This window comes from Rhea americana, unplaced genomic scaffold (assembly GCF_003343005.1).
Source record: "Rhea americana isolate MKP2758 unplaced genomic scaffold, rheAme1 scaffold_29, whole genome shotgun sequence".
Taxonomy (NCBI): domain Eukaryota; kingdom Metazoa; phylum Chordata; class Aves; order Rheiformes; family Rheidae; genus Rhea; species Rhea americana.
This window is the reverse complement of record NW_028186412.1, coordinates 6,877,399-6,999,784: the sequence shown is the minus strand read 5'-3', so window position 1 is coordinate 6,999,784 and position 122,386 is coordinate 6,877,399. Positions and strand designations below refer to the sequence as shown.

Here is a 122,386-nt window from a genome sequence, read left to right as displayed (position 1 = left end):
TCCTAGACTCAGTGCTTTTAATGCTACTGTTCTTTTGCTCAATGATTGAGATAGATGTCACATCTTAAAGTTCGTAATGCAAGTGAGTTGAATTTAAAGTCTGAAGTACTGATTGCCATACCTGGTGCTTGTAACGTGTTACAATACTCATTGTTTGAAGAAAGCTACAACTGGTTTTACTGAGCATGCTATCCCTAAAACATAAAATAGCTGCTTTTTCACTAAGGGTAAAGATTTGCACATAGCTCTATTTGAACTCCCTGATTTGGTATTATGCAGTGAGTTGAAGAATACAGTTTRCATCAGTGTGAGTTAGTGTCAAAATGGAAGGGTTTTTTTTTTGTTGTTCCATCTTCTAAGACCTTGTTTTGATCATAGCATTTTAATTGGAATTGAGATAGTTAGAACTGTTGTGATTTAAGGGGAATGTGTTTAAAAATATAATTTGGAATTGGGGTCAATAGGTCTGGGGTTTTTGTGGGTTTTTGAGGCTTTTTTTCTTCCCTCCATTTGTATTTGTTCTAGTTACACACCTGGTTCTCATCTCTGTAGTATCCGAATATTTCAGAAGTTCTTTAAACATACCGTATTTGTGAAAAATCGTTCATTCTTTCCTTGCCAGCCTTATAATATTTTAAATGCATGTTTTTGTGCTGCATTTTTTCTAGCAAGTAGAGGTTTTTATTTTTGAAGGTGGTTGTAGAGTATAATGTTTCAGTGATTTTTTTTTTTTTTTTTTTTTTTTTTTTTTTTTTCAATCTACAGTCTCTCTAAAACTCTCCAACTTGGATAGTTCTGCTGATGCTAGCAGTGGATTTGTCTTCTTTCCTTATTACAGAGTGTTATCTAATCTTTTAAAAATATCTATAAACAAAGTCATTAAGTCCTTTAAAAAAGTCAAATACTGAAATGTTGAATCTGGTAACACTTTAAAGCTCTCAAAGAGTTCTTTTTATTGCTGATGACAGGCTGCCAGATTCAGGTCATAATAAACATTTTTGTAAGGCTAGCTGTTTGTGTTTATGTTGGTGTATAGCTCAGTAGTAAGGCAGTGCTATGTTTTCCTGTTTCTGGGGGTAACTGACACTAGCTATATAGTGAATGCTGAATATTGTTAAGAAAGGGGCAATCCTAATTTCTTTAAAATGGTATGTAAATGTGGCCAAAGAACCTTTTTTTTTGTTTTTTGTTTTTTGTTTTTTGTTTTTTTTGTTTGAAGATACACTCACATACTGGTAATGATTTACTTTTCTTATTTTTCATCTTGTTTCCTGTCCATCATTTTTTTTTCCTGTGTGCATGCATACTTAAGTGGTACTCTCTCCCCCTTTCTGGCTGACTGGGAAGCACAGTGAGGTCCTGACTAATTTTCCTGCATGCTGTTGTAATACAAATAGTAATAGCAAAGGATATGAAATTGGTAACTGTCATGTGATTACTTTTTGTCTGTACTTACTGAGATTTTTAGGATATTTCTGAAATTTCTGGGCAAAACACTTGATTTTTATGTGAGATGCGGTCTTAGTACTTCCAGATTGTAAAGTTTTAATGTTCCACTTTAAATGTAGGATGTTTCTATTAAAACATAAACTATAGACACAAACTACACAAACGACCTCATTCTGGAGTTAGGAAAATCTGTCTCTGAATGAGTTTATCAGCTTGTGGTGGTGGTGGTTGCTATGATGGTAAAATGTAGCTGCCAAAATATAAAATTAAAAAAAAAAGCATCTACTCATGTTTAAGTAAACAGTGGGAAATAAGTGTTCAGAGCTGTCTCTGTGTAATAATATACAAACGAAATTATGGATTTTTCTTCCCTAAATGTTACATGGACCATCAATTTAAAATCTTCGAGAAACTGCTATGTAATACTGTTTAAAAAAGTCATTTTTAGGTCTACTTTGGGGGATAAAAGCTGTTTATTGTTGAGATGGAAGGGAAGCGATGGGAGCACTTGAAACACTGTAAACATTGTTACTGCAGTACAGTGGTGTTTTTCAAATGGTCCAAGGTCCAGCATGCATAATTGCATTTACATTAATAATGTCAGTTACGTAAGGGGAGCTATCTGGCACTTGAACAAAAACCATTTTGGCTATGAATTTGTGTATGTGTAGTTTCTTCTGTCCGGTGTCCTAATCAGAGGAAGAACATTGATAACTTGCTGGTGATTCAGACACACTAAGCTATATTCATTTTCAAAGAAAAATACTTAAAAGATACTGTGAATTTTCAAAGAGAAAAAGAAAATCCTGATCGTAAGATGTTTTGGTGTCCATACTTCTGTTTTAGACTGAAATCCAGTTGGACCTAAAGATCAATAAATTGGAGACCAAATGTTTGAACCTTCTTTTATTAGAACAAAACAATTAAACAGAAAATGGAAAAACACAATGTGAAGCAAATGAGTCTAATTTTAATCATAATGCAATAGGATTTCATAGTATGCATTCTTTATTAGAATTCTGATCTAAATTATATAGTCACATTTTAAAAAGCTATACCAAACTTTTTTTAAAACCCTAACCCTAACCATTTGCAACTACATATCCTTTTAATAAATTTATTACAAGAATGCATCAACTTTTATGAAGTACTCCATGTTAAACAGTTGCATATTGCCTGAAGATAATTCTGCTGAAATAACTAATTCAAATTAAGGTTTTCAGTTAAAAAAAAAAAAAAAAAAAAAAAAAAAAAAAAAAAAAAAAAAAAAAAAAAAAAAAAAAAAAAAACTCCCCTTAAGCTTCTCAAAGGCATAACATGCTTTGAGGTTGGAGGTTCAGCAAATGAGTTTTTTGCTCTGATACCACAAGGCTCCTTTTACTTAAGCATATTGTAGAAAGCAGCTTTTTGTCATGCATCTTAATTCAATGCATTTTGTGTGTGTGTGTGTATAGCAAAGTAGCTGAAAATTTTTCCCTTCTCAGTTAAGTTGAAATGAGATGTAAATTGGTGAAATAAAACTTTGAACTACTTTAAAGCAGAGAAGGCCAGGCAGTGGCTGATTGGGTCAGTTTAGGTTGGACCACAAATACGGAGTGATTCTCCGTATCCGATTCCAGAAATTTGGAATGGTGCTTATATCCATAGGTAGTTCTACTCAGTCTGCATCCAGCATGTCTAGTTAGCCTGTGCTTCAGCCAGCACTGTGGGACTTGAGATATGCAGCAGACTTTTCAGATGCTATTTAATTGTTTTCTCAAGTGCACTGAAATTATTAATTTGGGCACTATGCTGTGCAAACATTTAGTGGCATCTTGAAATTCCATGCGTTGCTTGACTCTTAGCTTGTTTGGGGTTAGTATTCCCTCTTGTTAAAACTTCCTGATCTTTGAATCAACAGCTAGCTGATCCAGGAACAGTGGAAAACGCAGGAGTCAGACATCACTCTCTTAGATTATTGGCTATTCCATAGCATCTTAGTGGCAACTTGTGACTTCATCCTAAAAGCAGTTATTTTCATTGAAATTCGTTTGATGAAATATGAGGACTTAACAAAAGGACTGGGTAAAAGAACCTTTACAGTACTTTTTTTTTTCTTGATCTAAAACCTGTGTTTTAGTGGAGGTGAAATAAACTGAATTGAGTTTTCTCAAAAACAATACTTCTGAAACAAGGCCTTACGTATTCATTTTCAGTAGGATAGATCTAATAGGTCTTTTCCATCTTAAACTTCCTTACAATGAAAATTAATATAATTGAAATTTGGAGGTATTCACATTATATAACTTTGCCTGACTTCCAAAATAAGGCATATAAGTTAGATACCCATTGTAGTAAGCAGGAAGAGGCATGTTTCTTCAGAAAAGCAATGTAGAACAGGTACTGTTTTTTCTAATTGAATGAACTGTTTGACGTTTAAGTTTAGAGATAAATACAACCTTCTTACAGGTAGAAATCGCTTTAAAACTGCTTTCAGAGAACGGTTCTATTTTTACATCCAGTCATGTTATAAAAATCTGTGTAGTTGTGGATAAATTTACTGATTTTGTGTAGTTCCTCAAATTGGGAACGAAATGCTGTTCATAGGAGGTGTAGAATTCAAAAAACTTAATCGTGTTACTGCATACACATGTGTTGATGTGATTTTTTTTTTTTTAACTTTGTTTTGGTACATGGCTTGTTTAGAGCTTCTGTTGTTCCTAGTTTTACTAGTGCTTTTATATTTTTTGTAGAGCAACATTTAGCTGTATAAGTTTGAATTTACATGCTTGCTATTTGTATTTGGAACATCAGTGCTTGACTTAAAAGAAGTGCAGTGAGAATAAAGATACTGTTCTTGCCTTTAATTTTTAAGTAAAGAAGATTGCACAGATATTTGAGGAATAAGCATCCTGTGTGTAAACTGAAAAAAGTGGGAGGAAAAAAAATAAAGTAATGTAATAAAAATGGGAGGATTGTGGTTTAATTTTTTATCTCCACCAAATGTACAAAATCAACTTGAAAGATTGTCATTATGAAAACCCTTGAAACAACTAATTTTAATGGAAAAGATAAAAATTCAAGACATTAATGAAACTAGTATTTCTAAACTTCAGGTTCAGTGTTGCGCAGATTATCAAAGAATATCAAAATAATCAACTGAATAACTGAAGTGAGTTAATTATCTGAAGATAATTTAAAYATTCAGAGAGGGTGGGGGAGATTTTTGTTGGATAATGTTATTGTAATTTTATTGTAATTTTAAAATTGTTATGTAGGACTATTTTGTGGCTGAGTACACCAGTCGCATACAGTGTGTACATTATGTTTTTGTAAGTACAAAATAGCTGATTTTAAGGTTATTTGTTTTTTGTCTAGCCTTTGTAAACTTAAAAACTTACTTAAATTATACCTATGTATCGCAGCCAAAAAGCAGCAAACAGAAAATTCCAGGAATAAATATAACAAGTTCTTTTTTTTTTTTTTTTTCCCTTTCCTTCTTATTCTCCCACTGGACAGGGTTAGAGTATTTTCATGAACCTGTTTTTGTCTTAATTTCACTGTAATCAGCTTTTTAATTATGTGATAGGGAAGGTGGTTTTATTCTCAGTGAATATTTTGGAGAACTAAAGAAAAGTTTTTCCATTCTAAATCATCATATATACTTTACCAAGGAGGAAGTGTAATAAATCTCTAAAAACATGTAAAAATAGCTAGGAATATTTGTTATAAATCTTTCTGTAGGTGACTACTCTTGCTATTTTGGGCATTTTAGTGTGTTCCCTTGATTTTTGTTTAGTTTCCTAATGGTTATCATAGTTACTTGATTAGGTAGATGCAACATTTAAAAGAAACAGTTCTCTCTGACTGAAGACCCATTTACAATTATTAAATGTTGGCTGTTAAACAAGTTTGTTGCTGATGCTGTGCTTATAGACACTTGATAGTTGAAACTAACCTTCTGAATGTTTTTGTCAAGTATCATTCATGCTGATACTATATTTTCTTGATTATTTGCTGTAAAATATTTTTTTCTGCCATACTGTTGCTAAGCTTTAAATATTTTTATCTGATGTAAAATTGAAAAAGAAAAAAGTAAGCTACTACAGTACTGTAGAATGCAGTCTTAGTGAAATTCAAGCCAAAAGTTGCTGATAAATGTTTTAAATATTTGCTTTAAATATTTGTGTATTTTTAAAAATCTTGAACAAATTTGAAATCTGAAAATCCAAATATTGTTTAGGTAGCATAGCTTAATCTGTGAGTRTGCATATTAAAAATAATAATTGAGTGCATACATTGTTTCAGATAGGGATGAGCCTTCCTTTTGCCTGCCTTGCTGCTGTTCCTGCTTTGTGCCACCCTTGCAGCTCTGTGGCCCTGCGCTGAGCGGGGTCAGTGAAACCCGCTGAGAATTACACCTCCTGCTCGTTGCAGTGCGGAGGGAGTGAGCAGCAAGGGCTGGGCAGTAGAGCAAGACTCTGACTAGCTATGTGTGTATAGACCAATTTGTGCTCTATCTCCGTATTACGAAGAGAATGTAATCTCGCATGTATCCTCAGTAAGTGGGCTTAAATGCCTTTGCAGTCTAAAAAGCAGTTATATTTTACGTTTAGTGATACTTGGCCAGGAAGGCAAGAATTTGAAGTATCAAAGAATTAAYTTACTGCTAAAATGTTTTACCATATTGTAATGTGAGCTTGATCCATCTTTTCACTTTCTGCAGTTTTTAGAAGGTGTTGTCTAAGCCAGTAATATGTGGAAAATAATGTTCTTCACAACTTCTCCAGGAAAGATGATAAGTTGCTTTAGAGAAGCAAGTCTATTCACTTCATATATTTTCTTTGAAGAAAATACATGAACTGCAGTTACAAAGATGGGAAATAGTGTTGTTTGATATAATAGCACTGCGGTTCCTTCTGTTACTGTAAGCACTTAAGGGACRGAGCATGTGAAAGGTAAGCTGCAGCTCCAGTTTTAAACAACTTTGTATCAAAAGCCTTTTCCAGATGGCACAGAAAGAAAACAGTGTAATAATGAAACAATAGTTTATCTTCTGTTTTGTTGTGTTGTGCAGCATTAGGCTGTTAGAACTTCTGGCGTTGTGTGCATAGCTGTTCCACATCTGAAACTTAAGAATCGGAGCTGTGCCAAATAATGCAAATAAAATTTCTGACTAAGTGTGTGGAGAATGCAGTTTTCACACACCACATTTCAGAAACTGAACTTTCAGAGTTTTGAAATTATAAAATAATTGTGATATATTGTGATATATTGAATTACTGATTTGTAAGTGAAAATTATGTCAACTTGCTTGGTGTTAAGGGTTGGTTATGCTTTTAGAACTACTGAGGTATATTTGTCAATTGATTGTTGCTGTGTTATCCTTTGTGTAGCTTTTGTAATGTTACTTAAGTTAATGCATGTTTTACCTCATTAATACTTGAATCACAACTATGTGCATCTTGTGGTTTGTTAACCCTAACCCTKTAAATGTCTGTCTGGAAGGGACATACTAGATCGTTTATATCTATTACATCACCATCAAATTTAGGAGTCTGTTGCTAAGCTTGTTCTGTTTTGTGTTCACTATGCATGTTTTGTGCAAAAGGTGCTTTTCCTGCCGCTTGCAGGGAGAAAGAGCATCAAGTCGTTAAAATGGGTTTATTAGGAAAGTAAACTGAAGTCCTGAAGACACCTTATACAGTTTCTAAAATGACCATGGCTCAGTAGAAATCACTTGATATATCTTTCTGCATGATTGCATCTAGATTTTATTCCACTTATGAGCCATTTCAGTATTTATGTTAATATTTTTCTCAGTTAAATCTTGATAATGTTCTCTATTTAATACTTACAGACACAAGCATCACAAACATCTAAAGACAGTAAATTAATAAAAATAATTTGAAGATATTTGCTCTGAATCATACTAAGTCTCCACATTGTATTAAACATAACTTSATTTTTAAAGTGAAAGTTCAAAATTTTATTGAGTGGGAGTAAGACAATCCACTGTGTTTAAAAAAAGTTTCTGTGCAGAATTTGTGGAGGGATGTTGCTCTTGTTTGTGTTGCATTGTGTTAATGAGTATGTAGTTGTTTACTTTTTAAATTGGGAAAATTGTGTAAAATTGTTCATTCTGAAGACTTAAAAATACCATTTGTCTTAATTTAACCCAGCCATTAGACCTAATTCATGATGTCAACGTCTTAACAGCAGGATTGGTTAGATTAGGCTGTACAGTAAGAATATATGAAATGGGACAACTCAAGTGATGACAGTTACTGAAGACTGATACTGTGTTTTGCTTTTAAGCCCAGTTGGATAAAAACTGATCTTAGTTTAGCATTATTCTTACTACCTTTGAACTGAACTCTTTCCTATGTCTTTTTCTTCCTCCAGTTATCCATAAACCTGAATTTCCAAGGTCTCTGATTTTTGAGAAAATAAACACTAATTTTAAAACTCTACCCACAACCCTGATACTATATTTATGCTTGTATTTTATTACTGTTATAGTTGCAGAAGTATTCACAAATTTGAAAGTAGTCATCTTAATTTTGGGGGGAGGGAAGGGATTATTACTATTTGAGGCCTCAGATGGGGAAAAAACGGTGTTKCAGAAACTTAATGCTGTTGTAAAATCTTTTTCATAATTGTTTAAAAATCAAGTATCTTCAGAACTGCCCAGTGTCAAGGAAGCTGAATCGTGTGTATTTCAAGAAAGTGGAAGACTTTTAGCAGAGATTTTAAATATTTGTTAAGTACTAGAGCTCTAAATACTATACCGAACTGCCATGGAGTGTGTGGAATCCTAACCTTCAGTTAGTATTATGGTGAAAATACAGCATTTTCTCCCTTTCCCCTAAACTTGAGAAGAAGCAGTATGAGGAAATAATGTGAAACACTGACTAAAGTTATTGGCCTGAATGTTGCATCTTTGAAGACTGTCACTGACCACTGACCTGCTGTGGGTATCCTGATCCATTCCTTTGAGAATTTCATTTTCTATCCTGTATTCAGGGATTTCTCTTTATTGTAAATTGCTTTAATGTTTCCAGATGACACAAGTTGTGTAAAACTTCATTCAGGGGATTGTAATACTAAATTTGACAGAAATAGAGAAAAGAGAAAATATCAGATGCACAGTAAAAATGGTTCTTTATCTGATTCTACAAGTKAATACATCTCCCCATATGTGTTTTGTTAGTAACTGAATGTCATATATGTTTTAATGTGTTGTGAAGTTAAAAATTTTTGAGGGTTTTCAGCACTTTGTGCTGAGAGTCTTATGTCAGTTCTGGTTTAATTTCATTTTAAAGTTTCTCAGTAGTGCAAATAAATACACAAGAATTAAATGACTGAATACAATAGGATTTAGATAAGTTCCTTCATTAATTCATGGGCATGTGGAGACACTAATATGGAAAAAAGTGCCCTTCCTGGATTTATGGATGTGAGAGATACTAATGTGGAAAAGCRTGAAAGTTTGATCTGATTTTTCAGTTTCTCTAACTCCTTCTCACCTAAAATTGTGGAAGCCACCATTAAACTCCAGATAYGACTCTTGATAACTTTACCTGAAATTCTTGACTGTTGTTTCAGAGTTCTGCTAAAAATAAAACAAATTTAATGTAAATGTGTAAATAAAATGCATGCTTTAATGGACAAAAATAAGTCTGAAAGCCTGTGTTTCATTAAGGTATGGAGAACAAGAATAATGACAAATGGAGTTGGCTAGGTTTCTCATTTTTAAAGTTTTGTCTATATAAGCTAAAAGGAGCAGAGATGTATATATCTATGGATGATACGCAAGCAAATACTGAAAATACTGTGAAGAAAAAAAATTAAGTTCAAATGTGTAATTGAATTTGATTCTTTTATTTCTTCCAGTAGAGAAGTGTATGTTCAGTCCTGARTTCAGAGAGCTCCTGTTCAAAAACAAATACTGCACAACCCTGGTCCTGCTCTAATTGCAGGAATATTTTTTTCTTTGCAGCAGTAGCAATAAATCCAAGTAATGATTAGTTCAGCAGTCAGCACCTGAGGTAGCTTGTCTGTTGATTGACTGTGTATAATTTTTGCAATTCTTTGAATCAGGTAATGCCTTTGGTTATTTCAGGAGTTGCTTTTCCACCCTCAATTGCAATGTTCAYTTTTCAAGGATACTTAAAATTTTCCATATCTCCTCTTCTGCTTAGTGAATTTTAGCCACACAGTGGCAGCTACTGTAATTTGTGGGGTAGGGGTGGTATAGGAATGGAGTACTTAAATTGACTTTTGCTTATGTCAGCTGTAGGCTACTTGGCTTACATTCCTTGTTCAGTCATTGCATTGCACTTCCAAATGTTACCTTTCATGAATTATGAATATGGTATTCTCAGGGTGCTGATGTGAACAAGCTTGAATAGGAATTCAGGAATATTATATCCAAATTTTGAAAAAATATAAAACCATTACACTTGTACTGTCAGCAACATAAATTCTCTTTATTTCAAAGTGTTGTACTGCAGAAAATGAGTATGATGGATGGCTGTTTTGGTCTCTGAATAACTAATTTTCTAGTGAAGCAGCTGTCCCACTTCTACCACTTTGCAGTCGGATGCTAACCAGATGCAGTATTTTGTAGAGTTCAAAATCAAGAAAAATTAGCCAAAATAGATTTTAAATACCACCAAAGTACAATTAGGAGGAAGCAGGAACAAGGTTGAGGAATGGGGTAGCAGAGCTAACTGTAAGCTCTTTGATGGTATTCCATTAATGATGGTGGAAGAATCTGGTAACGGGTAAATGTTCTTTCTGACTTTCAAAGAAATTCATATATCAGACAGTACACAACTTTGGATTTGAAATGGGACTCCGTCTGAGAAACATGGAGCTTCTTTTCTAGACATATTGAAAGATGGTTTTCTGTAGCATGTTAGGATGCTTTTTCCTTTTGTACATCAGAAGTTACAAACAGGTAACTGAAGCACTGACTTATATTTTTAGTCTRTTCATAAGAATTTTTTCACTAATGTGTTATTTATAAATTTCTCACTCAACACATTCCTTTAGCTTATTTGTACATGTACATTTTTAATATGTGAACAATTCAGAATGAGCTTGCATTTTGAAGTCTGAATGAATCCCGTGTATGATTAAAAAATAATGCTAATATTCAGTCTATCTGACACCAAATAGTGTTGAAGATAATGCCARCTGACTTAGATATTTTCTGTATGTAAGATGACAAAAAAGGGAGTTTCCCTATTTCTTACCATGTGGTCTTAACCTAGTCCTATGCAAAAGTAGTTTCATTTTTGAAGGCCTTTGTACATCACTTTCAAATGAAGGAGGTTTTAGCCAACTAGAATGTCTTTTAGGAAATAAAGGTTAATAGTCCTAAAACACAYTGACATACTTAGCAGTTCAATGTTATCCAAAATTGAAAATACTGCTAGTGTCTTGCTTTTCTTTAGTCCTCTTTATTACACACTACCAAGTACTTCCTGAGTTCTAGTTATATGAGAGCTTTTTTTTTTTTTTGATATTCTATTGGTATTTTATTTGTTTCATATTTAGAACTGGTTCACATTGGGTTTATCCTGTAAGTAGTCGTCCCTTCCTATTTAAATAAAAACGAGAAGAGTAAGATGATAACTAGGAAGTTGAGATAAATCTTAATGGAGTGTCAGTAATACATACAAGGACAAAGACATGTCTGAGTTCCAGCTTGACAGATGGTGAATCTTGGATAATGGGAAGTTGATAATCTCTGCTGTAGTGTTAGTCAAATTCACAAAATATTCTGCCTTAAACATGTGTCACAGGTTTCTTAGTGTTACTGCGCACAACTTTAGCCCAGCTCTGAATAGTAATCTGCTYAGAATAGGCAAGTGCAGGCTTTGTTTACTGTGAAGACTAGATATGTCGTCCTGAAACAAGTAGGTAAACTACCTCATGTCTACAAAATAAGTTTTCATGAGAAATGTTACTTTTATTCAACATTGTCTTGTGTTTTTTTGTAAACAGGTCTTATTTCAGTGGACCAATACAGGATAGAATATTTGCAGGATACACTGCAAATTATTAATGCTGTGTTTTCATCTTTGTTGTGAAATACAGATTCCATTTCCTATCTCTTTCCAATCCAATGCAAGAGCCTGTTTTTTCTACCAAATACGGTTTTATTACAATAGATGCTCTTTATAACAATGCAAGTAGCTGTTTTGTATTTGTCATGGTGAAGCAATCAGAGAAATAAAAAGTATTTCCCCAGTAGAACTGAGCATAGGAAAGAAATTATTTACTGGCAAAAAGGTCATTATCAAATGTAAATAAAACTTTAACTTTCTTGATCTGTATGAATTAACATAAGCTATTACATGCTTAACTACTGAATGCTTCCTTACCAAGAAAGTTTCATATGTTGTTCAGTATTGCTGTATGCTCTCTTTTTAAATGAAGCACTTCAAAGACAAAAGTTCTTTGAGTGAAACTTGAGTTGTTGATCTTTATGTAGACCGCAGGCTGCCCTTCCCTTTCCCCCAGCACAATCATATGGCTTAAGAAGTTTTAGTCCCACAAAGATTTTTCAATTCAGCTGTCATTATTTTGGAAGAGGAAGTTAGGACACTGGCCTTACTTGGCACCTGCTTCAAAAATGACAGGTAAGGAATCTCACAGGAGGGAATGGGGAGCATTGCATAAAATTGTATAAAGCAGCATTACTAATTCTTATTTTGGAAATAAATTCTCTGTATATCAATTAGTTTTACAATTCCTTAGTAATATAGCTTTTATGAAATTAAAGAGAAATTTGGGTTAYACACAATCCAGGAAGTTTCCCTTGAAACTAGAATGTATTTTTCCTATTTTTTGGAAGCTCAGAATATCCTCAAWCTACTGAGGTAATCACATCTCAACTATATATGAGTGTTCTATATTACAAAGCCTGTGGTGATTTTCAGTGTGTTACAAAATGGAAAACCATCTCTTAGGCTTTGCTCATCTTTTGCTCTTTTAAGAACATTTAAAAATACATTTCTAAATCAAAATTGATAGTAAAACTACACGTGCTTGTTTAAATGTCTCTGTTTTTTTCTTAGTGGTTCTCATAGCACAATAATATCCTGCCTTTTGGCTCTTTGTTAGTACTAGTGTAATACAGATAATACTTGGATTTGTGCTAGCTTTGTTGGTTTAACTACATATAATTTTCAGCAGGTTCTGTTAAATTTGTTCCAAGTTCTGTGTGTAGACACAGACTGTAAATGTCTGATTAGATGAAATCATTGAAAGTTTCTGGAAAGTGACTTAAAAACATGCTTACGAAATGCTAGCTGTAATTTTAATGCTGAGTGATAAAATGGTTTTAGATTCTTTTGATCTGTCATTTTTTTGTTTGTTTGTTAACTAGTTAAGTCCTATATATTTGTCACTGTTCCTAGGTGAAAGGGATGATGAGGGTTAGGGATTTTCCCTTGCTCCTTCAGCAATTTTTACTTCATAGCTGTTCACGATAAGGTAAAACACCATAAAATGCTCATAAACTTAGCAACTGTGTAAAATGATACGTGACTTCTGAATGGAGAAAACTGTACTAATCACTATTACTTAGCATGAACGTAGTCACTGAAARTAGATATCTGGACATCAGAAGGAGTCCTCTGCTGTATTAATGCCAGCAGATATACAACGGATAATTATGAAAATCACTTGCTTATTAGCCAGCTATTCTGACTCTGATTCCTCAGCTTGATGCAGGGGTGAATATAGACAATGGGCCAGTAATCCAAAATGTGCGATTGTGTTCTGCTTCACGTAGGAGTATTTTAGTGAATATTTATGGCTACATAAATTGACAAAATTTCATAAAAACATAATCATGTATAATGTAATAATTATTAATTAATTTCATTATGTTGTGGAATAGAAATCTGGGTGACAGTTAAGAAMTTAGTCCCCCTTCTGTTAATCAAATCCAAAATCCAATTTCTGCTAAAACATTGGGATTCCTTTCCTATATATGATACAATATCTAAGAAAGTAGTGACTCCCCTAGTCTGCTTTCATGAAATTCGCAATGTACTTACAAACATCAGTGTCTTCAAATTTGTACCTTAAGCTGCATACATAGGCAAAATCTATGCAGTTTCTGTTTCAGTGTTCTTGAACATACAGATCACCCTCCAAATACATAGAAGTAATTCAACTTCTGTATGAATGAAGTCTTGTATGGCAAAATAGCACAATAGAAGAAATGTRTCTCTTGAACATAATATTGTTACTGGTACTAGTTTATTGTCCGGTCAGTACTAACTGCCCATGTTTCTCGTTTTTGGAAATCTGGTTCCAGAAGGAGGAATATTAGAATGTTCACATTCCTCATTCTGTTCAAGGTGCTAACTTTGGATATGTTACAGTTTGTAAATTGAAAATCATGCAGTAGATGTAAAAAGCTTTTAGTCTTCTAGAGGAAGGAAAATCAATGCCTTACTGGCTCAGTTCAAGTAGCATTTATCCTTTGTTTTTTAGGAATAATTTTGCTTTGTCAGCCTTATTTTGGTAGTGTTTATTTTTTCCTCAAATGTTTGCAAGTGCATATCCTTAAGGAAAATTTTGGGAACGTGGAATCGGAAAAGAGTGTATTGGAGTTTGTCTCCTGTGATCACTGGCAGCCATGCAGTGATGTCCAGTTGATACTTGATCTTTTAATCTCTGATGGTCTTACTGTTGCTAATGTATACTTCTGGCTTCAGCAGAGTCTACTTGTTTTTTAAGGTGAGCAAGGTTCAACCAGACTTGAATAAAAACKAAGAGGAAAAATGAAGAGGAAAAGATTATTTGACCATTTAAAAATGTTTAGCACTGTATCTTCTGTTAGTACTTCGGCAGCCAATGTTGTCATCTGTTGCCTTTTGATAGGAAGTCCTGAACAAATGCAAATAGGAACACAACTCTGCAGATCATCTGTCTCAGGGGTTCCCTTTGCTAACCCCTAGTAAATGACCACAAGGGATTGTGTGTTATCCTGAGAGCAACTTGGAACTGGAATTCGTCTTTTCTGTGTGACGGATAGTGGGCATGCTACTCACAAAATGATACGTATTCCTGCTGATGCAAAATGTCATATGGTCTACTTCAGTGGAAGTCAAAATGTACCTATGCTGCTGTTCTGTGTCACTAGGTAATTTTTTAAGTAGACATAAAGGGGGAAAGCTCTTTGTTATGATAACCACCAAAGTAAATCTTGTAAATTTTTTTTTAAAAAGGGAGGGGGTGGGGGGAAGCGAAGCTGCCTGTTATGTCACTCAAACTAGTGAGGCTGAATAGCTGTGTATGTTCTGAGAAGGGATGAAGGTATGCACGATAAATGTAAAAGGTGCTTCAGTGTCAGATGTTACGGCTTTCTGTTTCTGCTTGGTATGTTGCTGTGGCAGTCTGGAGTTTGTCTCACATGACAATTTTGTATTGGAAAAGATGGGGGATACTGGGTTAAGCTGAATGTGTATAGCTTGTGAATTATAGCTTGTACTGAAAAGCTGATTTTCTTTTTCCTCGATAATGGCACAGTATATGCATAGTGTTGTATTGCTTCATCTTGTGTGCTTGCAAAGTAGTGCATCTGTTCTCTTCAGAATTTGCATGTTGATCATGCTGTCAGCCATTTAGAATATTTCACATTAATTTTACCAAGCATTTAATCCACTTACTGAGCTTTAATTATTTCATAGAATAATTAAGTTTTATCATGAATGAAGAGGATTCTGTATCTGTTACTTTGAAAATAGTTATTTGGAAGTGTTCTTCCTGAGTGTCTGCTCGCTCTCACAATTCCCCCTTTCAGCATTAGCTGCCAGGTTATGTTCAGGTTTAAGAGTAATAACTGTTAATTAGTGTCTCATGATTTGGAGTAGAGAGATTGGAATGATTTTTTCATGTGAAATGGGATAGAATTATGAAGAAAGTGCAGCTGTGGATACATATTCTTAAAAATCATTCTATAATTGTTTTGTTCATCCTGAATTAYGGTAAATGGAATAATCAGTAACACTACCATATGGTCTTCCTGGCTGGTTATAGAGGTCATTTTCAGAAACATAGCAGAAGGATTTATTTGAGAGTTTAGCTATGCTTGTCAYTTGTATCTTCATTCTAATTGCTAAGAGTCTGGCTCACTGCATTCTGTTCAGTAAGTCTGAGTGGCCAAGAAAGAGAAAACAGGATGTATTTGCTGTAAGGAAAGCTGGAGAGACTGAGTGTTCGGTATTGGGGGTTTAGCCCTGCTGATTGTGGATTTTCGAGGGAGAGGGAGAAATCTAATACTAGATTTTTGCATAATATTGAAATACAGGCTGGACATGAGGCAGTTTGCCATTGTGGTTTCCTTTTAAGAAACACGGTTGTCGATTACTGAAGTGATTTTGGCATGTGGAAGTGATGTCTCTGGTCATTATATCAGCATTGTATCTAACGTTTGTCCAGACAACAGTTCTACCCTGGTCCCTGAGTYTGACAGTCATAGCTATGGCAATTTTGTACCTGACCTATTAACCAATTTTAATAGTAGCACTTAAAAAAAATTATAGCTTTAGTTATAAAGGATTAGAAAGCCATTGTCTGTAATACCTGTTTTTAATAAGAAAGTACTCATCCCGCTGAAATTCTGTGTTATGGACTAGATGATAGAATTTTTGAAAGCTGGATACTTTCAGCTTTGGAAAGTTCACCAGTTGGTGAAACAAGTTACACCATGCAAAARCAAACAAAAGAACGGAGGGGATGCAAGTGGGAGAACAGATGAAGTTACTGCAACTACTAACAGGACTCTGTTGTTAAATTGATTTGAGTCAGCTTTGAAATCATACTTACTCTGAGGTGCTAGCTTCAGCTGTTTTTCAGCAGTATCTGATCAGGTGAAAGTTGCCCTTTGCTGTAAGTGTTCTGTGTTTGTGTGTTGTAATTTGCACATGTCACTTCAAGTTGCTTTTTGAGGCTGTTCATTAAGTGGAGCTGGCCTAAAAGGTGCAGCTGGTGTACAGCTTTCCAAAGTAAGTCTTTCTGTAACAGATACTTGGCAAGATGTGCTAGCAGTTTCTCAATTTGGAGCTGGACCTCAGGATGTTGTGAACTGTTCTAAGAAGTTATATCAGAGAGCGTGCAGAGCTGCCCTCATGCTGCTGTTGTGGTGAGAGGCTCTCCGGTCAGTCTTTGCTCTGTGGAGGTTTCTTTAAAGTTCCTTAGTTCTGCAGCATGTTTCTGTTCCCCAATCTGAGTAATGGGTTGGGTTAAACCTATGAAACATTGCAGTAATTCAAATTTAGAATAATACATAAGTTAATATTTAAGTATTTGTGGAGAAGACACAGTTCTTAATTAAGAGGGGAAGGAGGGAATGTGTGTGTTGAAGAGAAAGATGTTTTGCGGCCTGAACGACTGGGAGAGGGAGCTACTGAAATTTAAACACTCTGAATTGCTGTTTTGCATGTAGAATCTGGAAGAAGACACCCAGAGATTAGGATGGATACTGTCACCAACTCTTTTAATCATTGTATGGAGCTCTACTTGAATATATTTACAATAGTTTTAATATATGTATTAACACAAGTAGTAGGAATAAAATTATTCTCTGACCTGTTCAAAGCTTTAACTGCGTTTAYTGTGAATGCAAGGAAATTATTACAGAAGATTTGAAATGGGAAATGTCTTAACTTTTTAGATTAACTTCTAACATTTTAGCTTTCAGTATCGAAGTATATCTTAGTGAGACATGCATGCAGTTCTGCTCTGAGATATTATTAGTAGGACATTTTACTCAATTTATATCTCATGTAGTTCAGTTGTATATTTTACATAGTTTACCTATTTTAAGTATTTGTTAACAGTATGTACCACAGCAGGCTGAGGAATGTGGAGGAGAGTATATTTCTGCTTTCATACCTTCAAGACAACTACAGTGAGAATAATTATCTCACATTTTGTTAATAACACTGTTATGTGCAGGGATCCTAATTATTTCAGTAGCAGAGCATGAGAGGGGGGCACCTTTGGTCTTGTGTATTGGCAGACCTGGCAGAAAATAATTTTGTTTGTGTGTGTGTGTGTTAAAAATCCTCCAAAGAGAAGATGGAACTTAGCACAAGTGTCAGGAGTGGATTTTTTTTTCAGAACAGAATGCACTGATTGCAGTTCAAGCTGAAGCATGAAAACATAGGAACTTGTTACAGTTCTAGGACCAGCTAGTTGTTAAATACTGGGGAGGGAGATTCAATTTAAAATCTTAGAGAAATCTATGTACATAGAACTACATGGTAGGAATGGCTAGAGAATAAATGGATTTTTCTGATGCTGTGAAGATTCATTAAGACTTTTTCCCTGTTTAAAAAGTGGGTATTTGAAAAAAGCTATTGTATTCTCTAGTTTGTTTAAAATGTTCTAGTTATTTACTATCTCTTTATTTTTTAGGGTACTATTACAATATTAAAATGCAGATGAAGATGGACTTGTGCAGAATTCTTCTGCTGCCTTATGAATACCTAAGGGCAAGATCCTAAACCAAATTGTAGGATAAGGTATGTATTAGGATATTTAGCTTTTTCCAGTAATTACTAAAACTAGGAGTCTGCTTTTTGTTCATATTTGTCATTTGATGTAGAATAATTCTGCTTATATACTTCACTTGCTTTCAGATAACATGTCTATAATAATATAGTATAGACATAAATATTATGTCTATTTTRTAGATACAAAATCTGGCTAGCCCTAATGCATCTTATACCCCCAAACCATATGCTACACTAATATAGCTGTGTGCAAGCTAATGGATTTTGTTGATGCCTTGTGCTTAAGAGTCCAGTTTGTAGGAACAACATTGTAGTTTCCAGATCTGAACTGTCTTTGGGATTAGCAAGGAGGCACTGTGGGAAGAATCTAACTCTCGGTCTAAAAAGCTGTTTGCTCCGTAAAACGTGGGGTGGTATTCAGTTGCCTTGCACATAGGGATTTAGTATAATCTACCCTAGGTGTTGGCAGCATCTGTGTGGGACTGACAGAAATTAGTTTTAATAGGAGATTTATACAATTCAGTTCAGTATTTCTAAGTTTCCAAAATACCAGTTACTTTCATAAATTACAAATCATTTTAAATACTGATGGGATTTGAGATTTGCAAGTTGTACTGATATAACGAGGTACTTGCTCAAGTTCTCTTTTGTGTTACTGTTTGGCCTAGTAATGATATGAGAACTGTCTCTATTTCTGTATATACTGTTAACACATCCTAATCAAGGTACAGTGTATGATACTCATTACCTCTGATGGCAAAAAAAAGATGAGTTCTTTTTTTTTTTTTTTTTTTTTTTTTTTTTTTTTTTTTTTTTAAAACTGATTTCCTGGTTTCTCAGTTAAGTGTGGGAAGCAGTAAAGCTATGTGAGAGCCTCCCCAGAGAAGGGTAGCTTAGTCATTGTTTGGCGAGTTTCCCAGGAGTTGCAGAATTTTTCTGCCCTCGACATACTCTGTTCCTTCCTGTGAAGGGAAGAGAGGATGGCCACAGTTTTGTGGAGATACAAGTGGTTCTTTGACTAGCTAAATAATGATGCTTTGTTTCAATGGAGTGATAAAATCCTTTCCTCCTTTCCCTCACTATTCATTTGCATGTGCACACTTCAGACTGCAGTTCCAGACTGTAGTGTGAACCTGCCTTGCAAACACTAACACTACTTAAATTGCAATAAAATCTGAGAAAACATGAGATTAAAATATGAGTGGCTTGGATTGTATCTGGGACATACTGTGCAAATGCAAACTGCAAAAAGTTGCAAAAGATTGAAACAGTGTRATTTTGATTGATTTGTCTCACTCTCCCACAGTTTGCTCTTTCTCAACCTTAAAAATATCATTAATAAATATCATAGTAAAAAAATATTTTCAAGAAATGATGAACAGTATTTTGAAGAGATGGATAATGGCTTAATATGGGTGTCATTACTTTTCCTCCTTCAACTTTGGGAATAAATTTGCGTACAGTTTTGTTATACCAGGAAGTGTACTGGGTTCTAGTTTAATTTTTAGTGAAACTAAAATACCCTGTCTTTTTGCTGCTGAAATACCTAAAATATAGTAGAGAATTCTAGATAACTGCTTGATGCTGCTCTTCAGAAAAGCATAATCTTTTCCCAGTTCTTGATCTATCAAGCTGTATTTGCTAATATTTACAAGTTTCTCTGTAGTTCGCTGTTTGAATCTTGCTCTTTGCTGCAGTTCAGTTACGGARATACTTTCTCAGGCAGTTTTTTAAATCACAGAGAATATCTTGTAACCCTTCAGCCTGAATCTTATTTCATGAAGATGTTGTTCTACATTGCATTAGGTTTTATTGAAAGCTACTGGTGGCTATACATCCTTGAAAATGGAAGATAACTTTCTGCTATACCAGGATGATGTGTAGAATTCTGCTCTTCGGRTCAGTATTAAAAGGTGGGAATACAGTAATGTTTTTAGTCATTAGAACATTTACAGTGGCTGAGATTTTTGTGATGAAATCTGTGTCCTGGGTACTAGATTAGCAATCCATTTGAGTTTGCTTGCATTATTTGTGTATGCAACATCTATGTTCTTATTCATCATTCTCTATGCYCTTGGACACACTAAAATAATCCTATTATCCAATAAAATTGTAATAAAATCTGTGGCACCTAGCTGAATAGTGGAGAGGGATAACTTGATAACTCTCTTGTAAGCTGTGTTCTGTTTTGTGTTCCATTTTTTGACAGTTTTAGTAGTCCTGCAGACCTGAGCAAAGAGAGCCAACAAATTGTTTTGGTAAAAGGATGAGAAGAGTAATCATCAGCATGGAGACTTACCAGTACTGATCTATTTATCTGCTTTTCTCCCCCCACCAACCACCCCAGATAGGAAAAGAAGCAATGGAAAAATCTGATGACATTCAAGATGTCTCTTCCTCTCTGAGGAAGAGACAAGTTACATCTTCTTCAACAAAGAAGGTGATACCCAGTGTTAAGCAAAGTCAAGCACTTTATTATAAAACTGATGTGAGACAACTTTGATGTACAACTTAGCTTTTGACTCCTACTACAACCTAGACTGTACTGGGAGGTAGACTTAGTGTTCAGGTCTCCAGTACTGGTTTTGGAAAATGGCTTTGATAAAACAATTTAAATCTGCAGATACTACAATTAGAGTCAAGGTAAAYGGTGCATTAAAATACTGGTTTTAGGTTAAACGATTGATTTTGGTTTAATAAACACTCTTGGAAGTAAATGAGTAAGAAAATATTTTTAAGCACTAATATGTAACAAAATAAGGGAGAATATTTACTTTTAAAGAAAAAAATAGTCCAAATTTTATTTAAGTTACAGTATCAAGTTTAAAATAGAACAGTAATAGTAGTTACCCAGTAAAAATTGTGTGAACCATCAGCAGTTTAGAGGAACTGTGAGGAAATGTTCACCAACTGGGAGATTGATGCTGCAGTGAGATTTCATGATCTATGCAGTTAAGTTTCATACTTGCAAGTTATGATAAAAGTGATACTTGCTCTCTTAATGTGGCCTAAAAAAGATGAACAATAAAAAACAATGAAATGAACAGTGAAAAATTAAAATTAGTTTTGATGTGTTAGATTTTAACATTGCACTGTAACGTATCATCAGTATAACTGTATTTTTCAAGGTTTCTTGTTTCCAATAAAATTATTTCCAATTAATCTATGAATAACAGAATGTTTGTTTTGTATTTCCTGACATCAGAAAAGACAGTCTGCATGGATAGAGGGGCTGACAACAGCCTCGTGTAGTTCAGCAAAAGGAAATGTAAACCCCTGCACTGGGGACAGTGTAACTTTGTGCAGTAGTGTAGCCTTGGCCAGATGGGCTAGGGAGCAGCTTTGCAGAAAAGGATCTGGGAGTCCTGACGGACAAGAGGTTGAACATGAAGAAGGTGGCAGCCGCGTTGAGGGCTGTATTGGCAAGAGTGAACCAAGGAGGTTCCAGGGAAGTGATCTTTCCTCTCTGTTCAGCACTTCTGAGACTGTAGCTGGAGCATTGGGTCCAGTTTTGGGCTCTTCAGGACAAGAGTGAGTATGGGAGTGAGTCCAGTGAAGGCCAGCAAGATGATGGGCGGGCTTCAGCACGTCACCTAAGCAGGAGAGTGAGCTGGGTCTGTTCAGTTTTGGAAACAAAGGTGGGCATAGGTGGGAAATCTTACTGCTGTCTTYACCTACCTAATGGAAGGGTGTAGAGAAGGAGCCARGCTCACCTTGGAGGTGCTTGGACAGGGCAGGGTGCAACGAGAGAATCTGGAAGAAGGGAAGTTTTGCTCCTAGGAGTGGGGCTGTTTTTCCCTCCAGAATGAGGATTGTCACCCACTGCAACAAGTTGCCTGGAATGTTTGCAGCTTCCACTCAAAGCTCAACAAGCCCCTGCGTAACCTGACGTTAGCATAGTTTTTGTGTGCGCAGAGGTTGAACAAGATGCTCTTCAGGAGGCTCTCTCCAAATTACTCTTTTATGAATATGTACCCTGGAGAAAGGCAGTTTTCAGTGTATTTAATGTTGCATCATGCTATTAATAAAAATGAAGTCAGTCCTGGCTTGACCTGCCTGAATAGGTTTGCCTGATACTGTAAATACTGAGAGTTCTTGAGTTCCCCTTTGTTTTGGGAAGAGTGAACGCAGGAGACCCAGTCTGTCAGGACTCCCATTCTTGACCTCAAAACTKTCCTGCTGTGTTTGAGCCAGAGAAGTTTTGTCTGGTGGTTTGTGCGAGGGGATACTYGCCTTTCTCTTGGGTGAACAGCTGCTTCTGTTTCTGTGAAGCGCAGTAACAGTCAAACCAGGAAGCGCTCCACCACGGACAGAGTGCAGCAGACGGATCCACAAAAGCAAGGGAAACTTCAGATGCTTTCACATCTCCCAGGCTAACTTTTTCGCAAAGGATGTCACAACAGGAATGTGCACAAAGCTTAGTAAAGCTTGCCCTGCCACCCCCTTCTTTTTGGATAAATCTGCATGTAAGTAAATTCTTTGAAACTAGAGATTTTTTGAAAGCTTGGTGTTTATGGCTGGGATAGCAGCTTTTTTGTCCCTATAATCAATAAGGATGATTGTGTTCAGTGCAAGAAGTGTCACTGCTGTGAGAGGCATTTTCCTCTCCAATTTTTTTTCCCTTCTGCTTGACTACAGGAATGTTGGAGAAGTTGTAACATCTCACAACAAGACTGCTTGTGAAAAAGCTAAATTTTGTGACTCGCACTTAAGAGATCACCATATAGGTAATACAGTCCTTGAATGCTTGGTGGGTGACGTGTTCTGCTGAAACATAACCCAACAGTTAAGTATGTATCATGTTTTAAAGCAGACAGCTGTCTGCAGGTGTGGAGTCACAATTTCTTCAGTTTCCTTATATGCATTTTTTGTGGTCTTAAAATGATGGATGTGCAGTTCCACTTCTAACAATTATATGCAATGGAGAAGAGCTAGATAATATTAAGGTCTGAATCATCTACTATAAACGTGTGTCAGTGCTAGCCAACAGCAACTGAGGCACAGGGTTTTCTTAAGACTCAAGTCAACTTGTAAAGTATTAAGTCTGTCACAAAAGCTTTCTTTTAAATACAGTGGCAACAAAGGGAAGACTAGGGAAAATGCAGGCCAGCTGCTGAACAGGGCAGGGGCCCTGGTGGTGAAGGACACAGAAAAGGCAGATACCGAAGGCCTTTTTTGCTTCAGTCTTTAGTGGTAAGATGAGAGAAAGGCTGGAAAGGAAGACTTTCCTTTGGTTAGAGATCATGTAGGCAAACTTGGCCCCCCCCCCACATATCTATGGGCCCTGATGGGAGGCACCTGTAAGTGCTGAGGGAGCTGGCAGATGTTACTGCTATCACCTTGGGAAGGTCCTGGAGAACTGGAGAGGTGYCTGAGGACTGGAAGAAAGCCAGTGTCACTCCAGTCTTCAAGAAGGGCAAGAAGCAGGACCCAAGCAACTACCCTGGAAAGGTGATGGAACAGCTCATTCTGGATATCATCTCCAGACATATGGAGGAGAAGGTGATCAGGAGCAGCCAGCCTGGATTCACCAAGGGGAAATCCTGCTTAACCAACCTGATAGCCCTCTATGATGGCATGGCTGCCTGGGTAGATGAGGGGGAGAGCAGTRGACGTTGTCTGCCTTGACTTCAGCAAGGCTTTTGACACTGTCTCCCATAACAGCCTCCTAGAYAAGSTCAGGAAGTGTGGGTTAGACAAGTGGACAGGGAGGTGGGCTGAGAACTGGCTGAAAGGCAGAGCTCAGAGGRTTGTGACTAGTGACACAATATAGTTGGAGGCCTGTGGCTGGTGGTAGCCCCCAGGRCTCAGTACTGGGGTCAGTATTGTTCAACTTACTTATTCATCAGTGACCTGGATGAGAAAGGTGCTCTTTCTTTAGAGTCCTTTCACAGCCTGGGCTATAAAGAATTGACAGCCCCTTGACAGCTCTACCTTCTAGAGAAAGTTTTAAAACTCTTTCCCCTTTCCCCATCCTGCAYGCTGTTTCTGAGCCAGGTACAGCAGTAGTGCCTGCTTTTTTCTGCGAGACACTGTGGGAGGTCAGCAGCTCTCTCTGTAGTCTGGAGTAGTTACGTAAGGCCATTATCAACATTTAGAAACAGATCATCTGTGTATCCTTCCTCAAAAAGCAAAGTGAAGTAAAGTACCTGCAGAATGCCATTCCCACAGAAGCCCCATCTAGGCTCCCATGATAGATAGGTACCTACCTGGAAAACTGACCAAGGGAAAGAGATTTTATAGTGAATATTTTCCAATACTACAAGGAAAAGCAGATGTTGAAATCAGAACCATGGAAGCTGCAGCCAGCCACTGTGGTAATACTAAAATCATTACTACAACTCAAAGGCTGATTTTTGTTTCCCTTCTCACTACTTGGCCTTACTGAAAACATCTACGACTATATAGGAGTAGGATTAACATGAATATAGCAGAAAATATCCATTACTAGAATGCCGAAGACTTACCGTTACAGTAATATCATTAGATAGTTTGGCCTAAAGTGCCTTCCTCCCCCCCCAAGTCTCCCAATAAAGGTATGTAGACTACAACTTCTTAGAACAACCATCAGACAGTTTAAGCAATCCTAGGTGGCTGAGACTGCTGCTGCAGACTATACTGTCTCAGGGACTTCTCCATCTGGTTGTATCTTGAAACAGCTTTCTTCCATCCGGAGTGACCATAAAACATCTCCTTTTTAAAATGAGTGCTGAAAGCACAGAAAAYCTGTGAGAAAGTCAGTGTCACCCACCAACTCCTCATATTGCTGAAGCAAACCAAGAACACAAGTACTTATGTTGCAGCAGTGAAAGATACTGAATCCAAGCCTTCAAAACAATTTATTGCCATTGCAGTTTATAGTTACCCCAGCTGCCTTGCCTTGCTGATAGCAGCAAGAAGAAACTAAGTACTTCAAAAGTATTTCCCCACAGTGCCTAAAGAATTGGCTTTTATTGTAGCAACTTTCTCTTCAATCTTTGTCCACCAGAACTTCTTCTGAGCAGGTGGGTAACAACAATTGATGATAGGTTAGACAAAACAGCTTCAAAAACCTTTTCAGCATGCCTTTTTTGCATCTTCCATGGGGACCTTTATAGCACCAACCAAATAGAAAAATCATCCCTTAATAAGAGCATCACAAACTCAGTTTTATTACTCTTGCCTGTAAAACTCTTCCCTCCCTTCCTCAAGCCTCAAAACAACCTGTGACAAGCTAGCTACTAGGACAACTCTTGGAGCATTACGGAAGTTTTTAGTAGACTGTACAACAGTATCTAAATACCCACTAAATTATCATATGGACATTTGTTCAAAACCTTTTTTCCCCACCTTTTACAGCTCAAACTTATCACTGAGGTGTACCATACACAATTTATCACACATGCACTATACTGTTAAATGTACAATGCAGGAATAACTGAGGAATGGGTAATCACAATACACAAACTGTCACTCCAACATAAGGAAACACTGAAGAATATACCTTATCCTTATTAATCTTTCAGGATTGTTTTGTAATACCTAAGTTTTAAAAATAATGAACAGTGACTACAAAGAAATGCAGCTACACAAAATTCCTAAGTGCTGGTAGTGACATACCTGATTCTCAACCAGTGCTTGTTCTTGAATCTCAGGTGTTAACGCTTTAGCAAAACAATGAGGTATTTGGCATATTTCAAAGAGGTGTTGGTAACAAGTCTGCTTCTAAACAGACTTGTTAGTATCACATCAATACTGTTAAGCAAAAAGACAGGCAGCTATTTTAAATTAAAGCAGAAATGAGTATTTATATGTCATGTTGCTGTTCTAGTTTTATTTAGCTTCATGTGACATTCCACAAAATTGAAATAGTGTGCTTAGTTACTGTGATTTGGCATCTCTTAATATGAAAGTTTTAAACTTCCAAGAACCAAAAATTAAAAATTGGTTCACTGAGCTTTACATTAAAAAGTCACAGTTCTTAARAGGATACATGATATATTTGCACCATTTTGATGGTGAGCACTCAAATACAGTAAGAATTTATCCACAACAGTTTTGTTAACAATATAGGCACATAGCGGCATGTAAACTACACCTGGCAACCAGAACAGCAAAGGCACAATCTGGATCTTTTTACTTGTCAAGAGGTTGTTTAATTTACAAACAAAAATATTCTATACTTCACACTGAAGTTTTACATTTGTATTTTATAGCACAGAACCATTTCAGAACTGCTGTCAGCTGACAAAATGGATCAATTAAATTAAGAAAAGATAGCAGCTCTTTGCACTGAGGAACTGAATATTTGAATCTGAGGGCAATACACGTTCTCATCTGTCAGGGTTAGAATATCTGAAATCCTCTGTGCGTTYGTTACACAAAAAACATTGCCTACACATTTTTAAGTAGGTACAAGTTTTCTGGTTTACTTTTTACTCAGCTTGTATTTGTACTGTATGTCACTTGATTAAGAACTCAAAAGCTAAGATATCTGTAAAACTATCAGTTGCTTCTCTAATACAAAAGTAGTTTTAAAACACTGATATAACTAGGACTCTGACTGTGATCCTCTAAGAATTAAGCCTATTCAGATCTTTCTGTTCACGCCTGCACACAGACTTAACTTCGGCTGTCCRAAGGGAATCATTAAGCATAACTGCTTTCTCGTAGTAGAAAGTGCTTCAAACCAGAACACAGCCCCTAGCAATTCACAATTAAGTCTAATGCAATAACTTCAAACTGTAGTTATACCCATAGCTCTAAGCATATGACAGTTCTGCATTTTACATAGAAACATTGAAGTTAGGACAAGTAGAAAATTTTAGTTTACAAATGGAAAAGGTCTTTCTATTAAAAAAGACATTTCATGTAGTTACCTTAAATAGTTCTTATATGCACCATTCCACATTGTGGAAAAGCTGAAATACGCAGTCTGGACTTCACAAGTTAAAGAAACAGAATTATATGTATTGGCACGAATACTTACATCTACATCTGTACAAAGGAAAAAAAAGAAGAAAAAAATCCTGACAACCCTGTCCCACCAGTGTAGCACATTGACCTGCTCTCCAACACATACTTTCCTATATGACTGCCAATGAATGACAATGAGATGGGAACTTAGTCTTAAGAGTGTGGTGCCAAGAAGTTCCAAACTGCTTTGTCAGTCCCTAAACAGAGGAATCAGAACTATATCCAAAAAAAGTCAGTCCACTCAACACGCTTGCAACTTTGAGGTCACTGCAACTGCACTCTGTAGGCTCCTATTAGCAGCTTTACCTGTAAAAGCAAACAACGATTTCTTATTAAAATTATTACCTGTGTTAAAAACCTCTGCCAGTGTAAGAATAGCATGAGAAAAAGTATATATACAATTGCTAGTGACTAGGCAAACAAAAATTGCTTACAATCTGTACTTAATAAATAATAATAATAATAAAAATCAGCCCTGTAGAGAAATGATTCAAACACACACTACTACATTAGCAGGTGTTTATAAAATTAGACTCCAAATCTGAACTGGAGATACACATGCACACTTCTATTTGCATATGTATACCGATTACTTGAATACATTTTTTTTTAAATAATACTAGGTAAAAGAGTTTAAGGAAGTCTTAATTCAGACAATCTAGAGAATTACAGGCATATCTTCTGTGGATAATGCTACCAGAACAGGACCTATTACTCATCTTGTAACATCTGTTGGGACTACTGCCAAAATCACCTGGAAACATACCACAGATTATGCAGACCATTTAAAAGCATACTATTTTAATAAATGCTTCCAAGTTCTTCTAATCACAGAAGCAGACTGTGTCTGTTGCTACATGCAGAAGGACAAATGATGCTCCTTGCATCTGTCAGTTGCTAGATTTGCAATAAATACTTTCAAAATTTTCAGTTATAACATTTCATTTCAGCTCAAGAATTCCCCTCCCCCCCTTTTTTTTTTTAACAGTAGGGAAAATGTTTATTTATGATGGAACTAACATTACCCTCAGTAGTGCTCCCCTCTGAGTTCTGGCAATGTCACAGGATAGAATCATAACTGATGGGAACAGGGCTGTGGAGACTGAGAAATCTTAAGTAGTTTTACATTTATACCATACAACTAGAAGCACTTATGACTATGGAGAAGTTATTGCACAACAAATTAACATACATATTTTGAGAGCATTTTGTACCTTGGCAGTAGGAGCTTCTGCCAACCGTATAAAAAGCTTGTTAAGGCCTGCAGTAGGGTTGAAGGAATAAATAAAGTGACTATCCTAAAAGGAAAAAGAAAATGGACCAAGTTAATGATAGGATGTGGCCAAATACGAGTGGATTTTAAAACGTGACATCTAACCTACATATTCTTGAAAGAAAGTCCTGAAAACTGCAAAGACCCTTCGTTGCAACCACAGAGAAAACAAGATGACTTGAAAAAAAAAGTATGCTCTTAATGCATGTAATTGTGTGTGGGGGGGAAGTCATTAAAAATACAAGGAAAGTTGTTAAAACAATAAAAAGCACTTACACTGAAAAACCTCCTGAGCCAATAATTTTAGAGGCTAGGTGAATCTGAGGATTAAGAGAGCTTTTAAATTCAAAAATGTGCCTGCTCAAACTCTGAATTCTGGTGTCCCTGCCTTTTAAGGAAATTTTTAAAAAATAAAGTCTAGTATCTGCAAGGTTTGCAGTTCCCCTACATATAAAAGAAAAATTAAGTTCTGTTTAACACCCCGTGGCCAAATCATGATAAACAAATGCTGTATTACACGCAAAAATCCAAATTAAGGATGTAAACATACCCAGAGATTCTATAAAGATTTTATAAAGCAGTTTATAGTCACTTAGTTATATGGTAAAGACTTACCAAAAATACAGGAAGCTGGAATTTATCGTTTAAAACCACAGCTTGTACGCTGCATGGTCCACAGAGCCGAGCAATGACTTCTTTGCCAAAGAAATTTGAATGGAAAACAAACAGAAGAATTCCAGATCCTAGAAAAGGAAGAGAATTAGCTTATGTGACAATGAAACAAGACCCAGAATTTATAACAACTGCATACACTAAACTTTTGAAGACAACCTACACAAGCACTGTAGCCCACTGTCATTTCTGAAGATCTGGATTTTTTTTCCCCTTTTCCAAAACTACACGACTGCACACTACATACTAAAAGCAATACGTTGGGTATTTCCATTATTATTATTTTTTGTAGTATAAATATTGAACTGAGTGCAGCATCAAAGCAATAATGGAGTTCAGAACTACCACAACTGCAGTCTCCCAAGCCTGGGAACCCCAAGCACAGAGCACAACCGCCTTTGTTAAGTTCTTCTTAACTGCCTAAGTTAAGGTCTTCTGGCAGCAGAAATAATTTCACATGGCTACTAGAAGAAAAAGCAAAATGGATATAGCAGTTCTTATGTGTCCTTCACCTCCATGCTTTTAGGTTTGTCTAGAAAGAGTTGTAAAATTTAATGTAGTCTGGGCTGTGTTTTCTCTTGGGAAGGGAAACTGAATCTGAACAGTTATAGACTTTTAGGAACTGCACTGAAATTAAAAGAGCAAGAATCTTCAATACCCTTAATACATCAAGTTTCTCTTTTAACACATGAACAAATGCAGTATTTCTTAATCCTATAGAGGATATCTAATCAAGAACCAGAAAAAACTCTGAAACTCATACTCCAATTCCTAAATAGAAAAATAGACTAAACACAACCACTTACAACCTTTAAGTAAAAATTCAGTCACAATAAGGTATTTTTTGGATAAAATCAGTATTGGTAGATATGGACTCTCCTTCCCTGATATATTTTTCAAAAGATGAATTTAAAACAAACAAAAAAAGACTCAAAGCTGAGCAGAGATTATCTGGATTCCTGACAGAATGAGGAAACATTCCAGAATGTCTCAAAAACATGATTCCTAGCTTTTCACAGATGCCTAAAGGCAAAACAGAGCTGACTATCTCCAAACAACAAAGTGACACTGGCTTGTTTTTTATAGTACTTCTAGACTCCATTTGTACTGTAACAGTGCCCTTACTGTACTCCAAGGCAGCAGTGTGTTAGGTACTGTACACAAATCAAGAKAATCCACTACTTTATTTTTGAAGTATGCTCTCAATTAAGATTTTTCAAAATTATTCTTTCTAAGGTAAACTGCTCCTTTCCTGTAATACTTGTCATATAGCTGGTATAACGCATGAAGAGAAGAAAAGCCACCTTGCGTTGTGGTACCAGCTCTTGGGGGCAAGGAAACAACACACAAAACCCACCCACAATGCTTACACAAAACATCGCCCCTCCTCTCTCTAAAGCAGKGCCTCCCACTATCAACTTCTACAATCCATAATCTTTAATTATAAAGATTACCCTTAACATATAAAGTACTTAAAGGCAGAGAGTTTTTATTGTTTTTGTTTTTTTAAATTACCTTCTGGTACATTTTGTGGGGGTTTATAGTTAAAATCTGTAGAAAAGTCTGGTCCTTCACAGAGACGATGACATGCAATTGGGAAGACTGGCTCCAGCAAAGCAAGACGAGCTTCAAAATAATCCCTGATGGTATCTTCTGCTACTCTTGAGAGCCTGAACAAGCAAACAAGTGAGGCTTGTACTTCATACAGTAAAATTACTTTACCAGACATAGATTTAATGAGAGCTGAAGCAAAGAAGGATTCCAGATCACCTGTTTTAGATTCCTGATTTCAGGAGTGAATGCCTCCATCACTAGCATTTATGCAAAGATGAACTCCAGGTCCTAATACTTACTAATCAAAATTTTATCGGTGATATTTTTGTGAAATTCATCTATCAGGTCCACAAAAAAAAAAAAAAAGTCTGAAACAAATGCACAGCAGCAGATCCCAGAAATTCTCACTAGCCACAAGCTTTGAAAACTCTGTGCAGAAACACTGATCTTTATGCTATGGCTACGCAGAAACAGACAACTGCCTCCCCAGCATGGCTGCTGTGTTGACTTGATTACAAGCACAATGTAAAAATAAATAAATAAATAAAACACTGTATAATTTCATTGATGATACTAAGCTGGGAGAAATGCAATTCCCAATTAAACTCTACTAAAATTTAGTTTAAAAGTAGTAACCAAACGTTAAAAGTAAAAGTAAAATAGCCAATGGTGAGCTGGAGTCAAAGCTTGTGTTTTTTTCTATTTGTTAAAACTTTTTTTTTTTTTTTGGATTAAAGCAGGTAATCTAGCCTTCAAAAGAGAGCCCACATCTAACCAACGATAACTGTCACTTTTATAAACAGCTTACAAAGTAATCCTGTTAGAAAAATCTTTTTTCCACACAAATAGGTTTTAAGCACTTTTTCAAGGCAAAGGTTATAACCAGAACTCTGGAGGTTCTGACTCTCAGCTTTATAGCTTTTTCAGCTATTATTCAGAATACTCTTCCACTTCATGCTAGTTGTGATTATCATCTACAGAACTTAAAACTGAAGCATTTGAGCTGAAAGAAACCACAAAACTGCCATACCAAAGCCAGCTCAGAATGCCTATCCACTCTTGTTTCCAGATGCTAGAGAAAATGGTATGAACCACATGGGAAGTTATAAAAGTTGTCTTTTTCTTGGTACAGTGCCCAAGTTTCCATCAGTCACCGATTCAGAGACATCCCAAACCAGACACTGCACCCAGATCATACCTCTCCTCTGATCTGCTTAACCCCTTCTGAACTCCACTACATTTCAGAGTTCAACTTTCTACAATCGTGAGATCCATAGTTCTGTTGTTTTGCACACAAATTTCTGGCTCAAGCCTATCACTTAATCATTTTCTGGATGAATTTATTTTTTTTTTTAATTATGATATTTCACATTTATTAGTTAGCTTTCTGCTGAAAGGAGATCTGTGTTCTTTTCTGTCATCACCTTTTTTCTGCCACAACTTAAACCAAAATGTGACATGTCCAATATTTCAAAGTTTACCAGAACAGAAAATTCAAAAAACAGTTTACTTACGTTTCTAAATGACTCTTCAGCTGCTCATATACCAGTACATTATTACACTGTTTAGCAAAATGAAGTGCACTGTTCTGATGCTTTGACAAAATGTTACAGTCCGCTCCACTTTCGATCATAAGCCGCACAATATCAGAATTTCCTCTTTTACAAGCCTGTGCASAAAGTGAGTAGAATGGGGAAGAATGGACAACAAAAATAATCCCTTTAAAACAAAACCAAGATGTTGTAGAACGCAGAATTGTAAAAATAAATGAATTAAAAAAAAAATCCAGAATTAGTTACAGTCCAGAAAAGATGTTTTCAAGTAGTCACCCTTTGAAAGCTAACAGAACTTGGAACTTAGGATCACACTTTAGAAATACTTTACTTTTATCCTGGCAGTACTACACACCAGATCCCACAGAAGCACCAACATTTAGGGCTCCCAAAAGGGACTTGATTAGAAAAAATTATAAAGTCTAAATAAGGACAACAAATTAATAAAGACAACTTCATTCTGCTAGATTATAGTAACTACAAAGTTTCTTACATAGTTAACCAAAATAAATGCATTTCTACAAAGTATCCAGAATGACTAAARTAACACTTCAAAGCATCTTCCTTACTAGAAATCTTAGTTCAAACAAGACTTCAGATGTGCAGTAAACTGAAACAACCTGCCTCGAACTGTTATTTAGATACATTAGGCAGTCACTGTACCAACTCCCTAAGCGTCCAAGGCAGTTCAAAGTTGTCCGCAAGAAGAATTTCAGGGCATCTTAAATGAGGACTTGACAAGGGTACAGAAATCCTAAAGAAACTTTTGCTTTCCAGAATGCAAACAACATGTACTCTTGGCTGCTCATTTTCAAATAGCTAATTCAAAAGAATAAGAGAAAGGCACAACAAATTTCTATCTTCATGAAACCTTTCAGAAGAAAACTGGCCATTTCACATCTGAACTTTATCTATGCTTTCCGTCCATGATCTTAAAAACAACAAAAATCCTCACAGAAAGGAATAAAGTGTATGTTTTTCAAGTAAGATCGAGCACATAAGGTTTTAAGAGTGACTTGATGAACACATTTAACACTTGTTTCCAGTAACTTACTGGAAACAAAGACCCTGTTCTTAGTACCTGCACAGCAAAACAAGTTTCCAAAATAAATCGTTGTAGACAGCCTGTTAGGGACAGTATGTACAGACATGCATTAAACATTAAAAACAACCCTTCAAAAAACTACAAAAAACTAAAGTTCCCGGAGACAGTCAAATTCTGAAAGATCTGTGAAGTAGTGATTGAGGAAACCACAAGTTTGTCATGATTGTTCTTCACAGATGTGAATTCCCTATGGTTGTAAAGCCTCGCAGAAGGGAAGAGAGAAGCGATACCATGCCATTTTGGACAACGTTTTTTTTGTAATCTCTTTTGCAGACTCACTTAAATAGCCTATGTATAAATACAACAGGTTTACCAGGAAGAGGAATTTTTCTATCAGATAATTCCACCAAACATAAGAAACTAGTAAGAGGAACACAGACTCTTTTAAAGGTCTTCAAATTTTCCCAGTACAACAAAATAAACTGTTCTTCCTGTCAAGGTGTGCGTGTGTGTGTGTGTGCGTGCGCGCGTGTGCAGGAGCACAGAAGACTCTTTATCCAATGATCTCAATAAGAGATCCAATTTACAATTAAAGCATCTCCCAGGTGAGAGATGTTCCCTTCTGGAGTTCTTTGTATTCCAGCTAACAAACAGATTATCTCAGTTTTAAGACTACACCCCATTTTTTTGATGCAGACAGTGGAAGAGGATGATGAACCACATTTAACACTATGTTGATGGCATGCTTAGAAAATTACTCTAGTTTTTCCAGTCAGTGTATTAATCCATCTTTTAATATACTAATTTACCTATTTCAAATGTAGCACTACTACCTGACTAAACCAGCTCTGGAAATACGCTTATGCTTTCAAACCTCCATTAGCTCACCAGATAACAAGTACTATTTATTATTAAACCACTTCAGGACAAATATTGAATTTACCTTCATTAAGGCAGTTTCACCACTGCTCTGCTGCATGTTCACATACGCCCCAGCTTCCAGAAGAATAGCTACTGTGGTTAAAAAATTCTTAAAAAACAAAACCATAACACAAGTTAAGTACAGAATATTTTGTTTTAATTTCCGGCTATAAAGAAAACCTTTATTTAAATTCCATCAGTAAAATCTAAAACATGAAGCATGACACAATTAACATTTTTCTCCATTATTGCTCATAAACAGCAATTTATACTCAGGCAAGCAGATGTCCTGGAGTATTTACAATTCTTACTTTTTTTTAAATCTTGTAATAAGAAACACCTAGAAAGAATATAGTAAGTCTGCCTAATAACCGAACTGGAATCAAGCTTCCTTTCGGTCTTTTGTTTCCTGTACTCATAAGAAAAAAAAATGAACCAACCCGAACAACAGAAGTGCACTCCACAACACATCCTTAACTCAATAGTCAAGTTAGTCTTAACTGGAGAAGGACTGGCCACCTTCTCCATCCCCCTACTCTCAAGTATCAAACCCTTAACCCAGTTCAGATCTCATGTAGCCAGAGAATGTAATAAACAATTCTAAAGACCTTAAGCCCTCAAGATAGGCACAAATTCAAAGATACCATTTGCTTCACACTTCCTTCTAGCTAGCCTACGATATTGCCTCCTCAGGGCAGGGTTTGGAGATCACCTACGAGGCATCTATGACTTTTTTTTTTTTTTTTTAACACTACAGTAACCACAGCCATCTAAATTATGCAGTTTAGGTCACCCTGCTGTGTCCAGCTGCCCACATTTTAAGAGTTATCCAAGGGGGGGAGGGGAAGATGATCTAAATTTAGTACCACCAACCTTTTCAGCTGCATGTATCAATGCAGTTGTTCCATTTTTCTGTCTTCCATTCACTTTAGCTCCTTTTCTGATTAGGATCCGGAGGAGGTCATCATGCCCACCTGCAGCAGCAAGCATTACTAGGGTCATTCCACTTGAGTCCTGCAACAACAATTGCCACAAATCAAACCTGCAGAACAAATTCTAAACGTGTCAAGACATTTCATGAAAAAAACAAGAGGTCCTCCTCTACAGAAGAATTCACACATATATAACCACAAGACACTGATAATCTGTCAGCTCCTACTTGTCTTCTTCTACAGGCTGTGAGCTCCATAACCTGCAAAACACCTATTATCTGAGGAGTAGAGCAACAAGAAGGAAGAACAGAATGGTATTTGAGTGGGAAAACTGTGAGACTGTATAAAAGAATCAGCAACCATCCAAGAAAACAAACCAAACCTCCACAAAAATGTCTCCATTCCTTGATCCTTATGGAGATATAGGCTAAATTTATTTAAAACCCCCCCCCCCCAAAAAAAACAAGACAACTTCTATTTAGCTACTCTACATTCAGAGACAAACTATTTTATTCTGTTTTTGTGCGCTTAAAGCAGGTGCTACCATAAAGCTGCTTTCAGATTGAAGTATAAATATGAGGAGACTTTTCTGAGTGGCTTGTCATCTTAGTCATTTTCCACCAAATACTACAATCCAAACTTGCACACTTGCCTAAACACTTCACTTGGCATCACCTTTTATACTACCCAACAGAAGCTTTAGCATAAATTGTGGTCAAAATGTTACATAATACAAATAAACAAGATCACCAGTACAAATCTGAGTGTAAGACATTAATTCTCAAAACTTCCTTTGGAAGGATCTCAAAAAATCCTTGAAATAAGAAAAGCAATTAGAGCACAGCTCAGATGAAGAACTAGCAGAACTCAAATTTCAAATGGAGTGTAGTGGTCCAAGCCAGCAAAACAGAACATTCTATTTTTGTCTGCTTGTACAGATATTTTCCTATTTAGCCACTTGGCCTGCCAAATTTTTAATCATATCTCACATCACATACATTTCTACATTTAATATTCAGTTAAACCAAGCAGACAAGTCAGTTGCTAATCTGGCTGCTGAGATACATCTGTTACGTTTTACTTTTTCTTTAGAAGAAATTAGGAACAAATAATGAAGGCTCAAATTCTACACTGTTTTTTCTGTTGTGCTTGTGTTCACAAGGTGAGACAGAAATCTGCTCCTTGCAAGAGAGAGGGGGGAAAAAAAAAAGAAACTTTAAAATATTCTAAGTTTGTACTGTATTTTTTTCAATACAGTTTTCCTCTCCTCAGAAGAATTACCTCTTGATCCAGGTTATATTCTTCATTTGAAGAAAGTGCCATCTTCACTGTCATATAATCTCCGTTTTTAACAGCATCCCTCAGTAGAGCTGTAAAATAAGTTTAATGCAGATATAGGATATTTCTCTTTGAAATGTCAGATAAGAAATGTCCCTTCCTCCCAGCAACTACTCACTACTTGATATCGGTTCTGCTGAGACATGATTCTCATCTTCTCCATCAAGATGCTTCTGAAAGTCTTCTAGTGTCAGCCATTCTAACTGCATGTCCATACCCAAACTCAAGACTTGTTGCTTGCCATCTATCATATATTTGATTTTATGGAAGAAAACCATAAAATAAGTAACAATTAACTAATAAATTGCCAACTCATTTACTGCTGCCATTCCTTCTATGATCAGCAGCACAACATACATCTTTTTCATTTAAATAGACTCTGAAAGTCCATGTGGAATGGCTCCAAACAATGAAGGCTATATCACAGAGATATAAAACACAAGTTATTTACTGTTTTCAAAACACCAGTTACTGTCGGCTGCCACTGCCAACAGTAAGTTTTTGCTTAAGAAAAAAAAAAAACAAAAAAAATCCCAACCCCCAAAGAACCATCATTCATTTGGCCTAAGAAATTAAGCTGGAGTGCTCACAGATGAAACACTCCATTACTGTAATAGCAAAAGCACGCTGCATACTTCGAAAAATTATCAGTGAGTATAAGAAAAAAAAAAAAAAACACATCATTTTAGTCTCCTGGGAGACAAGAATCAGAGCGCCAAAAGATGTAACTGGAAACTGAGAAGAAAAATTTAATGTAAACGCTCAACTCTCCCTTGGATTTGTTTCTGCTGCTCACCAGAGTTCTCCTCTATTTGACACACATCCACTATGTCTCGATCACCTTCTGCAGCAATGTAAGTCCACGTATCTGTCTCGTCTCTTATACTCCTCCTTTCCTTGTATACCTTGCTGTCTTTTGATTTTAATTCTTCCACAAATTTATAGTCTAGACAAGATTCTTCTCTTTTACGGTTATTCTCAGAACACTCATTTTTTTCCTCTGAAGTTACATTAAACAAGTCAAATGCACTTTTGATGTCCTTATAGCCTAAAATATAAAAGATAGACACCAAGAATAATTATTTCAGTCACTATTACATAACAAAGTCTGAGTAAATGACAAGAGCCCATTTAAAAAAGTCTATTCCCTTCTCAGAGTTTAATCATTGTTTAAGCTTAAACCAAAATTAGTGATGGCCAGTTTGCATTTGGCTACCTTGGCAATTCAAGTTGATTACTTTGAACGTGGTACCATCTTCTCTTTAAAAGAATAATTTAGAATTACACATAAATTACTACTTTGAAAATATCATCCAATATTTCTGATAAATCTTCAAAGGACACATGCTATGTAAAGAAAAATAAATATTCAAGCTGTTTGTTATGTTTTTAAAGTACTGTAAATATCTATTCTACTTTCAGTTAAACACGATTCTCTAATACTAGTTATTTAATACACCATAGTTCTTCCTATATCAATTCATAATCTCCCCTCCTCAGTTCATTGTCAGAGTAGTGAGGAAATTTGTCCTGAATAAGATCATCCTGAATTTTACTGGGATCAGGAGTGCTACCATTAATACTCCATTATACTACTTAAAATGGAAGTAAAATGAATGAAATCTAGGCATTTTTTTCTTGCTTCAAAGCATCTTGTTTTGGTGCTATTGTAAGGCTTGTACAACATAAATCAACCTCATGGCTAAAGCAAGAGGCAAGAAACCTGTCTCAAGGGAAGCTACTTTCTCTAAACATACAAAGTGCATATTTGTTGTATTATGTATTATTATACACTACTGCAGTTAAGACAGTTAGATGAATTCCTCCAAAGATTACCATGACAAGCATAATAGGGAGGCAAAGTTGACAATATCAAATGAAAAATGGCAAAATCTTGAGTTTGCCTATGAGAGATTTCTACATATTTTCACACTACATACTCTCAATACACCAACAAAGCCATTAAATAGCAGACTTTTCTTTCCTAAAAATAAAAGCAGAAACTGTAGTTTCTGATGTTTGTTACAGAAACTTACTATTCTGCTCTTGTGGAAATAAGAGGAGTATGACTTGAATGGTCTTTCCTGTCTCTCTTTTAAGCAAATGGCACTTACTTTTTAAGCCCTTTTGTTCTCTTCTGCTCTTTTCTTCTCTCTCAGACTCCTTCTTTTGGGATTTTTCTTTTGTTTCATTTTTCTTTACTTCCTTCTCCTATCATTAAGAAAAAAAAATGTGGTAGAGAGAAAATTAAAAAGAACTTCCTCTTACCACTCAAATGAGACCATATACTCAACACTTCTCAAAACTGCACCTAACACATTTGTGGACATGCTCAAGAATTAAACTGGTCACAGTGGAATTATTTTGTGAAGAACTATTCTTAAGCAAGAGAACAGATGCTATTTCTAAAATAAAAGGACAGAGCTTCAATTCTTACTTTTACAGCATCCCAACCATGCAAGGTGCTTTATGGCATGAAATGCATTTGTACCAGCTCAACACTACCTGCTATGTGGAACTGCACATGCTTCGTGAAAAATCATCACCAAAAGAAACTCCCACCAGACCTACAGACTATGCATTTTTAATTAAATATTACCATTTTCCAGACACACCACAAACTTGAATTAAAACAGAAAAATAATTTAATGTAGCATAATGTGTTAGCAGAGCTGAAACATTTAATCCTTCTTCCCATTCCCCTTCTAAAAGTCCAGTTTTTGATCACTAACATGGTTAACTAGTAGCACAGACAGCTATTTCCTGCAGCTGCTCAGTAATCAGGAGATTAAAAAAAAATCACCAAAAGGATTCAGATATTTAATAAACAGAGTATCTATTAAAACCAGTAATCTTGTATTCCAGATTTTAGATACTGATTAGRTCACAATATACCTTACACATTTATTTTTGGAGCCAAATCAAATGGAAAGCTTCAACATACAGAATGATTCCAAAACACTGAATGTTGTACTACAAACTGTCATGACAGTGTTCTATAGTCAGCTAAGTAAGGAAGGACAGGTAGCTGAAACACATGAAATGATAATACCTGGAAGAAATAATGTATTTGGGAAACAACTTCGTGAAGTGTCATCACGTGTCCCCCACCCCCCCAAAAAAGAAGCACCCCTAAGCCCCCCACCAAACCCATCACCACAACGGGTCCACAGCTACTCCAAAGAATAACTAACCAGTTATAGAAAACTTTTTTTTTTTGAGTCTCCTATAGAAACTGAGCAAAGAGTTGACTGTCTTCTGCTGGGAGAATTAYAGGAATGCAGTCAGAGTATGCAGAGATGCGGCGAGGAAGGCTAAGGCCCAGTTGGAATCGAGTCTGGCAACGCATGTCAAGAACAACAGGAAGGGCTTCTTCAAGTACATCAGCAGCAAGTGGAGGACTCGGGAAAATGTGGGCCTGCTACTGAATGGGGTGGGGGCCCTGGTGACAAGTGATACAGAGAAGGCAGAATTACTTGAATGCCTTCTTTGCTTCAGTCTTCACTGCTAAGGGCAGCCCTCAGGAATCCTGCAGCCTGGATGTGAGGGACAAAGTCCAGAGAAGGGAAGACTTTCCTTTGATTGAGGAGGAAAGGATTAGAGACCTTCTGGGYAGGCTAGACATCCACAAATCCATGGGCCTGGAAGGGATGCACCCACAGGTACAGAAGGAGCTGGCGGATGTTGTTGCCAGGCTGCTCTCCATGTTTGAAAGGTCCTGGAGAACMGGARAGGTGCCTGAGGACTGGAAGAAAGCCAGTGTCACTCCAGTCTTCAAGAAGKGCAAGAAGGAGGACMCAGGCAACTATAGGCCAGTCAGCCTCACCTCCATCCCTGGAAAGGTGATGGAACAGCTCATCCTGGATGTCATCTCCAGGCATATGAAGAAAAGAAGGTGATCAGGAGTAGACAGCACAGATTCACCAAGGGGAAATAAGGCTTAACCAACCTGATAGCCCTCTATGATGGCATGACTGGCTGGGTAGATGAGGGGAGAGCAGTGGACGTTGTGTACCTTGACTTCAGCAAGGCTTCTGACACTGTCTCCCATAACAGCCTTCTAGAGAAGCTCTGGAAGTGTGGGTTAGATGAGTGGACAGTGGCTGAAAGGCAGAGCTCAGAGGGTCGTCATCAGTGGCGGGCGTGGAGCCCAGTTGGAGGCCTGTGGCTTGTGGCATCTCCCASGGCTCAGTCCTGGGTCCCATCCTGTTCAACTTACTCATCAATGACCTGGATGAGGGGACAGAGTGCCTCCTCAGCAAGTTTGCAGATGATCCCAAGCTGGGAGGAGTGGCTGATACACACCAGAGGGCTGTGCTGCCCTTCAGAGAGACCTGGACAGGCTGGAGAGCTGGGCAGAGAGGAACCTCMTGARGTTCAACAMGGGCAAGKGCAGGGTCCTGCACCTAGGGAAAAATAACSCTAGGCACCAGGACAAGCTGGRGGCTGACCTGCTGGAGAGCAGCTCTGCAGAGAAGGACCTGGGAGTGCTGGTGGATGACAAACTGACCATGAGCCAGCAATGTGCCCTTGTGGCCAAGAAGGCCAATGGTATCTTGGGGTGCATTAGGAAGAGTGTTGCCAGCACGTCGAGGGAGGTGATCCTGCCCCTCTCCTCAGCCCTGGGGAGGCCTCATCTTGAGTACTGTGTCCAGTTCTGGGCTCCCCAGGACGAGAGAGACATGGAGCTATTGGAGAGAGTCCAGCRTAGGGCTACAAAGATGATCAKAGGGCTGGAGCATCTGCCCTACGAGGAACGGCTGTGAGAGCTGGGCCTCTTCAGCCTGGGGGGATCTTATCAATGTGTACAAGTACCTGAAGGGAGGGTGTCAGGGGGACAGGGACAGACTCTTTTCAGTTGTCCCATGTGACAGGACAAGAGGCAATGGGCAGTAACCAAAGCACAGGCAGTTCCGCCTGACCGTGAGGGGGAATTTCTTCCCTGTGAGAGTGATGGAGCCCTGGCACAGGTTGCCCAGAGAGGTTGTGGAGTCTCCTTCTCTGGAGATCTTCAAGGCCYRCCTGGATGCAACCCTGTCTACCATGCTCTAGGTGACCCTGCTGAGTAGTGAGGTTCAACCAGATGATCTCCAGAGGTCCTTTCCAACCTTACTGATTCTATGCTTCCCTACTACCTCCAATGTACAAGAGCACTAAGAATGCAACTGTAAGACAGATCTACTGACAATGTTAGCTGAAAAGCAATCAGCAGACTCATTTTCATCTGACTTCATGTTTGAGACAACATGATATTTGCATCAGTGGTAAATAAAAGAGAACTCCAAAGATTTATCCGGTTATCATCACTGATTTATATTTTTAAGGAATGCTATGTCCTCAAACCATAACAAAAATACTTGGAATAAGAAAAGGCCATACCATTTCAGGAATTAATACAGAGAGAATTATTTAAATAAACTTTTTGAAACATATCTATGCCTCATAGCTATTATTTAATCTCTTTTTATTTTTTTTACAAGAGCTTTTGCTACTAAGCTCAAGCAGAACAGTATTTTATGTAGTTCTATTCTGAAATTGCTCCATGTAGCATTTCTATTCTCTTCCCAAAATCAGTTTGCTTATGTTTAACGTGGCCTACTCTATACATGCAACAGTCTTAAGCAGAAGACCATAGCTGAACCCACAGAAATAAGACACATGCTGCCATAAAACTATGATCTCAGGAAAAGCAGAATATAATCCAGTGAGTTTCAAGATATTTTGGCTGCAATTCTGTTATAAATGGCTTCCTTTGTACAGCCAACAAAATTGCTGGAACAGCAAACTGTCAGAGCATTTTCAAGCAGCTGAAAAAACACTTCAAAGTACCTTTCTCAGAAATACTCTAGAAATACTGCTTTATTTTTTTCCGTATCTATGGAATCTGTATCTATTTTTTTCTTTTCGCTTTTACTATCTTGTTTTTCTGAAGACAACAGGGTACTCAATTAGGAAAAGTAAGTATTCCAGTCATTGATTAGCTCATTTTTAKATCCTGTAAAACATTTGTAATTAATATAGAATCAAATCATGAAACTAAGCATCTTTTACGTAAGCCACAGAAATTCCAGCAAGACAAGCCACCTGCACAATCACCTGACAGACTTGATCTCAGGAGTAATTTCAGTATTTGAATTTTTAGGGAGATGCTAGCTGAGTGATTGGCTTTTGAGAAAGATGAAGTGTTCGTCTTACCTCAGAAGTACACTTCACTGTGCAATGCTGTCACTAGAAGACTGAATGCCTTACTGTACAACCAGACTATACAAGCGGAAAGAAGTCAGACTGAAGCAATTCTTGAAGGCAGGGAAGAAAAGAGGCTAAAAGTAACAGTACATATTTGCAGAACCAATATATTTCATTTTAAGTAAGCACGCATAAATAGGAGAAAAATCACTTTCCAGATATTCAAAAAAAAAGAGGAAAGAAAGAAAATTTATTATATATAAGCTTAGTTTTGGAATACTACTTTAAGATTACCTTTGATAATGTTCCTCTATTCTTCAATTCCTCTCCATTTAGATCACATTTAAAGACACTCTTCTCTCCTAAGGTGTTCCCTCCTTTATAGTGTTCAGAATCCAAAAAATTTTCAGTCTCCCTCACAGACTGTGCAGTGGGCCTTGCCTTTCTTTTATCTTTCTCTTAAATTTTCCAATCTGTATTCTTCTCTTTGCCATCAGAAACAGTAGTCATTTGAAGTATTTATGTCCCTCAAATATCTGCCTAATGTAAACATCCTCCTTTCCTCCCTCCACCCTAACGCATTAACAACGCTTACCTCTCCAGCTGAATCGGTTGACTTGCGCCCTCTATCATCAGTGCCAAATTTTAAACCCTTCTGCACTGGTATAGGAACAGATGACACTTTCTCCAAGTCTGCAGTGACTATTTTTACTTTTTCTTGACTTTTTTGCCTTTTGTGTGTGCTTTTCTTCTCTAAATAAGTATCCTTAGTCTCTACTTTTCTACCTTCTTCTTTATAATCTTCAACTTTCTGAAGTTTTTTCTTCTTTCTTTTAACCTTAACTTCAATACTATCATCTTCATTACTAGCTGATCCATCAAGATGCCTATCAGAAATGGAATCTTTTTCAGCAATTTCTTGTTCCAATCTCTCCTTTCCACTTTTTACTTTGTGCTTCTCCTCTTTATTTTCAGGATATAAGTCTGAACTTTCATTATCAGCTCCTTGAGAAAATGTATCATCTAAAGTACTTGATTCCGAGTCAAACTGAAGGTCTCCATGCTTCTCCTTCCGTGATTTTTTATTTTCTTTTGAGTCCTCTTTAGATTTTATTTTAAAATCTTTAGATTCTCCCTTCTTTTTCTTGACTTCTTTAGTATCTTCTTTCTTTTGCTTCTTTGAATCTTTTGAATCCTCCCTGGTTTCTGAAGTCCTTTTTTTTGGTTTTGAATCTGAGACCAAGCTATCTGAAGAATTTTCACGTTCTATTTTGGGTTTTTCTTTGAGTTTTGAAGACTTAGACTTTTTCTTCCTCAGATCATCTGGGCTTTTATCCTCTCTATCTTTCAACTTTTTCTTTTTCTTCTTTGGTGAAACATCTTCTTTTGTTTCACTTTGCCAGTCGCTGTCAGATTCTGCTTCAAATACATCATCATTTAGGGAAAGTTTCTATAAAGTAAGGGGAGGAAAAAGATTTTTCTCCATTAAGCTCTATAACTTAGGTATAAACTATACAAATATGAAATCCAAGGAAAAGAAAATTACAGATGGTGATGCGAAAAAGTCAACCTCCTGAAACACTGCAAACCTCATTCTTCATTACTAAACTGTACAATTCATAAACATTAGAACTGTATCTCMCTTATCTAAGTCACACTACTAACTGCTTAAAACAGAATCAACACAAACAAGCTAAACCAATCAGACACTCAGAGCCAGATACTAGAACAGAACTAAATGCAACTCTTCTATACGAAAACTATCTTCTACATCAAAACTTGATTTGGAAAAATACACCTACAGCTTTCCCAGAAGTGGAGTACAAGCTTTCAAAAAAAAAATTCTTAAACATGATTTTGAAGTTAACCAGTTTAAAAGGCTACATGCCTTATTATTGCAATTAATTTTTCTTCCTTTATTTCTGCCTTATCTATGTCAAGGTTTAACAAGCAAAAACCCATCCATCTTTTTCCATAAGAAGCAGGAAGGGGAAGTGAGCAAAGTTCCCAGCTTCAGTAACACGATAAAGCGTGTGTGGGCAGGGAAAGGGGGTTGCTTACATTACTGGAACACTAATTAAAATAACTGTGTATTATTTACATAGTCCATTAAACACCAAAATAAAAATGAGACCRGTTTAGACTCTACAAGTGAACTTGTCAATTCAAACAAGTTCCCTAATCATATAACAGCAGCAATGTTCAGTTTCACCCAAAGCACACTTGTTACTCTTCAGATTGAAGAGATTTTTTAAGTCTTCTTCAATTTCATAACCAATGCCTTTCTTCCTCCCTCCCTCACCAGAGTCTAGATGGGGAAGATGTCTTCAGAACACAATACCAAAAGGTGAAACACACCTGTATGTCTTTTTTAACAGGTTTAGGCTTATTGTCCACAATTTTTTTTCTGAATTCAAGCAGCACTTCTTTGCAGTCTTCCAAATGAATCTCTGGTTCCCAGGTATCATCATCAGAGGTGTATCCCTTCCATCGTACTTTGTAGAGATTTTTACCCTGTAAAAACAACGACAACAACAAAAAAATCATTTCATACATACAACACAGCACGGTATTGCTCTGTCTACTCATTCCTGTGGATCTCAGTGGATAAATCACTTTTTTATATATGTGTGTGTGTGTGTGTGTGTGCGTGCAGAAAGAGAGAGAGAATGAATTTTAAAGGAAGTTCAACCTGGAGCTGACATAAGAATATCTTCAATTATTTCCATCAGCATCATGTACTGAACTGAAGAGATATTAAAACATTTCATAAGTCAAGAGTGATTTTATCCAAAAYGTGTATTGTCTGAAATTCTTTCAGAAAAGCATCAAAACAGATCATACAATCCCAGTTATTTTACCAAAACAGACTTTCTGACAGCTACAAAACTAAGTGTTAATACATTTTAAACTTTTAATGAGTTACATATATATATATATATATATAAAAAAAATCAAGATTGAATTGCTTTTTTGCTGAAAAAGTCATGTAAAACCTTAAGATCAATAACGAACAAAACTAACATCATTCACTTGATTTTATATTGAATTTATAACTTATGCTAGATTTGTAATCAATACAGTTCTTGATAAACTGAAATAACAATCAGAAACAAATGAGTTTTTCAAWTAAATCTAGACAAAACACAAGTTTGTGTGTTTCAGCAGAGCTGATGATTTCAGTAAATATTACATATCATAGCCCTAGGCCAGTTGTTTCAATGTTATTTAAAAGTTAAATATTTTCCTATAGTGAGGTTAATCTCCTAAGTTTTTTCACTAGTTCAGAGAGGATTTTTACCAATTAAAAAACAAAGAAAACAAAACTCCAAACTTTCCACCAAACCACCTCTTGCCCTTCTCCTGAAGGAATTAAATAGTCTGAATTCTTAAGTCTCTCAACATAGACTCTTCTTCCTGCAGAGAGGCAATTCTTATTAACTTGGACTCAGCATAATGCTAACACAGCCAGACAAGTGGCAACTCACAGCCTTCTGCACTAAGCTTGTCTGAAAAGCATAGGCATGTCCTATGAAATCAGTGTGGTCTTCTTTATTGATTAAACCTGAAGGTACGACAAAAACTAGTATCAAACTTAAAACCCACTTTCCATATAAATACATACTGAATACCAGGCAGCATAACTATTTCTTAACTTATTTTCTGAAAAGAAGTCTATAATAAGCAAACGTACTAAGCAAAGCACCTTTGGAGAGGCAAAACAGCAATATTTCTTTCCTTCAGAAACAAACATGTAATGCTCCCAAAGATAGATCCTGTGCTGTTAATCAAGYTTGGACAAGAGAATCTTCAGAAGTACTGCCATTTAACATTTACTGTTTCCAMAATTATACATTTTTATATATATTTCCACAATTTTACATATTTGCCAGAGCACCATTAACCATTTTTCAATGTCATATATATGCTACTCAACTTCAGTAAGCAAAACTGATTATATATCAAATAGGTAGCCTATACTCAAACACAGTAGTGTATTTCCCCTCTTGCAATTTACCATATATTTCCAACTCAGGAATATGTTTTCAAAACCATGTTCATCTGTCTCCCTTTCTTTCTTTTAATGGGGTCCCTCTTCAAATAAGCAACTAGTATCCCTCTTAMTACAACTGCAGAACAACTTCAGTTGCAAGGGATCTTTGGAAGCCAACAARCACAATCCTCTGCTCAAAGCAGGTCCAACTACATCAGACGTAGTTCAGCAATCTGCCCAGTCAAGTTTTAAAGATCTCCAAGGATGGCTATTGCACAGCTCCTCTGGACTGCTCTCACAGTGAGAAATCTCTTCCTTGTATCTAATCAGATTTTCCTACATTCCTGTGTCTGCTGCCTTTCACCCTTTCACCGTGCACCTCTGAGAAGGGTCTGACTGCATCCACTCTACACGCTCCCACTGAGTAGGTCAGACAGTGTTACAATCAGCTCTGAGCCTCATCTTCTTAAGGCGAAGAAATCCAACTCTCTCAACCTCTCTGTGTATCCTGCGCTCTAGCCTCTTTATAATCTCCATGGCCCTTTGCTGGACCCACTTCAAAGTCCATGCTTTGCCCTAGAGAGACCAAAATTGGAGACAGCACTCTAGCTGTCTCACTAGTGCTGAATAGAGGAAAAAGTACATTTCCCTTGATCCACTGGCTACACTCTTGGATGGGGCTGCAAAAAACTTCTTTGCTGCAGAACTGCTGACTAGTGTTAAATTAACTTGTCCATGGGGAACTTACCATGTTCACTGGAATGTAAATGCAAGTCTTTAAGTTTACATTATGTTTAAGAAACTAAAGTGAGACTATTCAGCTGTTGAATTACTGRTGTTCAGTACATACTTGAATGATACAAAACTGCAGCTTATCAAAGTGAATTAAATGAAGACAAGAGATTGATGACATACTAAACATGCAGAGACTTTCACTCATCTGCCAGAATTATTTTACTCATATTATTATTTGTTCTGTTACTTACAAATAATGGAATTTTAAAAACATTTTTATTCTACTGTAGTTTATATGAGAGCTAGTCATGGGCCAAAACCAACTCTTATGGAAAGGGATATCATCATTTAATTAAAGAGCAAAATTAACATTACTTGCTTATAGGTTAGGCCACAATTTGTCTTGGAGCCTGTTATTTTAGAAAAATTTTTGAACGGTAGAAGTAGCTTTCTAGGTATACAAAAGAGAACTATTCCAAAACTTTTGTTGTCAGCTGTCTTAACTTGGACACTTCAATGTTTCACTTATCAGTGGGCCCAGATCCCCAGCCCAATCCCATTCTGGGAGTGCTGCCTATCCCCACCAGCTCCAGTAGTGTCAGAGCAGGGAATGACAGGGCTCTGGGCAGTACTTGAGGAGCCATACCCTGAGCCAGCCCCTGCCCAGCACAGCTGACCTGCTCTGGCCACGTATTGTGCTTAAGAACCTGCAAGCTGGGAACCTCCTGTCAAACACAAGCTACATTAAACATACACCACACCACATAACATCCAGCTTTTTCTGCTCTGTATGTCCAACAAAATACAGCTCAGAACCTGCTACAGAATAAGCTGCTTAGAGGAAGAAGGAGACAGAAAAAAGTGGGTGGGAGATGCCCAGCACATTCCTTAAAAAAAAAAAAAAAATTGTAAGACTGTACTCCACATATACTGGTATTCTTTAGAAGTGTGTAGAGCCCTATGACTCTCTAATACATATATTTTACATTTCATCCTTGCAAGGGAAAGGTACTCATACTTAAGCCYGATTTACTATTTGGATCAAAGTCTGTCATAAGTAAAACTACAGATATTATCTCTGAAGCGTAACGTGCTTAAGAAATCAAGACATAATTTAACCATGGTAGCATCACGAACACATAAAAAAATTATTGGTCCAAAGGTTCTTTGACCTAAGAGTTTCAAAATCTTGATACACTAAGCAGGCAGACTTCTATACCACCATGTGTTTGACTGGARCCTAAAGTCAATTATAAATTAGTTAAGATAAACAACTTACAAACATAAAATCATTAAAAAATAAAGTTACGATCATTATTTTTTTCATTTGAAATTTATGAAGTTTTAGAAAGACTTTGACCAATTCAGGCTGCTTTCAAAGACTGAACATACAATCTTTTTCTCCAAACAAAGAGAAGAAGGATGCTATTGTTAGTTATTTTAATTGAAGAAAGTCCTTCTATTTAAAAGGCTTTCACACGTTTTATAYGCCAGTAGTGTTTCTCAGTAAGCATACTCAGAAACTTCTTCAACCTCTCCCTTATATTCAATCCGGCACACTGCAGCACTATGGGTTTACATCGAAACACAACCAGAGGTCAGGCAGAAGAGCTTAACATTGCAGGGGAAAAGAAAAATCAGGAAAGAGATTCCAGATATATCTTAACGTCAACTAAAGAAAGGAAAAGAGGGTACAGAACAGCTTTCTTGCAAAACTACTAGTGCTTTAAGCTACAATTATAACGGAACTGCAGCTTTTGTGCGGGTTTCTCGCGCAAGTGAAGAAGAGGGGGGTAGGAAAACCCGCATGGAATATGAGGCTCTCACCTGCGCAGCCCGCAAAGCCGGGGAGCAGGGAAAGCGAGCGAGAGCGCCCGCCACCGTGCCGCCCAGGCCCGCCCTGCGGCCAGCGCCGGCGGCCCCCCGGCTCGCCGGGCTCCCCGGCAGCCCCGGCGCAGGAGGCGCCCGGCCGCTGGCAGGCGGCGCCGCCGCGCACTCACCCCCTCGGTTTTCACGTCCAGGATCTTCTCCACCTCGAACACGTCCTCCTCCTCGTCGCTCTCCCCGCCGCCGGCCTCCCCGCCGGCAGCCGCCGCGCCCGCCGCCTTGCGAGACCCGCCGCCGTCTTCCTCCTCGTCTTCCTCATCCTCGGCCGCCGCCGCCGTCTCCTCCTCTTCCGCCGCCCCCTTCAGCCTGGCGGCCGCCGCCGCCGCCTCAGCGCCGCTCCCGGCCGCCGCCGCCATCTTGGGCCGAATTTCAAACGACAACGGGGAAAAGCGGCTGCGACATCCACGGCCGGGCGAGGCGGCGGCGGCGCGGCCAATCGGCGCCCCGCTAGCCCGTGACGCACGGAGGCGGGGCCAAGCCCAGAGGCCTCCGTGCCCCAGCGTGGCGGCTGCCCGCAGCCAATGAGGGGCGCTGGCRGCGGGAGGCCGCAGGGCTGCGCGGCGGGGCCCTGACAGGAGCCGCCGGGGGCGGCGGGCGCTCCGCGGGCGGGCCCGCGCTCCGCTCGCCTGGGGCGGCCGTGTCTCCAGCCGGCGCTGCGCGGCTCCGGGGGCGCCGGGGCGGCCTTCSCGGCTGCGAGCGAGCGGTGAGGGTGGCCCGAAGCGGCGCGGCTCTGTGCTCGCCGCGGCGCCCCGTGTGCGGCCCAGCAGCCGTGTAACGTTTCGCTCTGCTCGCGCCGCGGCCCCCCCGGAGCAAGGGGGCAGTTAGCAGCGGGCAGCACTGACGGATTTCCATGCCAGTGACCCTTCTGCCAAGACATGACGTGCCCGGGTGAGATCGCCTTGCCCAGCTGAAAGGACAGGAGGCACCTGGTCATCCAGGTGTGAAGCTATGCTTCAGCCTCAGGGGCATGAGGTTTTGGGGGAAATGCACAAAAAGACACATATAAGCACCTCAGGAAGAGCCCGATTGTACCACTGGGGAATGGGGTCTCTCACTAGGAAAACAACAACAAAAAAAAACCCCTTAAATGCCATATTGTTTTACATTTTTAAATAATTGCCTGTAGTGAAGCACACCTGTTTTCATGACATGTGAGGAAAAAGAAGAAACTCCATCCTAGTTGCTTAACTACCTTTGCTAATGCCAGTGTTCTGTGTATCCCAGACAGTTTCTTACAGAGTACACATCACTTAAATGAAAGTTAGGCTTTAGCATGAATGTGTATTCTATAGAAGTGCCTGTGCAGGATGCATCATTACAACAGTGAAAATGTCAGATGCTATTTAAATAACTAATGAGGGGAAAAAATATTTTATTTGTATTTTTTGCCAACAATCCTTTTCTAAGATGATTCCATCATCAATGGATCAAATACTTAACAGCACATTTAGAAGCTAGTCTGTAATTGTTTAAATTCGGTAGTCATTCTAGATGTTGACACCAATATTCTATTTCTTTTTAACTAAAGTGCAGCACAATTCTTTCATTTGTATTATTTACTAAAATAGCAAGAATTTTACAGATGTGAAAACAAGGTTTCATAGCACCTTAGAATAGAAGCTCTCACAATACCTTCTTAACAACTGCCTGCATTTACACATGATGAAGTTAATCTACTCCATCATTAGAGATACTTGCTTAGCTTCTCATGAAAATACCTATGGAGGAGGTTGCACAGTTTGTTTCTCTATTATTGCTAGAATGCACTTTATGGTTCCTAGGGCATGGTAACATGCTACCTGTGGTGGCTGTTGAATCTGCTGCTCCTGAGTGTTTTCAAGAAATTTTCAAGACAAACAACAGAAGAGCATGCTCAGGGTACACGCTTGATCATGCCTCAGTGCCTGCAATTATCCTAAATCTCTAGCTAAAGTTCCTCAGACCACAAAGTATCAGGCTGTGATTTTGCAAAGCTGCTTGATCTAGAAGAGGTAATGTGATCATTTAAATACCTGTGCAAAATTAAGATTAAATTGCTTTTACTCTGATTTTGTTACCAGGCTTCAGTGTTTGGTCATTAGTCAGCTTTTTCAAAAGATAAAATCAGAACACAGAGTAACAGCAGAATAAAAAGGGTTCCTATTCTCAAAAAAACCTGACCTACGTATTCACAAATTGACCCATGACTGATAAGAAAAGTGGTGCAGGAGTAAAGCAACTGTTCTGCTGTCTGTTTTTCAAGGCCTCCTGAAGGACTTACAAAGCTACCTGATTGAAAACACTGATATGTTACAATGATATTTGTTAGTTCTTCCTTAAACAGGTTCTAATATCTGTCAAAACATACACTGCGATATTTTTTAATTGAGTTGGTATTACATTACACTTTATTTACACAGTACCATTAATAAAGTACGTAAGAGTCTGGAAGAAATCAAGACAAAGACATTATTAAAGCACTAATAATGTGCAATGAACAGAGAAATTTATGTCAAAATTAATTACTAAGGTATTTTACAGAATTACAGAATTACTTGCAGGTAAGTTTACTCCTAGTAAAATACTACATGCAGAATTAAGACTTACTAGAAAATCCCATATCTCATGCCTTTAACTGAAGCCTATCACAATGAAAATTATTATTCAAGAATCATAGAGGAACAAATGTCCTTATTTAAAACATTTTATGTAAAATTGCAAGGAAAGCTAACTCAGCTATTATCTTAAAGAATTATTATGTGATTATGTGATTATGAAATATTTTACTTAGAAAGAGAATTGATGCTAGTTAAACTTGATTCCCAGTATCTTCTTGGTTGCAGAATCCCAGTCCTTCCCAAGTTCAAGTCGATAGCAAATAGCTGGAAATCGTCGTTCAACTCTTCTTACCCACTCTATTGCTTTCTTAATCAACTGAAAAGCCCAATGAACAGTGCTGTGGGTACAAATAAAGCTTTATTGTAAAAAAAAATCTTGTTAATCCCCCAACGGAGSAAGAACATACTTTCTAACCACAATCATTTGAAAGAGAAAATTACCTATAGCACAATGACCCAGCCTGGATGCAATATCATCTACTATAGAAAAATACATCATCATCACCTGTCTCCCCCAGATCTTTTCAGAAACTTCCACATGGAAGGCATGCAGACTTGTAATCATTGTTTGCACTTGTTCACATTACTCCAATCACCTCAGTGAAGCAAAACTGATCTGTATGATGTACTTTACAAAGGCAAACTTGACTCCTCAGTACATTCACATTTATCATAATTCTTTCACTTTTTTGGTCTACTCAGTCTGCTTTCATCCAGCAGTCTACGTGACTTTATTCCTGATTGGAGTAGCCAAATTTATAAAACAAACCATTTATCCCTCTGTAAAGGAATTTCAAGAGAGGGAGGAAGGCTTTGCAGGGTTCTCCTGGCAGCTATTTTTTCCTGTCCTTATTTACCCTATAAGCATGAAAGGCGTAACTCCCCATCTTGGCACAAAGAATCTGTTGGTAGCTGGGGCAAGCTGGATTTACTGGACACTTGTTCCTTCATGCCTGCTCTTAGACCTTTGTCTTCCCTCTGTATCAAAAAGTTTCTAAGCTGACAATTGTTCACTGCACGACAAAGGAAAGGGAATTTCCAGATGCACTGGGACATACTGAAGTGAGGGACCTTGTCAGAGTGAGCTAGCATTAGCATCCCTTTGGGCTATTAGAAAGGGGGAAAGCTGTACTATGAAGAATCTTCTGCCCTAATAATTTCAAAAGTCTTGTCTAGAATATTTTATGGTGTATGTTTGTGAACAACATCAAGCCATAAATATAATGCTAAAAATATTCATGTTCCAAAGACTACAAAGGGTAAGGTCCAACAGACACAAGTTTTATTAAGGAAAAGTCTGATAGACTTTTTTTCTTCCCCAATTTCAAAAATAAGAGTGGCTATACAATGACACAAGTTGCCCAGAAAAGTGATGGAACCTCCACACTTAAAAATATCACAGAACCAACTGGGCAAGATCCTGAACAACCTTTCTAGTGTCAAAGTTGGCCCTACTTTAAGCAACTGGTTTGGAAGAGATGACCTCCAGAGGTTGCTTCCAACTCAAATTATTCAGTGACTCTAGTAAGAGGTATAAATATCTTTTATTACAATATATTGTTTGTATATTTATCAATCTCTTTGTCACATTTTGCAAAGTGTTTCCTCTTCCATGCATCCTCTTAAAAGGAGCCACATGCCACCAATATCATTAATATTTTCCATTCCCTTTTCTAAGCAATATGCAGTAGCATAGTCATTGACTCTCCATAATAATCTTCTGTATGTTGAAATGGTTTATGTTAGTACATTAAATTATGTACTTATGACTGTATTTAAAAGCATACCTTGAAGTTGATAAATCATCCAGTTTCATCAGTGATTTGAAGACTATCCCTTTCAGTTGCTGTGTGTAGCGTATGAACTGTAGCACAAGAAGAGTAGCTATCAACTGCAGTATCTTTTCTTTTCCATTTTGACCTAAGGAAGAAGAGAAGGGAAGTAGTATTCCTATTTAAAAGATCTCTTGGTATCAGAAAAAGTACTTTCCTCGAAGTACCCCACTGCCCTTAAAAACAGTATTTGTATTGATGCTATTTAATTGTTTCACTATACAACCAGCACTATCAACAGTATTCACATTAGCAATTTGACAAACATGCTCCTGGCTTTCAAACTAGAATTTGGTAATGCTTTGTTGGCATTTCTCCAGTTTGTGTTTGCTTTGGTTGCAATCTCCTTTGATTTTAATGCATACAAAATGGAAAACTTGTATGATTTTTGTCCTTTGATGAAGGACATTGTATCTGCAAATAATGCTGAAATATTTTTTTTTCTTTTTCTGTCTGCTGAGAGCAAAGAGCAACAACTGACAGAATGGAGCAGCAGAGCAACAGAGCAGTCAAAGTGTGTACAAGCATAATGTATACTTCATATTGGATACTGTGGTGGGGGAAAACAATTATATAAATAATATTCATATTATTTGAAGTGTGAAAGGCAGAAGTGGTCTCAGTCTCTCTCCAAGGAGAGACTTTCTTCCTTTTTTCCTCCCCAATTAGACATTAAAACTTTAATATAACAGATACAGTAACTGAAATAAAAGAATCTCTACTGCTATGCCAGTTCTCACATCCTCCCTATATTCCTACAGGTGAGGCCCTTAGCAATCAGGATACTGCATTGTCAGAGAAGCTGAGAAGAAATTGTATTATTAAAATCAGATCCTTGTGGAACAATTTAAGTTAAGAGATCTATTTAAATTCTGGGCACACCTTAATGAAAGTTTCATCAGACATATAATTAAATCTAAAAATATGAGATACGATGCAATTTACTGATTTTTAACGAGAGAAAATTATTTACCAAGTGACTGAATGCCTCTTTTAATAAGGAAATCATTAATTAAATAATCAACATCAAATTTTAAGATTTTTCCCAACTGTGGACTGAGATTCCAAGAGCCATCCTATGGAATAAGAAAAGATATGGGTAAGCCAAAGATTCAAGACACTGAAAATGCATTTGATAAAAACAAAGTAACAGACAGGAAAATTATTTAAAAACAATCATAAAACTTACAAAAACTCACAAGCTGAAATCCACATGATCAACTTAGGTGATTCAAATATTGAATTTCAAAAGCATTTGATATATCATCAAATGTTTTCAATTGACCTGGAATGTTATAGCTAGCCTGTCTTGTAAAATCCCTTAAACAACAACAAAGTCATTTGGAAATCATTCGCATAAAAAGTGAGTACAACGACAATATTAACGTAGTCAAAATTAATTTCAAATAAATTCCTTCTGGAAATTATTTTTAAAGGTGCTCAAAAATGAGCATTCCTCTAGCCCCAAATGAACAATAAAAGATCTCTGCTAGGAATCCTCCACCTAGGGAAAAATAACGCTAGGCACCAGGACAAGCTGGGGGCTGACCTGCTGSAGAGCAGCTCTGCAGAGAAGGACCTGGGAGTGCTGGTGGATGACAAACTGACCATGAGCCAGCAATGTGCCCTTGTGGCCAAGAAGGCCAATGGTATCTTGGGGTGCATTAGGAAGAGTGTTGCCGGCAGGTGGAGGGAGGTGATCCTGCCCCTCTCCTCAGCCCTGGGGAGGCCTCATCTCAAGTCCTGTGTCCAGCTCTGGGCTCCCCAGGACGAGAGAGACATGGAGCTACTGGAGAGAGTCCAGCGTAGGGCTACAAAGATGATCAGAGGGCTGGAGCATCTGCCCTAGGAGGAACGGCTGCRAGAGCTGGGCSTCTTCAGCCTGGGGAAGAGAAGACTGAGGGGGGATCTTATCAATGTGTACAAGTACCTGAAGGGAGGGTGTCAAGGGGATGGGGACAGACTCTTTTCAGTTGTCCCATGTGACAGGACAAGAGGCAATGGGCAGTAACCAAAGCACAGGAAGTTCCGCCTGACCGTGAGGGGGAATTTCTTCCCTGTGAGAGTGACGGAGCACTGGCACAGGTTGTCCGGAGAGGTGGTGGAGTCTCCTTCTCTGGAGATCTTCAAGGCCCACCTGGATGCAACCCTGTCTACCTTGCTCTAGGTGACCCTGCTGAGCAGGGAGGTGGGACTAGATGTTCTCCAAAGGTCCCTTCCAACCTTACTGATTCTATAATTCTATGAAAGCAGAGTCTCTATGAAATTGTTAAGTTTACTATTTATGTTGTTAAATACATTAACAAAACCAATCCTTTTTACTTGACTTCCCCTTTCAAAAATATCAGAGAACTCTAATAGATTAAAATTATCTGCCACAGTTTGCTAATCCATATTCAGCTATTAAGCACCTAATTATGTAAAAAGTGAGATTCTGTTGGAATATTATACGTAATTAGTGTAAAAAACTATAGCTTACTGGAAATGTTTTTCTCCTTCTAAATCTCAGAAATTGGCAATTCTGCTGAAAAAGAAACTCTGAAGTGCACTTCCCACTTCAATCCCACAAGAGTTAATCACAAGAATATTACTTAATACCCTTGTATCAGTGTGGCATGTAGTAATGGTTCAATGTTTAGAAGTTATTTGATAGAGTCTTCTGTCAGAAATACAGGACAAATATGCATATCTTCTTGATGCTTGACTGGCAGTAAATTCCTACTTTCACATACAAACCTTATATGTAAAATAAAGCAATGTTAATAAGTTAATTACTCACAGAGGAAGCAGAGCATTGCTTTAAAAAAAGGCAAGAAAGTCATGAGGACACACATACTAGCTGGCGTCTGTGGCACAAAGGTACTTGAAGACAAGGCAGCTGGAAGCCTTTACCGGATCTTGTGCATAGGGTATTTCACAGCAAAAGGGAACTCAACAAATCACTAGGTGCCTTTGCCCAGAAATGACAAGAGTCTCCACTGAAGGCATCCTATGCTGGCTTCTTCAGTTGGATCAGGTTATACTCCCCCAAACCTTCTTCCGTTTATTACTTAGAGATATTTACTGTATAACCTACAACCAATTGTTGCTCACCTCCTCACTGCATACCCCTAATTTGGCAAGCTCAACAAACTGACAGTTGATCAGTTGTGCAAACCAGGTCTTCTCCCACCTCAAAGGGGCACAACAAAACACCAAAATTTTCGTTGCTAACATTACCTGCTTGGCCCATGCACACATTTGTGCTATGACTCCTACCTGCAGGATTCTTGATAGTATTGTTTCATTCAGGTTTCCTAACAGCTGATCAGACTGTTCACTGGAAGAAAGGTTCTGCTGCAACATCACTCAAGTCCAGTCATTTAAAGCCCAGCTACTTCTTATTTTCTTGCATAATGTGTATTATTTGCTATCAGTCAGTAATGAAATCTCAGAGATATGTACTTCAGAAATACATCTACATCTTATTCCTAGCTTCCATTAAGTGTTCTTAACTTGTCTCAGGAAGTCCCAAAGCTCCACACTGATGGAGGCTGTAAGAAGGGCCTGGAGATATATCATACTACCTACTGGCCCTGGTTTTATACTATTCCTTAAGCCTTACACTGCTGGGTTGCCAATGATAGCAACAAAAAATAACATGACTGATCTCATCATGCACTTTGCAAGATCAATTTATAAAGCACAGAAAACAAATGCATTTACAAAGTGTTCATCTCAGGACAGGACTTTAATAATTTTCCTTCTACTCATATCTTAAGTAATGCACAAATGGGTACTGTACCTGATTTTGAAGGTCAAAAATTTCATTCCAGTTTACAGAAGTCGATGATTTTTGTTTAATAATCTTTTTCTGTGCTGCCATAAGACACTGTACTTCTTCCTGAACAGAATAAAAAATATTTATAAATATTTATTTTTATTTATATCTTTATTTGTAAGTTATATTAAACAGCTATATATTATTTATATAAAGTACTATATTATTTATAATCTTAATAAATAATAAAATTTAATTCTATCATTATACATGCAGTCACTACTTCATGATACAAAGTAACTTCTATTTAAAAGTTGCCTATTAATATTAGCGTTTTCCTGTTAGTAAGGAGCAAGTGGCAGAATTCAGACCATAAAATTATCACTTTAAAAAGAAAAACAGCTTAACACCCTCCCCCCACCCCCAATTTGAAATTCAGAATTCTTGAATTGGGAAGCACCCTCACTACCAGCCTTAGGAGTTCCTTTTTTGGCTGTATATCCATGAATCTTGAAACATGAATATTTAAGGCACCTCTTAGCTTAATGTAAGCTAGATTTCAGTACAACATGTATCATCCTCCATTTAAAAGATTTCTAACGAAAGACTTACGACATCTTTAACTCCTCCATTAAATTCTTTTTCAGAAGCCATACCACCATTCCAAACTCCTGCACTTAGTGGACTCCTTAGTGGAGGGAGTGGCCTTGGGAATGCTGCTGCATAAGATGGTAAACCAAAAAACCTGGGAATAACTAGTTTTTCAAAATTATTCTTTTCAGAAGTTGTGCCTAGAAGAGCAGGTGACGCATGATCCTGTATCAGAGCAACAGGAGAAGAACCAAGCTGTTCAGAAACTGGAGGAAGACATGGAAAAGCAGAGGGACAAGAAAGTTCAGGAACATTTGCACAAGCACCTAACTTTGGAAATACAGACTTCTTTTTTCTACGCGAGTGAAAAATTTGTGTGTTGGTCTTACATTTAAGACCAGATGAGGACGCTTCCTCAGCATGCAGCAGATGAAGGTCATCTGACAAAGATGACCTTGTTCCTGAAGATTGCTCCTTTGTGAAGTCAGTATAAAAATTCAAATTTAATTCGAGACTGTAAGGTTCTGGAACATCTACAAAGCCTCGTCCCATATTTTTTGGCAAGATGTTCTTTTGATTAACAGGAACTTCTTTGGCAGGTTGAAATTGGAAGCTTTCAGGTTCATCTCTCCCATTTATGAAAGTATTTGAACAAGTATCAGCTACTGCTGCAGAACATACCTGTTTAGGGAACTTACAAGGAAACAAAATAATTCTAGAGTTATTTGAACGTATTTATCTTTTTAAACAGAACTATATATTTCACATATTATCCACATTATATTATTACATATGTCATTCATATATTCAGAAAGAAAGTAAAATACTTATCAGTTAAACTACAAAATTATTACTCCACTCTACATTGGGCAAATTCAGAGTAAAATTTGACTCTGACAAAATATGAGTAAGGAGTTATTTTACATTATTAACACATAAAAGATGAAAATGATGATCATTAGCTGCTTGATGATTAGGAGTCAAATAAGTTCCATTGTACAGTGATGTTGCACACAGAGTACATGTAGAGTAGGTCTACAGAGGGTAGATCTACACAAAGTGAAACATGGATCCTGCTGGGAAGTCCACATAATGTACAGCAATTCTGGTACATGTACCAGCTGAGATCCAGCAGCCACTGCCTACAAGCTAGCAAGCCTGGGCTAATTGTCACCATAAGCCAATGTAAATGGCTATGTATTCTACTCCCTGGGAATTCCTCGGCCAAAAAACAGGGAAAACAGTTTTATAATCTAAGTTCATCTAAGTAACAGCGAACACACCCAAGGACAGTACTAAGTAGTCTACAATCTCAATGCATTACAGACTCCAGTTAAGAWGATGTTCCTCAGTCACTTTAAATATACATCACACTCATGAACAACATAATATTGGAGATGTAAAGCTTTACCATATTATGACTCCACAGACTACAGAATCATGACTCCACAGACTGGCTAACTGATGCAGACATTTCTTGTGGTTTTCAAAATCAAGAGCAGTCATAATCAGCAAACATTCCAGTTCCCTGTTCAACTTTCTCTTACTGCCCCCTAACTCCTTCCCACATGATCCCTTCAATGTTCTTTGTAATTCCTCCTTTCCCCAAAGTAAGCCTATCTTTCCATATTCCTTTTACTTTGTGCTACAGATTCTCAAAAGAGACCATGACATTGGAAATCAGCAATATTTCCTTCTCCTGCAGTCATGCTTATCCCCCATGTCCAATTATTTCTTTGCTTTGGCTATGCCCCTCTGCTAGTGGTGACCTAGCTACAGAGCAAAAACTTCATCTTTCTTGAACCACCCTCCAGGAAACTTAGAGCAAAAATGCCTGTGTCAAGCTGAATCTACTAGTAGGAGAAAGAAGCAGGTCTTTTCAGACACCTTCTGCCTGTCGCTTGCATAGTGGCTACCACTATGTTGTATATGGACAAACTAAAGCCAAGTGAAACAAGAAACAGTTTGAGCTCGTGATCTGCAAATGAATGTAAGTGGAGATCTTGTAGAAGAGCTAGTAGTTAAGGTATTTTGTAGCTGAACAGTGAGGCATACTGCAGGTAACAGAACATATAGGCAGCAAACCACAGGGGGATTGCAAAGTAAGATTATATGACAGCAGGCATCCCAGTTAGTTTAAGGTAGCATCAGCAAGAATGGAACCATAAGCCTAGTGCTACTTCTTGGTGGTACTGTGGACTGCTGAGAGTAGTTCAAAGGCAACAAGACTGATAGAGGTGTCCTCATAAAAATATACCAATGTAGACAAAGCCTTACACTTGAGAGATATTAGAGAGTTTCTGCTGAAGGAAGAAGAGGACTATGTTATCATATTCTCTCTCAAAACCCCTGCTGCAGTCATGACACTTTTTTTAAAAAGTGTACTTTATTTGGAGGGGCAGAGGGCTCCTCCAGTTTTTACTGCTTCTATCAACTTGTGTGAATTAATTACATTCAAAGTAATTAAAAATTGTATGGACTTCATGAACGACTACTTAATTTTGTCACATACAGTACAGCWTCACAACTGAATAACATACCAAAAATATTACCAATAAGAACATAAATTAAATGTAGTTACCAGGCTGTCAATGTCAAATCTTTTGGAAAATAAGAAGCCAGATTCTGTTGATTTTCGCTCCCAGTCCATGTAAGGTAAAAAATCTACATCCTCTTGAGCTATAATTTCCAGGATGTTTGGAACATCAGCAGAACAAATTTCATTAGCATCCTAAATTAAAACAGATCAAAGTTAAAAACTAGAAAACTCTTCAGTTTTTAATTCTTAGCTGTGATAGCTGTTATGCCAGAAATTTCCTCTTTGTGAAGTGGTCTATTTTTTCCTTTTTAAGTTGGAAATGGGTTGAAAACAAAGAATAAACAGCTGAAGCAGTACATTAAAAATACGCAGTGCATGCAAATACATAGTACTTGTAACTTTATACTTCTGACTATACTGATGGACAACATATTGTCTGCAAACAGATTCACATGAAATAGGAAGATTGACTTTAATGTCAAGGGTATACACTTGCACATACAATTTGTTCAAATCCTGGTCAGTAATATACAAATAAAACCTAAATCTTGCACAGTACTTTTTGTCCCTCAGAATGACTTTTGCCAATACAAAATCCATTTCTTTAGCAATCCATGGCCAGAGTAGCTACTTCGCTATATTCTGGAATCCTTATTTTTTTTTTTTTATGAGGAAGGGCTGTTCTGTGGCTTATGCACCAAGGATGCTTGCCTTGCCCTTGCCCTTGGCGCTTCTATAGTGCCATCAGGAAATACAAATCCCTGTGGCAAATCACAACCGGAACACACAGATTAGCAAGGTTCAATTGTAACATGAGAAAAATCAAGATATGAGATGGAAAAGACATTTCAAAAGGAAAATAACTTCCTGTATTGCAAAAGAAACAAAAAACATTGCAAAAACTGTAATTTAAGCTCTATTGTAAAAGAACGAACACTTTTCAGCAAAAGGAAAGATTGTTTTTGATGTTTACGAGGTTACACATTTCAGAATCTCCTACAAGGAAAGCCAGTGGGAATGAGATATTTTAAAAACACATACCCTTTTCTCAACTGCAACAAAGCTTGTAAATTGGGTTATAATCGAGTTCTCCAAGCTGAGACGAATTATCATATTTTTCAAGTTTTGCTTCTTCATCTACATTGTTAAGTATTAATGAAAAAAAGATATGATCAGCTAAAAGAAACATTGATGTTAAAACTTAACACATACCTACAAAAACACTTACACACTCTTTAAGAGAGAGATGTAAAAGGAAGAATTTATGTGAATATACTGGCCTGCCCAACATTCTACACTCCCTCTAACTTTCCCTACTCTCTCACTCAGCTTTGGGCAGGAACATGCATTTTCCATAATTATAGACTTCTTTTGGTTCTACAGGTACAGTAAGCCATACTGACAATTCTTGTAAGAAGAACTAGTCTAAAGTCTCAAATAAGCTACGATGGATTTTTTCTTTTTTTTTCTTTTCTTTTTTTTTTAAGTTTCCAGCTAGCTAAAAGCCAGCTTTTAGTGATATCAGATCCTTCAAGTGATCTGTAAAACAGAGGTCAGTATCTTCCACCATATATAAAAACTAAAGTGGACTGAGGTGGCTTGAGAACTGGCTGAAAGGCAGAGCTCAGAGGGGCATCATCAGTGGCGTGGAGTCCAGTCGGAAGCCTGTGGCTAGTGGCGTCCCTCAGGGCTCAGTCCTGGGTCCCATCCTGTTCAACTTACTCATCAATGACCTGGATGAGGGGACAGAGTGCCTCCTCAGCAAGTTTGCAGATGATCCCAAGCTGGGAGGAGTGGCTGATACACACCAGAGGGCTGTGCTGCCCTTCAGAGAGACCTGGACAGGCTGGAGAGCTGGGCAGAGAGGAACCTCATGAAGTTCAACACGGGCAAGGGCAGGGTCCTGCACCTAGGGAAAAATAACSCTAGGCACCAGGACAAGCTGGRGGCTGACCTGCTGGAGAGCAGCTCTGCAGAGAAGGACCTGGGAGTGCTGGTGGATGACAAACTGACCATGAGCCAGCAATGTGCCCTTGTGGCCAAGAAGGCCAATGGTATCTTGGGGTGCATTAGGAAGAGTGTTGCCAGCAGGTGGAGGGAGGTGATCCTGCCCCTCTCCTCAGCCCTGGGGAGGCCTCATCTCAAGTCCTGTGTCCAGCTCTGGGCTCCCCAGGACGAGAGAGACATGGAGCTACTGGAGAGAGTCCAGCGTAGGGCTACAAAGATGATCAGAGGGCTGGAGCATCTGCCCTAGGAGGAACGGCTGCGAGAGCTGGGCCTCTTCAGCCTGGAAGAGAGAAGACTGAGGGGGGATCTTATCAATGTGTACAAGTACCTGAAGGGAGGGTGTCAGGGGAACGGGGACAAACTCTTTTCAGTTGTCCCGTGTGACAGGACAAGAGGCAATGGGCAGTAACCAAAGCACAGGAAGTTCCACCTGAGCRTGAGGGGGAATTTCTTCCCTGTGAGAGTGACGGAGCACTGGCACAGGTTGCCCAGAGAGATTGTGGAGTCTCCTTCTCTGGAGATCTTCAAGGCCCGCCTGGATGCAACCCTGTCTACCATGCTCTAGGTGACCCTGCTGAGCAGGGAGGTGGGACTAGATGTTCTCCAAAGGTCCCTTCCACCCTTACTGATTCTATAATTCTATGATTCTAATGACTCTGGTTGGGCTAAAACATTTCACTCTTCAGGAAACTGAAGTATTAACATGTCACAGGCAAAGAAGAAGAGCCAACAAAAGCCTGCAATGACAGAGTGTAGACTAGGAAAAATATGCACACGTTATTCCAGTAGAGGACATTCTTATAATGGGGAAGCAGATAGGCTGACCCAAATTCTTCCAAATCAGACCCGGGAGGGAAAATATGTTCCTGTATGGTGAATATAACCTTAAATATTGCAACTTTCTAGTTATGTTTAATAATAATAATAAAAAAACAACCCCCAGAAAACTCAACCAAAAAGCCACATCTTCTCTATTCCACTGAACCATTTGCTATTTCAGATTTTAAATGCATACATTCTTTCAGATCAAACCTCATGTTCTGTTTCATTCTCATGAAGAATCCCATCTTCATAGTCCCTAATGAAAGCTCTTGCTGTGAGTTTGTGCAGCACCTAGAAAGATAACAAAGGTGATGTTAAGAGAGTAATGATTTTTTAAAAAATTTTCCTTTTATGAGGTTCAGCTTCATACAGTTAGCTTCTGTATTTACAGAGCATCTCTTTTTTCTAAGTGTCAAGCTATGTTTTCCATTTAAAAACAATCACTACCTGCACCTCACATCCTTTTAATTTACATAAATTTAGCTAACTTAAAGATACTCAGGTCTTCATTTGTGCAGAATCTCTTTAGAGCTAAAGGACAGAGATGAGGGATCCAACCAATCACAAAAAACAAACAAACAAAAAAAATCCCACCCACAAACCAAAGAAACAAAACAACTACCTCCTCCTCAACCCTCTACCAGCCAATCAGGCAATTCAGTCAATCTTGAAATGTCTAACTCAGATGCAGATAGCAATATTTAGATAGCTGAAGTTAGATAAATTAATCCTGCCCATAGAAACAGAGAATTTGGAGAGGAAACCACAATCAATTTATTTTTTTACCTCAGGGGTGGTAGGAAGAAATAAGAAATACTGAATTGTATTAACTAGAAACTACATTTTGAAACTGAACCAGTTTTTCATACAAAAGGAAAACAATTTCCAGTTTCTTCAGTATGTTAAAGCTAACAGAGAGGGAGCACTGTGGAGGCGATGTGATAAAGTCCAGCTATATTCCAATATCAGTCACCTGGACATTTCTACTGACTCATTTTTGGAAGAATATGATTGGTGCTGAAGAGAGCCACTTCTGAAGGAAATCTTGTGTGCAAGCAGTTAATTTTTGAGATGAACTGAGGTGAATTGGCAAAAGAAACAGGTAGGAATTCTCAGAGTCCACCAAAAGCATCAAGAATTAAAAATCGCTTTCTGGTCTTAATTTTTGTTTTTGTCTTTTCGAAACTTTTTCTTAAAAAAAAAAAACTGTGAAAACTCAAAAGTAGACAAAACACTTTTGGGAACACACATTGCCTCTGCTTGCTGCTATCACTTGTCAGTAGAGGGGCTTGTCCATGGAAATCACCATGGTAGCTTCCCAAGTGGATTACATAAAATAAGGAACAATGGCATTTCAATTTCAAAACAAATCAGCTTACCTTGGTGGGCATGGAGTGAGAGTCATACCAAAATTGTTACTAAAGGACATCTGTTAGACTAAAGAAGTGGTTCTTTTAGACTGCACCTTTTCAAGACGGGTGCTGTGCTTTCCTATGTACAAGATTCTAAAGTAACTTCATTGTTACCGAAGCAGCAGAAAAGACAGTAACACTTACTTGTCCCTTTTCCCCTACATTTCTAGAGAAAACAGACTGGGTACAAGATGTTCCACATAGCTACAGTTAAAGACTTGAAAGAGAATGCTGCAGTGGCTTCTTCACAGAGGTTACCTAAAGAACAATAGCTGATCTAGGGGTAAAGCTAGAGCCCAAACAAGTTGCCAGAATAAAAAGAAACACATTTCTATTCTAAGCAGCATGAGTTTCTGATTAGAAAGCACAGAGGAAGGTGACACTTCTACTAGTAAAACAGTTTACTTTTACAAGTCAGAAGTTTGAAGGATTGTTCATCAGAAGTAAAAATAAAGTTCAAGAGCTATTGAAAGCTTGATCCTTTCAGAAATGCACAGAAGTATGCAGTAGTTTAAAAGCAGCTTGTCTCAATATGGCATGTAAAAATAACATTGGCCAAACTCACTGTTCCTGTCGTCTTCTGTAGCTCAGTAGTTGACACCATTGTTTCTAGTTCTTGGTCATTTATTACTGTGCTTAAAGTGGCCTAAAAGGGGAAAAACAAAAAAAACCCCTCAAACTCTGTTTCCTTCCCTCTCCCCACTATTCCGTGTCATTAGCACATATGCATGTTATTCTCTTTCCAGAAGCATGATTATAGCTCGAATCTGTGAGTCTCTGGATGTGTAGGTTTAAAAACATTTTCACTTACAGCATAGGGACAGTCACACAAACACAAAAAAAGGAATCCCGTATTTCCCAAAGTGCAAATGGATGTTGATATATCTGATATATTCATAATGACCACATATTGAAGATATTCCTCCTCTATAGAGGACCAATAACGGCATTTAAACAGTTACTTAAATTTAGCAATTAAAAGAAGTAAGCTAAATGCATGCCCTGAAAAGAGTACTTAATATAAGGGGACTTTTGCAATGTTTTTATATGTAAGTTCCTATACAAATTAGTGAATGTGTATCCTAGTCTTTACCTGAGTACAGTGAGAGACGAATCCATAGACAAGAAGTCTCTCATTGTTAAATAAAGATTGTATTTGAGCAGGAGCCTGCATTGGTTCTGGTGCATTTGTATCAAACTGTTGCCATTTAATAGAAACAGAACTACATCCTGGAGAAAATATTCTAGATACTTGGCTCTGTACCTGTGTAAAGACACAAAACAAGTTAACTCAGCTGAGTAATAAGCTTTCAAAAGAAAGCAATCTTTCATTACAAAATGAATGTATTTTGCTATATGAGTGGAACTATTTTTCTCTCCCTTTTTTCTTGCAAATAAAACAAACCAGGTATTACTAGTGAAAATGAATCTACCATTTGAAGGTAATAAGGAAGCTCACTCAGCCATCATTGCACCAGCTTCTGGAATAATAAGATTCCTTTTAAGTGAAAGCTGAAACTTGAAATAAAGGGTATTCATCAGGGCTCTATATCATCTCTACATGCTGAAAAGCATTACATATGGGGTCCTGGATTATTTGAAAATCATAATGCACCAAAAGTTATCCATCAGAAGTTACAGAATATAGTTGCTACAGGCTTCATCACAATAACAAGGGCAATGTTGTATATGGATAGTGAGCATGACAAAAGTGAAGCAGTATTTTTCCATTCAGGTATAATTTTATTTTGACAGTTCATAGTCTTTTTCCAAGTTAGTGTTACTGCGTTAATCAAGAAAACTACAGGAGATGTCTCATGAAGAACAGAAAGATAAAATAAATCATGGCTTCCTTGCTTTAACACACTTAGTGCCCGTTCTGAATGAGAAGGTGGGGCAAAGGCAATGGCAAATTCCCTCCCTTATCACAGAACCAAGGGCGTTTTACAGCTCTCAGATCCCTTCCTAGCAACATGTGCTCCTGCTGAAAACAAGGAACAAACTTGAGACATTAAAAATATTCAGACTAAATACTTTCCATTCTCACTTCAGATGCATTTACATTTAAAAGAAAACTTAATAGACAAGCATCTTTCGTTCCACTTTCTATCAAATGCATCTTCTTAAACTATGTTAATACAATATTAAAGCCACATGATCCCTTGGAAAGTCGTAATTCCCATTGTGGGTTGTTGAAGATATTCAGTATCAGATATTGATATACTTCCTATATTGATAATAATGACATATTGAAGATAATCAAGATTTATAAACGTACCTTTTCCTCCCAATTATACTTTGATTTTGGGTCAAAGTATTCAAATGCTCCAGCACCATACTGGGACAAAGATCTCAGCATGTGACGATTTGCTGTGGAACTAATAACATGAAAAATTTTCTTCATGAAACTACTGAGTTAAATTTGTGATCTCATACAATTTCCAAATATTTTAATTTGATTAGTGCTGCAAATTTGCTGCATTTTCTAAATTCCATACCCTCTTCAGGATAAAGACCAAACAAAAGCAACTGGGCCAATGAATGGCTTGCTGTATTGCTGATTTCCTAACAATATTTGAGGAAATTACATGGCGTAAGAATTATGGCATAGCAGAGTTGTGCAGGTAAATAAACTTAGGCTAAAACACCTATAAGGCTACATCAACATGATTCTAATCATTCTAATCTTGAATTAGCCTTAATCTCAGAACTATTCAGTGAGAATTGTCTGGGCAATGCAGATAACTGATATGATAGCACTTATTAGCCTTATAGAACAGTAGGCTCTGCTCACTAACAGTCTGACAACTATCAAGCTACTTGGTGAGTATGACAAATGACAGTTTTATAGAGGATTTAATGGAGAACAATTAAGATTCTTGTGGGTGAGAAACAACCCAGTACACCTCAAATCTTTCTCAAACAGTTAACAGATTCACTCCTGGCCACGATTACATTACTGTCTTAGTGAAACCTCTGGAAACTCTCCCAGCCAAAATCCCTTAAGGGCAAAATAAATACAATACAATGGTATTTATTCTAAGAACACGTAACATCTTGTGCTTAAAAAGGTTTACTGCCCTCTTAAAAGTCTTTTCCAGATTTTGCTGCTTTGAGCAGCACTGTAAAGTGCAAGTCTTGTACTGTTTAAAGATTTTTTTTGTTTACCCACAAAGAATTATGACAGATAAAACAGAATTTTAGTGAGGTTTTATCTGATCCTCTGATCTTTGAGGAGAAGTCACTATAACACAGGTAACATCTTACACACATATACCAGAGTTTATACTAGGTGTTCCCAAACTTCATTCCCTCTACTACTACCATCACAGTGGCAGCTGCTCCTGCTCCCCCTCTCTGGGCAAGCAGTGCACATGTAAAGCAGAAATCGTGATTCCCTTCTGCTGTCCCCTTGACTGGAAAAAGCGTGAAGTTGGCTGTATTGAAAGCATTGACTGTACAGAAACAGTCACACTCTATCTTGCCTGGTGAAAGGCAAAGGCTGTTTTGGGGTAGAAGAGGTTTATTTTTACATCATTTTGCAGTAGATTGCATTCTAGCAGTGATGCATGTACCACAGGTTTGGGAATCTCTACAGGTAAGTGCTCACACTGGTAAGCTATTGTCATTTCTCTTTAAGTTATTACCTTACAAAACAAGCGAAAAATTAAATTATAAAATTACAGAGTTTTGTATTATAGTACTACTTAAGATATAATTCTGTTAAAACAAATACCATAAAATTATATTATGCAACTATCTTAATGTTATACTGAAATTGTACTATTAAAATGAGACTCCCAAAATATGAACTTCAAAGTTTAAGAAATATAATTGGAGAATATCTGAGTAAGTATTTTTAAAAAGTAAAGTTGTCATAAAGAAAGATATGAACACGACTACTTGCACACAAAATTGACTTAACACACACAAATATTTCTGCATTTAATCTATGCATACATGTATATTTAATACAGCACACACTGGCATCTGACAGTTCTCAACCCATTAAACTCTTGCTTCAAATAAATTATCAATGATTTTAAACACAACACAATTGCTAGCTAACTTTGTACTTACCCAACCCCACACGTAAATAACCTGGTATGTTGGACATTATCTTTCACAATCTGAAAGGTCACACTCTCATTCTGAATGTGTCCATCAGATATAAGAAGAATGTTACGCTGTCCTTGAGAAGGAAAAAGCAGGCTAAAGTAACGTAAAGCCTTCCATAAATCAGTGTTTCCCAATGTTGCAGTAGCAGACTGAAAAGTAAAGTAATACAATTTTAGTTTGAACTTAATCATTTGCATTTGGAAACTAGAAAATGTGTATAATGAAATAAATTTGAAATTATGCAATATATGCTATTTTAAAAAAGATAATTAATTCTTAAATTTTATTCTGTTCCTGCTTTTTTATAATTATTATTATTAGAGCTAGAGCTTGGGTCCATCTAGTTCTGTATCTTCTCTGGTTTAGACAAAAGGATGCTTAGGAAAAAATATGCAAGAAACATGGTAAATTCTTTTTGTGAAATATTCTCAGAGCTTTCAGTAATCAGTAGTTTAGGGATTTCTTGAACTAGCGTTTTTATCCAGACTATCACGTCTAAGAGCTACACACGTAAGTTCTGTTTTCTAATGCCCCAACCTACTTCCTGAACTCAATTAGTTCTAGCCTCAACACTATCACATGACATGAAGGTCCACTATTTACTGAATGTATGAAGAAGACTACTTCATTTTTGTTTTTCAATCCGCTGCTTGATCTCACTGCACATCCTATGATCCTTACGATGTGAGAAACAGTAAATAACCATCCCCATTCTCCTTTTTCTGTCCATTTATCCTGAAAAAGAGACAACTGAAAAAGGATGCAATAAAGGCTTAAAAAACTATTAAGAGTTCTTTTTTTTTTTTTTGCACAGCACGTCTTTCATATCGTCTTTGTTTTCTGTCTCCGTACCTTTTCTAGGTCCGCTCTCCAACATGGAGTGACCAGAGGAGCTTACAGTATTCAAGATAACAGAATAATTCATGCAGCTACCTAACTGTTTATCTTGTTGACTGCTGCTGAGTATTATGCCACTGTTAAAAAAAGGGCTACCACAGTGGCTCCAACATCTCTCCTGGGTGAAGCCCCGTATTTTGTATGTATAATTAGTGGTGTTGTCCCCTTTGCGTTACTTTGCATTGAACACCATCTGCCACCTTATCACCCCATTTTTAGGATATCCATATGTTAGTATCCAGTACGTTAGTATAAGTATGGCACACTTACTTGTGCCATGTTAGTATGTTATGCTAGCATCAAGAAGCTTTAGCTGCAGATGAGAAGTCTGTATTTGGCAATAAGATTCAGTACTAACAAAAAACTGCTGTCCTAAACAGTTCATATCTTTTGGAGTCAAAAGTATTTTTCTTTTCACTAAAAGTGCTTTAGGCTCTAAATGCTGTCTTCACTTACAAATTATGGATTTCCAGAAGGAAATCTATCGTTTCTTCTCTTCTGCTTTAAGCAGGCAATGGAGAGACATGAAACTCAAAAAGGTACATTTAGGGAGAAACACTGAAAAATGTCCTAACACGGATATCTACCGAGCTTCAAAATAACCACTTAAGCAGTCACTTAAAATCAAACTGGAATTAATATTCAGATATGCCTGTGCTTGTTTCTAGGGCAAACAGATTTCAAATAGACTAAATTATAGAAAAAAACTCAAGATGTTGGTCTAGAAAAAAATTAAATAGAAGAAAATTTGTGTTTTACAGTGATGAGTATTCCTTGCAAAGAAGTGTTCATTAGAATACAATCAAATTATTTTACTTACTGTAATAAACTCCTTCAGTGATGCCAGATCATCCAAGATGTTCTCTGAAAATGAAGACTCTATGAAATCTGTGAATAAAGGTTGATATTAACAGTATTAAAATATTAAGCATCTGGCAACATTATGGAAATAAAGTTTAAGTTTTATGACTAGAATATCAGAGTAGAAGTATTCCACATTACTAGGTGTTCCAGACTACAGTTTAGTCACGGTAAGAAAGTAAAAAGTGGCTCTCATTTAAAAAAGAAACAAAGAAACTTACTTGTGCCAAATTTGACGACATTCACTCTTTGTCTTAAAGAAAGCTGTTCCAAAGCATGTAAAGCAATCTGCTTGGCTTGCTTTAAGGCTGAACCTGCCATGGAATTGGAGCAATCTAAGCAAATAATAATTTCACTGGTCAGCTGCACTTCTTCAGATGATGTTACAAACTCTGGTTGRAATACTAGCATGCAAGCCTGAGGAGAGAAAAGCAAGATCATCATTGCAGYGGACAAATGTTACTTCAGTCAAAGTGTACTTAAATTTTCTTATGATGTAATGAAAGCAGAATATAACCATATATCAAAGTTTTAGCAAATACATTTCATTTATTCTTAATACTTGAAAAGCACAGCCTTCCTGTTTTTTACCTGGTCTCAAATGAAAAACTGGAGAAGGAATTTTGTGGGTTTTTTGTTCCTATCCAATTCATCCTTTTGCAATCAGCACTGGATTCCCTTCTCCAAGTTAGAAAGTAAAAAGTATCCCAGATATTTTGTCTTACAATCATCACTGCCATCATCAGTTTGTGAGAAGGTTAGTGGAACTAAAAAAATACGTAAAGCAGAAAAAAAGCACATTGCCCTCTTTAGGAACAGAGGGAATATATAAAAAAAACAACACCTCTCAAACCAAATGTTTCAAAAAGTGAAACAATAAAATGCTTGACCGAGTGAAGGGCTCTCCAATAGGAAGGAAAGCTTTGCAGGCTAGAAACATAAATAGAAATTTATTTCTTTCTTCACATCTCAGGGGTATATCAGTATTACTGTAGTCATCAGAAAGTAATCCCTGAGCTAATCCCTTTAAACAAAGGGCTCTGATTAAGAGGAAGAACATAAAAGACATAACCAGACATAACTATAAAAGAAAAGAATCTAATCTGTCATTTTATTTGTTTCAATCAATTTCAACACTGGGTTAACAGGATTGGTAACACTAAGACTTTACATGTCACCTCTGCAGCATTTTGTCTTATTTAAGAAAAAATTTCGATAAGCAGCAGCTGAAAATAGCTAAAAGTGCCAGGGACTCCAATCTTATCACAGTGTTCACACAAAAACACAGGGGAATGAGGCAGTTTATATTAACCTGGAATCACATATTTAAAGATACACTCTTAAGCTTTAAATTTATTTCTGAGGCAAGGAGTTACTGCCAGTAAAGACAAAAGAGGTTGAATCAACCCATCCTTTCTTCCCTAATCTTTGCTTAATGTTTCCCAGGGCTGATGATGGGCTCTTCATGACATGGTCGCAGCTTCAACCACATCTGCTTCTAGGAAACATGAAGCTGGGAAACTGCTGTCTATTTCTCTTTTACTTATTAGTGAAAAAGATTAAATGCTTTCGCAAATAACCACTGCATCAGTAAGAACTACATCAGAATGTGAAATCATCTAGAAAGGCCAAGTCCCTTAAAATAAAACACTTGCAGATTATATAAACATTTCTGTGTGTGTTGTAAATGTAGTCCCGCAAATTTATTTTTTTCTAAAAATTCTAGATTTTTTTTTTGGCTGATTTCTTATGTTTTCTATATAATGGTCTGGAGAACAAAGTAGCTTAAAATGCTGCTTATTTTTAAATCATTATAGCAACTGTATGACACTGAAGCTACTTAATTCTACCTCAGCCATGCAATGTCTGCATCAAACACTGTAGCTGCATTTTTGTGAAATACTAACTGCAACACAGCAGTTAGAGAAAAAAAGCATTTTAACAGAAATATGGTTAGACAGAGTATTCAAAATACACGTCAACATTTACTCTATTACAAGACAAAGGATAAAACAAAGGGATAAGATTCTAAGCAATTTAAATTTTTGGAGAATACTCAGCTTGGGGAGGAGGGGAGCAAACTGAACACTGCCAATGATGTGAAATTGTTCATCTTTTACCCATCAGAAAGAAATTGTTTCTGTCTATTATATTTTAGTATTGCCTCAGGAAGAGTATAATAGCATGTGCTTTCAGTCTTGGAACTTCGGTCATGCCCACAACTACCGTACCTCACTCCTTTTGCTGGGATGCTTCTCTACCCACATTCGGGGTAGATAGACTTGAGAAATCCAGACTTCTAGAGCAAACCCACAGATGTCCAAAAAGCTGTTCTCTTCAGTCTTAATTACAGCCTTGCAATCTGTTTTCTAGAAAAAAAAAAGTCATTTAAATATTTATTTAACAATAATAGTACAGTAAATGGTAATTACTTATACCAAACAGCATGTTTTAAAACACACTTGTGATTTGTGAGGACAAGGAACGAAGATAGCAAGTTTAATGAATAGGTCTGAAGATTTTTGCTAAGAGGGTTATACCAAGTTTATAAGATGTAGTTTCTATTTATGTAATATCATTCATTTTCTTGAATGTATTTTAAAATATAAGTTTTTAAGGCATTTTAAAGCTTCAAGCACAAGAAAAGTTTTTATCTGAGACAAGAACAATTAGTCTGCAGAATGAACCCTCTGTACAAACCAGACAAATCTAGTACACACACCTCCTAGCATAAAATGTCCTTTTTAAATACACAGCAGAATTGCTAAGGCAGAGACACAGTTAAAAGTGAAATTAATTTACCTTTATTTTAAGTCTGTGCGTCCAACTATGTATGCATTCAATGCTGTATGGCATCTCAACAGACATGTCCAAGGAGAATATACTAGATAAAGAGAAAGGAAGTGATCAAATAGCATTCTAGAAGAGAAGATATTTAATCTGCATGCCATGACATCTCTATGAGAATGAGCTATGTTTCCTGTCCTTATTAACTCTTCAGATAGAAGTGTAGAATAGAGAACTACTTAGACAAGTTTCTGTCCCCAGAATACTCAAAAAATAACCTTACTGATTTACCTACAAAGGCCAGAAGTGATCAACAAGTTACTTGACATGATCTCTATAACACACTAGCATTTTACCCAATTTTCCCTTCATTTAGCCTACTGTTTTATTTGTCTAAAGCATAACTTCCTAACAGATGACCATAAATTCCTAACAGACAACCAATCTGGATTTCAGAGAGAGCAAGTTCGTAACTTCCTTTAGCTGACTGTTCCAGTCCTCATTGTTAAAGTGCACAGCCTTTTTTCTCATTCAGATTTCAGTCATTGGTTCTTGTCAGTTTATTTTGTAGCCAGATTAAAAAAAAAACAGTTTGTCAGATGGTATTTTCTGTCCCTGAGATACCTAATCTCCTTTCTCACACAATATCTTTTTTTTAAGTGTTTCCTAGTTTTTCCAGTTGAATTTTTCCTTTATATCAATTGAAAATTGTATTATAATTTATTTTTTTTTTTTTTACAGCTAGATGCCTATTATATGAATTGGTTAATTTATTCCTGATATATGGCAGAAACAGCATCAAACCTTTAGCCCAGCAGTACAATATTTCTATTAACAAGTAGTAAATATATTGAACAAAACCAAAATAGAAAACACTATTTAAGATTAAATAAAACTTGAGAAAATTTTAGCAGATGTAGTTTTATGCTTGCTTTGCAGATAGAAGAGAAAAAAAACAGGACATGCTCATGAGAAGCCCTTCTCTCTCTCTCTCTCTCTCTCTCTCTCTCTCTCTCTCTCTCTCTCTTTTTTTTAAAAAAGTCAATTCCTTCAAGAGTAGCTGTCTTGCTGTCTCTGGCATATTTACCAGAGCAAAGTATTGCTACCTGCATGGCTTTTGATTTTGGTTGAGAATGGCCACCTGTGAAGTGTTACAGGAAATACAACTATAATAATCAAATTCCAAGAAGTATTACTTTACTAATAATATCATAGTTTCAAATGATTGTGAATATTTATTTAAAATGCAAATGTAAAGAAAGGCTAAAGTATTAAGTACAATGATACTGAAAATACAAAGATCATACAGGCTCACTAGGTTATATGACTTGGGAATTTATACAAAATCCTTAGTAAAAGAAGTAAAATGAAGTATTTAGTGAAGAAAAAAAGAATGATGCTCAATTAAAAATTACTTTCCCCTATTCCCTAATATCATCCCTTAGGATAATAGCTAAGAATAACAACAGAGATACTGAAAAGTGAAAATACTTTAATCTCTTGATTATGCTAACATCACAATTTCCATACAAAAAGTTAATTTTAAATGATGTTTTAATATAATGATCTAAAGTACTGACAATAAAGCAGATTAATATTAATGAAAACAACTTACTTCTTTTGTGTATCTACTTGTTTAACACAAACCTTTTTTACTGTATCCTACAAAATAAAAAAGAGAACTTTTAAACTGCATCATTTACAAAATACTTGTATGGTACTCCACTTTCTTGTATTATGTTGCTAAACTGGGATTGCATGGAACTCCCACTACTTCATATAGTCATATAGATGTTATTATCTGAGCATAACAGTAGCTAAAATTCAGATGAATCTGCATATGCTTCTCTATCATGCTTAAACTGCAGAACTCAGTATAATACAACTTTGAAGAAGAAGGCATGATTATTTAACAGTCACAAATCTGATACAGCTGTATGATTTCAGAGGAGCTAGTACCACAAAGAACCGAAGAACCATCTCTGTCTCTTTGTCAGCATTTAAGATGCACAGAGATGACCTCCCCTCCCACCTGGAGAACTCTGGAGCCATCAAGGGCATCCAGGGAAATGGACAGGCAACCTTGTCCATGAAGCAGAGGGTAACAGCAGTGTGTTTAGCAGATGCTCAAATGTTGTTCCATGATGGAGATACAGTGTGTCTCTTGCAAACAGATGTATTCTGTATGTCTGCAAACATCTCGTGCAGGAGGAACAGCAGCATAGAAATACCAGATTATGCAAAACAAAATATGACATCTATCCATAATATATTTCAACTCAAGTCAGTTTTCTGACAGGTGCAAATAAATCCTTAGAGATAGTTAGAGGCTTTCTATTGATTGCAGCACTCCTGCTTAAGTTTGTGCTCACACTGTTTTTGACACCCTTGTTATGACAAGAAAGGTTACAAGCAATTATCTTTTAGAAAGAGATTAAACGGAAAGTAATCATGATTGTACAGCAGTCTCTTGAGTAATTACARTCTGCTAAGCATAGAACCTCTGCTTCAAAACAAAAAGATGTGGAAGATGCTATTTTAAGACTTTTAACAAACCTGTGTGTTCTCATTTAATGCTTTGTCCTGTTGCCATGGTGACACAGAAGCAGGCAAATAAAAGGAGATACAACCATTATGAAAACTCAGTTCAGTGATATAGGAGATTTTGATGAGAACTGTAGAGTTGGGAGGTAAGTTTCCAACACTTATTACAAAAATATCCTAAGAAAAAAGAAGGGGAGTGGGGAAGAGGAAAGGAGAGCTAGCTTTAATGAAAGTTAAAGCCTGCATTCCTCCGCCTCCCCCCCCCCCCAAAAAAAAAGTTTAGTTGTTTTTTTACTTACACTAAGCCCATGCTACCACAGAAAATACGATTTGAAATGATAAACTTTTGACAGTTCTTTAACATTTCTGGGCAAAACTGATCAATAATAACAAAAAAAATACACTTTTACAAAAAAAATTTTTACATTTTTTGCTTTTTTATAAATAAAAACTCCTGAAAGAGAAATATCTTATATAAGGTGCAGGACATATTAAAAGAAAAAACACCAGTTTTAAAAAGTGATCATATGTACAGTCTAAATAAATTCAAATTAAAAGGAACTTCCCAATAAACACATGATTCTGTGAATATTTCAATGGGAATATTCACTCATGTCCAGATAATCTATCTGTAATTTGACCATTATAAAATTTTCATATAGGTAAACAAACCACCATATTCAACATACCGGTGCATCCTGGTCCATTAGATAAGCTCCATCACCCTGACTGATAGCTTTGCTATACTCCCTATGTGCTTGTTTCTTTTCTTTAACCTATGAAAGATTGTTCCAAAATAAGTTATTTCATGTATATAATAGAACATTTACACGATATTACTTGAAATGACTTGACTACCTTGAAATCCAATCAAATGGTAACAACAAAAAACTTGAGAAAAAATAAAATTAAGTGCTTTCAAATCTTGAGCTTGGATGCAAAGTGCAGTATCATTTTACCTCTCCAATGATGTGTTTTCCATTGATAAAGGCTTCAAATCCACACACAGCAGCTTTATCATCCAAAGGAAAGACATATTTAGCTTCTATTGGACTACTGTTTTGATTGGTGTAAGTCTGAAACATCACTACCTGAAATGAACATTTCTTTCATAATTCTGTAATATTAAGATATCACAAAAACAGCAATACTTCAAGTGTAACACCGTAACTGCTTTGTACTGCAAAATGACAGTAAGTATGCCCTAACTGGAATACTTATGTATATTAGAAATGAATGTAAAGCCACTAAATGAACGTAGTGTTTGAGGAACAGGTACATCCAGAAACATGCAAGGAACTGTGGAACTTTTAATCTCTGAATCTCTTCTTGAAGAAAAGTAAACTATGGCCTTCTAAAGGTTATTTAGTGTGCTGGCAGAGCTAGAGCTGTCAAGCTACTCTTCACAAAAGAGTAGTCCACATTAAAAAGCTACCATTGCAGTATGTCTAAAACAGTTTCAAGCTCATAAAGACTAAACAAGAAGGAAGAGTAAATCTTCAAAAAAAAAAAAAAGTCTATTTTAAAGATATACTGAAAAGGGTGTGTGGAAAAGCCAGTATTGCTTCTATATGTGTAGGGCATATCTTCTAAAGACAGAATTTCTGTCTCTGAGGTGGCAGATTATCCGACTTCCTTCCTACATCTGTTCTTCTGTTCACTTCTCGTGACCTAACAAGATGGCAGAAATTCCTCATCTCCCTTTGCTGGCACTTTTGTTGTCCCTTGTCTGATGATTTCTGATTTATGCTCTGTTCCTCAGCCTTAGAGGCTATTTTCTGCTTTGGTAGATTGGGTTATAGAACAGATGTCATTGGATAGTAATTCATTTCTGAAGAAAAACAAGAAGACTAAAAAAAGACATCCTCTCATGAGGAGAACAGTTGCTTGAAGGAATCTGACTAACCAGACAACAGYTGCAGGTGTCAAAATAATATAAGCACAGGCTCATCTGAAGAAGATTCTTTAAAACGTTCCCCCCTCCTCCCGTTTTTTTCCCTGCTTTCTTTACTAAGGCTTTAGCAACTAATAAAACATAATTTGCTTTTAAGAAGCTACTTTGGCACTAGAAAACTCTGAAAACAGATTCTTGTGCAGTGAGACACACATGCCAGAGTTCAATAGAACTAGCATGATTGAGATCAGTCTATACAGAACTCAGTTGCAAGGGAAGAACTGTGGAATTACACAGCAGGATAGGAAAAAAAACCAATGACTTCATGTGACAAAATGTGTTTGCAGCGCATATATATTAAAAAAAATAAGGTGAGCCCTTAACTTTGATTGGCTAACTTTTATTAGCTAATTTCCAGGTTAGAATAGCAAGTTCTTTTTACTTGAGACAGCTAATTTAGGTTACCTAACCAAAATTAAAACCAATCACAGAAATGTAAATCCAGAGACCTTTAATCATACCACACATTTCTTACTGGTTTCTAATTCAGTTAGCCAATAGATTAGCAAGAAAGTCTTCAATAGAGAAGAAAATGTGTAAGCTGCTGCAAAATATTTCTTTTCAATGGTGACTAGATGACAGAATCAGAAAAAAAAAAAAMCTCTGAAAAATAAAGCCAAGTCTTTCACTGACCAAAGTGTTTTTGGCGTTCTGTTGAGTATGAGGAAGAACTTACTGTGAAGGTGATAAAGAAATTTTTCCTCATATTCAACAACCTGTGAAATCTCCTTCTCTGGAGATATTGAGAACCTACCTGGATGCGATCCCGTGCAACGTGCTCTAGGTGACCCTGCTTGAGTAGTGGGTTTAGACCAGATGATCTCCACAGGTCCCTTCTAACCTCAACCATTCTGTGATTCTATACTTCTAAGAAAAAAATCTGCTTTCTCTCAGTTTCAGAACTTATCTTCATTTAGAGATTGAATTGCCCCCTCCCTCCCCCCTTTTTTAAATAACTTTATATTCCTGGTGACAAAGGATCCAGAGAAGGCAGAATTACTGAATGCCTTCTTTGCTTCAGTCTTTACTGCTAAGGCCTGCTCTCAGGAATCCCTGACCCTGGAGGCACACATGAGAGAAAGTCTGGAGAAAGGAAGACTTTCCTTTGGTTGCGGAGGAAAGGATTAGAGATCATTTAGGCAAACCTGACACCCACAAATCCATGGGCACCAATGKGAGGCACCCATGAATGCTGAGGGAAATGGTGGATGTTATTGCTATGCCATTCTCCATCATCTTTGAAAGGTCTTGGAGAACAGGAAAGGTGCCTGAGAACAGGAAGAAAGCCAATGTCACTTCAGTCTTCAAACAGGGCAAGAAGGAGGACTCAGGAAACTACAGGCCAGTGTCAGCCTCACCTCCATCCCTGGAAAGGTGATGGAACAGCTCATCCTGGATGTCATCTCTAAGCATATGGAAGAAAAGAAGGTGATCAGGAGTAGTCAGTGTGGACTCACCAAGGGGAAATCCCGCTTAACCARTCTGATAGCCTTCTCTGATGGAAGGACTGGCTGGCTGGCTGACGGGAGAGCAGAGATGTTGTGTACCTTGACTTCAGCAAGGCTTCTGACATTGTTTCACTTAATATCCTCATAGGCAAGCTAACAAGGCATGGGCTAGATGAGTGGATGGTGAGGTGGATCAAGAAGTGGTTGAATGGCAGAGCTTGAAGAGCTGTGATTAGGACAGTGTCTCCCAGGGCTCAGTACTGGGGCCAGTCAACTTCTTCATCAATGACCTGCAGGAAGGGACAGCAGGTTTGCTGATGATACCAAGCTGGGAGGACTGGCTGATCCACCAGAGGGCTGTGCTGCCATTCAGAGAGACCTGGGCAGGCTGGAGAGTTGGGTAGAGAGGAACTTCATGAAGTTTAACAAGGGCAAGTGCAAGGTCCTGTGCCTTGTAAGAATAACCCCATGAACCAGGACAGGTTGGAGGTTGACCTGCTGGAAAGCAGCTCTGTAGAGGAGATGGGAGTCCCGGTGGATGACAAGTTGACCATGAGCCAACATGTCCTTGTGGCCATGAAGGCCAATGATACCCTGGGGTGCATTAGGAAGACTGTTGACAGCAGGACAAGAAAGGTGATCCTCCTCCTCTACTCAGCCCTGGTGAGGCCTCATCTTGAGTACTGTGTCCAATTCTGGGCTCCCCAGTACAAGAGAGACACAGAACTACTGGAGAGAGTGCAGAGTAGGGCCACAATGATGATTAGAGGACTGCAGCACCTCTCTTATGAGGAAAGGCTGCAAGAGCTGGGACTGCTCAGCCTGCAGAAGAGAAGACTGAGAAGGGATTTTATCAATGCATATAAGTAACTGAAGGGAGAGTGTAAAGAGGATGGGCCAGACTCTTTTCAGTGGTGCCCAGTGACAGAGCAAGAAGCAATGAGCACAAACTGAAACACAAGAAGTTCCATCTGAATATGAGGAAAAACTTTTTCACTGTGAGAGCGACAGAACACTGGCACAGGTTGCCCAAGGAGGTCCTTCTCTGGAGATAATTCAAACCTATCTGAATGCAATCCTGTCTAACAAGTTCTAGGTGACTCTGCTTGAGCAGGGGTGTTGGACTAGATGACCTCCAGAGGTCCCTTCTAACCTAAACCATTCTGTGATTCTTTGTAAAGCTCTATGTAACAATTGGAATAGTATTTCAGGCCTTCACAATGAAAAAGGACAGTAAGTAGTGTACTCTACCTGTGCTACAAAGTCTATTATTCTCCCCTTGATGTTAATACTTTTCAGTGGGACAGGATTTCCCAGTCTGTCCTGAAGACCAGTTTTTACAGCGTTCACAAGATTTGCACTTGGTAGGGCATAGCCTAAACAAAGAGTTTAAGAAAGATTAGAAAGTTAGCTTTTGAAATACATATCCAGGAAGGAGGTTTGAAAATAATCCTACCCATCAATGGCCCATGTTTATCTATGCAATTTAAAACACAAATTAAAAATAATACTCAGTTTATTAGGAGTACTTGTRTTTTAATGCTACCTAAGCATTATAGGTCTTTAAGGTCTTAAAAATCTTTGTTTAGAATTATTTAAGACTACCTGATGGTTTGTTCAAAAGCATTTCCTGCTAGGTCTCTTGAAACACACACTGACAGAAGGAGATGCATCTGCTGTCGGTAATTATGCCTCTAGGAAATCTGTTGTACAGATGCTACTCAGACACCACATGATGTCTAATTTAGAAACATCTGCAAATCAACTGCAAATTATTTTTTAKTAACACGTTAGTTTCATACAAGTACTCTAGAAAGGGTTCTGATAAATATTTAGGATATTCTTGAAGTAAATCAAGTTATAAACAGAAAACATTTCTTACTCTCATGCTGTAAAGGATGTTGTGACACTGGCTGATCTTGCTCCTGTTCTACTCCAGTTTCAGGCTGAAATGGTTTTATTTGGTCTTCAGCAACACAGAACTTAACAACATATTTAATTTTAACCTGATTGGTTTTATATACAACAAATTCATCATCCTGGTGGAAAAAGAAAGACATTTTATACGAAAAAGAAACTCATAGGTATTATTTAAAAAAAAAAAAAAAAAAAAAAAAAAAAAAAAAAAAAAAGGCAAATTGATTAAGATGTGAACCTAAATGGCACATTCATCTTGGATAAATAATAAAAATCTTCCATTTTTTCCCTTCTCCTCTAAGCACTATAATACAATTTGCATCTCTTATTTTGTATTCTCCACAGTTCCTCTTTTCTCTAAAGCAGATGCCTCAAAAGAATTAAGAAAAAAACACCTAAAATCCAAACTTTGATGGATACCTAGTCAGCAACTGTATTGTGCATTGGTACAGCTATCATCCCTGCCTTAGAGTATAGATTTGAATACAAACAGGGACCATAGCAGTTGGGTTCACTTACAAAACAATGAACCTTCCATGGTGGTTACTTTTTATTCCATACAAGGTAGAATATCATTTTTGAATAACAATTCCAATATCAAATCTCAGATACTTTAACAATAATTCAGATAAAGAATATTATCTTATAAAATTTAATTATTTTTTTCTTGCAAGAATTTAAAATTTTTAAATCTCCTTACAAATAGTAATAAAAAGAGCCTTAGAAGTTTTATATGCACTTTACAGCTAATAAGATAGTCATTTTACTCATTACTATCTAGTGATTTAGTGTCTGAACTGAAACATAGGTTACATTCCTTCTATTATCTGTCACTGGTACAATATATCCAAACTCAGTGTCTTCTCAAGTTCCCAGTACTATAGGATCAGTACCTCAAAATCTGAAGAGATATCTGCTGTTTTACGGACTCCATGCACACTGTCATAACCTGATGGTGCACTATTTAATGAAAAATTACGTTGATACAAGTCTAAGCAGGAGCCAAGTGCCACATCACAAACTGCCAGGAGTCGAGTTCCATCCATCACACTGGGTGAAGAATACTTAATGCTAGCACTATATGTAAAGAAAGGTCATAGAGATATTTTATTAAAATTGATGTAAATGTCATAAAAGCTTAAGAATTCACAAGTATTTCTGGAAAAATGGACAGGAATAAATTTTACGATTAAGTTACCTCACAAGTATTAAACATTGTATTTATTTAGCTTGGAAAGTTAAAGAATATAGAAAAGACAAAATAAAAAAAGATACCATAGTCATTCAGACCTAATAGAATCACTGAAGTAAATGCCACTGCCCAGATTCCCAGCATCAGTTCTTTCCTGGCCATGATCTTCAACAACCACTTTTGGCATAAGGAGTCCTCTAGAGGAGAGGGAAAAAAAAAAACACCACAAAATATTTGGTTTTTGTATATAGTATTTGGTCTAACTCACATCGTGCAAAAATGAATCACACGGGATTTTTTTTGATGAACAGGCTTCCATGAGTCTCTATGGGTGATTTCTATAAAGTGTATTTTGTTTTAATCCTAAGGGAATTATTAGTCTCAAGACTGATTATATAAGCAATAAAGATTGTTTGCTTTTTCTGTGTTTAATAGAACGCATCTAAGTAAAAAATGATGTTTTCAAGGCAGAATGGGGGGGGGAATGATACTTGGAAAGTTTAAATGTTTGATTTGCAAACGTATTAGTGTAGAGATACTATCTTAGACTTTTTATAAGACATTTGATCTATTACTGATGGATGCCCACATAAACATTTAATATAAAAGGAATGTAAAAAGATAAAATATTTAAGCAAGCTCAACAGTTTTGTAACTTACAGGTAAAGTCTGCAGTGTGAGGAAAATAGAATGCTAATATGATTTTTGAAATAAATTTAGTTTTGGTGGTATTATACATCAGACAGACTCCTTTCAACATCCGTAAATTTTCATTATCTGGTATTCACCACATACATGCTATCACGAGGATTTAAATACAATTTAGTTTTAGGTTATATTATTTTAGCCAGGAACATTATTGCCATGTTTGAGAGAATCCATGAAATTTGGTCATAGAATAAGACGTTAGGTTACTCCAAAAAATTGGCATATTTTTAAACAATCACAGAATGGTCATGGAGAAATAATGTATAGAGGTAAAAAGAGGACATCATCAACGAAATCCCCTCCTGCAACACAGGATAAGTTGTTTACAACCATTATTGTCCCTACTCTGTCCATTTTATTATCTTTCATGTAGATTTAAACCATTCTCCTCACCATCATATCCAAATACTTGCATCTCAAGTCTAGCTCACTCGGAGAATAATTAAATTCAACATTAAAAAGACTGATTTTGCATCTAGACATCCGCAGAAGTACAGACATATCTATATAGATGCTAACAGTAAACAATCAGGTTAAACATTACATAAAAGGGCTTTACAAAAAGCAATTTATAAAGTCAAAATACACTTAGGAAAATAATTAATCCTGATCCAGCTTCACACACACACACACACACACACACACACAAATAAAAAAAAAAAAAAAGAGAGAGAGAGAATGTAAATTTTTACCTGCAAAGAATTCCCACAAAGTTGCGTACAGGTGATGCATGAAATAGAGACTGAATATTTCCAAGACTGCTCAGAAATTCTGCTGTTTCACCTATTCTGCCAACTCTATATACTTGCAAAATTCTCACTGGACAGTCACTGTAAGGAATTTGAAGTTATCTTTGAGATCATATGACTGAGAAAGTGCATTCAAGATCAATCTACTACATAGAGATAATGGCTGACTAAGTCTCAAATTAACTTTTTTTTTAATGCAACTTTTAGAGAAAAAAACTAACAGCAGTTATTGAAATCACTGGAGATACTAAAAACCTAGTGACTAAAATCAAGTGTTATTTAGACTTTTACAGATAAAACAAAAGTGTTTTTCCATGCTTAAATTCAGATGACATTATCTCATTTGATGTTTTGGGACCTAAATTCAAAGATATAACATATAAAACTCCATACATCTCCACGTGGCTCTGAGTTAATTAGCATCCAGTTTCTTTACAGGTAGACTTACCTTGCAGTAAAAAATCTGAGAACACTCAGATAACGCACTTATCTTAGCATCACAATTCAAATTATTTGGAGGTAGTAAGTTAGACCTCCCAATTAAAAAAATACACCTGAGAGGAGAAAAATTTGGGTTGCAATCCCACCTTCAACAAGATGTATGCATTTTACATACCATAGTTACTGGACTGAGCAAGTCAGTGAGTATCTCTCTCTCTCTTTTTTGCTACAGTGGAAAGGCCTGGGTGGAGAACAGCTCACTCACTACCTTCCTCCGATTAAGGAGCCTGGTATGTATGCAGCCTTGAAACGTACTTCCTCAGAGATACGACTATGCACTAAGGACTAGCTGCTTAACAGCGTCAAGACACCTGCACCTTAAGAAATACTCATAAGACAATATTCAGGATTCTGGAACTCCTGACTGTGACACAATGATGTGCTTCGGAATTTAAGAAGCAATTTAGAAGAGGGCTTATAGATCACAACGAATAGATACCAAAAGTAGGTATTACCTGGAAATTAAAAAGCATAAATCGAACAGGTACACTTTTAAGGCCCAGTGAATTTCAGTTAGACTTGAGTTCCTAAGTGCTAAAATAATATTGGTAAACAGAACTTGCATTCTTCTGTACTCTTGAATACTTCATTCAAACTTCATGGCTTCTGTTGTGAGGGATTGTAGATATTTTATGTCCTAATTTATGAAACTGCTATGTAAAGTGTTTTTTTTTTTTTKKKRRGGGGGGGGGGGRGGACCTACTTAGACTCTGATCCTTCAATACATTTCTACTGCAGTTGAAATTTTTTTTCAAAACAATGGTTCAAAACCATTGTTTTGAAAAAAATATATAATTACAATGCAGAGATTGAAAGGGACTAAATACGCTCCAGTTTTTGTAATGCAATTATGCTCTTTTTTTAATCTATTGTTTACAAGTCAAAACTTTCTGGAAAAATCCTGTGCTTATTAGCTAGATAACTTACATGGTACACAGCAAAGCTCAATGCCTAAGTTAGCTAAGATAGGTAAGTACTATGCACAAAGAGTAGTCTAGATAACAGCTAGTTCACAAAAAGCTTATTCAATTGGTTCTATCAAAGAACCAGAAGATGAAATGGAGTCAAACTATTGTTCTATTAATTTTAAATGACTTAAGTATTAAAAAAATGTCATTCAACTGCTCACAACTCCTGAACTTTACAGAAGTCAAATAGAAATTTTCATGTTCCAAGCACAGTGCTGATCAATACACATTTGGGTGTAACTGGTTAGTAACCAGTATTTGCAAGGTAGGTTTAGTCCTGAGCAAAGGCCTGAGCTATTTAACAATATAATTACTCAGTAGGAACAAAGCTGAAGCGACTATATAAGTGTAACCGAAGGCCATATTTCTTATTTGTATTAACGATCTAGTCATTATTTCATTTCTAGAACCATTAATCTCTTAAACCACCTTTTTAACCTTATACTGTTTTTACACACTTTAAATTATTTTAAAAAGAGGTCAGTTAGAATCCAGTTAGAAGTCTAGGTCAAGAAAATTAAATAAAATCATAGGCAGATCTGTAGAATAACTTTCCAAAAATGTATGGTGTTTATACAACTGAAAGCTATTCGGAAAGGAACACGAAGTTCTGTAAATATTCAAGAGATTACCAAGCATCCCCTCCATCATCAGTGTCTTCTAATAATGCACAGAAAGCTTGTCTTAACTCAGCAGAACTCTAAATTTTATTTTTAACTTTAAAGTTATACTAAAAAATACCTGAAAAAAACACCGAAAAGCAGGAAAAAAAAGCCTAAAGCCTATATATCATATTTTACTAGCTTCTCTTTATAGACAGCTTTTCAAAATAAAATAAAAAATAAAATGAACAATGTCATCATTTTCAGTTTTCTGAATTTATTTCCATTTGGTTCTAGTACAGGTTGTTGTAAATATATCTGTTCTGCAATCCCAGTAGATTCTGCAATCTGGAGAAAGCATCATATTCACATCAATCAACAYTGCACTGTAAAAAAATCCAATAATTCAGTCCATTTTAGAGGTATATTGTGCACAATTTCTTGAATGATATAGAGCCACTGTATAACTACTGAACACTCACTTGTGATTGTTTTTTAACAGTTGTTCTTCAACACTGAAAAATTCATAACTCTCTGGGTCAACAGCTTCAATCTTGCACCTTAGAGCCTGGAATTTGGCCAAAGATGACGGGTTTGGGCATGACATATTTGTTTCACGTATATTAAGCATGTCTCGGATTAGCTAGAAAATAATGATAGAAATCACAATTGTTGCATGGTTAACACATAGGAATGAATAATAAACATTAATTTTTTTCAGCAAATTCTGTTGCAATGAATACTTGGTACTTTTTTAATTAAGAAACACTCAGACTGAACACAAAACTCAGACTGACTTAAATTATATAGAGTCACTGAAGTAATATCACTGAAGTAGAATATGCAAAAGAACATTTCCACTTGTCAGATATAGTAAGAAACAAAACTAAAGCTATTGCACCCCATGAAAACAAATCAGAAGAAAAAAGCATATGATAAATAATTAAATTGCTTCTGTACCACTCCAAATGAAATTCTAGATGGTGCCTGCTCATAGAAGTGCCACAAACCAGAATTGATGGTTAGCTATCATTTTTGTTTTTCACGGGCACCACCATCTAGTTAAGGTAATAGAACAAGGCCTTTGTGTAATTTTCACAGACCAGGAAAAAAGAGAACAATTAACTTAATACAACTTTAACACTACATTCTAATCCTACTAAGTCATGGGAAAGATGTACGAGATGTAATAATTTCTGATATTAGTAATACTTCAAGGTTAGAGACACTACTAACATTTACTTTTTTACTCCAATAGGGAGCCCCCCTCCCTTTACCTTTCCCTCTTTGTATTTTGTAACTCACCAAAAACTAACATTTGGGTATCCTTTGCAAAAAGCAAAGAGGCATCTCCAGCAGAATCTGTGTAATTTACATTATAAGCATGATACAAGGAAGAAATTCATGTTTGTTCTATAGTTAGAGGTGTGATACAGCTGACAGGGCCCTGAGTGCATCTCACTTCACCTGAGGGTCTATATGCTCAGACTCATGGCCATCTTGACAGTGCAGCTCTCAGGCCTTGAAAAAGCTGTGAGAAGCCCCACCAGGGACATGACCCACCTTCACTCAGGAGCTACCTTTAAGCTCACGCTCTTGCCCCTGGTCTCTGGCTGAGCTATGTTGTAGATATATCTGCACCTGGCCTAGTACCTCCCCAATTCTGACTCTGATCCTGCAGACTTGTCTTCCTGGCTTGACCTTGCACCTGCCAGACAAGGCCATCATGATGAGGTGATCTGCACCATTGTCTGTCCCTCCTTACTGCCACTAACAGTCATTGTCATCTGCTCTGCTCATCTTGTTTGTTACTGTGGGACAGTGTCCTTTCTGATGAGTTAGCTGTTACGGCCTTCCTCACCTTCACTCCTGGTTTGCCTGATCTTACAAAGCAGCCTGCCTTTGAGGCTCCCCGGCAGCTGCTAGGTGTAAGGGCTTTGGTTGTGTGCACACTCTGTACATGTCGCTACCTACTCCCTGGGCAGTCTGAGAATTTCCCAGCTAGTCTCTGCAAACATGAGACAGAGGACTGATTTGCAACAGAGCAACTGAACTCCTGACTGACTGAACTCCTGGGCAGCTTAAAAAATGAACTAATTAACACAGAAGATCTAAGGGGGAGTGGTAGTAGTAGATTTTCCTAGTCAGCTGGCTTACACCAACTGTCAAAAAACTATTTGTATGTTTAGACATGCTGATTAACTTCTTGCACAGAGAATCCAGGCAGACTAGGAGACTACCCCCCAACAGTCTGTGCTGTAGATGTAGGAACTGACCAAACTGTACAGATAGATAATTTTAAACAGCTTCTTGAAACTGTTCCTGCATATGCAGTACAGGTCACACAGAACAGTCTTCTATACACTAATAAAATAGTTAAGATAGTTTCTATTGATCATCTTAAACTAATACAAAATATGTTTTATATGTATGCTGGAGTGGTTACTAAGGCTATCTGGATTACAAGAATTCACCAGAAAGTTTTGTGAATCTCATTTGATCCAGCTGAAAACATCATCCCAAGAATTGTAAAGCACACTCCTGTCAGCACGATACCTTGACTGGTCTTCCTGTTCAACAGGTTCAGTTTCCCACCATGAGTGTTCCTCTATGCAAGAGGTCCCAATAAATTAGTTTTTCAAATTAACACTGTCTGTGACTGGCTGCAAAAAATACCCTGTCAACTTATCTAGTGAGCATGTTCAGAACTGATACAGCATAGCACAGATCATGAATTACTAGCAATCTGGAAAAGTTACCTGACAGAGGTCCTGTTTACTAGATAACAACTTTTTGGAAACATTATAGTCTGTTCCAGTTCTGTGACGTATAACTTGATAAAACTCCTTTATCATCACTTGCAGTGCCACCTCATCTGCTCCCTCACCCATTGCATTCTTTATCTGGAGTAAAATGCCTTCTGCTTTGCTCACCTATAAAAGAAGAGATTATTAAACCAGAAATCACCACAAAATTGCAGAAAAGACACAAAGAAGTAAGTTTTGAAAATGAGTAATTTAACTCCACACTGAAATTCCACTTCAACTTTTTGTTAGTGCAATAGCAACAAAATATTTTCCTACACTAGGATATGAGATTTAAAACTTGGACATTATTCTGCCCTTACATGTGGCTACTTGCAAAGCACCTCAACAGAGCGAAGGGCCAGTAAAACAACCTCCATACAATAATATGTAATTTGAATTAGATCAAAAGATAATGCTCTTAACTTCTTATTGATTCACATTGTCAGCTCTAGTGCATTGACAAAATAGCCACAGAAATTAAAGTTGAATACATTTCTTATGAAATTTAAGTGCACTGATTTATCCTAAAATACACAAAGCAGAGCAAAAGCCCTGTTTATAACACACAGCCTCTAGATCACATGAAAGTAACGAATCATTAAATACTTTGTCCAGACAGATAGGACATAAATTTGTTTTTATTTGTTCATTGGCTCTCAAAGGRAAAATTTTCACAGAATACTCATGTTATTTCATCTTCTCAGGGCAGGAGGGAAAATGCAAAATGCCTTTAATTTACAGGAACCACAAACAACAGGCAATAAAATGTTGATATTAGAGGCTGCATAACAAAGTCTTACTACAGTTCCAACAATCAACCCAAGGCTGGTCTCTGTCTTGCAAAAGCCTTTGGAAAGAGAATGGAGAGTTAATCTAAGTGAAAAAGAATTCGCTCAATTATTGTGCTTCAAAAATCCAGATTTTTTTTTTTCCTTCTTGGACAAAAGCTACTTCTCTTAAAATTAATTATTAGTGGGAAAAGTTAGTGAAAACAGTTTTATCATATCCTTACAGATATGTGCTTTGGAATACAGAATCTTCTAGTCTATGATTCAGCTCTTACAAAAGCTATCAATGCTTGAACATTATCAAAATTAGTTTGTTCATCTGCCTGAAATATGTTAGGAATCTTCATATTCAAACAATTGCACCTCATAAAAAGCATACCACAAAAAGCATTTCATTTTTGTTTTTGCTGATTTATGAAATGCACTCATTACTTTCTCCAAATACATACTAAAATATTCCTAATGTACTACTTGCTCACCAGCGCTTAGGCAAATGTACATTCCACTTCAAAAACCAAAAGGGATATTCTCCTAACATACATCTACTGCTGAAGAACATCAAAACTGAGTTTTATATAATAAGGGCAAGGACATTCTGGAATTGAGGAATTTTTTACTGGTAAAATATTTCCAACATATTCTCCAACTAACTTTGCCTCCAGTGGTGACAGAGATGAGCAAAATTGCCTTCTTAAACAGCCAGGACTTATTCACATGAATAAATATTAACCTCTTAGGAGCATAGGGAGCAAAGTAAAACTACTGAAGTATGTGGAAAAGTGTGATTAAATGAACCCTAGAATTAACAGAGGACTGGACAGGCAGTTATTCTCAATAACAGCTGTAATATCCAAAGGCCTTCAAGAGTAGTCACGTATTAATTACATCTCATCTGGTAATACAAACACAGACTATAATTAGAACTATTTTTCCATTACTAGATAATGTCTGGCTGAAATATGATTAAAACATATTGTCAGGGGACAATTATCTATTCTTTATGTACACTTCTAGCATATAAAAACAAYGGACTGTCTTCTTATATGTCTCAATTTATCTCACAGAAGGGTTTCTCCCATAAGAATYGTGTAAACCACTATAAAATGGAAAAGACAACCATCTGCTCTAGGGAATACTGCTTATTTTCAGTGTTGTGATTCTCAAAATTTGATATAAAAATTTCTGAAGCATGGATATGCTTAAGCACAGTATTATCAAGGGTAATTTCAATCCCGATACGTGAAACTTTTTTTTTTTCCTAGCAAAAGAAAGAAACTTCCTTGTATTAGTTTTTACCTATTTGTTCCCACAGAGCAACAAGAATTAACTTACATCATTGAGACTTATGTTTTTTATTGGTTCAAGCAGTAAACTATCCAGGTGGCCAAGAGCTTCTGCCCAGATCAATTCCACAAAATCACTAACTTCCGGAGATAAAGCACTTGAATTAATGGCTTCTTCTAGAAGTAACTGTAGTAAAACACACACAATTCGGTGAAAAGACAAAGATGCAAATCCCTTCTTGCACAGCTAAATAAGCTTTCCAATAGGCAATACAGTACACAATACACATTCAGGCTYCATATGATTTCTTCAGTCCCACCAAGTTAAGGGGAACATTTTGTCTTCTGAGTGGAGAGCATGGCAGGTAGGTGGCAGCCTGCTTGAAGGATGAGATGAAATGTCTTGGAGAAGACAGAAGTTGATTTGCTTGAGGTATCTTTATCAGTACACTGTGTCAGGGGTACAGACATAACAGTTTGCAGATCTCAACCATTTCCTTTTTTTRCACAGCTGGTAATAGAACAGATTGATTCAAATGGACATCTTTTGTACCATATGTAACAGATGACTGTTGTATCACTAGTTCAGAAAGCTCTGGTGGGGAAGATATTAGCTTTGTGAAAATAAAAATTGAAGCAGCAAAGCTGTAGGAGAATAGCGAGGCCATGAAAATCATGGCAATCCATACATCCAAAAGAGCTGTGAAAATAGATTTCCTCATGTATATTTGAGAAACACTTAAAGCTGAACACTTCAGCTTTTTCTCATTGTTCTTCAACCCCAACAACTACCATTAAATTTGATATTTCCAATAGTTATCGTAACAGTTTGGACATCTTACATTACTTGTCTATATGGCATCAACCACATGGCTTCTGAGATCACTAGAGGAGGTATATAGACTGGATATAATCTAGGTGCCAATTGTGCTCTAAAATGCAAGTTAATCATGGTAGAAGAGAAGTAGATAGCTTATAGTGAAAAAGGTTTTCCCCATTTACTTCGTGACACTACAACTAGTTTAAATAGCAGTAAAGTGTCTAAAATACACTTCTAGGACCAGAAGTATACTTGTGGGAGTCCCGATACTGATTTCACTAAGATCTGCATCAAGTCTGTGAAGCCTTGCCCTGTGAGCGAAATAGTTATGACAGTCAAAGTTACACATGACACAACAGTTCTAGTTGCTATATTAGAACATCACTGTTTAAGCATCGCATTCATCTTGATAATGCACCTGAGAATACACACTAYAATGAAAATGACTATATATGCTTTTAATGTGGTTACATACTTGCAGCATTCACTCAATATTCAAAAAAAAAAAAATCCAAAACATTTACAAAAGTTTCCTTTAACCTATGACTGTAGCACTGCAATTCAGACGATGCTAGCCACATTCAGAAAGCTGAAACAAAAATAATGAAAGATTAAAAAAAAAAAACATAAACATGGGAAGTTGTACTAGCCTTTTGTAATTTTGTAGAAGCTAAAGGTTCTGCTTCAGGTGGAAAAGTTTCTCTTAATAAGAAATCTTGGCTCTTCAGGTCTGCAATGAAAGTCTCATAGTTTTCTCTTATCTCTTCAGCAGTCTTCGTTATTATGAATTGCTTATTGYTCTAAAATTTGAGAGTGTAAAATTAGTCAGAAACTATGCAGAGATATACAGTTAATTTTACAGCCTACTGCTCTAAACAGTTGACAAATCCACACTTAACTTTCGGGTTTTGATTTAACAGGCTTCCAATAAGGCAGTACTTTTGTGAGGATTCATGGGACAAGAACAAGCACAAGGCTCTACTCACAAATTCCACAGTGACAAGATAGGTTCTTCTAAATGCATACTGGAATAAATTATGCTACCAACTGAGCTAGACCTGATAAATAAGTGATTCAAATCTATAAATCATGATTTCTTGTCCAAATTCAGCTCCTTTGACTTGAATATTGTTGACTTGAATAATACTGTTACAATGACACTGACTGGTATTGCGCTATACCAGATTGCACACACAACTCCTCCTCAGAGAGGTATGAGTAAGCTACCTTCCAGAACAGCCTTGCTGTCCATCAAAAGCATGTCCAGAATATCATTCGCTATAGCATTTCAGCCCTTAAGTATGCCATTATACAGTCYAGATATTACTAAGAACATGTGAATACATGAAGTAGGTACATCCAGAACCAGGCTGTACTGCTGCCTAGTATTAAACCAGCTCTTCTAAGAGTGTTGTAAAAATACAGAGGAGTTAAATTTGAATCAAATTTATTATGACAAAGCTAGCAAAATGACTTTCCACTATCTGTATGAAAGAATTAGACTACAAATAAAAATGAAATGTTTCTGGAGCACTGGGACAGGTGTGCTCAATGTGCAAAAAGAAACAAACACCTAACAGCAATGCATGGCTCATACCTTGGATCCATCTGATGCACTGAAGTGCGCACACACTCGAAATGGGAACTCATAATGGTCTTTGGAACACTGTAATTCAATAACTACAACATCTTTGCTCTCCTTGGAGTAAATCTGAATGGAGAGATAAGTAACACCCCCCCACCACCATTTACTGTTTCAGTACATTGCACTGACATGATGTTGCACCATACATTCCCCCTCACTCTACTCATTTTCCACCCATTTAAAACTATCACACTACGATGAGCTATAAAAACAAGCAGAATTATTCATTATTTGTATCACAGTAACATGCAGAAGTGCCCCTCTGGTTTTACCATACTGATTGCTGTACAATTCCATATATTTTTGTTATGTTTTTTTTAAAATAAAGATGTTTAGGCACAAAATGTAATTTAAATATAGCAGTCATGATAATGACATACATTGTCAGAAGCACATACGTATTATTCTACTGCAATGCTTTGGTTGGAACATGACAGTAAACAGAAGAGTTTTGTATGAGTTAAATTAGGCTGCACTGAAAGATAAAATATTAAAGTATTTTTCAATACTTTTTTACATTGCCGTACATGGTAACATAAAAAGAATTGTCCTTGTGTACAAAATGGCAAACCTTTTATTCATCTATTGATCCTCCTACATTTTCCTCACAGTAATAGAAAGGCTTACTTTTTCAAGGACATTGTATTTTGCAACTTCAAAATCTTGAGGAAAAAAAGGAATATCTTGATCATTTTCTGAGCAAAATCTGGAATCAGAGCAATTAATTTCCTTTAACATTTAAAAACATTCACCATCAGTAAAAACAGTACTGTCATAGGCTGCAGCATCACATTAAAATAAGAAATAACTAAGAAGATAAATATTTTTTCCTGCAACAAAATAACAACAAAAAAGCTTTGAGAAATAAAATCATAGAATCATAAAATCCCCCAGACAAGCTCCTGACTTCCACTAGTAAGCCAAACCACCCAGTGCGAACCTGAAGATGAAGACTACATTTCAATCTTCATCCTCTAGAAAAAATTACAGAAGCCACAAAATTAATGGATTTTCACTGCCTGATTGCACATTAATTTTCTAACAGCTGCTTCTAGTTCTGGTCAGCTAGCTATGCTATCCTAGTCTAATAACTCTTTCATTCCTGACTTTCCTATTAGGATATACARTTGTAGTTACTTCCTTCAGCATCAAAGCTTTTAAATGAGGTAAGTACACCTTCTAGTATATGTACTCCCAGAGAATAGTTAAATACCTATCCTACTCCTGACAGCAGTCTCTTAAAGCAAAAGTTGCTTTTTTTATATATATTAAAAAGGAAAAAAAAAAGTGTTGGAGCTCATTTTGTTCCTTTAATTCAATAATAAATAAGTTATAACAATACTCTTTCCCTATTATGTAAGGGCAGTCTCAATGATCCTGATTTTCAGTTCTCCTGGGAGTTCAGTGGAAGAGATGCATGCTCAGAAACTCCAAAAATGAAGCAAATTGTACTGCAAAATAAAATCTATATGAATAGCCAAAAGAAAAAAATTGCGATCATAAACAATGCTCCAATTATAAATCCAGGAGGCCTGAGCAATGCCTACTGCCTGCTGAGTTGGTAGAAGCTCTGCACATACTAGAAGTCTGCACTGTGGATGTACACTGAAATAGAAAAATGTAAAACCAACTTACACACACAGACTCAAAGGGAAAACAAATCAGAAATGAGCATAAATTCATAGACATAGTACAGAAAATGGAGGAAGGATGACTTTYCCTCCACTATAGCATTCGTAAGATAATGAACCATCTCCGTAAGTCACTGAAACAGATTCCAAAGGAGATTTTTGTTCTTTCACAGAAATATCAACATAGGCATATCAAAACACACCTTTAATTTTATCTTATTTTACCTAAGAATCCCTGCTTCAGACTCAATTCTGCTCTCACTTTCTTCAGTAATAGTAGGATTTAAGTCATCGTTTTCATTTTTCTCAGTACCATTTTTATTCTCAGAAGATGACATGTCTTCCATACCTGCAATCAAAGTCTTTATTTACTTGGCATAACATCAGGTTTCTTTGATTTAACATACGAATAGTTTAAAAAGAGGCCAACACACCTATCTTCAGAATTTGGGCTGAAACCTGCTCTGCAACTCTTGGCCCCAGTGCCACAGAACAATCCATTCCTAGTTTTTTGTTTTGTTTTGTGCTAGAAACAATCAACCTCCCTTCCCCGTCCCTCAACTTTTCTAGATATGGTCTAGGGAGACAGCTTCACTTTTAGTTTRAAACAGTTTTACACTGCTAGAAAAAGGAACTGCAGCCATGCATGCCCTTGGCCTCTACTGTGGAGGAGAAGTAAGTAATTAAGTAAGTAAATAAATAGCCTAACAGTAACCCAGTGTTGGGTTCCTCATTCTCAAGCTTCCATTTAATTCAGAAAATCATATCAATTCATGACATGAGCATGTTCATAGTGTTGTGTGTCAAAATTAACTACTTTAAAAAAAATTTTAAAGGACAGGCTAGCACCGCATGAAACTCAACAGATGGCACTCTGTTAAGGGACACAGAAGTAAACAGAAATAAAAAGGACAGTTACTAGAAAAAGATGAAAATTAAAATATTAATAATTTTCAGGATGATAATTTGTTTTCAGAAAAATTTCTTACTTATATCAACTTTGTTGCCAGTATACATGGTTGCTGATTTCTTAAAAGCTAATTCTAAATATTCATCTTCTAAAATATTCTTTTCCTAAAAAAATGATATATGAATAAATCACATCAATAAATAAACTTACCATGATTATCTAGCTTTTGGTTGAAAGTGTTWTCTTGTAATTTATTATCCTTATACGCATCAATTTGTAAAAGTTTCCCCCTTTCAACTGATTTCCATATGAAATCTACATATACAACCGGGAGCTGATATTTCCGAATAACTTTAAGATGATGAGAGCTGAGGATATTAAGAGTATCCACAACAACATGCGTACACTAAAAGACAAGTTACAAATACAGTCATTAAGCACACATAACTACAATATTAACACAAATAATGTTTATTTGTAATTCACCCTASTGAAATCCTAGAGTTCAAATAAAACATTAAAATGAAACATCTAATTTAGAAACGTGGTATCTCTTCTCCTCCATCATCAGAGAGAGCAGGACTCCTTCAGATGTCCACAATTCAGCCGAGCCAACATAAACATAACTTCACAGTGAGTTAATACAGTTACTACAGAGATACGAAGATGACCAGCTGCCTAACATTCTGTAGAGCTCTTAGCTGCACATACGAGGTCCAGTAATGGGCCAGACTCTACTGTGGCAAATACAGTACAAACCCAGATCAAAGACTTCTCTTAACTCAAAGAGTAAGGAGGAAAAATGTACAAAAAAGGGGGGGGGGGGAGAGGGCTGAATAATAGTAATATGTTTTGGTAGACTCGAAGGATCTTATACTGTTTTTTACTGGAATCATACACGATGCAAATTAAAACTTTTCTCACAGGCCAAAATAGAGATGTTAAGAGAAGTCAATTCATATAAAATGGTCATAAGTAAGAAGTAGTGAATTTTGCACCTCTAACAGTTAAAACTAAGCATACRAAAATTGACTGATCCAGATCAATGCAAGATCATAACATTAGAATGATATTAGATCTATTTTACTTGAAAACAAGATAATAAATGCATGTACTTTCATTTGTCATATATTAAAAAAACAGCTTTAGAAAAGAGTTCTTCCCTGATACAGTATTTCTCAGTACTGAATCCAAATTTATTCTGAAATTCTCATMCTTATATAGGATGAAACACTTGCTTAATCATAATTTAGTTTCTAAAATTTGGGTAAGGTCCATTCTGAACAGGCCAGCCACTTGTTAGCAGCTCTCAGTATCTTAGAGATCATAATTTCTAGGCACTGAAATTCTAATTTTGCACTATATTTATAAATACTTTTTGAGATATGTGTTTCAATTAAGACAYGTTCGTATTGTATTATCTCTTAATTCACTTGCTATAGTCAGGAATTCATTTTTAGCATTTTTTTTCCAAGTTCATTTTTTTAAATATGGGAATTTCCTTGACTTTTTTTTTCCCTTGAAAAAGAAAATTTTCTTTTTCTCCATTTCATATTTACAGGTCAGTCTGAAGGAATCAATGAGAACCTTATTTATTGTCCAGACCATGGTTCTTTACACCAGAGTCATGGCACAGTGACGTGTCAAAACAACTTGGAAGATCCTGAATTTACAGCGCAAAACAAAAACACTCTTCCTATATCGGGTATGTTATTTTTCACTTTCCTAAACAGATGTGCACTGTCAGAGTTGCCAAGAAACAGCTGTGCTGCAAGTAAGGTGATGATGCACCTACAAATTTCTTTTCTCTCATACATTCCTTTTCTTCCGTTCAACGTCAGTTCCTTCTGTTATGCACAATTTAAACTGTAGACTCTTCAGGACAGCATCTACAGTTTCTGCTGTTTGTAAAACGACAATCAACCATGGAAACTGTGTACATCAACAGGCTTCAAAGTAATGTGCAAAATTTCCCAATATAACATTAAACATAAGTGAGGTGGAGAAATTAGCTTACTTAAACATATTCTTCTTGAAACTAAGGAAAATCTCAAAAACCCAGGCAGAACAAGAAATAAAATCATAACATAATGCACCATCTTCTTCCCAAGAGGGATCAGAAGTAAGCACTCTAACATGACAACATAGATAAGCTTGCCGTAATTTATGAGTTATGGGGGGAAAAAATGTCCTTTTAAAGTGCCAGAAGTAATAAGATACGGAGTATCTTTACACTATACCTTCACTAAAAAGTTACAGAACCTACTCCCGGTCACTGGCATGTGACTATCTATATTGTTAAGGCATTGGTATATTCCTTGGCATACTTCTGGCCTACACCAATGTGCATCCCTCCAGTTTCTAGCAGGCTTTGGGAGACAGAACATCACTGTGACCATTCCCAGCAGACATTTTGGATATGACCACTTGGTCTTGAGAGCCAGGGGAGTTCACTAGCACAGATCTGAGCCAACTCATGCCACAGGCACAGACATGGACAGTCTCTAGAAACATTCCGAATCATGTTTAATACACTAATATAAACATAGCCCACTGGTTTTGCTGTTGCGCACATCATGCAGATAGGCTCCTTGATTTAACCGTACTGCATGTTCAATGTATTTAAAATAGAAAGCTGGATTTAAAATAAAAAGCTGCCATATCACAGTAATCGACTTTCACTCAGTAATCAAATGCTTTCATTAAGACTAACAATAACATAACTAAAGCCCAATTCATGATGCATCTCCTTATTCAGTATTTCCCCTACCTGATGACAAGAGAAGAAAAACAGTATGGCAGTTTTATCAGGAAAGAAACTTCCTGGTTCTTTTGTGGAGAGAATATTACTCTTATTTTCTTATTTAACTACAGAGCCAGATGCATTAAAAATGTAAATAGAATTATTTTTACTGAAATATTAAACAGCAAAATAATCCCTATAGTTTTTACAACTTCTCTAGAAGAGGCAAGATGAACACTCTACAACACTTAACAGCATTTGATATTTTCCTAAAGAGATCTCGTAARTAAATCTGAAACATACCTTGTGATCAAGCACAAAATGAATTATTCCATCATTTTCTTTAATGCAAGTTTTCAGTCTATTCTTCTCCTGTATAGGTAAGTGCTTTACTTTTAAAAAAAAACACACAGTCTGCAAAGATCGTCATCRCCCTCCTGTTAAAAAAGGAAATAGCTTTTTGGCTGAAAAACTTTTCCTATTATCCATCTAAGTAATCTCCCACCAAATATACTCTTTTCAACTCTAGAAAATACCAAAACAAATCCCATTTTATTAGCATGGTAATCAAATCCACCAAGAATCGTTCTTGATCAGTTCTACTCTTTTTTTTAAATGATGTGGAAAATGTAGTGTGACCTACATTTTCAGCAAAGTCATGGTGTGAACTAATTGTCAAACTCATGTCTTGATCCCTTGCTGCTAATATCCATTGTTAGTAATGTGGAATTACCTTATTTTAGACTAGAACAATCTTTCCGTTCGCCTTTCAGACTATAAAACAATTCTTTTTCAAGAATGTAGACCGTTTCTCATGTTTCCACTCACAAATGTATATAATCTGTAAACACAAAAAAACAACATTCAAAAAGAACTTTGTAAAAATGATTCAGATTAAACCCAATGGAGTAAAAACAAAACCAACCAACCAAACCAAACAAAACAAAGAGGTTAGTGTTAACCTGGATCTGTTTTCTGATTTAATTCACCCTGTGGCCTAGGGCAAAGATTTACACTGGAACACAGGAGGGGTAGCGTAGCAGTGGAAGTGATTTGTCAGGAGAGGGATGGAGCTAGGTAGACAGCTTCTCTCCTTAGCAGTGCCTGCCTGCAATGTTTGTAAGATAACTTCAATGAAAACTGGCTGTGTGTTACTTGTGACAAACTACACTAATATATCACAGTTTGGGAAAGTTTTATTTAATCAGGAGCAGAAGGTATGACAATAAAATGTAAAGACAGTGTCTGTCTGGCTTAAGTCATTAAAATCAGTATATCCTCAGTATATACCTAATTTTCTGGCTGCTTTTATGCGCAGAGTTTTTAAGATAATAACAACTGATGAGAATGATAAAAAAGAATTATAGTGTAAACAAGGATACATTATGACTACTGAGCTCTTTATATCATTTGAGCTTCTCAGTATGTCACAGGGGCTCTCCAGAACAGCCTTTGAGTGGCACTTGCATGTCTAGCGTAAGCCAGAGGGCCTTTGCCTGGGCCCACACTTACACCCCTATTAGACATATTTGAAGCATAGTGCTCAGTTTAGTTTTCTAAGGCAACTTGAAAGATTGTTGCAAGATTGTACATCTCAAAACCACCAAGACCTTAATCAACACAAGCCAACTGGTGACAACCAAATATTTGGCTTAAAACTGTATTTCTGCACCAAGCCAAACCATTAATGCAGACATACGCTATAGTAACCAGCATAAAGAGAACATATGCCTGTAAAATAAAATATTCTGTTCAGAAAATTCTTTTTGCTGGTAATTCTTTGGCTAACCTCTGTGTCCATACTGGAGCCAGAGGGTTAGTTTTAATGTTACCTGCAAAGACTTTGTTTTTACTCTAGCTTTTTGTATTTCTTAAAGAGTGAGAMGACTGGACAAAACTGACAATCTAGAATATTTACCTTCTCCAAATTCACCCTTGACCCACAGGATGAGGCAGAACAAATAAAAAATTGCTCCTTGAAAAGCAAAGACAATGTGAAAGGAAAGTAAGTCTTATGCTGACCAAAAATGCCTGACATTAAGTACCCTCTTTTTTTGGGCAGGCCATTCAGAAGAGAAGGGAAAAAATATCTCCTCCTCTTTCCCCCCCCCCCCCCCCAAAAAAAAACAAGAAAAAGTAGTATTGGTCAAATTGCAGGAATACATCAACCAAGYTTTTACATCAACTCTGCAGAAAGATTCAACTATATCACAGAAAGAGAACAAACTAAAACAAAGTAAGAATCCAGAAGYAGTAGTTAGGTGGCATTGCCAAGGGCACAAATTCAGAGCAGAAGATTACGATACAGTTTCAAATAAACAAACGATCTGTAGCATTTTAAGGGTGGGTTTACAATTGAGGACCAAGCATATTTTCTTATTGTCTAGCATATTTGATTTTCAATGAATGCAAGTAAAAACATTTTTCAGTGCAGTAAATAAAGCAGCTACTAYGGAATAACTAAGTGACAAGTTGAAGAATAGGAAGGAGTTCGTCTAAGAGAGAGAGCAACATAATTCATTTGAATTTTGGGTTTCAGGAAAGCCTGGAAAATCAAGACCACCAGAGATGATTTTATACATAGCCATACAATTTGATCTCAGAAAGGTAGTCTGTAAGAAAGGCCTAAACCATCTATGCACTATATATCCGAGACAACTGGCGACACTAATTCTAACACATATATTTAGATCAGGCAGGCACTGCCTGATAAAAGATTACATGAAGGCACTTGTAAATCTGTATTTTCTGTTTCTTGTTGYCTGGAATTAGTAATCCTTTTGGCATGAAATTTGCTCTGCTGACAAAAAAAAAACTCTTTTTCCATATTTTAACTAAGAGATTTTCACGAATTACTGTGGTATCTGAGGTAATAAAAATCTTRCAAGCCAGCCTTCTTGTAATTTGGCTCTGCAGAAAACTAATTTTAAAAAGCTCTATGGCATGGTGCAAGCTGCTTCTATGAACTTGATTTTGGATCTTGTCACAAATAAGATATATTAATTTGGGGCATCTATAAGGGCAAATGTGCCATTGCCAAATGTTTCCCTTAATAACGGAATGGACCAGGGCACTGCCTTCCTCTTTACTCCTAGACTCTGCATAAACTAGTYTTCTCAATATACTCTAAAACAGACTGCGGCCAAGGTTTATCAGAAGTTCTCTTCTCAGGAAATAATGAGTTCTAGTTGCATAGCCTAAGCAAAAAGATTATTAGGAGGCAATGAAATAAATACACTCTTATTATAAGCATCAGTCCTGCTGGTACATCCATATCTCACCTTTAAACATCAGAAACACCTGAAACTAGTAGCTTCTTGTGGCATAAAAGCTCCACAGTGTTATTTTATATTACATTTTGCTTACTACAAACTGAGGAAAAATTCTTGAAAGAACTGATCTGTAAATAAACCATGTATCAGTGAGCAAGCAGAAAGGAATGTGTAAACTTGAGGGAAGGTCAGATTCATTTCCTCAGAGTTTGTCAGCAAAGTAACCCCCCTATCCTTCTGTACTGCCAGCACTACAGACATTAAATGACCCTCGATCCCACTCCTCTCTTTAGATTTTGTGCAACCCCAGTCATCTACACGCACCTCCTGAGGCAGCTCCCCTTCCTGATGGGTCTTCCTGCTTCCCCAACAGTGTGAGATACAACTGGAAAGACTGGGTGTTGTGAGATAGGAAAGGCTAGGACACACTCCTCAAACACTGTGAAAAGCTCAAAGGGGCAGCAACACTAACTCTGACCCAGTCAAATAAATCAAACCAAGCCAAGTACTGCCTACCATACATGAAAACCTCATTCTTTCTATCACAATAGCTTCATGCTGTTAACGTGGAATCCAGTTTGAGGACAATCATGTAGAAAATACATTCATAACTGGCAAAATAAAAGTGCAGGAAAGACGACAGAGAGTTTAGGAGAAAGAAAAAGGCAGAAAGAAGAGTGATCTGAAATTAAAACTGGTACTCAGCAATTGGAAGGGCTGCCAAGACAGCCCAGAGTACAGCTTTGTACTCACCCACCAAAGAGCAGAACCAGGTCACAACCTGCAATGCCCCAAGAGTTTTTAGCGTGTGATACTCCCAGTGCCTTTTACTGGAGTTCAGTGGAAAGCARTAATTTTGGAGGGAGGGCAAAGAAAGACAGGGTACACTTAAAACGCAAAACGTCAGAAAGGCGTGCTCTTTGCCCGTTTGTCTTTCCACTCCTTGCTTACTGCAGCTATTTAAACATTAAAAGGGTATAAGAAGYGGCTGTAAAAGCAAACAGCACCCCCAAGCGCCACCCCCACAGGAAAACCCCAGCGCTGGAAGGCTTGCGGAGCGCTCGCAAGACAGGAACTTCCTCGTACACTTATCACGGCAGTTGTTACTGGACACTGCGCGAACCGGCCGCTAACCCCCAAGGCTTTCCAGGCCACCTTGGGGTGCTGGGGCACGGCGTGAAACACGACGCCCGCCGCGGCTTCAGGGCGACGCGAGCGGCGACACCGGAGAGAACCGGGGGAAAAAGCGAGCCGCTTCTACCTGCGAGGCCGCCCCGGGAGCGAGGGGCAGCTCGGCCGTGCCGCCGCCGCAGCCCGATCCCCGCCGCCTCTAACAGCCGCGAGCAGGAAGCGGAGCGCGGGGACAGCAGTTACCGTTGAAGTCTATCAACGGCCCTGTGGCCGCGGAGGCTCCTGGGAGCTGTAGTTCGAGCGCCGCAGGGCCCTCGCGCAGCTGGGCGGGGAGGGCAGCGGCTTGGGACTACGGCTCCCAGCATGCCTCGCGCGGGCGTTGTTCAGCCTGTGGCGCTAGGAGGCCGTGTGATGGCGGCAGGTTTGTAAGAGACGGGGAGAGCGGGCGGGCGAGCAAGCGGAGCAGCGCGGCGGCAGCAGCGAGCGGTGGTGCGAGGAGCGGGGCTGCCGCTGCCGCCTCTGCACCCGCGTGGGGCGGCGGGTCGGAGCTGCTGCGGGGCGGGCGCGCGGGTCCCCTCGGGCCGGTCTCTGAGGGCACAGGGAGCCGCTGCCCTTAAGCTTTGGGAGCGACAGATCGCGTTTCTATCAGAGAGATCATACAAATTTTAGGAGGGTATTTGGGGAGAGAGTGTCTCAAAACACGGCGGGCAGTGATTTAAGACTGGTTTTCAGTGTGCTGGCTCGTGGCATCTGCTTGTGAGCGACAGGCTGCCTTGAAGGGGTCCCCACGAAAGGTGACACGAAAAAAAGTGCAAATCGAGCAGGTTTAAATTTGCTAATGCAGAAACCTGCCCGTTGCTAGGGAAGTTCCGGTGGTGTCTGAATACCGAATGAAGTTGAAAACCGTTCATTTAAGGGAATCTTGCTCTGTCTGCTCTAACTATAGGCCGGTCTGCTGCTTCTCATGTTGTTGTGAAACTTTGGTTAAAAGCTTAAGCCCTTTTGCAGCTGCTGCGTATGTGAATTAAACGAGAGCTGGCACGGACTGATCTCTTGGGAATAAGGAAACTCTAAAATGCTGTTTCCTGAACAGCAGGACTGTTGACGACCGGTTTTCTGTGGTTGAATGTCCTTTGTTCCCTAACCCCTTCTTTTGTCTGTATTTCCCATAGCGCACCATAYGCGCAGAGAGACAGTTGGTTGCTCTGGGACTTGTTTGGGGTAGCAGTGCCACAGAGCAGCAGTAGTTCTGTCTCTGGCCTTCGTGGGGACATCTCTCCAGGCTTCTTAGCTACCTGACTTCATCACTGCTTTATGAAGCTTGTAGGAATTTGATCATCACTGACACTTTTATAGTGTCTCTTTTTGTGGTTAAAAAAAAAAAAAAGGACAGGAGAAGGAAGATGTTAACAGGCAGCACAGTTGTAGAGTTCCCATGAGAAACAAAGCGAAGCATGAAAATAAGTGCTGCACAGTAAAATGACTGTCTGTAGAAAGACTTTAAAAATTATACTAATATGAAGGAATATGAGAGAAGTATCTTTTTCAACTCCTTGAAACATTTCTCTCTCCCTTTGTTGTGAATGCTTTTTAAAAGCTCTGAACCCCTCCCTGTGCTATTGAATATTGTATATAGCTTTATAACATTTGAGATGTTATTTATGTGAATGCAGTTAATATTAAAGTTTAAAAGTTAGATTGTGTTGATTTCTTGGGTAGAAAGTGTTGTAACTAGTGGTCCAAATTGATTTTATTGGCTAAGGAAAAATAGAYAGTGACTCAGCTTTATAAATTCATTATGTTGGTTTTAAGAGAATAAATTTCTATTTGAGGATCTGTTATTGTAAACTTCTCATTCTGTTGATCTAATTCCAGGTGTGAAAAGAAGATAATCATCCATACCAAACACTTGGAACTTTGAAAATTTTACTATTTTAACACTAGATAATGTTATATTGTTATGTTATTTTCTGATGCAACATTAAATTGGAATACAAGATGCCAACTGTTGGAGATCTAAGTAGTGAATCAAACTTCACTGCACATTGGATGTCTGAYACTTCCCGTGCTGGAGTCTTACTAGATCCTAATTTTCCTGGGTTGAAAATCAACAAAGAAAGTCTRTTACCTGGACATGAAAACATCACAGCTTTCCCTATTGAAGTGCTGCATCTTTCAAACAGCTGCTCTATAAGTGAGGACTCCTTGTGTGAAGAACAAATACTGGAATCCAGCAGCTCTTGTAGACATCAGCAACATACTTCTGAAACATCTTTTTCAGCAGCTGCATATAATATAGAAGCCTCTAAAACAGAGTTTGTCCACGGTGAAGTGGATGGTCAGAATAAATCAGATTACAATGATCCACTCTTACAAAAGCTTGAACAGGTAAAAGTTGTAAAATTCTTGACATACACCAACTAAGATTTATTTTGTTCCTGTACATGATTTATTATACCTGGAAGTAAGCAAAAACTTTGGAGTGTATAGAACAGACTACGTTTAAAGACCCGGTCCCTACACATGCCTAAAGGTGGTTGTCCTCCTTCTCATAATGTGCAGTTATTGAAGATCTAATTAATGCYTATTGATTCCAGCTGGCAGATTCCAGTTCGGAAATGAAGTGCATGCAGTGGCAGAGTATTTGTTGTCAATTTTTTTTTAACTGAAAAGATATACACTTTGTTTTAGAATAATCCATTATTACTTCACTCAAAGCTGTGGAAACAGGATATAGTGCTGGTACTACGATGGTAGTACTTCAGCCCAGGTATTCTAGTATGTTGGAAAAATCACAGAGGAATACAGTAAAGTTGWATGTTCTTGCAACATAGCAACGAACATCTGTTAGTTCTCAAAATAGGTATACAAAGCCATTTTCCAGGCTCTGTTTAGTGATGAGAGATTTTAGTATTTAGTGAATATGATGAAGTACCCAAGACTTTGGGACTAAAAGGTGTGGATTTATGACCCTATGATTGATCCCCCTCCTCCCCTTGCCTGGCCTCTTGAAACCATCTTGCTGGTTAAGCTACTGTAACTGACCGTGTGTATGCTTGTAGCTCTCCYTGTTTGCCAGTTATAATGTTAGCTGAAAATATTAAGAGACATTTTAATAAATCTTGTTATTAAGAATCAAGAGCTCACTAACCTCCTCATCTCCTTTGCCAGAAGTTGTTGCTGTTTTTTTTTTTTTCCTGTGTTTTACATATTAGGAAAATACTTACCCAGTAATGTCAGCAGTATCCAACAGTCGCTAAATAATGGATATTAGTTGGTTCTAATGTTGGTGTATGAAGAGGGATTATTAAATGCTAAGACTAGTAGAATTGTTAGGCAAGCTGGAAATAGTATATGCATTCATGGGTAAAAAAATGACAGTTTTGTTAAGGATAGCACTTCATAATTTTTAGATTTTTTTCATGTTTTACTTACCTAATAGAACATCTTTAAAATAGCAAATACTTGTTTTGATAACACTTATCCTGAGATTATATTCTAAGTAAACTTACCTTAAAACACATTTATTTTTTGCTTGAAAAGCTGAAGGAATTGCAGCAACAGAAACAGGAACAGCTGAAAAAACAGCAGATGGAACAACTTCAAAGGCTTATGGAAGAGCAACAGAAGCTACTTAGCATGGTATCTGGCCAGACAGCAGTTCTTGGTAAGTTGGCATATACAGCAGATGACGTACCTTGAGTAAACTGAGGAATTTGAATACACTTTCACATTTTAACTGGAAAATGAAATCAATGTTCTTCGTCTTAAAACTACTTAATTAGTCAATGATAAGTGCAGCATCATTTCAGTGTTTGATAATATTGCTTCTGCAGTAGCACCCAAAGATCTGTTATAAAATGCCAAATTGTAACTTAATCAACATGGATTATGATGGGAGCCCTTGTTTTAAAGCACATATTCTAAATGCATAAGACAGTATAAAAAAGTTGCTTTCCTTGCTGATTAGCTGTTTCTGACATATTTCATTGCTTTAAGCTGGCATTGTATTCGAGAGAMGTGGTCCTTCCTTGTTTGTGATTGTGCAGCACAAATTTTTCAGATGAACTAGACTGGGAAGCTGATCTGTGTTTAAAAAAAAAAAAGAAGAAAATACCAAACCAACCAACCAACCAACCAAACAAAATGAAACAGTTGTAACCTGGATCAGTTTTCCAGTCCTATTTGTATGTGTAAAGGGAGGGAACAGCACTGGAGTGAAAAAGAAAAGGAAGCTGAGCAGGAGTACTTTCTCTTGCTGGCAGTATCAGWCTGTGCTTTCACTCTGCCTATCTGAGAAAGTTAGCTTAGGGATTAGTCTTAAATGGAAAAAAAAAAAAAAAACAGATTGCTTCATGGCTTATTCTTGATCAGGAGTATAAGGATGGAGGCAGGATGATCAGTCTTGCTGCTCAGTGCCATTTCTTTTCTTTTTGGAACAGTAGTGATATAATAATACAAATATGATGATACGTTGTTTTTCTTTTTATTTCAAGGCTCTGCTCTAGTAGCTGAAAGTCAAAACCTAAGATCTGAATATTCAGTGGGCTTGACAGCTTTACACGAGTTTCCAGGATCTGTATATCAGAACTACAATGAAGACAAAGTTTTTCCTCTTAATAATGTTTCTTCACATGCAAAGGATATTAGATTTTTACAAAAGTTAAACAACAAGAAAGACATCTCATCTTTGAAGAGCAGTCTGTCAGCAGTCTCTGCTTGTGAGAAACAATGTCTGGGTGTGCCTCTGAAAACGCAGAATTGCTTGAAAAACAATGAGGAAGACAAATATATCACTGGTTAGTCATTTGCTGAAAGATGCACCTTTTTAAGATAACTTGGCATGTATGGTGTCTTCTCCTCCCCCAATAGTTACTGAACATAATAATTTGCTACCATTTATTGTCAAGTTTTTAGGTAAATACTGGTTTATTTTGATAAATAGTTGATCAGTTGACGTAGCGTCAGCTTGTAGGTCTCAGAGGATTCCTGTTGATTTCCATTTGAGTTTTCTTAAAAGCAGCAGGCGGAAAAATCAGGTTCTTTAGTTGATATAAAATGTTTGTCTGTTTTCGGAAAAACTATGATCATTACTGTTAAAGCCTATATATGATAAAGACTGGGAAAATTATAAATAATGACAAATCTTTGGTAGCTGGATTGTTAGTAAGTTGGGCTGAATTGAACTCATCTTTTCATATGGGGAATGGAAAATAACGATCTATCTAGGAATACAGAATGTCTTCCTACCAGCTCTATTGTGAGGATTGGTAACTGAACTGGAATTAAGGGGTCAAGATGGCTGGGAATCAACAAAGAGGTCCTACTGTATAACCAGAAGTTACTTATATGTCAGAGACAATATGCTGGAGTTCCTCACCTGTGCTGTTCTCCTCAGTTTTACTATTGACACCAGCATGACTACTGTGCTWCTCTGGCTGGAATACTGTTTTCTTTTAATTTAGCGGTTTAATACGGTTGCTGAAAACCCGTAGAGGTTTCAGATAAAAGATATGAGATTGCATTTCATCATACTTCATAGCTGATTTAAAACTTGGAATCAGAAGGATTGGTTAAGAGGATGTAAAAGGAGGAATGAATCTTAATTTATGTGTATATACATGGGAAACGAGTTTGATAAGAGAGCTCTTCTGATCAGCAGACAAAGGCAAAGTAACTGAACAAATCTGGATATAAGTCATAAATTAACATCAGCAAAGAAGATGAACAGTTAGAATGATGTACTGAGATATGTGGAAAAAGTAAATGCAAAATTGGATGTTCCTCTAAGAAGAGAGCTTTGATTCAAATAAGAATTAATTCTGGGATACTTTATTTTATGTAGGAATTCTGACTACATGATCACAATGCTCCCTTCTGGTTTTAATCTCATCTGAATGCAAGCTGAAAAGAGCTGAAAACTGATTTTATGTTAGGAAAAAATACAATTTTCTGTTATTTCATAGGAAAAAGCATGTGCTGTGCAGAACAAAAGACGGAAAAATCAATGGAGAGCAAAGACTGTCACACTGATCATGCATGTGTTGGAAGAACAGATTTCTCAGAAAATGTCAATGYGGAAAAACACTTACGGGTGACTACAGAGGAAAGGTAATGAAGACAGTTGTTATGCATATTTTTATCAAGTAGCTAACACTATTTTGACTGATTTCTGAGTCCTGATTGAAAGAGTTTAATATTCTCAGTTTATATAGCTTTCCCAGCTAAGGATTTTATTTTGCTAGATACTATAGAGACCAGTGGTAAGAGAGGCTCTAGCTTGAAGTCACTTGGGCTGTGAAAGACRCAGCATAAAGAGGTGTGTTAAGCATGAGGTAATGATAGTTTAGAAGCACATATTGGTATAGGCTTRCTATATAAACAGTCATAATTACTGTACACAGCTTGATTAATTACAACYTCCTACCCATGTTAGATGGCAAAAGTGAAGGAAGAGTATAAAGCTCCTTTTTATTACCAGGAGTTATGTTAGTGTAAGCATCTGTGGATGGCCAAGAAGTAATGATAGTGGTTGTGGAAGAAGCATTCTCATGTATGGTAATAGCTTYGCTCCTAGAGTTGGTGGAATAAAAATAATGGTTGGAATTGTTTTAAAGCTCTGCCTTAGCTGCCTGGTCACCACAAAGCCAAGAAATATTTGTTCCAAACAGTGAAGGWGTAGGAGTATCAAATCAAAGAGATAAGGAACATTATTTTGGTGGCATTACTGTGAATCAGYGTTAAGACTATGTTGTATAAATTGTCAGTTTGAGTAGAATCTGAGTGAAAGTGGTTCAGACAGAAGARCGGATTGTTGAGAAGTGCGATGAAAGAAGAAACAGCAAAACTTACGTACAGTATCTTCAGTATATATATTGTTCATAATAGCAGGGGTTTGATAAATCACTTCTCAAACGACAAACGACCAGTGGTAAATGCATTTCTTGGATTAACTTAGCCACTTAACAACTGAAGCACTTCATAATTTGTCATCTTTTGTGTAATTAGATCTTAGATTTTTGAATAGCAATGATGTTAAACACAGTTATTTTATATAAAAATGTAAGACTTGGTTCTGAATTACACCAGACCTATTAAAGCTGGGATTCAGGAGAAGAAACGGACATTTGAAGAATTCCTGGAAGAACAAATACAACTAGAAGAGCAGCGTCTGAAGCAAAACCAAGAGTTACAGGTTCTTTTATTTTTTAACTTTATTGTGGTTTATGTATTGTGACAAAATATTGTAAGTGTCTTACAAATGTACAAGGCAGATTCTGGTGTCTAAAAGCTAACACTGAATGCAATGTCAAGACTTTTAAAGCAGCAAACCCCAGTTATTTCATTTGTTTAAGAGGTCTTTGTAAATTCAGTAGAGACATCCTATGTAAATTTCTACTCATGTGGTGTTATTTGAAGAAATCTTAAACGGTAGAAGGGACTTCTAACATTTTGCGTTTGCTTTTTTTCCTTACCCCCTTACAGGAGACAAATAGATCAGCCATTCAAAAACCAGTGATCAAACGACCCTTCCTGAAAAGAGGAGAAGGCTTAACAAGGTTTACTAATGCGAAATCTAAGATAACAAAACTTAGAGAAAACAAAATAAAACCTCAACAAAGTGCTTCAGAGGATAGAAGTGTTAAAGTGGACCGATCACAAATACAGAAGAAAACTGTACCTCCTGGCAAAGAACTGATTTTGGAGAACTCTTTTGCACCATATAAAAAATATAACCAGTCAGATAAAGCAAAGCATGGTCCTATTCAGAAAACCCTGGTACTCAGGAAGCACAATGAAAAAAATATCTTCCCATTAGAARCAAGGGTGCAAACAGAAAAGAAACTTGATGAACAGATGAAGGMTTCTTTCCTATCAGAAATCAACAGCAAAATAGCAAATAAGGAGAACATCATGGAATTTGCTAAATCCATTAACACTGGCAGCAGCAGAATTGGAAACAAATTACCTGACACAGAAAAGCCTCTGTTGTCTCATGAGCTGACCAGTGCCTTTTCTAATTGTAACTGTTCTGTAAAAGGCCCAGAACTGTCTTTTGAAGTTTCATTTCAGAATAAGCTGGAAAACTGGGAAAAAGAAAAGGAAAAAGAAAATCTAGAATTAGATGAATTCTTGTTTCTGGAACAAGCTGCCGATGAAATATCTTTCTCGAGTAATTCCTCATTTGTGCAAAGGATCTTAGATCAAGATCAGCAGACTTTAAAAGGACGGAGAATGTCTTCTACCCCTATCAAGGCAAAACAACAGCAAGTAAATGCACTGGCTATTACACTTAAAAATACGAAAAATAAAAAGGCAAACTCGGACACACAGGGAAATAAAAATGACAGAGCCATTATGCATACAGTATCAACTTCAGGAACAGCTTTTAGACTGAAGGATCAGTTTAGTAAAACAGATAGTGTACTGTTTTCAGCTTCGTCCATGACAGCAGCCTCTGCTTTAAAAAATACTCAGTGGATTGTAAATGAAGATGTCAATGAAGGAAACAGTGATATTACTACAGATTCTGAGAAAGAATCGGAGACCACATTAAAATGTGAAAGTGAAGATGCTAATACATCCTTTATGAGCCATAGAGAAAGTGATCCAGAGTTTTTTGGTTATGGAGGTTCTGTTACAGACATTACCAGAGAAAGAAAAAATGAAGATGCTGACCTTGACTTATCAGACAAAGATTGCAGTGCACTGTCAAAGCAAAGYAAAGCTTCAGACCATCAGAGAAGCACACCTGGTATAAATAGGAGTAATTTTGAGTTTGATGATGAAAGAACATGGAGTGATCTTGATGAAAACTATGTTCAGAATGATTTACCTGAAAAATATACTACTGCAATGCCCCCACAGACAGACTTTTCCTGTAAAAATGATACTTTTGTCCCAGATAAAACAATAAAGAGAAAAGTTGCCTCAAAGAGAGGAGATGAACTGTCTAAGCAGCCTGCAGTGAATGATGATTCAAATGGACCTCCTGTATCAAACCTGATGATGAAACTGTTTCCTTCATTGAAACCGAAACAGAAGACAGGCTGTCGTTCRGAGCAGGAAATCAAATCAAATGTAGAACAGGAGCCAGGTGGTGAGAAAACAGTAACTGGTAGGAAATGTTGAGGAGGAGTTGTATTAAAAGTCTTTCCTTCTAAGATGTGAGACACAATTTAACATTATAGCAAAGGGTATTAACTGTGGACTTCTGTTGGAAGGAATGGCTGCCTTCTTATCCTTTATCTCCTCTCCTGGTTGCATGTCTGCTGTTTCTCCTTGTGTCAAATATAGCAATTGTGCAGCTTGAAGGATGAGTAAGATCGGTGAACATTTTCTATATATATATTATACACACACACACACACACACACACACACACACACACACATATATATATATATATACACACATATATATATATAAATTTCTTTTTGAAGGCTAGTTTCTGTCAGACCAGCACATTGTACTAACTTAATCTGAAGCTGCTTGATCAATGGTTCCAGATCAACAGAAGCAACAAAGGGATGCGTAAAACAAAGCAGGACCTCCCTCTGCAGTGGTAGAGTGCATGTACACCACAGCAGGGTAATGCCRTGCACTGTTAGATTAGTTTGTTCTCCTTACAACATAGGAGTAAGTGGTAGCCCCTTTTCTGTTTTCAGCCAACAGTRTAATACGGAACTGACATGGAATAGGGGAAACAGATTCATTTTCCTGCTCTGCCSAAGCTGATTTCAGCTGTTTAAAGTATAAGGTTATAATCGCGGGAAGGCCTGCCTCTGAACCTCCCCGTTAAAGCTGTTACAGCTGCAAGATTGTTAAAAATGCAGTTGTTCAATGAGAGTGTAACAGCATAGCCTAGTGTTTACATCTTTCCTCTGGGAGGACATCTTTTCCTCTGGGAGGTGATGAAATATTGATTTCAAGCTTTGCTCTGAAGACTATAAAGATTTTTTAAAAAATATTTTTAATGGAAAGTTTGTATGAAAACTGCTGCTTTCTATTCTGTTTATGTTTTGTGGAGAGCTAATTTTGTACGGTTGTCTAAAGATGCCTACTAATTTTGTTTGCAGGGAATAAGAAGGGTAGGTATTTACTGAATCCCAGTAGCATTTAAGGGTGAATATGGCAATTAACTCCACTGTGCCGTCAAGACTTAGGCACTTCCCTTGCCTACCCAGAAGCAGAGCATTAAGACTCCAGGAAAGTTAAGTAGTGACTGAACAGCAAACTGAGAAGACAAAGAAGCCCACAAATCCCCTTACAGGTCTCTACAATAGATTTTACTTCAGTGATGCATGTTAGCAGAATTTGTTGGGAATAAACCTTGAGAAAGCTTATGACCATAATTTCTCCTGTTGTAACTCTGTCCTTATCATACTTTCACTTAATTTCTCTAGCTTGACATGAAAACCTGCTTCAAATTCCAATTCYTAATATATATTGAGGTTTATAATGGATATATGCTTGCTATTAAAGGTGCCTAAGTTAATAGTGCAGTGTGCTTTAAAATATTGTTACTTTCTGTATTATTTTAATATTAGATTTTTTTTAGCAATAGTATTACTAGCTTTAAAACAGTATAATTTGATTTTACTAATGTAGGATAGTTGTTTACTTCAATCTTTTATATAAATACTGCTTAGATAACATTGATCCTTGTTTTTTGCTAGGAAACACTGTTGCATCCCAGGTATTGAAAGAGAGACTCGCTGAATTGGAAACTGAAATTGAGAGATTCAGAGCTGAAAACACAACTCTCACTAAACTCCGTGAAGAAAGAGAACATGCCTTGGCAAATCTTAGGTAATTTTTAATTGAAAATATTTTTGTGTATTCACTTAGTGTGTTCCAGGCTGTCATATTCTGCTCCTACCTAGATAGTATTACAGTAACATAGSTATCTAATTGGTGTGCTTCAATAACAGTGGAGACTTAGGTCAAGCAACGAGTGGTTGCTCTGTGTGTATGTTAAACTATAATTATTACTCTTACATGAAGCACTAACCAAGGAATAATATTAAGAATCCATCTTGGTTTAATGTGTTATCCTTCAACGCTATATGTGAGAGTAGTTTCTTCTGTATTTTATTTATTCTAAAYGATAAAATAGTCTTGAATTGTTTTTGCAAAGCTAATGATCATGCTAACGTGATTGATGCTCTTTTTTTGGATTGGATGTTTGTGTACACAAATGGGAAATGTTTTGATTTGAACTAGGGGATTTACAAGTGACAAAGAGAGCATAGTAATTATCTTCTCTGGTGACTTACATGTGGCACATCTTTTCCTAGAAACTAAAGTCACTTTCATTTTGTTTTGGAAATAGCATGATGTTGTTGGCAAATGTTTAATTTGTGACCTGCTGTTGTTAGCAGTTGGTTTTTTTTGTTTGTTTTTTTTTGTTTTTTTTCCCCACAATACTTTTTGGGATAAGATACTCTGCTGTTTTAAGGAACATTGGCAGATGTTAGCCAAAGCTTTGCTAAATTCGGGATAACTTTTGTGAGTAGAAGACAGGAATTGTTGGACTTTAAGTACTGGCTGCGTCACAGTTCTTACTTCTTAAAAAGTAGTACTGTTTATCGTATAGTCTTCCTGGGGGTAAGAGATCCTAGTTTTAAATTAATTACCACCAAATTTGTGACTTAGTGTCTTAATTTTCTCACTTCAAACCCAGATGCGAGGTAGATTGGCCTAAAACAGAAAGYTTTGTTTTATAATTATAGGAAAGAAATTGCAGACTTTCAGCAGCAGAAAGCCCAAGAACTGGCTGAAATAGAAGAATATAAAAAGAAAGAAATGAAAAAACTGCAAAAGGAGCGTAAAGTTTTTGAAAAATATACTACAGAAGCTAGAGCAATTCCAGATAAAAAAGAGCGCGATGAAATTCAGGTATAAAAATGTTAATTCTGATTCTTCTAGTCTATGTGAGGAAAAACTTAAATCCATTTAAAKGAGGCTGAGAACTAAATTCTAACTTAATTTGGAAGATTTGCAAATGGCTTCAAGTTAGGAATTTTAGTGTTTATATCATTTGAGAGTTTTAAGGTGGAAAAAAAAAAAAACCCACAACCTAATGAGCAATTTTTTTTGTCCTGCTTCCATACTAGGAAGTGCTCATAACTATAGCAGTTCTGTCTGAATTCTGACAGGAAATTCTTCTAGTTAATATTAAGTTGCAAATTTTTACTCATGATAATGGATCAAAATGCAAAATAAAACTGTATTTAAGTGTGTTTATGTCTATGACTTTTCCATCATGAAAAYAGTTACCTTCTATAACTTTCAGTTATGCCTGATGATTACTTGTTGGTCTTTAAATATCAGAGAAGTAAGAAACAAGATGTGTTTGCCTCATGATTGTCAGGATGTATAGYAACTGAGATGTACAGACAAGTTGTATTAAAAATCACTTAGATTTCCCCTTTCCCCGTACAGTTATTTGTTGAATTTTCTAACTTCCTTTGATGTTTTGAAGTAATGTCACTGGCTGAACAATTTGACTTATGTGTTTTATGTGACTGTGCTCTCTTTATTCTCCCATACCAAGATCTTTGAAGGATATTCTCTAAGTAGCCTTGAAGATTTAACATTTCTAACTCTTGTGTATTTGTGCTGGCCAGTCTCTGAAGTGCAAAAGATGCTCAGAAGGGCATAAGGCACTTCCTRGGATGGAAGTTGATATTATGAAGTTGTTAGTCTGAAGTAATATCTTTTTCATGGAAGAAAACTTCTACCTTTCACCCTCTGCCATTAAGCAGATTTTACCTGTTTTTTGTCAGTGTTTCTTGGGCTTCTTTTTTCATGCTTGTCAATTTTTATTAGAACATTAACGTTTTTTAGTACATTAAAAATACGCCTTTTTAAATTTCAAACATGCATTTTTGTAAGGCTTTAAAACAGCAGATTCTGGAGTTACAGGAAGATATAAAACGAAAAGAGACAAAATGGTTAACCACTCAGCGACGTCTTAGAGATCAAATAGAAGCTTTAGTAAATGAGAATTTGGAGCTAAAAGAAGAAGTCAAAATTATGGAGAGATTTCGTGTAGAAGCCTGGAAGAAAGCTGAAGCTGCTGGAAACAAGAGGAAAATAGAAAATTTTGGGATAAAAAGAGCAGAATCTCTAGTAAGTTATTAATCTCAGGTGTTTAAAACTGGTCTGCATGAATACTGTGAGTTTTGGATGATGAGCTTGGAATCTAACAGATGAACCTACATGTTTCCTTTAATTTCATAACCTTTGGGCTCTGCTAATGGTGACAGACACAGAATTTTGTTTATGTCCAATTCTGTCCAAATGTAAATGTTTGCTTTGTGCAGCTTCCATTCTCTTTAGAAACTTACCTACTTAAAAATTCAAAACGATGCAATTATATGAGAAAATGAATGGATGGGATCTAACCTGAGAATCTTTGTGTCCTAAGGATGATCCAGGCAAGCCAGCCAGTTCACCACTGTTTAATTAGTTTCAAAACTAAATGCAACTGCTTAACTATTACTCTGGATTACTTATGCCAAATTAACATTCCATAGTTGTTGGTAGTAAGGCAGGGGAAGAGTTCCAAACTCTACCTCAGGCTACATTATACAAGCCTTGCTGCTGATTAAATTTCAAAGATATATAGTTTGTGTAGAAAGCGTCTAGTAAATTTCCTATTAGATGGTGTATGTTGATGTTTTATTGCAAGCATGTGAACAGTTATGAATAAACATCACAAACTACAACAAAGTCTTATTAACTTCCTTCTAGTGTCTGCCCAATAGATGCCAGAAAAGTCAAACTCTGTCTCCATTTCTTCCAGTACAAAAGTGCAGCAAGATAAGTGGCAAAAATTGTTCACGGGCAAAAGGTATAAATGTTTGTTTAATCACARAATTCTGTTAACCTTTTTGAAGAAAATAGCTGGGGATTTTTGTTTGCATTTAATAAAGTGCATCAGCAACTAAAAGGTAGATTGAGAATAGCTGAAATGGACTTGAGTGTATGGATAAATACATTCAGGGTAAACTTATGGAGAAGGCCGTGATGATGTCATTCCTGGAGTGCAAGTGCTTGTGATCACACGGGTGGTCTGAGGCATACCAGAAGCTGCGTTCCATAATCTAAAATGGCATTGATCTCTGACGTTCTCCCAGCGGTGGGTGTCGATCAGAGGACTACATTGATAGCATCAGAACTACTGCCTCTCTCCAGAGCCGTCCACTAACAGCATCTGTAAGCACCTGGGCAATGCCATAGCAGTGAACAGTACTGCTGTCTTTKGGTTTCTTCCTTTGCACAGTTATGAACCAAGTCCACTGACAGCTGTGCCCATTCGTAATGAATATGGAGAGTATCAGAGGGTGCTTCTCTGACACCTCTCCTCTGAAGGTGCTAAAGACAGACAACCAGTATGTCCTCTGTTAGAGGACTGCACTTCAGAACTGAAGCCCTTGCTGGTTTTATTTTAGCAATCTTTCTGGCATGCTGGGAGAGACATGGGAAAAATCTGACAGTTAGTTCCTGTTAAAAGATCACATTAGTTAGTCTTGCTTTATTCATTGTAAAGTATAACTAGTAAAAACATTGTTATCTAGACTGTTAGGAAAAAATCTCCTTTGTAAATCTAGCTCAATAAAACAATAGAGAAGGTTCAAGTATTACGACTGTTGCAGTGCTGCTTCAGTTGTAGCTTCTTACTGATATACAAAGCAGTAACATACTCGAGAGTTGGCTTATGCTGATTCTTTTCATAAATGTGCTTTCATTTTTTACTGCACATAAGAAATAAAGGTATCCTGTACAGCTTGATGTCATGTATATTTATGATAATTTTTACACTTATGTTGTAGCTTTTTTTCTGTATAAATTAACTTTATTACATATATCTGAGTAGGAAGGCTTTCTAGAATATCTAAATCGGCACCTGCTAATGATAGAAACAACTTGGATGAAACAGTGATGGCACTAGAGGATGCTTCTAGAACTTTAATGGAAGTAAGTCAGTCCTGTATCTTGATTCGATATTAAAGGAAAAAGAAGGAAACAGTAGTACAGTTATTTGTACTTCAGTGAGTATCTGGACAGTGACTTTTGAAGCTGTTTGACTCAACCTTCTTATGTTCTGTAACAGCAATGTCATTATCAAGCCAGAAAATGATTAAGCAGTAATCAATACAGATGTTTTTCTTTTGTCTAGTCACAACCTCTTCTGGTTGAAGAAAGAAAATAAATTAAGTGGCCCCACCCTTGAATTTTGAAAAATGCTTTTACTTTGGGGAGGAGGATAAAAGCTGGATATTTATATGCTCCATGTAAGGGAAAAAATGCAAGAATCTTGCAAGTAGTTGAATTCATTCTAACATTAATTGCTGTAGGTAGCATTTAGGCTTTATGAAACATCATCAATTGTTTCATACCTTGGTAAGGATGACTTTGGTCAGTTGGGTACCATGCTGAAATACTGTATTTTAATCCAGAAAAAATTGACCACACATGATGAATTATAGCTGAGCCCGAGTTTAATCTTATTTATTTACATTATACTACGTACAAGTTGCATGAAACCTAATTTATGCCTTTCTGGGCTTCCTCCCCTCATATTCCTTGTTTCCTGTCAGCCCAGAAAAAGCTGTAAAAAGGCAAGACTTTTCAGTTTATGCTTAGATTACTATTGTCATTTCAGGACACCTCTCCTAATGAAACTCTTGTTTCAGTACCATCTGTACCTGCATATACAGGCAGCGAAGAGATACAGAAAGAAATTGCTTACCCTGATGGAAAGGTAAAATGAGAGTTTGGTACTCCGAATTCTGCAGGACAGCTGTTGTGAAAGCTTGATGTGAATCTGATGGTAAATATTGACTTCTCTGTAATCTATTCTTTAGGTTGAAAAAGTTTTAAAAAATGGTTGTCATCTCATATTTTTCCCAAATGGGACATGGAAAAAAGTCAGTTCTGATGGGAAGACTGTAACTATAACTTTCTTTAATGGAGACGTGAAGCAGGTTATGCCTGATCAAACAGTGGTATGTATGCCAATCATCTTTTGCATTTCTCTATAAACATGTATTTGTGTGTTGCATGAATGCATACGCACACACACACACAAAATTTGTGACCAGATACACTAATACGCACTATTTTCTGCAGATTTATTATTATGCAGATGCTAAGACAACGCATACTACGTACTCTGATGGCTTAGAGGTCTTGCAATTTTCAAATGGGCAAATAGGTAAAGAAACCATCCAACCTAACCAACCCACAAAATTGCTGCCCATATAGATACTTGAACATTGCATAAAATAAACATATTGTCTCAAAATGTTTCAGAAAAGCATTATCCTGATGGCAGGAAAGAGATTACTTTCCCTGATCAAACCATCAAAAACTTGTTTCTGGATGGACAAGAAGAAAGTATCTTTCCAGATGGTACTATTGTTCGCATTCAGCGGTAAGCTCTACCTTAAAAGGTACCATCGTTGATGAGAAAGTAGTAGTTTATACTCACTGATAGATGCAGTATATAGTGGTATTTCTATCTACTTATAAAACGTTACTTTTAAATGTACTACACTGTGTTGCAAGAGGCATAAAAATTGAACACATATTTTCTCATGCTTCATCTGAAAGTTTTTTCTGACTTGTGCATAATTTCAGAGAACACTTAATTTCAGAGCACACTTAATTTCAGAGCATAGTTTGGGTGCCTCAGGCAGGTCTAACCTCAAAACACGGAGTTTTAATTTTTTCCTGGAGCACTGCAGCATTAAAAATATAAAGAAGTCACATCATTTCTCAGAAACAATTTTCATACCAACTAGCTAGAATGATATTTAACAAAAACATCTTTCCGCAAGCATTGTGTTTTTGAAGATCTTCATTTTGGCCTGTGTATTTAGTATTTGTTCTGAGAGTAAACTTTAGTCCATATATGACTTTAATTTTTTTAAAAAAACATTTTTATTATTTAATGCAGAGATGGAAGCAAAACTATAGAGTTTAATAATGGCCAGAGAGAACTGCACACATCAGAGTTCAAGAGACGGGAGTATCCAGATGGTACTGTGAGGACTGTGTATATGAATGGACACCAGGAAACAAAGTATGTCTCTGGGAGAGTAAGAGTAAAGGACAAGGATGGTAATATTATCATGGACACTAAATTGTAGTTGGTACAGAAACCAGTGAAACTGTTAGCAGCAAAAATAATGTACATTTCTGTAAACAAAAACCCCTTTAGAGTTGTGTATATGTTGTTTATAGTTTTCCTGAAATAAATTTATTTTTCAGCAGGTGTTACTGTATCAGTGTTTCTATTTAATAAATTCGTTTTTTCAGTGGGGGTTACTGTACCAGTGTTTTTATTTAATAAATTCTTCAGTCTTGCCCCCTCTTCTATTTTTAGGAAGCAGTTTTTGAATTCAGCGTACTGACATGTAGTTTAGAGGGTGTTACCAACTCATTAGTGAAAACTGATCAAACTTCTGTAATTATGTTAGAAGTGAAAAGACACTTGAATCTAACCTAAAAGATTGTGTTGCTGGAATTCCTATGAGCTGTAGTGAAATATGGCAAAAGGCTGGAATTATGAAATTATGCCAGACTTAGATTGAGCATCAGTTTTACTTACTTACCACTTAATACTGTCATTCATTCTTTTCCTTTTTAGTCAGATATAGGCTACTTTTTTTCCCACTTATTTAGCTTATTGGCTTTTCATTCTAAAATTAGGAGAGAACAGCACCAGTGGATCCCGGAGTAAATTCTGTAACTAACTGTTTTATTACAAATTTTATTTGTAAGGCTAGGACAGGCCCAGATATTCATGAAAAAATGTGGAGGGAAGCATCTGAGGTCAACAAGGGTCATCCCATCCTTGGTAATTGCGGAGAGGAGTGACAGCAGGCATAAGGTGGTGTTTGTATTGAGAACTACACTGAAAATAGAAGGATGACATTAAGGTACAATGGAGTGTATGTGCCATTCCTCCTTCTGCTCTTCCAAAGAGGAGGTCAGACTGTAGCCCTTAAAAATACCCAAATCAGGAAACACAAAGTAGACAGCAACTTTGCCCAAGATTTGTGAAGGATCAAATAAGCAAGACTGAAGCATACTCTTCTTGCCCTATACTCTTGTCATAGCACTGTAGCTTCCCAGTAGGAGCAACATAGCTTCCCAGTAGGAGCAAAAGACCTCTTTACTACAAGTTGCGTTTTGGATAGGATTCATGCCTTGTCTTCTGTGTTGCAGGTGAGTAATTCTGGCCAGTCCAGCTAGATACATGTACTTAGGTGCTTGTGAGGAAGTGGAGGTGAGTGTTATAAAAATCTCTAAGAAAATGACCGAGTAGCTGAAAAGTTTTCTTTAAAAGGAGTATAATCTTCTCCTTGTATAAGATTGAGACTTGGATTTTACTACACTGATTTCCCGTATTTTTTTCCTTGATAATCTAGGCAAAATTCTCCACGAGGAAACTGCAGAGGTTGAGCTCCAAATATAAGAGATGTACTACACTAGTACAATAAAGGCACATCCAAAAAAACTTACCAGCTACACTGGTAACACCCCCCCCCCCATACACACACACACACACACACACAAACAACTTTCAGATGCATGTTCAGGAAGCCAGCGTTTATTCTAACACCTTCCAAATGAATGCTGCATCTCTGGGAGGGGAGAGGAAATGCAAGGACCCACAAAACATTAATCTGAACATTACTGAAGATAGGAAACAGCAGCAATATAAGCATATTCGGGGGGGGGGGGGGGGGGGGGGAGAAGAAGAAATTTAGTAACAACCCTCCCCACTGTTTTCATTCCTGATTAAGTTGCCAGTACTGGAGAAGTTTGTCGCCAAATACACCTGAAACACAAAACTGAGTTACATCACAGGAATAAGATTATCATTTTCCCTTAAAATCTTCTAAAAGAAGATAATTTAAACAAATGTGCCCAGCATTAGCTTTTTTTTAAATCTATTTTTCTATTACACCATATTCCATACTCTTATAAAAAGGATATAACAAGACAATACTTAAGGCTCTAAGGTTAAGAATGATTGAAATGTAAATATAATTTTACTATTTTAAGATTCAGAATCTAGAGAGTATTACCTCTTGTAGATTAGAAGACTGCTTATTAAAGGAAAGGGAAAGGGGCTACATAAAGTGGTGCTGGGCAAAAAAACTGAAAATCACATCGTTGTCAGTCCTCAGTATTTTGTGCAACCACCATATACTGCGAAGCTTTTCATTACATTTTTCCATGTTTGACAGAACGTATGGATATCAATAAATTATCACAGTATCATGGATCTCAGTCTGAGAACCACAGGCACAGAACATGGAGATCGGATGTTCATAAAGAACAACTTGTTATGACTGCGCGTAGCATATGCGCCAATCATCTGCAATTTATCTTCTTCGATGATTAGCAGCAAAAGCTCTTCCTGTTACACTGCCCGAACTTAGCTCTCTTTGTTTCAGACCCTGTTGGTTCTTAAAGCTATACTATGGGCTTCAGTAATT

General features: G+C 37.0%; 3 protein-coding genes across 8 annotated transcripts; 1 reads left to right on the top strand and 2 right to left on the bottom strand.

The window, feature by feature from the left end:
• Window positions 1–24,798: 24,798 nt before the first annotated feature.
• MPHOSPH8 (M-phase phosphoprotein 8) lies at window positions 24,799–49,436 on the bottom strand. 2 transcript variants are annotated; one of them, XM_085309078.1, is made up of 14 exons: window positions 49,137–49,436; window positions 44,766–44,921; window positions 43,003–43,857; window positions 38,336–38,432; window positions 37,018–37,269; window positions 36,340–36,465; window positions 36,165–36,253; window positions 34,825–34,965; window positions 33,974–34,060; window positions 31,947–32,101; window positions 30,394–30,548; window positions 28,822–28,949; window positions 28,148–28,231; window positions 24,799–27,239 (listed from the first exon to the last, which is right to left on the bottom strand). In XM_085309078.1, the coding sequence occupies exons 1-14, from the start codon at window positions 49,377–49,379 to the stop codon at window positions 27,198–27,200; spliced, it is 2,610 nt and encodes an 869-aa protein (XP_085165204.1). In that variant the 5' UTR covers window positions 49,380–49,436; the 3' UTR covers window positions 24,799–27,197. The 2 variants fall into 2 exon arrangements, with proteins under 2 accessions (XP_085165204.1, XP_085165205.1); XM_085309079.1 differs by lacking the exon at window positions 36,340–36,465.
• Window positions 49,437–51,471: 2,035 nt separating this feature from the next.
• PARP4 (poly(ADP-ribose) polymerase family member 4) lies at window positions 51,472–98,890 on the bottom strand. The gene is given in 36 exon segments (XM_085309071.1): window positions 51,472–51,958; window positions 53,408–53,540; window positions 54,426–54,528; window positions 57,237–57,335; window positions 57,825–58,069; window positions 58,193–58,496; window positions 60,385–60,534; window positions 61,384–61,479; window positions 63,382–63,462; window positions 65,149–65,229; window positions 65,677–65,847; window positions 66,862–66,961; window positions 68,664–68,851; window positions 70,420–70,487; window positions 70,682–70,877; window positions 72,692–72,829; window positions 73,263–73,344; window positions 74,863–74,909; window positions 75,804–75,968; window positions 76,481–76,567; window positions 76,751–76,882; window positions 80,445–80,569; window positions 81,076–81,232; window positions 82,004–82,187; window positions 82,401–82,499; window positions 83,703–83,840; window positions 86,313–86,473; window positions 88,590–88,763; window positions 90,758–90,895; window positions 92,179–92,328; window positions 93,126–93,239; window positions 93,801–93,879; window positions 95,030–95,153; window positions 95,925–96,120; window positions 98,761–98,862; window positions 98,864–98,890. Coding segments are annotated over 36 exon segments (4,782 nt in total). The 5' UTR covers window positions 98,888–98,890; the 3' UTR covers window positions 51,472–51,807.
• A 4,307-nt stretch (window positions 98,891–103,197) lies between these two features.
• Window positions 103,198–120,150, top strand: CPAP (centrosome assembly and centriole elongation protein). Of its 5 annotated transcripts, none has more exons than XM_085309073.1 (17): window positions 103,204–103,281; window positions 104,736–105,248; window positions 106,404–106,527; window positions 107,357–107,659; window positions 108,827–108,971; window positions 109,950–110,055; window positions 110,346–111,960; window positions 113,540–113,672; window positions 114,596–114,761; window positions 115,761–115,997; window positions 116,622–116,721; window positions 117,748–117,848; window positions 118,537–118,635; window positions 118,739–118,879; window positions 119,004–119,088; window positions 119,187–119,307; window positions 119,833–120,150. In XM_085309073.1, exons 2-17 carry the CDS (start codon window positions 104,859–104,861, stop codon window positions 120,023–120,025), a joined length of 4,059 nt encoding a protein of 1,352 aa, XP_085165199.1. In that variant the 5' UTR covers window positions 103,204–103,281; window positions 104,736–104,858; the 3' UTR covers window positions 120,026–120,150. The 5 variants fall into 5 exon arrangements, with proteins under 5 accessions (XP_085165202.1, XP_085165199.1, XP_085165198.1 ...); XM_085309072.1 differs by having other exon boundaries at window positions 110,346–111,978; XM_085309074.1 differs by lacking the exon at window positions 115,761–115,997 and having other exon boundaries at window positions 110,346–111,978.
• The last annotated feature ends 2,236 nt before the right edge of the window (window positions 120,151–122,386 follow it).

Coding starts and splice junctions, on each gene's coding strand:
- MPHOSPH8 (XM_085309078.1), bottom strand. CDS start 49,379: ATGGCGGCGGCGGCCGGGAGCGGCGCTGAGGCGGCGGCGGCGGCCGCC. Junction 43,858..44,765: donor CTGTTAAAAAAGACATACAG/GTGTGTTTCACC, acceptor CTTACTTTATAG/AAACTTTCCCTAAATGATGA. Junction 36,254..36,339: donor AGCAGAACCGATATCAAGTA/GTGAGTAGTTGC, acceptor CTTATTTTACAG/CTCTACTGAGGGATGCTGTT.